The 136,584-nt window shown below is 47.1% G+C and overlaps 10 protein-coding genes and 1 long non-coding RNA gene across 31 annotated transcripts in view; 4 read left to right on the top strand and 7 right to left on the bottom strand.

Moving 5' to 3' along the window:
- GBA2 (glucosylceramidase beta 2) overlaps positions 1–5,487 on the bottom strand; it is an 11,074-nt gene extending 5,587 nt beyond the window's left edge. The window contains exons 1-3 of the mRNA XM_077756220.1: positions 4,865–5,487; positions 1,637–1,728; positions 1,246–1,361 (exon numbers count right to left, since the gene is read on the bottom strand). Coding sequence (XP_077612346.1) covers positions 1,246–1,361; positions 1,637–1,728; positions 4,865–5,199 — 543 coding nt within the window. The 5' untranslated portion in view covers positions 5,200–5,487. The remainder of the gene's footprint in view (positions 1–1,245; positions 1,362–1,636; positions 1,729–4,864) is intronic.
- A 211-nt stretch (positions 5,488–5,698) lies between these two features.
- RGP1 (RGP1 partner of RAB6A GEF complex) lies at positions 5,699–9,590 on the top strand. Of its 3 annotated transcripts, none has more exons than XM_077756224.1 (9): positions 5,699–5,879; positions 6,271–6,405; positions 6,774–6,910; positions 7,178–7,261; positions 7,366–7,515; positions 7,790–7,936; positions 8,145–8,272; positions 8,476–8,665; positions 9,185–9,590. In XM_077756224.1, exons 2-9 carry the CDS (start codon positions 6,290–6,292, stop codon positions 9,406–9,408), a joined length of 1,176 nt encoding a protein of 391 aa, XP_077612350.1. In that variant the 5' UTR covers positions 5,699–5,879; positions 6,271–6,289; the 3' UTR covers positions 9,409–9,590. The 3 variants fall into 3 exon arrangements, with proteins under 3 accessions (XP_077612350.1, XP_077612351.1, XP_077612349.1); XM_077756225.1 differs by having other exon boundaries at positions 5,699–5,925; XM_077756223.1 differs by having other exon boundaries at positions 5,699–5,947.
- On the bottom strand, positions 9,541–12,765 carry MSMP (microseminoprotein, prostate associated). Of its 2 annotated transcripts, XM_077756232.1 has the most exons (5): positions 12,577–12,765; positions 11,139–11,248; positions 10,510–10,870; positions 10,180–10,288; positions 9,541–9,816 (listed from the first exon to the last, which is right to left on the bottom strand). In XM_077756232.1, exons 3-5 carry the CDS (start codon positions 10,637–10,639, stop codon positions 9,636–9,638), a joined length of 420 nt encoding a protein of 139 aa, XP_077612358.1. In that variant the 5' UTR covers positions 10,640–10,870; positions 11,139–11,248; positions 12,577–12,765; the 3' UTR covers positions 9,541–9,635. The 2 variants fall into 2 exon arrangements, with proteins under 2 accessions (XP_077612358.1, XP_077612357.1); XM_077756231.1 differs by lacking the exons at positions 11,139–11,248; positions 12,577–12,765 and having other exon boundaries at positions 10,510–11,087.
- A 38,891-nt stretch (positions 12,766–51,656) lies between these two features.
- NPR2 (natriuretic peptide receptor 2) lies at positions 51,657–68,829 on the top strand. 7 transcript variants are annotated; one of them, XM_077756214.1, is made up of 22 exons: positions 51,657–53,027; positions 53,864–54,069; positions 59,553–59,666; positions 59,968–60,103; positions 60,346–60,440; positions 60,666–60,798; positions 61,029–61,113; positions 61,580–61,700; positions 61,863–61,937; positions 62,133–62,210; positions 62,440–62,544; positions 62,642–62,713; positions 64,472–64,631; positions 64,796–64,951; positions 65,030–65,198; positions 65,362–65,508; positions 66,013–66,136; positions 66,327–66,395; positions 67,647–67,821; positions 67,893–67,991; positions 68,265–68,356; positions 68,487–68,829. In XM_077756214.1, the coding sequence occupies exons 1-22, from the start codon at positions 52,361–52,363 to the stop codon at positions 68,550–68,552; spliced, it is 3,144 nt and encodes a 1,047-aa protein (XP_077612340.1). In that variant the 5' UTR covers positions 51,657–52,360; the 3' UTR covers positions 68,553–68,829. The 7 variants fall into 7 exon arrangements, with proteins under 7 accessions (XP_077612340.1, XP_077612339.1, XP_077612343.1 ...); XM_077756213.1 differs by having other exon boundaries at positions 61,571–61,700; XM_077756217.1 differs by lacking the exon at positions 61,863–61,937.
- Positions 68,830–68,902: 73 nt separating this feature from the next.
- Positions 68,903–71,364, bottom strand: SPAG8 (sperm associated antigen 8). Its single transcript, XM_077756221.1, has 7 exons — positions 71,307–71,364; positions 70,495–71,200; positions 70,195–70,369; positions 69,705–69,750; positions 69,505–69,619; positions 69,325–69,387; positions 68,903–69,223 (listed from the first exon to the last, which is right to left on the bottom strand). The coding sequence occupies exons 1-7, from the start codon at positions 71,336–71,338 to the stop codon at positions 69,032–69,034; spliced, it is 1,329 nt and encodes a 442-aa protein (XP_077612347.1). The 5' UTR covers positions 71,339–71,364; the 3' UTR covers positions 68,903–69,031.
- A 1,150-nt stretch (positions 71,365–72,514) lies between these two features.
- Positions 72,515–74,331, bottom strand: HINT2 (histidine triad nucleotide binding protein 2). The gene is made up of 4 exons (XM_077756085.1): positions 73,198–74,331; positions 72,997–73,101; positions 72,821–72,893; positions 72,515–72,698 (listed from the first exon to the last, which is right to left on the bottom strand). Exons 1-4 carry the CDS (start codon positions 73,390–73,392, stop codon positions 72,607–72,609), a joined length of 465 nt encoding a protein of 154 aa, XP_077612211.1. The 5' UTR covers positions 73,393–74,331; the 3' UTR covers positions 72,515–72,606.
- A 376-nt stretch (positions 74,332–74,707) lies between these two features.
- On the top strand, positions 74,708–82,660 carry LOC144225063 (uncharacterized). The gene is made up of 3 exons (XR_013333200.1): positions 74,708–74,934; positions 82,295–82,429; positions 82,517–82,660. It is a non-coding gene; the product is annotated as an uncharacterized LOC144225063 (long non-coding RNA).
- Positions 77,696–89,767, bottom strand: FAM221B (family with sequence similarity 221 member B). 5 transcript variants are annotated; one of them, XM_077756205.1, is made up of 7 exons: positions 89,627–89,767; positions 86,937–87,777; positions 84,636–84,779; positions 78,823–78,933; positions 78,450–78,647; positions 78,143–78,262; positions 77,696–77,776 (listed from the first exon to the last, which is right to left on the bottom strand). In XM_077756205.1, the coding sequence occupies exons 2-7, from the start codon at positions 87,775–87,777 to the stop codon at positions 77,739–77,741; spliced, it is 1,452 nt and encodes a 483-aa protein (XP_077612331.1). In that variant the 5' UTR covers positions 89,627–89,767; the 3' UTR covers positions 77,696–77,738. The 5 variants fall into 5 exon arrangements, with proteins under 5 accessions (XP_077612331.1, XP_077612332.1, XP_077612334.1 ...); XM_077756206.1 differs by having other exon boundaries at positions 78,450–78,578; XM_077756208.1 differs by lacking the exon at positions 78,450–78,647.
- A 608-nt stretch (positions 89,768–90,375) lies between these two features.
- TMEM8B (transmembrane protein 8B) lies at positions 90,376–126,001 on the top strand. 7 transcript variants are annotated; one of them, XM_077756201.1, is made up of 13 exons: positions 90,376–91,060; positions 95,345–95,534; positions 95,910–96,117; positions 102,539–102,672; positions 102,978–103,246; positions 103,863–104,188; positions 107,101–107,194; positions 107,381–107,504; positions 107,587–107,729; positions 107,967–108,145; positions 116,247–116,393; positions 116,527–116,643; positions 125,913–126,001. In XM_077756201.1, the coding sequence occupies exons 1-13, from the start codon at positions 90,517–90,519 to the stop codon at positions 125,940–125,942; spliced, it is 2,505 nt and encodes an 834-aa protein (XP_077612327.1). In that variant the 5' UTR covers positions 90,376–90,516; the 3' UTR covers positions 125,943–126,001. The 7 variants fall into 7 exon arrangements, with proteins under 7 accessions (XP_077612327.1, XP_077612326.1, XP_077612323.1 ...); XM_077756200.1 differs by having other exon boundaries at positions 116,504–116,643; XM_077756197.1 differs by lacking the exon at positions 125,913–126,001 and adding an exon at positions 116,907–117,829.
- LOC144225003 (olfactory receptor 13C7-like) lies at positions 118,925–121,350 on the bottom strand. 2 transcript variants are annotated; one of them, XM_077756084.1, is made up of 2 exons: positions 120,273–121,350; positions 118,925–119,025 (listed from the first exon to the last, which is right to left on the bottom strand). In XM_077756084.1, exons 1-2 carry the CDS (start codon positions 121,159–121,161, stop codon positions 118,934–118,936), a joined length of 981 nt encoding a protein of 326 aa, XP_077612210.1. In that variant the 5' UTR covers positions 121,162–121,350; the 3' UTR covers positions 118,925–118,933. The 2 variants fall into 2 exon arrangements, with proteins under 2 accessions (XP_077612210.1, XP_077612209.1); XM_077756083.1 differs by lacking the exon at positions 118,925–119,025 and having other exon boundaries at positions 119,983–121,350.
- A 4,027-nt stretch (positions 126,002–130,028) lies between the features above and the next one.
- OR13J1 (olfactory receptor family 13 subfamily J member 1) lies at positions 130,029–131,055 on the bottom strand. The gene has a single exon (XM_077756082.1). It carries the CDS (start codon positions 130,965–130,967, stop codon positions 130,029–130,031), a length of 939 nt encoding a protein of 312 aa, XP_077612208.1. The 5' UTR covers positions 130,968–131,055.
- Positions 131,056–136,584: the final 5,529 nt, after the last annotated feature.

Here is a 136,584-nt window from a genome sequence, read left to right as displayed (position 1 = left end):
GTGGTCTCACAGTTTCCATTTTCTCAAAGTCCGATTCCCCTAACAAAATTTAAGCTTCTTGAGTACAGGGGCTATAAGGGGTTAACATTTCTTCCCTTTCTTCAAAGTATGCCTGACAATTTTAATGTATGTATACAATAATTTATGTTGTTGGAAATGGTTAAGACTATGGGCTTTTAACCACAGAGCTGGTTCTGAATCCCAGGGCTTCCATTTACCAACCATGTGACCTCTAGCATGTTACTAAATCTCTTTGGATCTCAGTTTCCTTATCTATAAAATGGGTTTAATAATGGTACTTACCTTGTAGGACTGTCTTTAAATATTAAATATCATACAAAATGCGTAGCACAATCTCTAGCACATGTTAAGCATGCAATAATTACTTTAACTCGAGTCACGATTCCGGAAGGCACTTCCCCTCAGGATACCTAATGGATGAGCCAGAGAGGAAGCTTGGGGCACTGGGTAGGGTTGGCAAACCTGAACTAGGAAGGGCACTGTCATTAATTGGACTCAAGGTCTGCTAGTCATTTTTTTTTTTTGAAGATGAGCTGAAAGCTGGAAGCACCCCTCAGACAGTAAATGGGAATGTGGTGGACAACTCTGCACGTGAGGTTGCTGGAGAGACATGAGGAAAGGTAGACCACATGCCTCTGGCAACGGAGGGCCCAGATGTGACGAAGGAACAGAGAGAAAAGAAGTGAAGCTTCAGAAAAGGGAAGAAGGGAGATCTATGCCTGGGAGAGGAGGGCTTCCCAGGCCCTCAGCCAGGGAGGCCACCAGAGGAGGAGTTGACCTCTAGCTGAAGGCTAGCAAAGCAGGGTGAACAGTGGGCACTCTACATGTCTTTTCCCCCATGCATTTATAGTCTTTTGGGTTTGTTTCCCCTTCTGGTCCTACTGAACGTTCTTTTAACCAGGTTAAGGGATTTGGAAATTCTCTGCTGGGGACTAGCTGAGCTAGTGGGGGGCAGCAAAGTAGGTAGGAGGCATTTACTAGAGAAATAGAGGGCATGAGGGTGCTGGGGCTGTTTACTCTTTTAAGAAACATGTGCTCTGGGAGTATCTCATTCCTAGTATATCCGAGCACAAGGGTGGGCACATGGGAAGCATCGTGAAAATACTTTATTGGACTGAATCATGGGCACAGGTACACAACTGACTTCCGCATCCTATGCTGGCCAAGAGGCCTTTCCTGGTCTGGGGTACTATCCTGGACTCTCCTTCACCTCCTGGTTCTTACTTGGTCAGCGATGACTGTCTGGTGCTGGTACATTCCAGGATTAAGCTGCCAACGACAAAACTGGCCTCTCCAACCTCGGGTGATAGTGCCTCCCCCGATGCCACCCAAAGGACAACCTAGAGATAGAATCAGGATTGTTAGTGGGACATGGGAAGAGGAAAAGAAGCCCATTCCTCACTTTCTAGACTATAAAGATGAGTTCTTCTAAAAACCATGGGGATAGCAGAACAATACATTATATACTTTAAACTTACACTGTGTTTTGTGTCAAGTATAGCTCAATAAAGCTGGAGGAAAAAAAACGGAAAAGGGTAGTGCAACTTGCATAAGCTGGAAGCCTCTTGCAGAGGCTGGGCCCTCTCTGTGCAGAGCAGAGCTGGGGTAGACTCACCATAGATCTGTCTCAAGGGTACACAGTTGATGAGGTCAATGAAAGGTGTCTTCTTCTCCACCTGGGTCTTCCGGTACCACCACTGCAGGTACCTGAGGAGCAAGAGGCAATGTGAGTGGAAGGGGCAGTGGGCGGTACCTCCTGGGCTGCCTCTCTCTGGACACCTAGTTGTAACTTCCGGTTACATGTCCACTAAGGACCCATTCCCTTCACTTCCAAATCTCTCCTCCTTTCCACTTCTCTACAGTTCAAGGTCCCCTCCTCTTCCTTGTCACCCCAGCTCACAAGCATGGGACTATCTTTGTTTCTCCTCTTTAGTCTCCTCAGGGGCTTTCTGACCATGCATCACCTCTAACTCCACTACGCCAGCTTGGGTTTAGCCCAGGAGCTTTGCTTGAGGTGCTGAGAGGACTAGTTTTATTTCCCCAACCACACCCCTCACCCCCAATGGGAACAGTCTGCTGGGATAACTTTCTTCTTCTTCTTCTTCCTTTTTTTTCTTTTAGAGGGTAGAGAGGGAGGGGCAGAGAGAATCCGAAGCAGGCTCTATACTCAGCACAGAGCCCAACGTGGGGCTGGATCCCACAACCCTGCCCCACACTTTCTTCTTTTTAAAGTGATTATTTTTCTTCCTGATTGTGAAAGATGAAAATTTGTAGAATATACTAAATGGAAGAGGAAAAAATCCCCCCCATAGACCACCAGTGTTTACACTTTGGGGCATATCCTTTTAAGTCTTTTTCAAAAGTTTAGCATTTAAATGGTAAGCTTTCTGAGTTTGCTCTCTCATAGTATCCTAGTAAAGCCTAAAAATCCCTACCTTTTCCTGGTCTTGTCATAGCTCTGTATCCAATAAGCAAATAGTTCTGTTTGGGATTAAAGGCTCTGATATCGGGTTTCAGCCTCTCTTCTAATCTTAAATCCTACAGATTCCCACTCAGAGTGGGTCATCACTAAGCAACCCTTGTCCCACCAGACTCTCCCAATTCTATTCTCCTCCCTAGACAGCCGTTTTATACTTATTGTTCAAGCATACCACTGGTAACCATGTAATTGGGTAAAGAACTCCACTGAGCCTCAGTTTCCTCATCTACAAATGGGGGTGCCTCCTGCCTTACTTATTTCATGGAATAGTTGAAAGAGCAAGTATCATAATAGATAGGAAAGCCATAGGGTATACCGTCAGGTATTATCGTTACTTGCACATACACTATCTGAACTCCCAATCAGATGCTGTCTTGTTCTTTCAGTGTTCCTCACATGAGTCTGATATACTTTTAAATTCCTTGGGGAAAGGGATAGTGACAAAGACTAGTTGATTATTACCCACAGCTTCAAGCACAGGGCAGGGCACATGGTCTGCTGTCAGTAAATTATTTGCCGAATTTACCAGTGAATGTACAAACAGTGGGGCACTACACAGATGAACATGAAGAGGAGCAAAAATATGATTAGAGAATAGGGAGGGTACGTGGGGGGGGGCAGGTAAGGAGGGAAGACAAAGGATGAGATGATGGAAAAGCAGGTCTTCTCTCCCGCTTAGGGGAAACTGGACTTTGAAACTAGCGGAGGGAGGGTGCAGCAGGGATTAGGGCAGTGAGGGAGAAATGCAAGATCTGAAGGTAGGTATAACAAAAGAGAATCTGGCATAGAACAAGCACTCAGTAAATACTTATTGAATGAATGGACTCAGGCTGGAAGGGAGAGCAATCAAAACTGAGTTCTTAGCACAATGAGGCCAAGAGAACTCCTGATCAGTGTACCTCCAGTCTGGTCGCTTCTTAGGGCTCACCTCTCATTCCCTTAATTTAGCAGCTGGCCATTCCTGACCCATTTGGCCTTCTCCCTAATTTCAGCCCCAATTTAAAACTTATCATTCACAATTGTTCCTTGTTTCACCCCTGCTTTCTCCTCAATGCAGGACCTCATCCCATTTCGAAAACCCCATGTCAATGATCTCCACCCTATCCTGGCATGTGGAGCCAAGGTCCAGGGGGCTGAGCACAGCTTCAGGCCTCTGACTCAGCTCATACTTAGGGGCTGAGGGGCTACAAGGCCTACCTGTTCTTGACCTCGGTGTCCTACCACATGCATCCCATTTGCTTCTCTCAGTACTCTAGCCCTCACATCTTATTTTGACCCAGAGGCTTTGGGGGTCAAATTTGGGCTGAGACAGTTTCTGAAGTAGCCTGGAGGGATGACTGTTCTCTACTACAGACCACCCACAGGAACCAGCAGAGGAGCCAGATACCCAGGCAGCTTAGGGCCGGGGCGAGGTATATGTGCTCCCAACCCAGCCCTGCAGCACTGACTGAAAGGGAAGCCTCTACTTTAGAGGCTGTTAGGGCTGAGTTCTCCAACCTTTATTCCTCCATCTCCAGCTGTGTTTACTTTGTGGATTGACTCAGAATGACCTAAGGGTGATGCTTTCTGTCCTCATATCCACCCGTTTCTGTTAATAGGTCTTGGCTCCTCATCACTAGCTTTTGAACTCAGTGGGGATCTGTAAAGATCTAAAGGAGTTCTACAGCTCAGGATAAGCTCGTGGGGTGTCTGTAATCCTTGGGGGAAGGGGCACCAGAGCAGACTCTGGAAGACTATATTACTTAGAGCTCTGGGGACACTATGGCAGTGCCTCTCTAGCCAGAGGTCTTTGCTTTTTATATCAGGGACTGTCTATCTCAGTAAAGTAAACAGCACACCCTCTCTTTAGGGTGAGAGCAGGCAGGCTGTCACCCACTCCCTGGAGCTTGAAAGAAACTGATGGGCGTTGGGGACTGTAATGTGGTGTGCCTTTTCAATAAGGGAGAGAGAATTCCCCAGTTACTCAGGGGAATCAGTGTTGAGAACTCCCGCCTCCGGAATAAAACAACATTGTGTCAGTACCATAGCAGAGAGACTGCCCTTTCCCACCTTGCTACAAAGTATAGCAAATGCCAAAGTGAAGTCTTTGGAAAAGGAGTGAGATGGAGCCTAAATGGGAAAGGATGACTGCAGGCCCAGATGTTCCTGCTCTTTCCTACTAGAAAGACAAGTTTCTGGGAGGAAGGGGGTTACAGACATGTGACCCGGTCTCACCTTCCCCCAAAACCACAGGCTTAGAATATGTTGGGGTTGGGAGCCACCCGACTGGGACAAGGCACCCACGTGTTTTCTCACCCTTTCTCACCTCTGCTGGAAATCTTGTGCTGGGATAAAGTGAAATCTAAGGTACTGGGATCTACTCACCGCAAGCCCATGCCCAGATGCTTTATCAAGTTGCTTAGGGAGATGTTGTTGGCATTAAAGGGTTTCCTCTTCTCTGCAAACTCATGAGCCAGGCAGATGCGCCAGCCAAAGGGAGGCACTTGGTAGCCCTTAGCTTTGCCTTCATAAGAAGCCATCAGTTGCCCAGAGTCCTCCGGATTGCTGCAGCCCGGCTCACTTTGGGGTCGATTGTCTTCAGGGCTCTCGCAGTCTGTAACCTGCCCAGCCTCAGTGCCTCCAGCATTATTAGGGTAATAAACCTGTGGATCCCCTTTGGCACAGCTAGTCTGCTCGGAGGCTGGGACTCCGGTTCCCATGTTCTCAGGATCCTGGGTCCCTGCGACCTCGATGGTCCCGGGTTCCAAGTCTTCGGGTACAAAGTATCTCGCTAGGCAAGTCCAGATGCGGGCGGCGATGGTGGTTAGGTGTCGTCTCGGAGGGCCGGGCGCTGGGGAAAGCCGAGGTGAGCTTGTGTCTCCGTGGAGCCTAGGAGCTGTTGCTGCAGCGACGCTTGCGGCGACAGCAATAAAGCCGCCTCGGGCTCCTCCTCGATCGTCTTTCTGGGTCCTGGAAGGGAATGATCGGGTCTCGTCGTCATTGGGCCGCGGTGATTAGTTTGCCCAGCCAAAGGGCTACTGAGCCCGCGGAAAGGGGAGGAGCCCCGGGGGCCAGCCCGCAAGGAACCGCCCCCGGGACCGGCCTGGGAGCTCGCAGCAGCCTGAGCCCCGTCTCTGGGCCGTGGCGCCAGGCCCCCACCCCCCCCACCCTGGGTAGGGCGCCGGATCCCGCCGGTTGGTGTCTGGGACAGCGTCTGCGCCCAGGTGCCAGCCCGTGGGAAGGTGACCCAAGGCGGCGGGACAACCCGAGCCCCTTCCGGTCTGGTCAGCTGGGTGTTTCCGGCCGGAAGGCGCTCGGTGGAGAAGGGGGGCTGAAGGGAAGTCCCGCCTCTGTCGCGGACGCCGCCACGCACTTGGCCCGGTCCTGGAGGGGCGGGCAGGTGAGGGCCTCGGTGTGCCGAGACCCCCAGTATTCGACCGTGCGAGGTGCCCGGACTAAGGGCACGAGGTGACGGGCGGCCGTGGCCTTGGGCTGGGACCTGGAACCTGGAGGGAGGTTGGGGAGGCCGGTTTGGGGGTTCCGGCAGGTAGGGGGACTAACTCGGTGCTAAGAGGGGCGGGGGTCTGGAACCCAGAGCGACGTCCTCCCCCTACTGGGTCACCTGCCACCTGTACTTGCCATCCACCTCCCCGCACCCCAAATCCAGCCGCTTCCCTCAGACACCGTGCTGGTGACCGCCGGTCTTCTCTGGTCTGGCCCCAAGGTTCGCCGCAGACGCGCCTCCCTGCCATGGTACTGACCTCTGACCCCCCCCCCTTGTTTCCTTTTAGATCTGATTCCGGAGCTGCCATGATTGAAGTGGTAGCAGAGCTGAGCCGAGGTCCTGTGTTTCTGGCAGGGGAGGCCCTCGAGTGTGTGGTGACAGTCACCAACCCCCTGCCCCCCACGGCCACTTCTGCATCCAGGTGGGGATGCAGATACTGAAGGAGGTGGTTCTTCTGAGAGGAAGCCTGGTTTCTGTAGTGCTCAGCTAGAGCTCAGGTTGTCTTGAAGCTACACTACCACCAGCTCATTGCACTCTTGTTGTAGGAAAGGGCCGTTTAACCCAACGTGTGGTTGACAGAGCCCTCCACGCTCCCTTCCTCCCTCCTCCCCCATTTCCACTTTTACCCACAGGATACTTATTTTTAATGGATTCTCCTTGAGGTTCTGGATTCCTTGATTCCTAGGACAGCCACTGTGTTGGTCTCCTCAGACAGGGGTTAGGGAGTTTGGGAGAGCATTTGTGAGGGTAGGAACTCCCCTCTCATGCCTTCTTTTCCTCCTCCCATAGTGAGGCTCTGGCCTGGGCCAGTGCCCAAATCCACTGCCAGTTCCATGCCAGCGAGAGTCGGGTAGCACTACCTCCCCCTGACTCCAGTCAGCCAGAGGTCCAGCCTGAGAGCCAGACTGTCTTTCTACCACACCGAGGTTAGAGATGGGCATTTGCCTTTGGAAGGGGGTGGAGTCATTGTCACCTGAGAATGAATTTGTTAAATTGTTCTAGTGGGTCCTTATAGTCTCTGTCATACTGGCGATGTAGGGGAATGTAATTGTTGCTTTGGGGGTATAAGACCGTTTCTATCTTACAACAAGAAAACAAGACTAGCTTACTTGGGCTGTCCCCACTTGCTGTGCTAGTTTCACCTAGTACTAGACAATGGGTCATTAAATTGCAGTCTTTCTTACCTCTTTTAGGTGAGAGGGGTCAGTGTATCCTTTCCACCCCACCAAAAATCCTTTTCTGTGATCTGAGACTAGATCCTGGAGAGTCCAAATCATGTGAGTGCCTATCTCTTCCCCACCCCTGGATTGCCTTCTAAGGCTCCTGGAGGGAGGACTTCTCTGGCTGCCTCTGGCTGCCCTGACTACTACTTCCCAACTAGACTCCTACAGCGAAGTGCTGCCCATAGAGGGACCACCCTCCTTTCGGGGTCAGTCAGTCAAGTATGTCTACAAACTGACCATTGGCTGCCAGCGTGTCAACTCACCCATCACTTTACTCAGGGTCCCTCTGAGGGTTCTTGTGCTGACAGGTAAGTAAGGATTCCTGGAGGGAAGGGCTGGGGAAGACCCTCACCAAAGCAGAAATGATCTGTAGAGGGCCTGTGAGGGGGGCTGGAGGGGAACTTCCTGGTCTTAGTAAAGGTGCAAGGCAGGGGGAGGGGGGGGCGTTTCTGGAGAATAGGTTGAAATGTGTACCTGGGGCGTGTCTCGCTTACCTTTAGCCTTCACGGGTTGGAGTCTAAAACCCCAACCTCTACTGTCTATTCCCTCCTGGCACTATCTTTCCATCTGTTCTCTCTGTAGGCCTTCAAGATGTGCGGTTTCCCCAGGATGAGGCTGTAGCCCCATCTAGTCCATTCTTGGAGGAGGATGAAGGTGGAAAGAAGGATTCATGGCTAGCCGAGCTGGCTGGGGAGCGTCTCATGGCTGCCACGTCCTGCCGCAGCCTCCGTGAGAATTCTTTCACAATTGTCCCCCCGCCCCCATCCCTCCATAGTATTACTGTGTCAGACAGATATTCTTAATTGCCATATACTTCTGAGGATTCACTGATATCTCATCCCACATTAGAAAGAAAAGCCCCACCTTGGCCTCTGGCTCCCAGCCCTAGGTACTCCCCAGTGTGGACTCCAAGCTTATAGTGTCCCATTCTCCCCAGATCTATACAATATCAGTGATGGCCGAGGAAAAGTTGGGACATTTGGCATCTTCAAATCTGTATACAGACTCGGCGAGGATGTGGTGGGGACCTTAAACTTAGGGGAAGGAACTGTAGCTTGTTTGCAGGTGAGAAGGAAAGGGAATTTTGGGGTGCTGGGCCTGGAGGGCTAGGGAGGAAGAAGGGCCTCATAAAGAGGGGTGGTATGTAGAAGTGAATAGTGTGGTCACCCAGGGTCCTTTGGTAAAATAGCTTGAGGTTGGACTCAAGCCTCTCACCTAGAGTCTGCATTTCCCAGTGCCTGCTAGCAACTTTCTCTTCTTGCTCCCAGTTTTCAGTAAGTTTACAGACCGAGGAGCGTGTACAGCCTGAATACCAGAGGCGCCGCAGGACGGGGGGTGTCCCCTCTGTCTCTCATGTGACCCATGCCCGGCACCAGGAGTCCTGCTTGCATACAACCAGAACCAGCTTCTCCCTCCCCATCCCTCTCAGCTCCACCCCAGGCTTCTGCACAGCCATTGGTGAGACCCTGACCGTCATCGGAGGGGGGAAGCGAGTAAAATGCTGTATTTAGGTAGAGTGTAGTGGGTCTTGGTTCCTAGCACACCCCTGGACACACCCACACCCAGCTTCTGACCCTTAACACTTTCTTGGACGTTCAGCCTGTTTCCTAGATGCACTAACTCCTAAATTCTTAAGAGCTTTCAGATGTTCTTCACTACCCCTATCAGCTGAGACCCTGTGATGCACTGGTCTCTGATTCCCAGCGTGTTTACTTTAATCTACTAAGTCTTGACTGTTCCACACTTAGATTGTTAGATGCTTGACCCTGGTATCCTTGATTGACACGTTTCTAGTAAACACTAGATTTCTTTAGAGAAATCCCTGTCCTAGCCCTGTGATTTCTTCCCTCTTCCCTTCTTCCTGAATACTGTTGTTTTTTGTTTTTGTTTTTGTTTTTCATTCGCTAACCACATCCTGCATTGGTTTTTACTCCTGGCTTCTAATGCCTCCCCACCTTTATCTTTTTTTTCCCACAGTGTCCCTGAAGTGGCGATTGCATTTTGAATTTGTAACATCACGAGAACCAGGTTTGGTGCTCCTCCCTCCCTTGGAACAGCCGGAGCCTGTCACCTGGACAGGGCCTGAGCAAGTGCCCGTAGACACCTTCAGCTGGGACCTCCCAATCAAGGTGCTGCCCACAAGCCCTACCCTGGCCTCATATGCAGCCCCAGGGCCCAGCACCAGCACCATAACCATCTGAAACTGACTCACCGCGACGCTATCTTTCTTCAGGATATGGAGAACTCGGCACCTGGACTCTATAGTAGGGCCCGTTTTCCCCACCTGGGTCCAGGGGCATGGACAATGAGAGGCAGTCTTTCAGCTGTAGCATTAATTTATTTATTCAGAATAAATTGGCAGCTGCTAGTGGTTTCCCTGGAAGTGGCAGCAGCAGTGGGCAGTTAGCAGAAGGGTGATTGGTTGAGTTTAGCTGGAGTGGGGAGCGGGAGCCCCAGGAGCAGGGGTGTTGGCTGAGCCCCATTCAGGGTCGGGCCCTCCGCCTTTGCAGGGCAGCTGAGGGTCAGATTTTTGCACCAGGGAGAATTGACAGGTTCCTGCCTCCTGACGTACCTCACACTCCGCGGGGAAGTCGATGGGATGCTGAGACCTGGGGAAGCAAAGCGTGGGAAAGGAGTCGGCACGGTGAAGGCCCCTTTATCCCTGCCCCACTTTCCCTCTCTGCCAGCATTCCTCCCGTGTCTTCAGTGCCCTCTTGGTCCCCGTGACTAAGCTCTCGCCTGCCATATATGGATTTTTTTCATTTCATAGCAGAAATATTTTCCCTCCAGACCGCCCCCTACATCCCTCACTTTGTAGCTTGCAGCCTTCTCTCTCTCTTGTTGGTACCTTCAGGTTTGGCCAGCCTCATACCTGTATTCTATTCATTCTCGCATCACAACAGTCGGGTTATAACCTGGCCATCCCTCACTCACGTTCGAGTCATTCTCCCTGGCCATCTGTGGGCACTCACGTGTCACAGCAGCCCACACCGACGGGATGCAGACAGGTACAATGGAAACAGTCCTTGCGAAGCCAAGACTCACCCAGGGTAAAATATTTCCCTTCATAGTGGCAGGGTGCTAGGGAAGAACAGGAGATGTTAGGGTGGGGGGAGTTGGTGGTGGCAGACAGAATCGCTTGTGGTCTGCCGTGGGAGAAAGTAAGTGCGTATCACCCCCGTATTTAGTCTGTTTCCGAGTTGGAGGGAGTCTGGGTTTTCCGATAGAAGATCATCTCTAAGCCCCTTCTCATCCCAGCTCCCTCTGCCCTCGTCCTTTCCTAATGCCTCCCCCAGCTTTACCTTGAGCTTGGAAGTAGCACTTGCTGTGGACTCCTGGCTGCTGGAGGAGCAGAGATATCACCAAGCAGATGATCCCCCAGCTCCCCAGGACTCCCTTCGCCTGTCCAGTCCAGAGCATCATTAGGGTCATTCCTGCAGCACAGCCCTCTCGATCCCTTCTTGGCCTCTGTTCAGACTACTCTGGTCTTGTCTCTGTGGCTTTTCTTTGTTTTTCTCCTTGGGTCTTAGTTTCTGTCTGTCTCCCCTGGGCTCCTGTCTCACACCATCTCCTTGCCCTCTGCTCTCACAGGCTTGGGATGTTTATAAAGTGAGGACCCTGGCCCCCTGCTGAGCAGAGCTGGAAAAGCTGTAACTCTGTTTCCTGAGGTGAGGGCATGAAAACAAGAGGTCTAGCTTTAACAAGCTGTGAGAGCTGATTCATGCGCCGGCACAGCGAGGGGGAGGGAGGTGGCCATGGAAGGGGCACTGGACTGGGCACTTCCCCAGCAAGGAGGTGGGAGGGGTGAGGGCCCCCAGGTGGTCCCCACATCTCTTCCCTGACCTGGAGAGAAGGAAGCATTCCACCCCGCCCCCAACACACACATACACACGGGGGAGGGGGGGGGGGGGGGGTGTGCTGGGATCCCTGCCTGGACCGGAGGGAGGCATTTCCTGGGGATGGCTAATCCTGCGCTCCAGCCAAACCCAGGAGCTGCAGTAGGGTGCGACGGCCAGAGGCTCCGGGAGAGCGAACAGGCACCTGGAGTGGAGAATGTTTCTCTCAGACCCTAGGGCAGAGTCTCCCTGAAGTGGGCTAGAGACATGGGCGCCCCTCTGAGATGGGGAGGTGGGTGTCTCTTGTGCACCGGCATACTAGGGATGCGTCATCCATTGCTCAGTACCCCCAAACATACAGCAGATGCAAGATCTTCCCATATCTGGGGATGGTTCTTTTAAGGAGGAACATCTCTAAATGCTCTAATGGTATGAGTCACTCCAGTTTCCCAGAGGCACCTGTCTTTCCTCTAAGAACCAGAATTGAGGAATCCTGGGACATCCTCCTTTGGGTTTCCTGTAGGTTCTAAAACACCCCAAGATGGGTGAGTAAGACTGTAGGTTATAGAGTCAGACTACTTGAATTCAGATCCTGATTCCACTTAACAGCTGTGTGACCTTGGGCAAGCTACTTCAACTCTCGAAGCCTTTTTCCTTATCTTTAAATTGGGATAGTAATACTAACTCATAGGGTTGTTGTGAGGCTTTAAACGAGATGGTACATGTAATGCTTTTAGCACTGTCTCTGGCACATGAACCTCAGAAAATATTAGCTGCTGCGGTTGGTGCTAAAGCTCAGATAAAACGAGTAGACATTCCTTTGTTTGAATGACATCGAGCAGCTCTGCACAGCTGAGGACTTCTGTCCGGGGCTGCTGTCTCTGGTCACAGACTTCTGCCCTTTGTGCATTCATGCTCCATGTCATCCTTACCACCTCTGGTTTAGAAAAAGTGTTGCGGACAAACCCACTTTGCCTAGGTCAGTCAATACCTCACTTCTGCCCTGGGGAGGAGGTGTCATTTTCTCCTCCTTCCAGGTAACATCGGAACCCCTGCTTTTCTCATTAGGATTTTGATCCGTTTCTTCCCATCCCCACTCGTGTGAACTTTCAAGTTCTCCTATGTGACCACTCGAATGCTGGCCATCTCTTTAGGACTCATGACCCTCTCTTTCACTGTACCGCGCTCCAGAGACCCTTTTCTAGCTCTTCCTGTCCTGTCCAGAGGGAATGTCACTTTGACATTCTGTTTTTCCTTCTAAGTCTCCAGTCCATTTTACCCCAAGAGTCCCATTCCCTGCCACCCGGTGGATCAGTTATAACTACCTTTGGCTGACGTTTTTAGAGGGCCACCCTGCCTCTCACCTCTTTATTCAGAAACAACGTCATCTGTCCACCTCAGACCCCCTATCTGTCCTCTTCCAAGTAGATGGCTTAAGCGGATGGAGATGCCAACTCTATGTACCACATGTTCACCCTAGTCAGGTCTGTTACCCTATTTCAGAGGAGTAGCAAGAGAAAAAAGAAAACTTACGGTTGAAGCAGGGTGCCTTGAGGTAGGCTGGCGTGTGGGGGGCATGACCCTGGACTGCTCTCTTGGCTGGAGCAGGTGGATTAGAAGGCCTTCCTGGGGCGCCTGGGTGGCTTAGTCGGTTAAGCGTCCGACTTTCGCTTGGGTCATGATCTCGCGGTTCGTGGGTTCGGGCCCCGCGTCGGGCTCTGTGCTGGCTGCCAGCTCGGAGCCTGGAGCCTGTTTCTGAGTCTGTGTCTCCCTCTCTCTCTGACCCTCCCCTGCTCACGCTGTCTCTCTCTCCTAGAAATAAATAAAAATATTTAAAAAAAAAAAAAAAAGGCCTTCCTAGCAAGCACAAGGGCCCAGAAATCTTGTCAGTGGTCAGTGGCTCTGCTGCTACCTTTCTGGGGAAAGGGGCCATGCTGATCCCCTGGAAATCTGGGCCACAGAAAGCCTTTTGCTCCTGCAACCTGGAGCCGACCCAGTAGGGGGCAGACACGACTGGGGAGCTAGGAATCTTGAAGATGGTGATGATGCTGGGAGGTAAAAGGGCCCCAGTAGGGATTGGTGTGTGTGAGGTATTGGGGACAGAAGTGGGAGCCGCCTGTAATGGGGATGAGGTAGGCATATGGGCAGGAGTAGGGGGCTTCTAGAAAGAAAGCCTGGGGCTGAGCCAGGATCCTTCTCCCAGAANATTGGTTGAATCCACTTGCATTCCTGTTGGTGCGCGCACTCTTGTGCGCGACTCTGTAGCTGCATGGGCCTGGAGGCCACGCTTGTGGTTGCTGTGTGTATGCTTATGTATAGGAGAGGTCAGTGGTTAGGGCCCAACTCTGGTTTCTGGGGCCGCGGCCGTCGGGAATGCCAGTTGCGGGGGGCGCGGCCAGGAGGGGGCGATTGGCGCGCACTCTCAGTGCGCGCGCGGGGACAGAAAAAACATCCGCCGGAGGCCCGGCCGGGCGGCGCTCCAGCAGTGCCAGGCAGGTGCGCTAGGCGAGGAAGTGAGCGCATTCCGGCTCCCCGGCCTGCCGCCGGTGAGTCACCGCCGACCCCCGCTGCCCGCCGCCGGATAGGAGGGACCGTGGGGAGGTTCGGGTGGCTGGGCGGGGGGACCCCGGCAGGGTTACCGAAGCGCTGGGGAGAGAGTTAAGGGGGAAGGGGTCCTGTGGGGTCCAGGTCCTGGTTTCACCCCAGGCGCAAAACCCCTAATAGACACCGAATACGGAACCCGTGACTGAATGGAGGCAGGCAGGGAACCTCCCTTGGGAGAATCTAGGAGCAGAAGGAAGGCCCCAGAGAGCTCGTGTGGGGAGGGAAAGGGACCCTGGGCAAAACAGCAAGTGGGTGAGGCTGTCGGGGAGGGGAGGAGTGCGGGGCCGTGGAGCGAGAACGCGGTGCACTGGGGCGCTGGAGGACCGCAGCGCCAGTGTAGGCCTTGGCGAGCCAGAGCCTGTAGATGGAAGGAGACTTCCACATCAGGTAGGAAGGTGGAAATGGCCAGACCTCAGGCATAAGGTCTGACCAGAGACCTGTGTGCTCGGACAGTGGAAGGTAGGTTTAAGGGGTGGCGGGACTTAAGGTTATGTAGATACCCTGTGGCCAAGTCATTAAAGGCTTTGAATGCTGGGATGAGGACTCTGGATCTGGCCTTGAATGTGGCATCGATAGCCTCTGAGTAAGAAGAGTAGTGACTGACTTAAAGGAAAGGTTATCTGTGTCTGAACATTACTGCCTGCCATTCCGTCTTTACCAAAGAATTAGGCATGGATATGCTGATTTTTATAGTCATTTAACATTGTGTAACTGGCTTTATCAAATGATTAAATGTTGGATTTTTTAAAATAGTGAAGTTGAGAAATCTGATTCAGTATTTCATTTAAAACCCAAAGAGCGGCTATTAATATCAATAGCAATATCGCAACATTGACATTGTTGTGTTTTTGTGCCCTTTTTCTCACAGTGACTTGAGTGAATTCTGTTCCTAGTGCCTCAGTCTTGTATCAGCACAACACTTCTAGTTTCCCCCTCCCTCATCTTATGGTCTCTATTTTTAAATTATTATTATTTTTTTATTTATTTCTCAGAGCGTGAGAGCAGGGGAGGGTCAGAGAGAGAGGGAGATACAGAATCTGAAGCAGGCTCCAGGCTCTGAGCTGTCAGCACAGAGCTCGATGCAGGGCTCAAACTCACAAGCTGTGAGATCATGGCCTGAGCCGAAGTCAGGCACCCAACTGACTGAGTCACCCAGGCGCCCCAAGGTCTTTATTTTTAACCTAAACTTTTTTCTGTGCAGCCCTTTAAACTGTCCTATAAATCCTAAACCAGATAAAAACATTCCTTAGAGTGGGGCATTGGGCTATATAGTATACAAAGACAAATGACCCAGTTTTATGTATATATTAAGTTACTTATTTATTATCTTCAGTGCACGTGTATGTAACTATGGAGTTTCTGTGTTTAGCCTGTGGTCGTTAAAAAGAGAAAGCTAAAGCTGTTTTATTCACAACAGCACTTATTCATCTCATATCTAAAATCAACCCTACGATGGTATCTGGTGCTTGGCTCAGAAACTGACACTAATTTTATCACGATCTTTATAATTTTTTTAAATCTTGGGCCAAAGGCAATTCCAGGAATTAGGATCTTAATAGTTTATTTTAAAGATCTTTAAATCCTGCAGTTGCCTTTGGCCCCAAACAAGAAAATCTGGGTCAGTTAATTTTATAAAAAGAAAATAATTTATTATCTTGGGCCCTGCTGCTTTGTCCTATGCTGTTTCAGTCCCAGCCCTACCTTATCCCAGTGGCTTTGCCTTCATTCCTTCTTTGTTCTGCTGGGCATCTTTAGAGGAAAACTTCACACCAACTTCCTCTACCATAAATTCTCTCCCTTCCTTCAGCTCTACACTTCTCTTTGCCAATGTACACCACTACCTTTTCATTGATTTTTTTTTTTTTTTTTTTTAAGCTTACAGCCCTTTCTGGCTCTTTTCCATCTTTAACACTCTCTTGTTGAAATCTCTTTTCCTCCTTTCTGTTTGGTAAGATCTTAGCTTTTTAAAAGATTGGATTTTATTATTTATTTTGCATGATCTGTCTTCCTTCCTCTTCTCTCACCTTTTTTTTTTTTTAATGTTTTATTTATTTCTGAGAGAGAGAGACCGTGTGAGCAGGGGAGGGTCAGAGAGAGGGAGACACATAATCTGAAACAGGCTCCAGGCTCTGAGCTGGCTGTCAGCACAGAGCCTGATGCGGGGCTCAAACCCATGAACGTTGAGATCATGACCTGAGCTGAAGTCAGACGCTCAACCGACTGAGCCATCCAGGCGCCCCACACCCTTTTTCTGACTTGAGGTTGTTTGTAAACCCTGTTATGCTTACTTTAACCAATGCTTCAACCTCCCCCTTGTGATTAAGCATTCTCCCTCTAGGTACAGCAGAAAACGCTTAGGTTTCCGCTATTTTTCCTACAAGAAAAGTTTTCAAATTTACATCTACTTCAGCCTCTTCTTCCAACATTTTGCATCCAGAAGCATGACGTGGTCAATTGTAAAGTCCATTGAGTGACTCCATGTAAGCCTGATGTTACACTAGGCACTGAATAGTGAATTTCACAGTCGTGATGCCAGTTTCCTCAGTGATTGCCAACAATAGATGTTATCACATGCATTCGTGTGGGTTCTCTTGTGTAGATGTATATGCTAAAATGCACAGGTAATATAACAAGTCAGTATATGTGTATATGTATGTATGTGTATGTGTTCAGTATGTGTCAGTATATGTGTATATGTATGTGTATATGTTCAGTATATTACATTATGATCAAGCTAAGTACATTTTGGGGTGGAAGATGAGGATGGGTAAGTCGATAGCTAGGATAGAAGGTTAAGAGACATCATCCTTTGTCATTCTGTAGTCAGATGAGAAAGATGAGTGGAGCCATTCCTATGCAGATGAGATCACATGAAGGGGGCTGATTTTCAGGAGTTGTGAGAGATAAGAAGTAATCGGTTAGTGAATGGCAGGAGGATAGGATAGAGGGGCCAGAGTCCCAAGAACATTCCTATACTCGGCCTGGTACTCTCTCTGGCAGAGAATAGAAAAGATTGTCTGGTTGTAGTAGTGATTTCAACTATGATCAAGTTTCCATTAATAACCCTACTTGAAGTTTTCTACCATGTCTCTGTGCCATTGGAAGCATTCTTAACAAGTTCTTATAATTTTTTCTCCTTACAAATCATTACATTCATGGTGGCCCCTACCACCAGTAACTAACTCCTAGCTAACCACCATTAATTTTGACTAAATTACCTGTCTACTTACATTTTTCATTGCTCCTGGCTGCTCTACAATCTGTAGCAGTAGTGACTTTTAAAATTCTGTTTATGACTCTCACTTTTATCTTATTTATAAATTGCTCTTAAAACTATAGACTCAAAACAAGATACTTAGAAGGCATCTAGTTCTTTGTTCCCTCTGAAAGATGATCAAGTTGGTCTTTGCTTGCCTCTCTGTATTGAATAAAATGGATTACTTCCTCCTGCGTCAGAGGCTGCCCCTTCTACTGTTAATCTGGGTCAAGTTGCTAGAGGGTTGTTAAACTGAAATCTGACTTGTTATAGCATCTCCTTTTTCCCCTTAGTTCTGTTCTTTGAAAGGATATGGAAGAAATCGACTTGTTTTTCAGTGTGGCAGCTCTTTAAAGATTTGAAAAGCGTTTGTTTTTTGTTAGCTATTTGTCTAAGCTTTTTTCTTTACTCTAGTATTGTCCAATAGAACTTTCTGTGATGATGGAAATGTTCTTTACCTGTCCTGGATAATCTGTAGCCACTAGTCACGTGTGGCTTTTGAGCACTTGAAATATGGCTCAAATGACTGAGGAATGGAATTTTAAATTTTGGTTAATTTAAATGTAAATAGGCAAATGAGGTGAGTGGCTGTTGTGTTAGTACAGCTCTAAACTTAGAGTTAGTATGTTGTCATATTGCTCTTTTGGCTGCTCCAGAAATCTTATGGTCACTCCAAAAAATGGTAAAAATGTGTGTAATTGGCCTCTTGGTCTGCCTAAAGGCCAGGCTTCTGAGACTGGGAAAAAATACAAACCCAAAACCCTGATGACTAATGTCAGTTTTTATTAAAGGAGTAGAAGATGAAGGTTAGAATCCCATCTCTCATATCCCAAAAACAATGCTTAAAAAAAAAAAAAAATTCCTCAGGGTACCTAGGTGGCTCAGTCAGTTAAGCATCCAATTCTTGATCTCACCTCATAATCTCACGGTTTATGAGATCAAGCCCTGCCCTGCATCGGGCTCTGTGCTGACAGCACAACTGGAGCCTACTTGGGATTTTCTCTCTCTTCCCGTCCCTCTGCTCCTCCCCTGCTCATGCTCGCTCTCATTCTCTATCAAAATAAATAAATGTTAAAAGACCCGGGGCGGGGGGTAAGGGGGGGAGCGGCGCCTGGGTGGCTCAGTCAGTTAAGCATCCGACTTCGGCTCAGGTCATGATCTCACCATTCATGGGTTCGAGCCCTGCATCAGGCTCTGTGCTGACAGCCAGCTTAGAGCCTGGAGTCTGTTTCAGATTCTGTCTCCCTCTCTCTCTGACCCTCCCCTGCTCACGCTGTCTCTCTCTTTCTCAGAAATAAATAAAACATTAAAAAAATTTTTTTGAAGGGAGGGATATCCTCATTTAATCTCTTTCCCAAAGAGAAAGAGCCCTTAAAGTCCCTCTCTGTCAAGTGGCTAATTAATCTCTCCCTTCTCTTTTCCTTTCTTTCCCCAAAGAAAAATATTTTCTCCTCCTCTTTGAACCTTACTTCTCTATTCTGAGTACCACCCTCTTCTCATTTGAGAAGAGTTCTTACCTGTGCTCCTCTTCAACTTCCCTTCCCTTCCCTTTTAGTATGTTTGCTTGGGAAAATCAAGGAACTTTCCCCCTACCTATCTTTCTAGGGGTGGGGCTCAGGAGTGGGAGATTAGGACTAGATCATAAATAATATTTTTTCCTTCCTCACATAATTCCTGACCTCCTAGGAGTTCTCTTGTTTTCTTATCATTGCTGAAGAGTTTTTATTTAGCATTCTTTTACAGAAGAATCTCTGTTGTCTTCTTTCATTCCATATCTCTGCTTGACACATCCTAATAAAGCTCCTTCTTCACAGTTCCTTTATTCATCCTTTTTCTTTTTTTTTTTTTGACTTATGTGATTTTTTAATAGATTTATCTTCTCTTTACCAATCTTCTACATATGGAGGGGCTGTATCCATTGAGGGAGTGGCATTCTTTTCCCACTGTTGTCAGCCAATGCCTCGTCCTCTCTTGATTTCCCCTTTGGCCTATCAGCATTGTCCCTGCCTACCTCCCTTTATCGTCTCTTCTTCTGACCTCCTCCTTATCCGTATCTTTAAGAAAATTTACTATTTTTTAATGAATTTTGGGGTCTCATTTTTTCCAGAGGACCTCACATAATTCTCCGTGTTGTGACCTAAAACTGTGTATGTAGCATTGATTTCTGTGGATTAGAGGTGATGGGGTTGAGAGGAAAGTATCCTCAACCATGGGACTGGTGTTTTGGGCTGGATAATCCTTTGTTGTTGGGGGGCAGTCCTGTGAACTGTGGGATGTTTACTAGCAGAAATAATCTCCATACGTTGCCAGATGTCCCCCTGGAGGGCAAAATCCACCACTACCCTCCCTGCCTTTGTTGAGAACTACTATGCTGGAATATGGGCTTTCTGAAATGGATAGGTGGTTGTACTTTTTCTTTCCAGCTGCTGATTTGTTTGCTTAGCCTGGGTTTTCAAAAGTACAGTCTTTGTCTTACTTGGTAGGAGGTAGCTTCTTAAAATTGCAGGTTTCTGAGTTCATCCTAGATGTATGGAATCAGAAACATTGGAAGTGGAATATGTAAATCCTATTTTTATAAGACACTACCCCCTCCTCTCCCCTAACCAGGTAATTCTTTTGCCCTAGGCTTGACCCTCCTGTGGCATAACTGCTGCATTACCCACATTTTTTTCCTGCAAATCTTGCTGGCGCTCCAGCTTTGCTTCCGCTCTTGGCCCCATGATGCCAACACAAATAAGGAGGCCTCAGGTTACCAGGACAACTGGAGCACAGGAAACTGTAAAGGCTCTGAGCTACAGGCACCATGGACTGTGGCAATGCTGGCTTGATTTCTCCGTAGGGCTCACTCATACTTTCTACTCCCCATTCCCAAACTACCCAGACTGGAGGATAACCAGGCCCAATCCACAGACCCTAATTTAAAAAAAATTTTTTTTTAATGTTTTATTTATTTCTCGGGGCACCTGGGTGGCTTAGTCGGTTAAGCGTCCGACTTTCGCTTAGGTCATGATCTCGTGGTTCATGGGTTCGAGCCCCGCGTCGGGCTCTGTGCTGACAGCTACCTCAGAGCCTGGAGCCTGTTTCAGAGTCTCTGACTCCCTCTCTCTCTGACCCTGCCCTGCTTACACTGCCTCTCTCTCTCCTAGAAATAAATTAAAAAAAACACATTAAAAAAATTTAATGTTTTATTTATTTCTGAGAGACAGCATGAGCAGGGGAGGGTTGGAGAGAGAAGGAGATACAGAATCTGAAACAGGCTCCAGGCTCTGAGGTAGCTGTCAGCACAGAGCCTGATGCGGGGCTCAAACCTACAAACCGCAAGATTGTGGCCTGAGCCGAAGTCGGACACTTAACCGACTGAGTCACCCAGACATCCCTCCACAGACCCTAATTTTACAGACCTGGTGGTGGAATATACAATGGGTGGGGAATGAAGAAGGGTGAACGAAGCTTTCTTACTCATACCGTTGATATTCCGTGTCATGTTGGTGGTAATTGAATTTTATACTGGTGAGAATTATATTCATCTGAGAGTTGATGTGATTACAGGCTTTGGAATCAGGATGCATAATATTATACCTATTACTTATAGATGCTTCAGTGGACCTTGAGTCTTGGATCTTTTTGGATCCCTGGATAGATGTTTTCACAATTAGCTTTGGGTCAAAAGTATTAGCTATCTTCTTCTGATAAACTGAGAACAGCTAATATTTAGCAGGAAAAGAATAGTTACCAGATAATGAGTTTGAATTCTATTTACATTTCATTATAAAGCTAGTCATTCGTTTTAAGAAGGATCATCTGGTTTGATTAAATCTCTAAAGCCATGAATAAGTAAAAATTTACTTGCACATCTGAGCACTGAGATGCTTGGGAAATGTTGAATTGCTCCAGAACTGGAGTCGGCCACCTCTGTGGAGCATCATGACAGGTCAGAGCAAGAGGGAGTAACGGGTGATAAGGCTGACTTGATAGCTCTTTTCAAGTAGTTGAAGGATTCTCCTGTGGAGGAGGGGTTAGATTTACTTGGCTTTTGTTCCAGAAGGTAGAGTAAGCACCTTTATTTCAGATGACAGTGATAGAGGGTTAGACTTTGGTTCTGTAAGCAAGAGTGTTTGATTAATTGGCTGACCTCAAATTGGAATGAGCCGAATTGTTTATGAATTATTTGTGACGGTATTGTTTATCTGGAGGTTAGAGCACTGCTTGCACAAGGTTTGGATGAGATTTGGGACATTAAATTGAGTTTGGCCTGGAAGGAAAAGCAGGCAAATTTATTGGAGGTCAATCTACCCTCTCTATTATATGATTTTGTGGCAACTCTTAAAGTCATTACTGTTTTCCTAGGCACCCCTGCCAAGTTCACCCCCCTGAGTCATTGAATATTAGAGTTGGTAGTAGAGTCTTTAGAAATTTCTCAAGTGTTGTTCTCTAGTCCTCTGGAGATACCTCAAGAATGTCACAGAGGTGGCAGAGAGAAGTGAGGTGAAGGATAGCTGAGGCTCTGAGCCCTTTTCCGTAGGCTTTGGCCAGAACAGTCTTGCCTTTATTTCCCCCTAGGAAAAAAAAAGGATTCCACTGGAAAAAAAAAATTGTAAAAGCCCTGATATTCTAAGTTCTTCATTTCACTGACAGAGAAACTAAGATATGGAGCAGTGTCTTGCCAGAAGTCACACAGCCAATACATTTCAGAGCTGGAATTCTGAATTTAGCTCTTCTAATTCCAGTCTTCAGATCCACTAGTCTAACTTCTTATAAGTCAGTAAAAATTTCTCTCCATTTCTCTGGTTCCACTATAATCCAGAATTTTATTTCTTCAGATCTACCCCCTGTTAGCCCCTGAACTCCTCTCCCCATTATCCAATCTCTCCTTTTTCTGGTCTGTATTATATTCACAGTTGCCTTGTTACTCTTCTTGAAGCATTGTCTTTATCATGAGATTTCCCTGCTGAAGAACCTTCTTTGCACTGCCAAGAAGGACTTTTCAGCCTGACACATTGTTAGTATTCTTTAGGATACTCATTCATTATTCAAGTAGCTGAACTTTTGCCCAAATCTATCCTGTAATTAAGGGGCTATATAAAATAGTGAGATTAACTGAGTCCCACCCCACTTCCAGATACCACTTTTGGCAGGATTTTTGTGTGGAGAGTTTTATTATTTAAATTTATTTGGTTTTTAATTTACATCCAAGTTAGTTAGCATATAGTGCAACAATGATTTCAAGAGTAGATTCCTTAATGTCCCTTCCCATTTAGCCTATCCCCCCTCCCACAATCCCTCCTGCAACCTTCTGTTGGTTCTCTATACTTAAGAGTCTCTTATGTTTTGTCCCCCTCCCTGTTTTGATATTATTTTGTGTGGAGAGTTTTAATCAGGCATGATGAGAAGATGCAAAAGAAATAGAAGATTACAGCTCATACATAGTGAGTTGCACAGCAGTATGTATAATATCCAATTTATATGACACATACATGTATTTGCTTACAAACAAGAATGAGATGTATAGAAAGCTTCTGGAAGAAAATACACCAAGCTGATAATAGACTTTTTTTTTTAAGTTTATTTTTTGAGATACAAGGTAAACAGGGGAGGGGCAGAGAGAGAGGGAGACAGAGAATCCCAAGCAGGCTCCACACTGCCAGCACAGAGCCTGACGTGGGGCTGTGAGATTATGACCTGAGCTGAAACCAAGAGTCAGACGCCAACCAACTAAGCCACCAAGGCACCCCTATAACAGACATTGACTCTAAGGGAGATTGAAAAACAATGGTGGATAGCAGAGGCAGGGGGACTTAAAAGATTTATTTCTCCACTGAAGAGAGCCTCACAGGATGGAAGGGAGACGTAAGGAACCAGGCTTGGAACTGCCAACTGCCTTGCTTGGTTTTGGTAGAGGGAGGGAAAACTTGATTTTACTCTCCCAACAAAAGTGCACACAGAACGGGAGAGTTAATTGCCTGAAATGACATCAGAGTACTCTTAGGAAGTGGGCATGGATGCTGGGAACTAGAAATGACAAATGTCCACTGAATTCATCACCCTTGCCCTCATTTCTTTTCTTTTTTTTTTTTTTTAAGTTTATTTTGAGAGAGAGAGCACAAGCGGGGAGGAACAGAGAGAGGAAGAGAAAGAGAATCCAAAGCAGGTTCCACACTGTCAGTGCAGAGCACGACATGGGGCTTGAACTCAAACTGCAAGATCATGACCTGAGCCGAAATCAAGAGTCAGATGCAACCAACTGAGCTACCCAGGCACCCCTCTCCCCACCCCGCCCATTTGTTATCTACCCCTCCATCCTAGACCTTTCTTTACTTTTGGCTTAATTCAAGTCCTGTGGTGTGGTTTTAACATTTACTAGGGATTTTGGTGTAACAAGTTAAGAGGATGAGAGTGTAAGACAGGGCAGGTAGAGAGGGCAGTTGGCAGGTTTTATTTTTGCTTTGTGTCCTTCCTGTGCTTACATGAAAGCTGTTTCAGTGCCCAGCCATTCAAAAAGTGATCATAGGGACGCCTGTGTAGCTCAGTTGATTGAGCAGCTGACTCTTAATTTTGGCTCAGGTCATTTCATGATTTCATGGTCATGGGATCAAGCCCCATGTCAGGGTTTGCACTGAATGTAGAGCCTGCGTGGAATTCTTTCTCTCCCTCTCCCTTCCCCATTCACACATGCTCTCTCACTCTCTATCAAAATAAATTAAAAAAAAATAAAAGTATGGGCGCCTGGGTGGCCCAGTCTGTTGAGTGGTTGAGTGTCTGACTTCAACTCAGGTCATGATCTCGCAATTCCTGAGTTCAAGCCCCACATTGGGCTTGCTGCTGTCAGTGCAGAGCCCACTTTGGGTCCTCTGTCCCCCTCTCTCTGTCCCTCCCCTGCTTGCACTCTCTCAGAAATAAACATATGAAAATAAAAAGTGATCATAATAAACATTCATATGTCAAGTTACAAATAAACACTATCCATCTGACTATTCTAACAACCTGCTTATGGTTGCCAGTTCTTTCCCTACGCCATACGGAGTGTGGCGAGGGAAGCATTTCTGCCCATCTCCCGTGTGTGTGTGTGTGTGTGTGTGTGTGTGTGTGGTGTGTTCCTGACAACACACATGCCATGATTCTCCACCCCCTTTGGAAGGTCCAGCCCCCAATCAGAGTATGTATTAAAAGTGTTTTGTTTTCCTACTGTGGGGATTCTTCACTTTTGAAGCATTAACCTTCTGATAAAAAATAGCTTTGGGGGCACCTGGGTGACTTAGTTGGTAAAGTGTCTGACTTTGGCTCAGGTCATGATCTCATGGTTCGTGGGTTCGAGCCCCATGTTGGGCTCTGTGCTGACAGTTTGGAGTCTGGAACCTACTTCGGATTCTCTGTCTCCCTTTCTCTCTGCCCCTCCCTGTATGTGCTCTATCTCTCAAAAGTAAATAAATATTTAAAAAAAATAGCTTTCTTCAGCTGTTACCCTTGCTTAGGGCTGATTTTTTTATTTTTATTTTTTAATTAAATATATTTCATTTCATTTCATTTCATTCATTCATTCAAGTGAGCAAGGGGCAGAGAGTGAGAGAGAGAGAGAACCTCAGGAGGGACAAAGAGAGAAGCAGAGCTCATTCAAAGAGAGACTCGTGCTCACCCAAAGTGGGGCTCAAGTTTATGTGATGTGAGACCTGAACACATGAACTGTGAGATCATGACCTGAGCCAAAGTCAGATGCTTAATGACTGAGCTACCCAGGCACTCTAAGCCTGGCTTTTTAATTATTATTAAAAAAATTTTTTTAATGTTTATTTTCTAGAGAGTGACAGAGCACAAGTGGGGAAGGGGCAGAGAGAGGGGGAGACACAGAATCTGAAGCAGGTTCCAGGCTCTGAGCTGTCAGCACACAGCCCGACGTAGGGCTCCGACCCTTGAGCCATGGGATCATGACCTGAGCCAAAGTTGGACGCTTAACTGACTGAGCCACCCAGGAGCCCCACCATAAGCCTGATATTTAAAAAATTAAATTAGGTTAATAGGAGATGGTGTGCAAATTCACTAACTTCTGTGAATTAGAAAACAAATTCTAGGGTACTTCATTTCCACTGGACAGAAAATCCATTTCTCTTGTATGTTTAGAAGGCTGATGGGTAAAGGATAATTCTTTACTGCATATGGGCTGCTTAACCTCTGAAATGATTTGCTGGCCAGGCACTATTGGTAATAAAAAAGACTAATTCCTTAACTGTTGGAAAATAATTATTTTTTCAACTTTATGGAAATATAATTTACAAGCAAGATGACATAATGTTTTAAGTGTACAATGTAGATGTTTGCACCTATATAATCATCTTCCCACACTACAATTTTGTTACCCCACACCCCACACAAATTCCATTACCTTTTGCAGTCTCTCCTCACGCTACCCCAGACATCCACTGATTATATTTCTATCACTGTAGATTAGTTTTACATATTGTAAAGCTTCATATAAATGGAATAATCAGTATGTGTCCTGTTCTTAGCTTCTTTAATTCGGCATTATGTTTTTCATACCCATTCTTGTTTTTGTGTCTATCTGTAGTCTATCCCTTTTTATTGCTGAGTAGTATTTCATTGTTGGATATACCACAATATGATATTGAGTTTTTCCATTCATCTGATGGACATTTAGTTTGCTTTCTATTTTTTAAAAAATGTTTATTCATTTGGAGGGAGAAAGCGTGCATATGCCTGCATGCATACACGTGCAAATTAAGGGGGGACAGAGAAGGAGAGAGAATCCCAAGCAGGCTCTGTGCTGCAGCACAGAGCTGACGGAGGGCTCAGTCTCACCAAGTATAAGATCATGATCTGAGTCAAAAATCAAGAGGTCAGAGGTGTAACTGACTGAGCCACCCAGGTGCCCCTGTTTTCCACTCTTTGGAAGCTGCTGTGAACATTCACATACAAGTCTTTCTATGGATATGTATTTGCATTTTTCTTAGATAAGTACTTAGTGAAATTTTAGGTCTTGTAAGTTAATATTTAACCTGATTTTAAAAAGTGCCAAACTTTTCCAAAATGCCTATACAATTTACACTTACCAGCACTGTAGAGAGTTCTAGGTGCTCTGCATCCATCAGACTTGGTACTGTCAGGTTTGTGGTTTTGTTTTTTTTTTTTTTAATGTTGATTTACTTATTTTGGGAGAGAGGGAGAGAGAGAATCCCAAGCAGGCTCTGTGCTGACAGTGAGATCATGGCTTGAGCAGAAATCAAGAGTCGGATGCTTAACAAACTGAGCCACCCAGGTGCCCCTAGTGTTGTCAGTGTTTAAAATCATTCTATTAAAATTTAATTGTTTATTTTTTAAATGTTTTTATTTATTTCTGAGAGAGAGAGAGAGGGAGGCAGTGTGAGCAGGGGAGGGTCAGAGAGAGAGGGAGATACAGAAACTGAAGCAGGCTCCAGGCTCTGAGCTAGCTATCAGCACAGAGCCCAATGGGGGACTCGGACCCGTGAACCGTGAGATCATGACCTGAGCCAAAGTCGGACGCTTAACCAATGGAGCCACCCAGGCGCCCCTTTATTGTTTATTTTTGAGAGAGAGAGAAAGAGAGAGAGAATGTGTGTGCAAGCGGGGGAGGGGCAGAGAGAGAGGGAGACAAGAATCTAAAGCAAGCTCCNGCCCAATGGGGGACTCGGACCCGTGAACCGTGAGATCATGACCTGAGCCAACGTCGGACGCTTAACCAATGGAGCCACCCAGGCACCCCTTTATTGTTTATTTTTGAGAGAGAGAGAAAGAGAGAGAGAGAGAGAGAATGTGTGTGCAAGCGGGGGAGGGGCAGAGAGAGAGGGAGACAAGAATCTAAAGCAAGCTCCGTGCTGTCAGTGCAGAGCCCAGTGTGGGGCTCGAACTCACAAACTGCGACATCATGACCTGAACGGAAGTTGAATGCTCAACCAACTGAGCCACCCAGGCACCCCAAGGTTTGTAGTGATATCTCATTGTGGTTTTAATTTGCATTTCCCCAGCCATTAATGATATTGGGCATCTTTTCATGTGCTTATTTGCCACCAATATCTCATATTTGGTGAAGTCTATTTAAATCTTTTGCCTATGTAAAACATTGTAATGTTGGTCTTGTTGCTGTAAGAGTTCTTTATATATTCAGAATACAAGTGAGTATGTGACTTGTGAGTATATGTGAGTATATGAATTGAAAATATTCCCCCTAGTCAATGGCTTGCCTTCTTTTCCTTATGGTGTCTTTTGAACAGCAGAAGTTTTAAATTTTGGTGAAGTCTAATTTCTTACTTTTTTTCCTTTTACAGTTAGTGCTTTTTGTGCCCTGCATAAGAGATCTTTGCTTACACCAAAGTCACAGATTTTCTCCTGTGTTTTCTTCTATATCTAGAAATTTTATAGTTTTAACTTCTATACCTAGGGCTTTTTGTGTTATTATCCATTTTGATCACTACCTGAGCCTTTCCTCACTGCAGTACAGATACAGTAGGAAAGGAAGACTCTGAAATAAAAGGTGATTACCTCTCAGAAAAGGATATATTTGTAGAAAAGATATTAAACATTTGTTCTATGTGTATTGTTGTCTTCATGTAATGTTTATTAATTTTTTATGTTTATTTTTGACAGAGAGCGTATGCTTGCATGTGTGCGCATGAGCAGGGAAGGGACAGAGAGAGAGATAGAGAGACAGAGGATCTGAAGTGAGCTCCATCTAGCTGCACACTGACAGCACAGAGCCCGATGTGGGGCTCAAACTCACGAACCATGAGATCAATACCTGAGCTGAACTCTGATGCTTAACCAACTGAGCCACCCAAGTGCCCCTGATATTTATTAAGTATTAGCTATTCATTAGTAAAATATATATCAGTCATTTACTGTGAGTCAGGCACTGAAGATACAGTAATGAGCACACTAGATAGTGTCCTTGCTCCATGGAATTTACATTTTAATGGGAGAAGTTGTGTGTTAGTGAGCATTCATTGTCTGCGTAGCAAAGTCAAGAAAATGTTATTGCCCTATCTGTGATTCCTCATTTGGAAGAAGAATGTGGGATCCTTGGCAATCTATTTCATTTTACTATATGATAGACCAGTAACCACATTCCACAAAGGGCCACTAATCTATAGAAAAAAGAGAATTGGCTGCATATGGCCAGCTCTTTTGGAATATAGGAAGCGGTATAATTGTACAGGACAGAAAACCATAGTAAGTGATCTCATGCCCCTGTCACTGTTGAGATATAGTGACCGGACCTTGGTTTATACAAAACAGTTTGGTTTTGTCTCCAGTCCTGTTTTTGGCAATATCTTTTTGCCAAAAGAGTTCACTGTTAGTATCTTCACAGAACTCCTAGCCAGAGAACTAGATATCTCCTATACCTAACCAATCATATGTTCCCTAAAGCCAGTCATACTTTGTGTTAACGATACCACCATTCTACAAACCACTTCAAGTATCAGTCATAAGTGTTATTTACTATTAACATTAATAAACTAGTACCAATATTAATAACCAAATAATAAGTGGTATTAATTCAGAGCAGGATGAGATCACTATGGGTGAGGTTGACCTTCGTATAAGAAATAAAAATTGAACTAGTTCCGAAAGAGGAGTAAGATTTCGATAGATACAAAGAGGGCAGATTGATTTGGATGAATGGATTTGAGGAAGAAGAGAGTAAGGATCAGTACATAAGGCATTCATGGTGTGACTCCCCTATCTATCTATAGTGGACATCATTTAAAAAAAANCAAAGAGGGCAGATTGATTTGGATGAATGGATTTGAGGAAGAAGAGAGTAAGGATCAGTACATAAGGCATTCATGGTGTGACTCCCCTATCTATAGTGGACATCATTTAAAAAAATTTTTTTTTAACGTTTTATTTATTTTTGAGAGACAGACAGAGCATGAATGGGGGAGGAGCAGAGAGAGGGAGACACAGAGTCTGAAGCAGGTTCCAGGCTCTGAGCCCATGAGATCATGACCTGAGCCAAAGTCAGACACTTAACCAACTGAGCCACTCAGGTGTCCCTATAGTGGACATCAGTAATCCATCATAGTACTCATTCTTGCTGTTAAGACTGGAACTAGATAGGAGGAAAAGAAATGTAGGCATTAAATGGAGAGATATTTTGAAAGAGGCATCAGTGAGGCTTTGTGAAAATGTCTGACGTGGGAGGTCAAGATATGGGGCATTTCCCGGGTGCAGTAGAGAAGTCCTCGGTGTAGAGACTGTGAAGGGTTTCTGTTGCATCTGTGCTGAATGTACAAGCACCGAGGGGTGTGACAGACATCATAACCAGACTCAGAAAAATAGTGCCAGCGGAAGGCAGTGCATTGTAATCTATACATTGTTCTGGGAAGCCAGAGGCTCACTTGCTATAGGAGCCCCAACTTTTTCTTGCTGCCACTTCCCCTCATACATCCAAATTCATCTCAGAGAAGTGGGACAGAGGTGGCTCTGTAAGACACCAAGCAATTTTTGTTCAAGAGAGTCTGAGTAGTACCTGAAGATTATTGAAATGATCAGACCTGACTATTTCAGACTGGTTGGGCACCTCTGAAGGATGTGGTGTCAGCAACTGTGAAGATGTATAAAACCTTCATGTGAGCAGAGAGTGCCAGTCAGCTCATCCACTACGCGTGATGAGGTAAGGCAGGACTGGATGTGGAACGATGCAGGCCTGTGTGCCTGTTGCCAAGACGGGCTGATTGGGCCCATCTAGGTAGGTTAGGATAGATGCCAGAGGCATGTGGCCTACCTGATCAGGTGGCTCAGGGCCCTCAGCTGCAGAGGGACTGTTTGCCCGTGTCTCCCTGCCTCATCACCACCAGTGTCCCAGTACTGGCTACACTCATTGCCAAGAAAAGCATATGGTTGAACCACATCTATTACCTGTGGCCATGTCAAACCCTTGAGGACAGATTCTTATGGTCTGCTATTTCCCTCAGCATCCACCTTGTATCTCTCCTCATCCTAAGGAACCCTTTCCTTTTAGGAACCCATTTTTTGAGGGGCAATTCAAATTACCTAGATTTTGTCATTTATTTTTAAAAATGTATTCTGATATTGAGAATCTGTTATACCATGCACTGTCCTTGGCACTGAGGATACAGCATTTTGTAGAGAAAAAGGAATAAACATCAATAAATATGTATAATATAGTTTGAAGAGTATTAAGTTTAAAAAACATTATGGAGGGCAGTGCCTGAGTGGCTCAGTCAGTCAAGCATCTGACTCCTGATTTTGGCTCAGGTCATGATGTCATAGTTCATGAGATTGAGCCCTGCATTGGGTTCCAATGTGGAGCCTGCTTGGGATTTTCTCTCTCTCTCGAAATAAATAAATAAACTTAAAAAAATATTATGGAGAAAACACAGAGTATTATTGGACTATACATATTTTGGGGGACCTTCTATAAAGGAAGTAGTGATTTTTACACAGCGACCTTACTGATTTTTGAGGTGATCACATGAAAGGTGGGAAGAGTGTTTCAGATAGTGGAACAGTATGTGTAAAGGTGAGAGAATGGAAAGGAATGAAAGAAGTTCAAGGTATCTGGAGCATGAAGAAGGGGGTGGGATGTGAGGTGGGATGAGGCTGAAGAGGTAGGCAGGGACTAGATCAAGGACCACCTTGAAATCCATGATAGGTGTTTGTAGTTCGTCCTTTAAAGCTGAGAGCAGTTGTGCCTGGGTGGCTCAATCAGTTGAGCCTCTGACTCTTGGTTTCAGCTTAGGTCATGATCTCACGGTTTGTGAGATCCAGCCCTGCATTGGGCTCCTCACTGACAGTGTGGAGCCTGCTTGGGATTCCCTCTTTCCCTCTCTCTGTGCCTCCCCCCGCCCCCCACCCTGCTTACTCTCTCTATCAAAAATAAATAAATAAGCTTAAAAAAATTAAAGGGGAGGCCAGTCAAGGGCTTTATGGAGAGGAGTGACTTGGCCAATACTGCATTTTGGCTGCTTTATAGACGGATTGGAGAGGATCAACACTAGAGTCTGGGAAACAAGTTAAAGGGCAGTTACATTGGTTCAGGTGAAAGATGATAGTGATTTGCACTATGGAGAGTTGCACAGTAGAGAATTGCATGGATTTGAGGGCATATGTTGGAGGTATATCCAGCAAGAGTTAGATGTGGACAGTGAGGGAGATGAGAATTCAGGGATGGCTTTGAAGTTTTGGGCTTCAGCATGTAGATGGATGATGATGCCAGTTACTGAGCAAGAGAACTTTGGGGTGGGGAGATATTTTGGGGGCAATCATGTATCTGATTTTGGACATTGAGTTTGAAGTGCTTACAAGTCCATCAAGTGAAGAGGTCCAGTAGGCAATTGAAGATATTGTTATTTTTTTTTAATGTTTTATTTCTGAGAGAGAGAGAGAGTGAGCAGGGGAGGGTCAGAGAGAGAGGGAGATACAGAATCTGAAGCAGGCTCCAGGCTCTGAGCTGTCAGCACAGAGCCCGACGCAGGGCTCAAACCCATAGACCGTGAGATCATGACCTGAGCCGAAGTCGGACGTTTAACCAACTGAGCCACCCAGGTGCCCTGGCAATTGAATATGTTAATTTGGACGTGATAGAAATGGATTGACAATCCATGTTTGGCACATAGAAATAGTTATTGGAGTTATGTATGCATGCGTATAGATATAATTATTGGGAGAGTTGAGTGGAGAAAAAAAGAATATTTAGAATAAAGCCTCAAGTAATATCAATCAACCCAAGGAACAGGTAGAGAAGGAAGAGTCAGTAAGAGACAGAGAGCTGCCAAGTGGTTGGTAGAAACCTATAGTATGGTGTCACGGAAGGTGTACCACTACAGTCTAGTGTAGAGAAATGTCAGAGTGTTTGGTTGGATTCCTAGTGCTGCTGAAGTTACCCATAATATTTGATAGGGTGGGTGGGCTACCGGGGATCAGAGAAGCAGACCTGGAGCTCCCAGACACCTTAAATATCTCCCTAATAACGTGGCAGCCTTCTTCCTGTCAAGTCTGGAGAAACCTGGACACCAGAAAGTAGCAGGAGTTGAGAGGATGGAGAAAGCTTCCATGCAGATGTAATACCTTCAGAGCTCTGCCTTTAACCTGGCAAGGTTCAGCAAGATCCAAGTAAATCCCAATCTATGGACCTGAACCATCCTACAAATTTTGNCCTCACCCCCCCCCTTTTTTTTTTTTCTGTCTCTGCCACTCTGATTCTGATGCCTAATTCATTCTCCTTGGTTCTTGATCTTTGGTTTAGTTTAGAAAGCTAAACTCTAAAGAGTTTAGAAAGCTCTTCCTTTCTGAGGAGTAACTCCCATATATATAGATATATATAGATATCTATCTATATATATATAGATATCTATATCTATATATACACACACATACATATATATATNCAGTCAGCACAGAGCCCGACGCGGGGCCCGAACCCACGAACCGCGAGATCATGACCTAAGCGAAAGTCGGACGCTTAACCGACTAAGCCACCCAGGCGCCCCAATATATACATATACTTCTAATAACCCCTCTGCATGGCTGGTAAGCTGCAAAAGCTGCCTCTTTATGTACCTAATAAGCAGTCACCACAGAGTAAGGCCCAGGATTATAGGCCTAGGTATCTAGAGGTGTTAGTGGCTTGAAGCCTTGGAATTTTTGTTTTCCTCAGTCATCTCCTTTTCTCCTGTTTTACTTGTCTGAGCTTATTTATTAGCTAGATGTTAAGGCTAGTTCTACCCTTCTGTGAATCTTGGCTTTTATTGCTATTATTCTGAGCTGGTATCTGGTCCTAGTCTTGCTCATGGTCTTAAAGGTTTTGATGACCTTTCCTATGGAGTAATACTCTGTGGAGCTTTCTACCATGTGCTTTCTTTCTTTCCTGCTGGGATTAGTCAAAAATGAATAAAAAAAATTCTGTCTTCCTATTCTAAAAGTATGTAACCTCTTTACTCTGGGTATTGGGTCTGAGGAATGCCTGTAGCCCTTAGCTTATTTCAGGACCTATGATTAACATACCTGAGTCTAAGTAATGAATTTGGAAGCCTCCTGTGGGTTACAGTTTCATATGGGGGAAGCTTAAGAGCAGAAATCTAATTGGAAGGGGAGGGAGGCAGTTAGAAGATTTGTCTTGAAGCCAAGTCTACAATAGTAATGTAATCAGCTGACTAGGACTGACTACCAGAAAAATAATAAAAGAAAGATGTGATTAATAAAAATATGTGCTTTCTTCATTTAAGTGAGTTTTATAAATGTGGGATCTAGGGCCTGAAAAAAAATTTTCTGTTGGCCAATTAATTCATTTACTTAGTTTATTCCTTCTCTAAACAAGGTATACCATTAACCTGAGAATTTTAAACACTTGATTTGCTGACCTTTTTTCTATTTATGTATTTTTATTTGGTTTACTTTATGAGGTGGGAGAAAGAATTCACCACCATTGATGGCAACAACTTCTTCCTCAAATCTGCCAAGCAATCTTTTCCTCAGTGAGTTGTGTAAAATTCTAATCATTGCTGTTGCACATGCCAAAATACCTTCTATATGTAACAGTGCCCACACACATGCCCACACCCAGTGAAACAAGGTCATGTTCCACCAGAAATTATCTACATTGAGGTGACAGGTGATGATGCCATGACTACGGGTGAACTCACCAAGGAAATGAGCATAGAAAGAAGAATGCAGAAAGCTGAGGACCAGGGCGTGGGGAGACGGGAGGAAGCTCACAGTTTCAGAGGAGGAAGAGGATCTTCCGCCACAGTGAGAGATTAGTGGACACTGAGATGGGAGCATGACTAGGCAAATGAGCTGTGGCAGAAATCATGAGAGTTCAAGAGCAAGGTGGTGGTTAGCAGTGTCAAATAGGACTGAAATATAAACAGAGGAACTTAACTGTCATCTGTAAACCAGGAACTTCTCTGTGTTTCTCTTCATCTTACTTACTTTTTTTAAATGTTTATTTATTTTTGAGAGAGACAGACAGACAGACAGAACGAGTGGGGGAGAGGCAGAGAGAGAAGATTACACAGAATCCAAAGCAGGCCCCAAGCTATAAACACAGAACCCAACACGGGGCTTGAACTCATGAACCACAAGATCATGACCTGAGCTGAGGTCGGACACTTAACCAACTGAGCCAACCAGGTGCCCACCCTCATCCTAATTTTTCATAAAAATCTTACACTAGATTATTAAATTCAACAAGTATTTATTGAGTGTACACTAACTGTGGTGGTGGTGTATAAAAGAGGCATTAAGTGTTTTGAATAAATATATTGGTAATTTATACATAAAAACTCCATCAATTTTGACTGGTATATTTGTTAATGGAAACTGCAGACCTATTTCAGTTTTAAAAAATCTGTTTGGGAGGGGTGCGCCTCGATGGTTCAGTCAGTTAAGCAGTGGACTCTTTATCTCAGTTCAGGTCTTGATCTCAGAGTTGTGAGTTCATGCCCGGAGTTGGGCTCCATGCTGGACATGAATGCTACTTAAAAAAAAAAAAAAAATTCTTTTGGTACCCTTTCATCTCCTATATCTTTAAAACAAAATCTCATAATTTTTTTCTTATTACAAAAGTAATACATGTAATTGAAAATACGGTGATATATAAAATTCTAAACCATACTATCCCCAAGACATAGCCATTCTCAACATTTGATTTATACTGCTCCAGGTTTCTACTCTCTGTATATGTATGTGTGTGTGTGTATTTTTAATGAAATTGGGCTCATTACATATATTTTTTTTTAATTTTTTTTTTTTTTTGAGCCAGAGACAGAGCACGAGCAGGGGCGGGGCAGAGGGAGAGGGAGACACAGAATCCGAATCAGGCTCCAGGCTCTGTGCTGACAGAGCCCGACCTGGGGCTTGAACCCATGAACTGTGAGATCATGACCTGAGCCGAAGCTGGACACTTACCCGACTGAGCCACCCAGGCACCCCTGGGCTCATTACATAGATGTTTCAACTTTCTGTTTTTGGGGCGCCTGGGTGGCTCAGTCCGTTAAGCATCTGACTTCAGCTCAGGTCATGATTTCACGGTTCATGGGTTCGAGCCCCGCGTTGGGCTCTGTGCTGACAGCCAGCTCAGAGCCTGGAGCCTGTCTTCAGATTCTGTGTCTCCCTCTCTCTCTGACCCTCCCCTGTTCATGCTGTCTCTCTCTCTTTCTCTCTCAGAAAAAAAAAAAATTTAAAAAAAACCTGTCTTTTCACTTAACTGATGTGTGGTGAGCAGTCTTTGATGTCATACATCTCTGAAACAGTGTTTAATGGACTGCTCAGATTTTAATGTATATGTAACATAATTTAATTATACAACGCGCTATTAGAAATTTAGATCTTTCCTAAACAGTGTGGAGGTTCCTCAGGAAACTAACAATAGAACTCCCCTAGGACCCAGCAATAGCACTGCTAGGAATTTACCCAAGGGATACAGAAATGCTGATGCATAGGAGCACATGTACCCCAATGTTCATAGCAGCACTCTCCACAATAGCTAAAACATGGAAAGAGCCGAAGTGTCCATCAACAGATGAATGGATCAAGAAGATGTGGTTTATCTATACCATGGAATACTACATGGCAATGAGAAACAATGAAATCTGGCCATGTGTAGCAACATGGATGGACCTTGAGGGTGTTATGCTGAGCAAAATAAGTCAGGCAGAGAAGGACAAATATCATATGTTTGCACGTATAGGAGGATTAGGAGGAACTTGACGGAGGAACAAGGGGGAGAAGAAGGGCAGAAATGGTGGGGGAAAGGGAGAGAAGCAAACCATGAGAGACTCTTGAATGCTGACAAAAACTGAGGACTGATGGATGTGGGGGGAGGGGGGATGGGCATGGAGGAGGACACTTGTGGGGATGAGCACTGAGTGTTATGTGGAAACTAATTTGACAATAAACTATTAAAAAAAAAAGAAATTTAGATCTTTCCTGATTTTCTGTTATTATAAACAGTGCTATGTTGGGTATCTTTGAAACTAAATCTATGATTTTTTTTTTTTAAAGTCTATTTATTTATTTTGAGAGAGAGAGGGCGTGAGCCAAGGAGAGGCAGAGAGAGAGGGAGAGAGAATCTTAAGCAGGCTCCACACTGTCAGCACAGAGCCCTACATGGGGCTTGACCCTATGAACTCTGAGATCATGACCTGAGCCAAAATCAGGAGTCAGATGCTCAACCGACAGAGCCACCCAGGCGCCCCTGGGCAACACTGATTTTGATTGAATGTAGTTGTGACTCTGAAGTGGTCATATCCCAATTGTGTCACTTACTGGGTAGTCTTAGGCAATTGGTTAATATCTCAGTGTCTTTGCCAAATGGGAACTATAATAGTACCAGCCATAGAGGATTGTTAGGTGGATTAAATAAGATACTAGATGCAAAGTTCTGGCCCAGTAGTTGGCATATGGCACAAAATAAATATTAGCAATAATTATTGGTGAGATTGATTTTTGTTTTGAGACTGATTTTCTTGAGTGACTCTCAAACTGGTTGAAAGCAGCATCAAAAGTGGAGTTTCAAGGGGCACCTAGGGTGCCTGAGTGGCTCAGTTGGTTAAGTGTCCGACTTTGGGTCAGGTCATGATCTCATGGCTCATGAGTTTGAGCCCCATGCCAGGCTCTATGCTGACAGCTCAGAGCCTGGAGCCTGCTTCAGGTTCTGTGTCTCCTTCTCTCTCTGCTCCTCCTCCAACCTGAAAAACATTTTAAAACATTTTTTTAAATGGAGTTTCAGGAACAGTTTTAAAAGGCTTCATCTTAGGAGTAATCATCTAGACTCTGAAAGATAGTTTTCTTCCTATCAACAAGTACTGTAGGTGCTAAGGAGATTCAAAAATGGATAAAGCATATCTTCTGTTTTCAAGTAGTTTACTGCCTAGCAGGAGGAATGAGATGTACCCATATTGCTATTGCTTGTATATGAAGCAGAAAGTGAAAGCCTCCATGGTAGAGATGGATGAAACACCATGAAGTTTCAAATGAAAGGCAGTTCTCTACAGAAGGCAGTGCTTGAACGAGACAAAGTGTTAGGATTTGAATATGTGAAATATGCAATAGGAGTGGAGAGTGTATTGTTGGCAGAAGGAATCAGTCACCTGAGCCTGAAGACAAGTAAAGCTGGAGATGGAAATCTAGACATTATTAACCTCGGGCACTAGCTGAAATCATGGAAGTGGATAAATACATAGTCATGTAATCACAGATTTGGAAATGCAGAAATTTTAACTTTTGTTTTTACAACTGATGTTTTCCCCTCACTGATATAGGCAAGCTTAATGTAGTACCTTTCAAGTATATTTGGTTCAATTCAGTGTGTGTGTGTGTGTGTGTGTGTGTGTGTGTGTAAACTGTGATTCATGATTTATAACTCCCAGTCCAATTCAAAGCTCCATCTCTGGGCTTTCTGCCTGTTCCCTGCCTATTTGGTTCTATCTGTTGAACTTGTACACAGCTCAGTCCTTATAGGGGAGGCTTGTACTCCTGTTATTGGTCTCATCTTGGTTGTTTCCTCTCTCTGCAACAGCTCGTCGTGCTCTCCCCTCCACCACAGTTGGTTCTAAGAAGATGGCCAGGGTGGTTTTGCTGGATGAGGATTTTGATGTATGCGCATTAGCTTTTTCCATACATGGATAACCCCGTGGAAACACACCCACTGTAAACCTCACCACCGGGAGGTGATCCCTGCACATTCTCTTGCTCTTTCAGAGACTCTTAGGGTTGGAACATCAGTTCACCTTCACCTCTAAATCTCAAAGCTCCTCTGGGCCCATGTGAACTTAAGAGTCCCTTTTCTCCACTCCTGGGTTCTCAGGAGACTCAGCCTTAAACACCCTGCACCCACTTGGAAACACCTGCATTGTCACCAAGAGGCTGGCCGCTGGACCTTTGGGCCAGGCAGGCTGCAGAGGATGACCCAAAGGACAGACTAAATGTGGATGACCCAAAGGGCAGACTAAATGTGTGCTTCCAGTCCCAGCAAAGCAGGGCCACCAAGTAGATTTAGAGGATAGGATTTTGACATATTTTTTAAAATGTGAAAGTAATTACTTTGGAAACAAATAAGAATTTATTATACTTCTTTACACTTAAGGGATGCCTGGGTCGCTCAGTCGGTTAAGCGTCTCTTGATTTCAGCTCAGGTCACGATCTCATGATTCATGAGTTCCAGCCCCACATCCGGCTCTGCGCTGGCAGTGTGGAACCTGCTTGTGATTCTCTCTCCCTCTGTCTCTGCCCCTCCCCTGCTCATGTTCTCTCTTTCAAAATAAATAAATAAACTTAAAAAAATACACACATTGTAATTATAAAGGATTGATCTTATTTATTTTGGCACAGGGAAGGAATACCATAATCTTTCAGAATTTTGGGTTTCTAAAGGCCTTAATCTGGCCCTGTGCAGGTCCATTCTTTAACTCATCCCAGATTTTAGGAGGGATTCAATTTGGGCCTTGTCAACATCACCATCTCCATATTATCCGAAGGACAGGCAAGTAGGAAATCCTTGCCTTCTCTCTCTTTTTCCCCAAACTCTTTTTCTCTCCTGTGTTCTTTTGGGAAAAGAGGAAAATCGATCTGTCTCTGAACTTCTCTGCCTACCTCATCTGGATTCACACTGATAGTAGTCAACTTTGAATTTAGCAGATTTTGGAATCAGGATCTTTGCTATCAATACTAGTAAATTCTTTTTTTTTATTTTGTTTTTAATGTTTATTTATTTTGAGAGAGAGAGAGAGACATAACATGAGTGGGGGAGGGGCACAGAGAGAGGGAGAGAGAATCCAAAGCAGGCTCTGGGGTCTGAGCTGTCAGCACAGAGCTCAACATGAGGCTTGAACTTATGAACAGTGAGGTCATGAGCTGAGCCTAAGTCAGATGCTCAACCAATGGAGCCACCCAGGTGTCCACTAGTAAATTCATTTTTTATTTAGTTGCCACATTTAGGGTCCAGCCGGAAAAATAGAAATCACTCTACATGTTTAAACCAGAGAGAATTTCATCCAGAAAATTAGCTATACAAGTGAAGGGAGAGCTGAGAAGCCAGTCAAGGGAAGGTGAGGCAATCCAGAAATTAACAACAGCAAGGACTTTGCTATCATCCCTAGGCTGAAGGAACAAGGAGAGGAAGCCCAGAGGCCAGGTTAAGTTAGAAGCTGGAACTTTGGAGGGCCATCCTAGGGCGGCCGGAGCCATCAGCATGACACGGCTTCTGTCAGAGACGCTGGACGAAACAGGGAGAAGGGGAAAAAATTTTTGGCTTCCTGCTTCCTTCTGACTCCAGTCTTTTCTGCCATTGCCTCTCATTGACTGAATTCAGCAGGGACTAGATGCTGAGGACTCAATCTGTGAGTGCCAGCCTCACTGGAGAGGGAGAGAAGTGGATCTGTAAGGAACAGTACAAGGGGCGTCTGGGTGGCTCAGTCAGTTAAGCGTCCAACTTCAGCTCAGGTCATGATTTCACAGTTCGTGGGTTTGATCCCCGCATCGGGCTCTGTGCTGACAGCTAGCTCGGAGCCTGGAACCTGTTTCGGACTCTGTATCTCCCTCTCTCTGACCCTCCCTTGTTCGTGCTGTCTCTCTCTCTCTCTTTCTCTCTCTCTCTCTCTCAGAAATAAATAGAACATTAAAAAGAATTTTTAAAAGAAAAATAAAGAAACAGTACAGACTGACTGGGGTAGCTCGGACAGCCAGTGGGAGTGGGAAGGAACACATCCATTCCTACCTCACATAATCACATAATCACTTTTGCCACATAAATGGGTGTTTGTCTCTTCCTAGTTAGTATACTTCTTAAGGGTGGGTGGTACTGAAAACTACATTCTGACATAACTATCTTTTGAGGGTCTCTCAATAAATATTTGTTATATTGAACTGAATTTAACAGTTTCTAAACTCTTTTTAGTTATGTGTCACTGACTGGCTCCTCTTATTCTTTTCAATAAAGAGAGAAAAAATTAGAAAACCTTTGCACGATGTTATAAAAACAAACTCATTCTTTTAAAACTTTTCACCTTCCAGAATATGACCTCAAACTGCTGATGGTGGGGGCTAGTTCATTATTTGGGTAGGAAATATGCCTAATAATTACCATAATAATTAACACATGTACAGTGCTTTACCATTTACAAAGTACAATTTACATCTATTTTCCTTGTAAGTAGGTTTTGATCTGGGGATCCTGGAATCTGTTTATTTGACCCCTGTCAGTTTAGTGTTAAAGCTTAGATTTGAAAGAAAAACACATCAGGGTTCTTTTCTTCTGAACCTTAGATGTTGGGCAACCTTCTATGCCCCTTTTTTTTCAATGTTTTTTTTTTTTTTTTTTAATTTATTTCAGAGAGAGAGAGAGAGAGCATGAGCAGGGGAGGGTCAGAGAGAGAGGGAGTACACAGAATCTGAAGCAGTCTATGCCCTTTCTGTTAGACAGTTTTGTTCTCAGTAGTTGATGAAAGATGTTCTCAGCTGTCATTTGGTGGGAGAGGCTGGCATCACATTACCACTCCATTTTTCTCTTTCAGGGACCTAGCAGGTGTTTAAGGACAATGACTGACTCATCCACTTGCATGGAGGTCTTGCAGGCATACATAGAGCCCTAGTCTCGTTCGACTGTGTACGTATGTACGTATGTGTATTAATAATCAGCTTCAGTCCTTAAGGAAGCGTCTAAATCAGCCTTATAGTTCATCTTGTCTGGTGTTTGGTCAATATTTACTTTGTGGAAAATCAAACTGTTTTCATGACTTTTTTCTTGGGCCAGAGATACCTCAACCAATCTTTGTTTTTATCATATTATACATGAAATTATCTAAATCGTGTTTGGAGAAGTTTTTTTTTAGATACCCATTCCTTATAAAACATTTCTAGTCCTAACTCTAAGATCTGCTCATCTTGGATTGTACTTTCTATAATACTTCATTATTATTTTTTTGTCCCAAATTGCTGGTTTTTAGGAAAAGCCTCTTGGCTCATGTCTTAGTTCATTCAGGCTGCTGTAACAAACTACCTTAGCCTAACAAACAGCAAAAATTTTTGTCAGAGTTGTGGAGGCTGGGAAGTCCAAGATCAAGGTGCCAGCAGATTCCATGTCTGGTGAGGGCCTGCGTCCTCATAGACAATGGTTTTTTTGTTGTGTCCTCACATGGGTGAAGGGTCTACTTTAGGTCTATTTTATAAAGACACTAATCCCACTCAGGAGGGCTTACTCTCGTGACCCGTCACCTACCAAAGGCCCAACCTCCTAATATCATCACCTTGGAAGTTAGGATTTCAACATGTGAATTTGGGAGGACACAAATATTTAGTCCATAGCACCATTTTACCCTCTAATATTAAAAAAATTCCTAGTGCAGGGCTGAGGGAGGGTGGGGGAGAGGGGAAGGGAGGTNTTTACCTTTTTAAGGAAATGCCATCTTTCTCTTTGCTGTCCTTTGCCTTCCTTTAAAATATCTTTAAAATAAAATATTAATATTATATTTTTATACTTGTTTATGATTAATATTAATTTTGAACTAAAATTTTTCAATAATACTTGCACATGTTACAAAGTTAAAGAAGTACAGAATGATGTATAATGAAAAATATCTCCTTCCCATCTTGTCCCTTAGATACGTCATTCCCATAGGGAGGCCAGTTGGTGTTACTAATTTCTACTGCAACATCTATATTTTAAGGCATAATCAAATACTTGGCCCTTTTTCTGAAGTCCCTCAATTATTTGTTATATTTACTGTATAGAAAGCTATATGATGTCATGATACTGAAAAATAAATTGAATCGTGTTAAATAATCAGAATAGTTTGGATTAAACTGCATTTAGAGGGGCGCCTGGGTGGCTCAGTGGGTTAAGTATCCATCTTTGGCTCAGGTCATGATCTCACAGTTCATGAGTTCAAGCCCTGCATCAGGCTCGCGGCTGTCAGCAGAGATCCCGCTTTGGATCCTCTGTCCCCATCTCTCTCTGCCCCTCCTCCACTGGCGTGTGTGCTCTCGCTCTCTCTCTCTCTCTGTCTCTCAAAAATAAATAAACATTTAAAAGATGCATTTAGAAAACTGGCATCTGGCATGGACTCTTTCTGGGTTTATGCATGTCCCTAAATGTCTGACTTTAGTATTTGCATAAATACCACTCCTTCTTCCTACATATACAATGAGCTGTTACCTCCTTGCTTGGCCTTCTCAGCCTAAAACTTGTTAATCTGGGGTCCTTTAGCCCCTTCGGATATTTTAGGAGAGCTGGGATCCATATGCCCCTGAAATGATATGCAAAATTTTGTGTTTAATATGTATATGTGCCTTTTTGTGGGGGGGGGCAAGGGAGGAATTATCCTTGGCTTTTATCTGATGTTCTATCCACAGTCTGCCTCTGTCTTCTTTATTCTGCCTGGACTTTTAATTCCTGGTTCTTTCGCTCAGAAGATGACCTTGCCACCTCTTTTTGGAATACAGCTGAGCTGCTGACTTCATATAAGCTTTCGTTCATTTCAGTATATTGTAGAAGATACTGAGTTGAATCTTTATTTTTGCCCTGGAATTGGTGACTAGGGTCCAAAGATGAGGACAAAGAAACACTAAGTAACACATACTCTAGAGAGAGTTGCTAATAATTGGGGTCAGTCACCGTCTCCAGGACTTACCAAAAGGTAGCAGATTTGGCCCTGGTACTTTTAACCACTAACCCCACCCATTCCTCATCACCCCACCTCATTCTCAGTCTATGTTAAGGTATAAGATGATTCAAGCAACGGAGTCATAAGCCCTGCAGCGAGTACTTAACCCTCCTTTTGCCCTCAAACCAAGCAAGAAGGTATCAAAGGGAGTCTACATAAAGGAGAGACTGATTTCTCATTTCTTGGTTAGACTATCTGTTTGGACAGTGGATTTGTTCAGCTCTGCTTATATTTGAGAAGCCTGTATTCCTTCTCCTTGGCTTATCAAAGATATATGCATGTCTTGTGGTCAAAAGGACCCTGAGAAGGACAGCTGGGCTTCAGCCGTCTTTCTGGTAGCCCATACAAGAAGTCAGAAGGGCTAAAGAAAGTGACTTGGAACAGGGCTGTCTACCTTAGGGCACGACTCAGTGGAAAGGCCTCACAGGACTTCAGCCGTCTTTCTGGTAGCCCATACAAGAAGTCAGAAGGGCTAAAGAAAGTGACTTGGAACAGGGCTGTCTACCTTAGGGCACGACTCAGTGGAAAGGCCTCACAGGACTTTAGAAAGAACTCAGACAAGCACCCCACAAGAGATCTGGAATTTTGATATCTGCCAAACAACAGGCTGGAATGGCCTGTCATCCGTAGCCAGAAGTGGTTTGCGATAACTACCTCATTTAGTGAAAAGAGTTACTTCTTTCCTTTCTGCTCTCCTCCTGGTTCCCAGTCCCTGAAGAGCCAGAATCTTTCCAGAGAACCTTCTAGAGAACTAACAGAGGAGGAGGAGATGCCATAGAAGGGACCATACTGTCCTCCCAGCTTCAGGTTCCTTAAGTCACAGCTCAAGCTTGGGCTGGAGGAAGGGAGGCGATGAGCTCGCATTGGACCTGAGATGGGCTTTTAAACCAGTCAGCTTGGATTGAGTTTTTACAAAACCAAAAGGAGACAGAGAGTTATCGAATCTGTCCATGCTGTTGAGGGGAAAGGAGACATTTGTCATGGCACAGATAGGGTGAGAGGGTATGTTTTTGACAAATGAGTTCAGTGCTCAACAAAGAAGTTAAATTTACCCATCACTGGTTCTAACCTTGAATCCATTGTCCCATCTTTCCCTGCAGTCTCAGAGGAAATCATTCCTTTTCTTGTAAAGTGAATCCCTTCATCTGTACTCTAGTTTATTCATTGAGAAAACATTTATTTGATATCTAAAATGTATTGTTGGTGTTGAGGTACAAATATTAAACATGATAGAATTCTTTACCTCATGGAATTCACAGTCTAACGGGATAGGTAGAAAGTAACTACCCACTTCAGAAACAATGTGGTCTGCAAAGCCTCAAAGGTGAGTGGTTAGTCAGAAGGCAAGGGAAGAGAAGACATTTTAGGCTGTTGGAAAAACCATGGGCACGGACTAATGTTGCCCACTTAGGGAACTACAAATAGTTCTAGATGCTTCTAGATGTTTCTAGTTAAGCACTGTGACTGTAGAGGAGGCTGGGAAGAAAAGCTGGAGCTAGGTCCTGATGGGCTAATGAACTTGTTCTCTAGCCTGTAGGCTGGCAGTTCTGAACAGCAGTGGTACTGCTTATGGAGGGGCATTTTGGACATTTGTGGGACATTTTTCATTGCCATGGTAATGGGAGGTTTAGTAGTTGGGCCACAGATGCTAGACTGCAATGTGAGAACAGAGCCACATAATTAAGAATATTATTTTAAAGTAGGTATTTACTTTTCTACCTGTCCTGTTAGGTCATGCATTCCACAAGAGTAAGAATTTTATCTCGTCAATCTTTGTACTCTAACACTGGCAATACATTTTGGTTGTCAAAAGCCCTGAATTCTGCATGATTTAGATCCCCTGAGTTCAGTATGATTCTCAAATGTTCCACCAAACATTTGTGTAGGGCATCCTATATAACTAAATTCAGTATGTTATTACTTGTCCTAACACTAGTGTTTAATCTAGTAATGGAATGGCTTCTGATCTTCTCTTAAATCCTAATTTACTCATTCCTTATAATTACGTGCAGACATCTGAGTGCTTCCTTGAGTCTTCTATCTGCATTAAGTCCAACCATTTATGTGTTAAGATACCTATTATTTTACCACCAGCTATTGTCTTTTATTTCTGTTTTATATTATAGTTAGGACATTTTATTGGTGTTTTGAAATTGTGTGTATAGATAGCTTATATTATCTATGAATTTCATTTTAGGTTAGTAAAGGTGCTATTATTTAAAATATTTATTAACAGAAGTGATGGGAGGTGCCTGGGTAGCTCAGTCAGTTAATCTGGCTTCAGCAGGTCATGATCTTGCGGTTCATGAGTTGGAGCCTCCCATCAGGCTCTGTGCTGAGAGCTCAGAGCCTGGAGCCTAGAGCCTGCTTTGGATTCTGGGTCTCCCTCACTGCCCCTCCCCCACTCACATTCTCTCTCTCTTAAAATAAATAAACATTAAACATTTTTTAAAAAATTTATTAGCAGAAGGGAGACTAACATCTGGTAGGCTTAAGAGTCACTCTGTAGCCATTGATTTTCAAATGTTATTTAATTTTAATTAAAAATTTTTTTTTAAGTTTATTTATTTTGAGAGAGACAGAATGCATGCAGGGGAGGAGCAGAGAGAGAGGGAGAATCTCAAGCAGGCTCCACACTGTCAGTGCAGAGCCTGACAGGAGGCTCAACTGAGCTCATGAAACTTGGAGATCATTACCTTAGCTGAAATCAATAGTTGGATGTTCAACTGGGTTACCTTCGGCCCAGGTCATGATCTCATGGCTCATGAGTTTGAGCCCCACATCAGGCTCTGTGCTAACAGCTCAGAGCTTGGAGCCTGCTTCGGACTCTCTGTCTCCCTCTCTTTCTGCCCTTCCCCACTCACGTTCTGTCTCTCTCTCCTTCAAAAAAAATACAGTAAAAAAAAAAAAAAAAGAGTCAGACATTCAACTGACCAAACCACCCAGGCACCCCTTATTTAATTTCTTTAAGTAGCTTTGTGCCCAACATGGGGCTTGAACTCACAACCCCAAAATCAACAGTCGCACACTCTGCAGACTGAGCCAGCCAGGGGCCCTTCAAAGTGTTGTTTTGAGCCACAGACCTCCAACTTTTCTTTGCTCGTGAGCTCCCTAAAATAATAGTAGCCTCTTCACACAATTTTTTTTTTTTACAAATAGTTTATTGTCAAATTAGTTTCCACATAACACTCAGTGCTCATCCCCACAAGTGTCCTCNTTATCCATACTGACCTTTATATATATATATATATATATATTTCTTTTTTTAAGTTTATTTGGTGGGGAGGGGCAGAGAGAGAGGGAGAGATACAATCCTAAGCACTGCCAGTGCAGAGCCTGATGTGGGGCTTGAACCTACAAACTGTGAGATCATCACCTGAACTGAAGTTGGATGCTTAACTGACTGAGCCACCCAGGCACCTTTATCTATTGTTAATAGGAGATAGAATATATTGATCATTTTATGAGTTGGAATAAACTGACGATTGGCTGTAATTAGAACAAATATTTCATGATGATTCGACAAAGTTAAGATTTGTAGCTATCTTATAAATAAAGCACACTAAATACTAAATAAGTTTCCTAGCTTTTTATCCATGGTTTTTATTTAGTGTATCTGAATTTTTTAATGCTTATTTATTTACGTTTGAAAGAGAGAGAGGGATTCAGAGAATTCAAAGCAGACTCCATGCTGTCAGCACAGAGCCCAATGTGGGGCTCAAACTCACGAACTGTGAAATCATGACCTGAGCCAAAATCAAGAGTTGGACGCTTAACAAACCAGAGCCACCCAGGTGCCCCTAGTGTATCTGAATTTTTTGGTGACCAGCAGAACTTTCCAGCTACATTTCTTTGGTTTAAGTCAAGTTATTGGGGTATAATTTACATACAGTAAAATCTAGTTATTAGTGTATTCCAGTTACTTTTAAGACAAAATATGTTACTAATGTATCCTCCTTTGGCTGTGCTGATTGTAGAGAATCCCAGCATGGGCCAAACGTGCCATTTCCAATGCTGTTTTTTTTTAATGTTTTTTTATTATTTATTTCTAGGAGAGAGAGAGAGAGACAGCATGAGCAGGGGAAGGTCAGAGAGANTGACTGAGCCACCCAGGCGCCCCTCCAATGCTGTTTTAGCCTTAACAAAAATATGTATATGGTGAGAAAAGTCAGGAAGCCCTATTAGTTTAAGGCACCTTGATTAATCTTTAAAAATTTGCCTAGATCAGTATCTTTATTTATATATCCTTTTGCTTGGTGTCCCAGCAGTTTTCACACCCTAGAACAATTCATCATAATTAGATTTGGCATGAGCGAGGGGCAAGCCTTTCTTTTATGAAGCAGGAGGATTGTGTGAGCACAAGGTCATTCTTTGGCAGGTCAGTTTTAGGAAGGAAGACAATAATCTGGAAATGGATTCCTTGAAACCACCTTACATATGTATACTGTGGAAAATCTGTGCTCCCCCTGTTCGAAGCACAGAGGTCCAGAGGCCTGGGGGCCCGTCTGAGAGGGCATGAGAGCAGGGGGCACTGGTTTCTGGGCCTCTACCGCTGCTACTGCATCTGGGCAGCTAGAAGACTTCACTTGCGTCTTACATTTGCATTTTTATTTGAAGGAAGGGTTTTGCTGCTAAAAATAACAGTTTGAAAAACACATTTTCCATGGGGAACCATTTAAGGATTTTAAGGAGAGAAGTGACATAATTAGGTTTTTGTTTCAAAAGGTCACTTTGGCATCTGAACACATTGTGGAGGATGGCTTGGAGGCCCAGAGACTTGTCACAGAGGCTGTTCAAACAGTCCAGAGGAAAACTTGTAACAGCTGGCAGCTCTGGGCTCCATCCCAGGGTGGGGGCATCCACTTTAGTTGGAGCTGGGGCTTCATGGAGCTTCCCCACCCATCCAGCTGCTTCTCACATTGACATTTAAGGCCTGGCCTTTGCCTGTGTGACCCCTGCCTCAGAGTAGGTAACCTTTGACTCCTTCGTCTTCATCCTGTAGCTCTAGTCTGCCACCAAGTCCTGCTGTTTTTTCCTTCATATTATCTCATATTTGTTTCTCTCTCTCCATTACTATTCCATCATCCTAGATCAGGCACTTAGCATTTCATGCTCCCATTTCTCCAGGAGCCTCAGAATGGTCTTCCTGCTTTTAGTCTGTCTGCCAGCCAATCCTTCATTCCCCCAGCTAGCTACTTCTTTGGTTTTTCATGACCTATTACAGCCATGCACAGAAAAGAGTACAGTTTCGTCAGATCTTGCTTCAGATTTCTCCTCCTCTTCCCAGTCTGTGGCTTCTCTGGGAAATTCTAAGTAGAGCAAAAGATTTAAGAAGTGATTAATACATTTCCATTTTCTAGAAGCTGTTGTGATCATGTTTCCTTTGCTTCTTTTTATGTGACATATTTATGGGGGAGGGAACATTGGCCTCTTTCTCAGTGAAAGATTTTGTGAAAAAAAGTAGACTTTCAAGTGGAGTGGAGAAGGAAATATAACCGAGAATATTCTATCTGAGACTTTATGCTATCAGAGGCTCCCAAAGGGTGGTAAGTAATTACTAGGGTTGGTAATAATGGTGAAGGGTGGTATTAGGAACATAGGGAAGCAGTAAATGTACCTAGGAAAAGAGGCCAAGTGAGGAAGAACAATGGAAACTCTGGGCATGCAGACAGGTGCTGCTCCAGGCTTTGATGGAGCAGACAGGTTAAAAAAAAAAGTTCACCTGGAGCTTGAATCATGAAGATAAACATACACAGTTGCTCCTCCTGACAATTATTCAACTTCTTTTTAGGAATCCGTAGAAAAACTACCCATGTGGACTGTCTTTTCACAAAACCGTATTTCTGGCCCTCAGGGGATGGTCCAGTTCAACTTTCCAAATACATCCAGGTAAGGTAGAAGCAGCGATCTGATTTGAAAATATTTTCAATTTAAAACCTTTTTAAATTATAAAAGAAAATGATATGTGAACTCAAAGTAAAAACCCTTGACCCTTTAAACATTAATAGCACTTCTTTGAGGGTATTGAATATTATGAGAAGGTGAACTGGAGTTTGACCTGTGTTAAGGATTCTGTCTTTTCCACTAGAGCTAAAAGAAATAATGCAGAATTTTTTATAAACTCTTTCTTTGCCTTAATATATTTCGTTGTGTTTCTCTTTTTATACTGCCTCCTCCTCTCCCTTTATTGAAGTGCATATGAAATGTATCTTTTCTGCCTTATTTTATCTTGCTTTCTGTGGCTTTTCCCTACCCTCTGTTGACAGGTTCCTTTGGGCTTGTCTGTCGTGGGTGCAGGAGAGAATCACATATAAAGTCCTTTTCTGCAGGTCAGGTCAGTCAAGCAGAGAGAAGACTGGAAGGTATATGTTTTTGGTTTTTTGTTTGTTGCTTTTTGTTTTGCTGGAATCCTGTAGGTCTGGAGACATGGCCTGGTGTGGAGCAAACCTGAGGATTCAGAGTTAGCTATGAAACCGAGTAAAGTGTAAAACTGGTCAGTGCTGAACTGGGAGTCAATGTGGGGCATCAGGCCCTGCCAGGGAGAGGATTAACATGAGCCCAGATCCATCTCATGGTGAGCCCAGAACCCAGCAAGGGTCTTGAGCTTCCTTTGGCCTGAGTGTGACTGGAGGTAGGACCTCTTTCCACTAAGGAACGGGGCAGCTTGAGAACCACAGCAGCTTCCAGTAGCTAGCTGATTGGATGCTCGGCAGTTGAGTTCTGAATCAGAGATGTGTTTGGGCTGGCCCTATCCTAGAAGAAATGATAGGTGGTGTCTGCAAAGTAGTAGGAGGCTCTACCAACCCTACGGAGAGAAGGACGGTCTCTTCTGGTGCTGCTCAGGCCAGGAGGGTCTTTAGATTTCTCAGGTTTATATGAATTACAGTGGGGTCACCAAATACAGTCAGAGTCTTATTGTCCACATCAAGAAGACCAGCGATTGCTTGGATGATGGGAGTATATAGATAACCAAAGTTCTCATTTACATAATACCAGCCTGCCCTCAAAAAGAAAAAAACAAAGACCTTTTACTGGATGTTAATAAGAAACTACATTAAGTAATTAACTTTTAGTTTCCTGCCCTTTCCCACTTTCTAGGATTAGTGGCCAGTTGGAAAGAGGAGGAAAAATGCAAGATAATTGGGAGTTTAACCCCTAACATAACTTACAGTTGTCCTTAATATTCAGAGTTATGACATATCATGTACTTGAACTTGTCTGGGAGTCTGGGCAACAATGATGTTGGTCCTCACTGGAGTCTGTAGGGGTTCCAGAGAGACCTGTCTGGGTCTTTGGTGGCCATAACCCTGTAAAGCATGGCTTCATGTGGTAAGTTCATGAGTCAGCAGGGTATCTATACAGAGCCTTACCTTTGAGAATATTTATACAGAGCTTACCTGGGTTCCAGTCCTCTATTAAAAAGCCATATAGGGTTAGGGGAGGAGTGGCTTCCCTCTCTGGGACTTAGTTTTCTCTTATTATTATTATTTTTTTAAGTAGGCTCTATGGCCAACATGGGGCTTGAACTCACAACACCTAGATCAAGAGTCCTATGCTCTACTGACTAAGCTGGCCTTGGACCCTAGTTTCCCATTATCTTTAAATGAGGCGATTGAACAGTATATTTATAAGATTCCTCATGGCCCTGACATTCAGTGATTCTGGCAGAGATTATGTTATTTTGGATTTGTTTCTCTTATTAAGCTATGTTGCTTACAACATATCATTTGGTTGATGTGGTCTGAAGTTAGAACCATGTCTTTTCAGGTTAACCCTTTTTAACTTTCTTATCCTTCACTTCCTTGCTCAAATAGGACAAAATCCCTTTTTACTAGTTGTGTCGGGAGCTGGAATTGGAGTTACCATCCCTCTGTGTTGAAGAAGTCCTAAGGCTGCCATTTCTAAAGGACTTGGGGCAAGAGATGTTGCTGGGGGGCTTGTCTTTAACATGGATTCCAGCTACATGCTCCTCAAAGGTAAGGGGTGTATTATTTACCTTTTCTTGTGTTCACGCCTACAGCTTGTGCAAGTCAGCCAGTGTTCAATAAATAATCATACCTAAGAATAAAATGGCATTGTCCTTAATTTCCCCCGAAACCACTAGGTGTCGCCTTTATCTCAGAGAAACTAGGCCCCTCCTCTCTCCCTGCACACCTCCGCCCCTCCCTCTACTCTGGGAGCTCTCAGCTTCTTGGCATGGTGATTTCTGGAGAAGAGGCTTAAAGGGGGGGACAAACTGTGAGTCTCCGAAGGGAGGTGGAGAATGGGTTTATATGTATCTCCTATATGACAGTTTGAGATCAACTCCCCGGGGTCCCATAGCAGTCCCTCCCAGCAACCACGATATCATCCCTCTTAAGCTACTCTCAGGATCAGATTGGCACACCAGATATGGGGTATCTGGGGATAGCCTTCTAGGTTGGAAGCTTGGGAGCAGGGTGGAACCCGAGGGGGATACAATGGGCCTGCATTGCTGGGGGAATGTTCTGCTCAGTCAGCCCATGAGGGGTTATCAGGTGAGATCCTGGGCTGTGCAGGGACACAAATGAGAGGAGGCTGTTCTTGGGCTGGGTCCCTGGAGCAGATGGTGTGGTAGAGGCCCAGTGGGCTATGGTGGGCCTCTGAAGACGTGGTGTGGCCTTTGTAAGGACTCAGGAAAAATCGGTCATCGGAGCCCCTTGGTCTTGAAGGGGCCAGCCTTCCATGTGGCAGGCGCCATTTCCTGGTGAAGGAGTGAGAGGTTCCTGGCAATGGGAAGGGTGCTATGGTTTATTAGGTGGAGCACTAGTGATGGTTTATTAGGTGGAGCACTAGTGAGGATACCAAATATTTGGGGATTCCTGACTGCTTCCTGGAGACTGAAGTGTTGGAGGGACTCAGGGGACTTCAGAGACGGACCTAAGAACACCGGGATACGTAAGTGAGGAGAAAAGAAGTTCTGGGCTCCTGGCAATGTGCAAGGTGGAGAGACAGCGGCAGGGTGGGTCAGGGGTTTGGGGGAGACAAGGCTGGGCTCTTAAAGTGAGAGGACGACCAGGAACCTCGCCGCCCTGAAAGCTCCTGGCACGGAGCGCCCGAGTTGTCACTGGGTGGGTNCTCGGCAGCGCCGGCCGCCCGGGCCCAGGAGGAGCGGAGCGGAGCGGAGCTGGGACACGGGCGGGGCCGCCGCAGCTCCGGATGGGACCAGCGCCCTGGGCCCGTTAGTCCAAGCTGGAGCTTCTGGAGAAGCCTTCACAGGGAGATTTGCCCCTGCCTTTCCCTCTCCTCCAGCCCAGGCCTCGCTTCGCTCCCCGCCCGCCCATGGTCCCTGTCCTTCCGCGGCGCGGGCCCCCTCCCCCCTTACCCCCTTGGTCTTCCTTTTCGCAGCTCTCAGCCCTCCCAGCCCCTTCAGCTGTGAGGTCTCCTCAGGCCTTTCCTTTGTACCAGCCTGCCCCCCACCCCCACCCCATCCCAGTCTCGGATCCCCTTTTCCTTCTCAGCTAAAGCTCAAGAGTCATCAGGCTCCTTCACGCCTCACTGGCCCCATCCCAGTCGCAGGCCCCCTTGGTCCCTACCTTTTCCTGCCACCCTACTCAGCCCTCAGTCCTTGCCCCAGGCTGGTGGACCCACTCCTTACCCACCCCCCGGGGCTCCCTCCCATCTCCTCCTCACCCGCCCCCACCACTTTCTGCGTCGCAGCCTACCTAGCTTATCCTCACTTCTCTCCCTGGCCATCTTCCCCAGGTTCCAGGCTGGGTGGTGCCTGTGCCTCCCCCGTAGGCCAGAGCGGCACCAGGGTCTGGGGGTGGCAGGGCCACTGCTTTCTCCCATGGCACTGCCATCACTCCTGCTGTTGGTGGCAGCCCTGGCAGGTGGGGTGCGCCCTCCGGGGGCGCGGAATCTGACGCTGGCGGTGGTGCTGCCGGAACACAACCTGAGCTATGCCTGGGCCTGGCCACGGGTGGGTCCTGCTGTGGCACTAGCTGTGGAGGCGCTGGGCCGGGCTCTGCCCGTGGACCTGAGGTTTGTCAGCTCTGAACTAGATGGCGCCTGCTCTGAGTACCTGGCACCGCTGCGCGCTGTGGACCTCAAGCTGTACCATGACCCCGATCTTCTGTTGGGTCCCGGTTGCGTGTACCCCGCTGCCTCTGTGGCCCGCTTTGCCTCACATTGGCGCCTTCCCCTGCTGACTGCGGGTGCTGTGGCCTCTGGTTTTGCAGCTAAGAATGAGCATTATCGTACCCTGGTGCGCACTGGCCCCTCTGCTCCCAAGCTGGGTGAGTTTGTAGTGACATTACATGGGCACTTCAATTGGACTGCGCGTGCTGCCTTGCTGTATCTGGATGCTCGCACAGACGACCGGCCTCACTACTTCACCATCGAAGGCGTCTTTGAGGCCCTGCAGGGCAGCAACCTCAGTGTGCAACACCAGGTGTATGCCCGTGAGCCAGGGGGCCCTGAGCAGGCCACCCACTTCATCCGGGCCAACGGGCGCAGTGAGTGTGGCCCAGGCTATCTTAGGGTCAGGGGAGGAGGGTCGCTGTATCCCTGGAGCTCAGCACTGGGACATTGTGGATGGAGGTGGGCACGGAGATGTATGTGGTGGCTGGGGTCAAGAAGCACATGTGGACAGAGCACCTGTGAGAAGGCTAAGACATTGTATTAGGGGAGCTTGTGGATGGCTCAGGCAGATGTAAACAAGGACTAGGATAGCATGAGAGGCGACGCCTGTGTCAGGGAAGAAGGTGGGATTGGGGGCGGGGGGAGGGACTGATTTTCGGGAGCAACATGAGTGTCCTAGAGTAGTGAATGTGGTTGATGGCCACGCCAGAATGAGTGTCATCTCTGAGCAGAGAATTCTCAGATGGGGCACCAAGACCCCTTGGTGGCAGAAAAATAGTAAGGACTCCATAAATGGGCTTTTGGGTTCAGCTCATTTGTTTGGGAAAGACAGGGTAAGGCTGCCACTGACAGTAATTCTGAACAGTCAGTGCCTTTGAGCCTAGGGAGAGGCAGGACAGAATGGGGCAGTGAGGAGGGCTGGGTGGGCTGCAGCAGTGCAGCTCTGGGAAGAGGAGGGGCTTAAGGCTGACAGCTCCCTTCCTCTGGGGTCTGGGGTCAGACTCTGACCTCTGCCAGATGGTCTATAAGGCCCCAGGGTACTTATGACATAGACTCCAAAGGGGAGGGATGAGGAACATATGTTGGGTGGTTGATAGGTTAGGGCACTTTCTTCCTGGCTAAAGATGGAAATGCAGATGGTTCAGAGAGGGGGCTGACAGGGGACTGGGGACTTTCTCAGAATGCCCTTCTGTTTTACACTTGCTCCCAGTTGTGTATATCTGTGGCCCTCTGGAGATGCTGCATGAGATCCTGCTTCAGGCCCAGAGGGAGAACCTGACCAATGGGGATTATGTGTTCTTTTACCTGGATGTCTTTGGGGAGAGTCTTCGTTCAGGCCCCACACGCTCTACAGGCCGGCCCTGGCAGGACAATCGCACCCGGGAACAGGCCCAGGCCCTCAGAGAGGCCTTTCAGGTATCATTTGTGCCAAACTTGGAGGAGGGGGAAGAGGAGCTTCTTTGGAGATTCTCTGTCTCTCATAAGACCCACAGAAACCCCAGGAACAGGGCAGGAATTATGAGCTACAGGAGTGAAATGAACGGAGGCTTTTTGAGTCTCATATCATTCTTACTTCCCCACTTTTGTGACTCTTTTCTCATTACTAAGGCTACCTCCCAAGATCCTGGAACATTCTCCTAAGTCTCACTAGTAGACTATACTGTGAAGGAGAAAAGTTCGGGAAAAGACCTGGTCCCAGACCCTGGGAAGACTTCCATCCTTTCTGGATAGGCGAGGCATGATTGAGGTACAGTTAGATGCAAATACAAGAAAGAATATGATTATGTGTCCTGGAACAGACACTAAGAGCTTTAGGGGTTCAGAAGAGGGAGAGCCAACGTTAGCTGGGTTTAGGGAAGCCTTTTTATAAAGGAATGAGAATCTTTTGTGACTTGAGAGATAGATGCCATAGTCCTAGTCTCAGTAGGAGGGAGGATCCTGGTAGCCTGAGCAAAGAGATAAAAGATAGAAATGGATATCATGGAGAACCAAGAAGATACTGACCTGAGGAGAAGAAGGATTGGCTTGAAGCAGATGTAGGAAATAATGTTGCAAAGGTATAATCAGATTAAGGAGAGCTCTGAACCCCAAATTAAGGCATTTGGACTTGGATGTGGGGTCCTTGAGGTTTTTTTGTGAAGAGAAATATAAAAACAAGAAGAGGAGGAGGCTAGAGGCAGTGAGACCTCCTGCACTCGGGTCAAATGGAGTGAGGTGATACAGGCTTGAAGGACAGTGGCAGTTGTAGGAATGGAAAGAAATGAATTTAAGAAACAATTTGCAGGGGAGATTGACATGACTGTTCATTTCACTCCTCTGCTCAAAACTTTCAGTGACTTAATTCCTACAGAATAAAATCCTGACTTCTTATCATGACATTTCAGACCTTCTACAGTCTGTATTCAGCCCAGTTTTTCAGTCTTGCCTCCTAGTGCCCCTTACACCCAGTACTTCAGCCAACCAGACCTCTCTCAGTTCCCTGACCCCTGGGCCTCCCTGCCCCCTTGCCGTTGTGCTCTTTGCTCCTTTTTTCTAGAATGTTTCTAGAATGTTCTTCCCTCATCCCAAATCTCTGCCCCTTCAAATCACACCCATGAATTGTTCCCTGACTCTTCCACCAGCTTTTCACTCATTTATGCATATGTGTTTCTTATTTATCCATATCCCTCCTTTTTCTGAAAAAGGATTTGAAGTAGCATATAGGATAACTTTAAGGCCCTTTCAACCCTGAGATTCTCTGAGCCTAAAATTCAGTAGATCTTTATAAGGGCTAGATTTGGGTGGTCATCTTCTCTAATAAGTAAAATTTTGTGTGGCTGTGATTATATATTTGGTTATTTCCGACTGTGAATGACACTTGAGGTCACACTTGAACCTGGACAGTGGCAGGATAGGTTTTGTTTATGCTGTGACTTTTGCTTAAGACAATCTTCTCACCTTTGTCTGCCTAGATAATGTGTGTGTATTCTTTAAGACTCATATCAGTTATTTTCCCTTTGAGGAAACAATCCTTGAATCCCCAGGTTAGACTGAATTTCCTATTCTTGTGCTTAACTCTGTCTCCTATAGAACTTACCACATTACCAGTCAGTGTTTGAGTCATTTGAATACTGGCTCATTTTATTAGTGTCTATTGAGCACATAATATATCCCAGTCACTGTGCTAGGTACTGCTATACAGTGGAGAACATAACAGATGTAGCCCCTGCCTGGAGCTTACATTTAGTAGGTTAGACAGACATTAAATAAGCAGATAAATACAAACATAGGACAACTTGCAATGAGTGTTACAACCCCACAAAAAACAAAACCGCGGGAAAAAGCGCTTCTCCTGAGAAGGGAATAGCAAAGGAATTGTACTTTAGCTAGTGTGGTCAAAGAAGATCTCTGTGGCTCTCCTGGATGGGAGGGCTCCATAGCTTTTTGGGCTGTCTTCTTTTTTGTAGAAAGAGTACCTCTCTTCCTTGTCTGAGAATTACTACCAGTCAAGGGGCCTGGCACTTAGGTTTGGGGGAAATGAGATGTAGTCAGCTAACAATTAGAGAAATTAATTCTCAATTCTCCCACTCACTGCAGACATTATTCAGAAAAACAAAGAGGGATTTTCCTATGACAAAAAAGAAGGGGAAATAGGTAGTCAAGAATATGCTGAGGGGGAAATCAAGGCCTTTGGGGTGGGGTGAGGGTAAGGGAGTAATGCGATGTTTTCTAGAAAATCTACTGATCCTGTTCCAGTGCTGAAGCAGGGCAAGGGGTGAGGGAAGTCAGCTCCATTCAAGGATGAAAGAGCAGAGAGCCCTTAACCCAGAGATACCTGGTCTACTGGGAGAGAGGGCTCTGAAATGAACTATATTGATATGATTTTTCTCTCTCATTAAGCCATAGCTACTTGAGGGCAAGGATTGTGTTCATCTTTGTATTCCATATGCCTAGCACATACTTGTTGAACTGAATAAAGGAATGTGTTGGGGAGAAGCGGGGACAGGACTAAGAATTCGTGTACAAAGGAGTAGAGCTGGCAGGTACTATAAACCAAGATGATCAGCCAAGATAGAGAAGAATACATAGACACAATGGAACTAAATAAGCAAATGACCAGGCTCTAAGGTCCTGGAGGCCCAGGTGGTGCATTTGAGGACTACGGGATCAGAAAGCTAGGCAGAAGTCACAATCTAGGTGACCAGCGTGAGATTGCACTACAGAGGGGACACCAGCAGCTAGAATGGAAGTCAGGGCTGGACCAAGGGCTGTATAAGGCAGAATCTCTTCTGGAGACGATTTTTTGTCTGTTTAAGCCACTGCTGACAGCGCCTCCTGATGTGGCTGGAGGGGGGTTCAAGTGTAGGCCTCAAGGCACAGGCCGGCACAGGCGCCTCAGTGTACTTCTGGTTTTACCCACAGCTAAACCTGTTTTTGGCAGCCTTTGCTTGTTGTTGTTGTTGTTGTTTTTCCTCACCTGGGGTCCACTGTGAAAAGGGACACCGTTATCTACCTCCCTTTACCTTCTCTCTAGCCCCTCAGCAAGCACAGAAATTCTTTGGACTTTCTTTCTTTTTCTTTTCTTTTCGTTTTTCTTTTCCTTTCCTTTTCTTTTTCTTCTTTTCCTCCCTCCCTCCCTCCCTCTCCCTCCNTTTCTTTTTCCTCTGTTCCCCCCTCCCTCCCTCCCTCTCCCTCCCTCCTTCCCTTCCTTCCTTCCTTCCTTCCTTCCTTCCTTCCTTCCTTCCCTCCCTCCTTCCCTTCCTTCCTTCCTTCCTTCCTTCCTCCCTTCTTCCATCCTTCCTTCNTCCTTCCTTCCTTCCTTCCTTTCCTTCCTTCCTTCCTTCCCTTCCTTCCTTCCTCCCTCCCTTCTTCCATCCATCCTTCCTTCCTTCCTTTCTTCCTCCCTTCCTCCCTCCCTCCCTCTCCCTCCCTCCTTTCTTCCATCCTTTCTTTCTTTCTTCCATCCTTTCTTTCTTTCTTTCTTTCTATCTTTCTTTCTTTCTTTCTTTCTTTCTTTCTTTCTTTCTTTCTTTCTTTCTTTCTTTTTCTTTCTTTCTTTTCTTTCTTTTCTTTCTTTTCTTTCTTTCTTACCACAGCAAAAACAGTCTAGCATAGCAGTTTTCAAAATGTGGTCTTAGAACCCGGGGGGCTGCTGAAATCCTTTTAGAAGGACCATGAGGTCAAAACTATTTAAAAAAATAATACTAAGATGTTTGCGTCCTCACTCTGACTCCTCCATGATTGCACAGTGGAGTTTTCCAGAGGCTACATGACACGTGCTGCTCTTATCACTCTGGCAGCTGTAGAAGGGGTAGTGGACTATTCCTGTGTCTTAAAAATTTGTCAGTTTTAATTTCTAAACTGTAAACATTGATAGATGTAATCCAAACAATGAAAAGCTCTTTGTGGCCTTCAGTAATTTTTAGTAGTATAAAGGGGTCATGAAATCAAAAAGTTTGAGAACTGCTAGTCTAGCAGACATAAACTTAGAAAATTATGATGTTTAAAAAGCATTAAAAACCTGTTATCAGCCTTTATATTGAAATATCAATTGTGTTAAGCACAATCTTTTTGAGCTCTTTTACTGATTTCTTTACCTTATTTGTCAACAATATCCTACTCTTCTATTTTTTTATTCTTGAAACAGGTGTTACTGAACAAACCCTTCCCACCCCATCCTCAGCCTCCTTCTTTTAAATTTTGCCTGAGGGTGGGCAGAGTATTTCAAGTGTGTGATTAAGGATCCAAATGCTCCAGTAAGAATAATTACGTTATGAAGCAAACTCTAGTCTAATGTAATGAATACATATTAGAAACTGAATTTATTATTTCCTACCTAGAACAAATTGATATGTAATAAATCATATGTGATTTATCTAGTATCTCTATGTCCTCATGTACTTTCAATGAGAGGAATTAACAAAACTGGTAGAAGTCCGTAGATGTTAATCTGTCATTTCACAAAGTCACATTTCACAAAATACGTTGAAGTCTTTCCCTGAGGTTGCGATGCCAATTTCCCATCCAAGGTGAAGGCTAGTCTCCGTGATTGTGTAGGCCTGGGGTGTAGGCAGAGGCCAATGTGTCTACCAGCTAAGGAAAGGGGAATGTGTGAGGTCGGTAGGAGTCAGATGGGCACCCCAGTGAGAAACAGAGATGTGCTAACTTAAGGCAAGTGAGATGCGGGTGTGGCTGAGATCACATGTGTCATTTGCTCATCTGTGAAATGTGTATGGACATATGACTATGTGTTTTCTCTGTGACACATGTCTATTACTTAGTGACATATAGGACCATGCCACTGTGCTGCTGATGGTAGGTGTCCCACACATTAAATGAATGGGTCCACAGCTTTTCACAGATGAATCATTGTCTCCAAGTATTTCCCCCAGTTGTCACAGAGCCTGAAATCTCTTTCATTTACTAGATGGAGGCACCGTGTCCAAGTGGCACAAATGAAAATATAAATACTTCACTGATAACATTAACAGTGATTAACACCTCAGAGAGGAGCTGTTTTATCAGTGTTGCTCTTGATAGTGAATAGGTACCCAGAAAGGAAGGGACAGAGCAAGCAGCTGAGAACGCTGTGGCAGCCTGACAGGGAGGCCTGGCTTGTGGAGGGGCTTGGGAACGGAGTTGAATTAATCTGTTTCCCAGTCTCCACCTTCCCAGAACCATGCACCTTTCATGGAAGAGTGCCACTCGCCTCTTCCCAGATGTATTGAACATATTCCACACATACATCACACACACAGGTGCACAAACAACACAGAGTTTAGTATCCCTTCAGCCTTCAGACTCACCTGTGTATATATTTCATATCATGTATATTTCACCAAGTTTCCCTATTCTGCTTCCTCTCTTCCCCAATGCCTGTCTTGAACCCTTTTCACTTTCCCCATGTGCTATTGGTACAGACAGTATTGGTGATCACATACCGAGAACCGCCAAATCCTGAGTACCAGGAATTCCAGAATCGTCTGCTGATAAGAGCCCGAGAAGATTTTGGTGTGGAGCTGGCCCCCTCCCTGGTGAGTACATCTCTCTTTCCTGAGAGTCAGGCCAGGCTTTGAGGAAAGCCTCTCCTCCCTAACTCAGCATCAAGCCTGGGCCGTGGAGCCAACCATACTTGGGAACTGTCTGCTTTTATCCAGGATTTTTCTTTCTGCCCTTCTGTCCAGTGAGGTAGGGCTGGCACTTTAGGAATGAGAGGAGGGAAGGAAGCAAACCAGAAGAGAGAAGTGGGAGAGGGAGACCCCAGAAATGGGAAAGAAGACTAGGGAGGGGCCTGACAGTTCATTTGGAGAGCACTGCTGAAGTTACTATCCCCAGATGAACCTCATTGCTGGCTGCTTCTATGATGGCATCCTGCTATATGCTGAAGTCCTGAACGAGACAATACAGGAAGGAGGCACCCGGGAAGATGGACTTCGAATCGTGGAGAAGATGCAGGGCCGAAGATACCACGGTAATGAAGAGGGCCAGATGGAGGCCAGAGGGCTGCTCTCAGTCCTGGGAGTGGAGTAGGCAGAAGTAAATACAGATACAACTGGCAGGAGGAAGTTAGTGGGGGTGTCGGAGAACGTGGTAGAGATGGACATATATTAAGAACAGGGGTGGGGAGGGACTCTGAGATAATTGGAGGAATTGGGGCACAGGAGAGGGGCATAGGGTAGATCTCAAAGTAAGCGCTACTCTTTCCTATCTTAGGTGTAACTGGACTGGTTGTTATGGACAAGAACAATGACCGAGAGACTGATTTTGTCCTGTGGGCCATGGGAGATCTGGATTCTGGGGACTTCCAGGTGATGGGGGAAGAGGCAGGGAGATTGTGGGTCCTGAATATCCAGGTTTCAAGGGTTCAGAGAGGGCAGAATCAAAGGTACTAGAGGCAGGGACTTATTTTCTCTGCTGGAGCTGCATTCTGGGTAGGTGGGAGGTTGGGAGAGAAAAGCAGCCAAATAGCCGAGGTCTGAGGGGACAGGCTGTTGGGAGCAGGCCTGGGGGCCCAGTTTTCTCCTTCCTCACAGCCTGCAGCTCACTACTCAGGAGCCGAGAAGCAGATTTGGTGGACAGGACGGCCTATCCCCTGGGTGAAGGGGGTCCCCCCCTTGGACAATCCCCCCTGTGCCTTTGACTTGGACGACCCATCCTGTGATAAAAGTGGGTGTGTTCAGGGGCTGGGAGAAATCCCTCCTCCCCTTCCTCCCATTCTCTCCCCTCCCCTCCCTGATCCCCCACCCTTAGCTCTGTTTTTCCCTTGACTTGAATACTGTATACCCCCACTCACTTCTTTCCCTCCAGAAGTCTGTCTGTTCCCCTCACCCTGAGCCCCACCCCTGCCCTGTCCACGGCTCCACATAGTCTTTCTCAGGGTCCCCTCTCTCCTTCAGCTCCGCTTTCAACTCTGGCGATTGTGGCACTGGGCACAGGAATCACTTTCATCATGTTTGGGGTCTCCAGCTTCCTCATTTTCCGGTGAGTTCTGGGCTTCGCACTGACTTGTTCCCTCCCTCCTGCCGCCCAGGCCTTCTGGGGGTTAGTGGGTCTCTTGGTTTGATGTCTGCCTCTTAGGCCTAACATCTTCCTCTCTAGCCTTTCTCGTAAGCTGTCTTTTAGCTTAAGTGTTGTTTTCCCACTTTTTGGTTCTAGACTGGGTGTCCTAACTAGGGATTTTGAGTGGGGGCAAAGGTGAATTTTCCGTGAATGTTACCATTTTAAGAAAGAACTTTTACCTTTAGCCTCTATGTTTTCAAATGAGCACAGGGCATGTATCCCGTATATAGAGATTGCATTCCTTCTGACTCAGTCCTGCAGCGAGTCCCGCCTCGGGTATAGAAGTTGTAGCATTGGGAGCTGCGGGGAAGCCGCTGAAACCCCACTGTTGGCTTATGGGGTGGTAGGATTGGGCTTGCCAGTCAACTGAGGTGTGCAGTCCTTACAGAAAGCTGATGCTGGAGAAGGAGCTGGCTAGCATGTTGTGGCGCATTCGCTGGGAAGAACTGCAATTTGGCAATTCAGAACGATATCATAAAGGTGCAGGCAGTCGCCTCACACTGTCGCTGGTGAGCCCTTGTCTCAGCTGTCCCTCTGCTTCCCTCTGAGTTCCTGTCCTTTCGTACCCTGGACCTTTCCCAGCACATTGGCCTGTAATGACAGCCCCTGCACTGCCACCATCATCTAATGTTCCTTTCATCCTTCCGCCTCCATGTTGCCCTTGGCCCCAGCGGGGATCCAGTTACGGCTCGCTCATGACAGCCCATGGGAAATACCAGATCTTTGCCAACACCGGTCACTTCAAGGTGAACACTCATCCGCTTGTTCTGGTCCCCACCATTTCATTGTCTCATCCCCATCTGTCACCTCTTCCCACGAATCTCTGCCCCTCATAACCTTCCTTTCTGTGTCCAGCTGAGCTCCTGGTTATCCACAGTTCTCCAGTTTCTCCTAGCACCCAGGAACTAATTTCCCTTTTCCCCCTTCACTCCTGCCATCAGGGAAATGTTGTCGCCATCAAACATGTGAATAAGAAGCGCATTGAGCTGACCCGGCAGGTTCTGTTCGAACTCAAACACGTATGTAATGGTGTATGGGTTCAGGGTGAGGGGTGAAAAGGGATGGAGAAGAGGAAAGGGGGAAGTAGAGAGGGGAACAGTAAGATGGGCTAGGAGGGCAAAGGGTTTATTTATAAAGGATTTTAAGTTGTAGCTACAATGAAGAGACAGGCTCTCGTGCAGTCATAGGTTTCTGTGTCTCTCTGAATTCTCTTTTCCTCCTCCCACCTTTTGTTGTTGTTGTTGTTAGATGAGAGATGTTCAGTTCAACCATCTCACTCGCTTCATTGGTGCCTGCATTGACCCTCCCAATATTTGCATTGTCACTGAGTATTGTCCTCGAGGGAGTTTACAGGTAAGGGAAAGGTGAAGATTCTAGGGGCAGGGGAGAAAGGCACGTGAGAGCTAGTGCCTCTAGGATAGTCACATAATCTCTTCCATGTCACTACCAGGATATTCTGGAAAATGACAGCATCAACTTGGACTGGATGTTTCGTTATTCGCTCATTAATGACCTTGTTAAGGTGAGTCTTCCCCACTCTTCCTTCAGAGTTCATCTGCTTTAAAATGCCTTCGTTTCTTGATCTTTGCTTTCAGCTCCTCCTTCCTAGTCCCCTAAAAGTCCCATTTTCTCCAGTTCCCTTTATTCCTCTGGTTGGGTAATAATGGGCAAATAAAGGGTCTAGAGTTTTTAATTGGGGGAGATTTCTCAGCCACAAAGAGTCCTGTACTTGTAAAGAAGTTTTATGTTCCTGCCCTAGATATCTCTAATCTCTTGCTGCCATCTTTTTTTTTTTTTTTTTTTTTAAAACCTCCACGAGCTTATATTAAGATTTCTTAGCAGGAAAAAGGTGAATGGGGCACCAAACATAGAATCATTTATTCTCTGACCAATACTTGGCATATCTGCTCTTTTGTGCAGAAAAACTGAAATTTAAAAAAAACATTTACCAGTAAAACTAAGAGAAACCAAGGAAAATTATACTACACCTGTGGTATCGTCTCATATTTTAGTTTTTAGCTATTTTCAAGTGGCCCAGAGGACCCTGGTATGAATTTGAATCTTGCATGAGTTGGACAGGTGTTTACAGCAAGTCCTGCAGCCAGTGAGTTAGCCTAGTGGAGCACTTGTACTGCACCTGAAGCTGGCTTTGGTTTTTCTGTTTAATTCTCATGAAGTTATTTAGAAGTGTGCATGTGTGTGTGTGTGTGTGTGTGTGTGTGTGTGTGTGTGTAAGTTTGCCATTAAATGAGAGAGAAAATATTAGGTAAAGTTGATGTGTTGCATAACTGTGATGTTAAATACAAGAAAAATATGACTTTTGGGAGAACAATAATTTGATGGAAAAGTGATTTAGAACAAAGCCAAAAGCCTAATCCTTTCTATATTTACAAATTTGGTGACTCCCAAAGGTTTTGTTGATATCAAAAGGAACAAATAGGAGGAGTTCACAGAGACTCGAATTATGAATTGTTTGGGTCCAGAGCTAAGTACTCAGACACAGGTGTTTTGGTTAGCATACAGAGCACTGCGTCCTTTTTCTGTTCCAGCTGAACTGATGTGGGTGGGCTCCCAGGGTTTCATTTTGGGAAGCATCACTCTGCCTTCTTAGGACCTGCTTTATGGTCCCTCATACGCAAAGTTGTTCTCCTCTCTGGCCCCATGGAGCCACACGTGTCTGGCTTCTGCGTTGGCTTTGCAGCTGACTCGTACTTTTGTCCATTTTCTAGGGTTTTCCTAATTTACTATTTTCTCCACTTTCTCTCTGGCTCTCACTTTCCTCCTCCATCCTGACTTGCCTGCCTACACATGGTTCTATGTTAAAGTTTACAACTGGTTAGTCTTCCTTGGTGCATCTAGGTACTCTTGATAGCTAGGTCTCTAGCCTTCCTGTGTCTTCCTAAGTGGTGGCCTTACATTTGAGGCCATCATGGGTGTCAGTCACATCATTCCTGGAGTTCACCCTCCTAGTTCTGTTCACTATTCAGAAGACTGACTGCCCTTTCCAGGGTAATAACTGATAGCTCCCTTTGTCCCTCTCCTTAAACATTTCTCCTGCCCTGGTACCTAGGTGCCAATACACTGTTTATGGTACCAGGAAGGGATGACTCCTATTCTGCCTGCTTCTTTGGGTAGAAACTGCACAGGATGTCTTCCAAAAGTAGCTTATGGCTTTTATGGTCTCAAGATGTTTAGACAGCTAACTAATGCTCATCTCATAGAGAGGAGGTATCCTAAGCCATATGTGATCCAAACCCATGACTTGATCTGTATCCTGCAGGGCATGGCCTTTCTCCATAACAGCATTATTGCATCCCATGGGAGTCTCAAGTCCTCCAACTGTGTGGTGGATAGTCGTTTTGTGCTCAAAATCACAGACTATGGCCTGGCCAGCTTCCGATCAACTGCTGAACCTGATGACAGCCACGCCCTCTATGCCAGTGAGGCCTTCCCCAACAACTCACTTTTATATAGCTCCTCTGGCCTTGATCATTTCCACCTAGGGAGGATGGGAGAGGGAGATGGAATGACAGGAATATGGGGAACATTATGGGTTTGGGGATACTCTTTTTGAAGACCTGGCTATCCCGTTCCTTCTCTTCAGAGAAGCTGTGGACTGCCCCAGAACTGCTCAGTGGGAACCCATTGCCAACCACAGGCATGCAGAAGGCTGATGTCTATAGCTTTGGGATCATCTTACAGGAGATAGCACTTCGCAGTGGTCCTTTCTATTTGGAGGGCCTGGACCTCAGCCCCAAAGGTGAGAGTCAATCTACTACCCACAGACTCCTCTACCTGGGGGACCCTGTTCTTCATCCAAAGCCTTTATCACCCTCAGAGATTGTCCAGAAGGTCCGAAATGGTCAACGGCCATATTTCCGGCCGAGCATTGACCGGACCCAACTGAATGAAGAGCTGGTGTTGCTGATGGAACGATGTTGGGCCCAGGAACCAGCTGAGCGGCCAGACTTTGGACAAATTAAGGGGTTCATTCGCCGCTTTAACAAGTAAGAGGACAAAGGGCTCCCCAGGGATAGAAGCCTCATCAGTCTTGGTGGATGAGGTGGGTGGGGCTGGTGGGGCCAAGAAGGTGGGTTGGGTAGGAAGTCCTGGGACTCTTGAGAATCTGGGAGCAGGTACCATATTCTGCCCTCCCCCTCCCACCCCCAGGGAGGGTGGCACGAGCATACTGGACAACCTGCTGTTACGCATGGAGCAGTATGCCAACAACTTGGAGAAGCTGGTGGAGGAGCGCACACAGGCCTATCTGGAGGAGAAACGCAAGGCGGAGGCTCTACTCTACCAAATTCTACCCCAGTGAGACTTTTGACACCCTTCCCCAATTTTCCTTTGGTGTTCTGCTCTGTTGGGTTCTGCCGGATCAAGCTCCTGAGAACTCACTTCCCAACTCTTAGAATCCTGCTTTATTACATCTTGACACAGTGAGCCTTTCTGGCTTTGTGCAGCGTGTTTTCATTTTGCCTCCAAATGAGCTTTGCTGCCTTCTTCCTGGCTTCCTATCCCTTCTTCTTTAGGACACTGCTCTACCATGCCTTTGCTCCAGCAAGTGTATGTAGAACAGTCCCAACCTGAGACATTTAGTGCCCATCCCCAGGGGTCCTCTCCCACCCCTCCCCCCCACCACCACTTAGATACTTTACCTGAGCTAGTCTGTAATGTCTTCCCAGCCACCTTCCTTCTCTTCTATCAGGCTTAGCTTTCATAACTCCTCTTCTGCTCCAGCCATACACCCCTTTCCTCTCTCTCCCCATCTCATCCTCTTTCTCTGAGTTTGGCTTATACTGCACCCTTGCTTCCTAGTTCAGTGGCAGAGCAGTTAAAACGGGGAGAGACTGTACAGGCGGAGGCCTTTGACAGTGTTACCATCTACTTCAGTGACATTGTTGGCTTCACAGCTTTGTCAGCAGAGAGCACCCCCATGCAGGTGAGAGCCATGGGTGAGAAGTAGGGGGTGGGATAGGGTTCTGGGGAGCTTCACTGGGGCATAGGGATCCTTGATAATAGGGGAGATTCCTTTGTTCTGGAGTTCTCATATTTTGTTATAGCTTATTGGTTAAGAATTCTTAGAAAGTTAGGCACAGGTCTCAGGGGCTCTACTTTCCCATCCCTGTTAGGTGGTGACACTTCTTAATGACCTGTATACCTGCTTTGATGCCATAATTGACAACTTTGACGTCTACAAGGTGAGAGCTAGGGCTACCCTCCTACTGAGACCCCTTTAAAACCCAATCTCCCTGAACCCTACATACCTACCCACTTTATTGGCAGTCTAATACTGGGTGCCCTTTGTAGACAAATGAGGCTCTGGCACTCTAATTGTACATCCCAGTCTAATTTCTTAATTAGGTCTAATGGTGCCCTAATCGGAACCATCACAGGATTTAGTGCCTATCTGCCACTTTTTGCCTAGGGGTATAAATATTGCCTATCTGTCTTTTCTCTTCCCTCCATCCTCTCCAGACATGGAAGAATTATACAGGATGTGGGTACAGAAGGATTTATTGGGCTGAGGGACAAGCTACCTTGTAAAAAATTTTGTTGAAGTCATTGAGTTGGCACGGCGTGGGCTTTCCTGTGCTTGGCAATAAAAAATCATCAGGATTTAGGTGTTGACTTTGTGACTAATTGTGTGACCCTGGGCAAGTAATGGTAAAGCTCCTTGAGCCTCAGATATTTACCTAGAAGACAGGAATAACAGATGTATTGTGGACATGTCTAACATTACACCAATGTCTAATACATACCTGTTCCTGTCCCTTTCCTTTGGACTTACTCTACTGTGTCTGTTGTTACTGTCACAAAAAACTCCCATAAACCCTTTACTCAGATTCACTGATTATTCATACTTTACTCCTGTTTGCTTTATTTCTTAAAAACCTATCTATCCACCTAATTCTTTCTGAACCATTTGAGAGTAAGTTGCAGGCACAGTGCCCCTTTATCCCTAAACAGTTCAGTGTCTAGTTCCAAAAACAGGACATTCTTTTGTATAGCTTCAGTACAATTAACAAAGCCAAGCGTCTGCTTTCTTGCCTTGGACAGTTCAGGCTGTCTGAGGCCTAGTTCACGGGGCCTGCCTGACCTCCTCACCAGCCTCTGTGCTCTTCAGGTTAGTCCCGTTTTCTTGCTTCCCATTTCCTGACAGCAGAGCCTATTTGTTCATGTCTTGTTGCAGACAGGGTATCCATTCCCTCAGCAAATGGTTACTGAGTGTTCGCCAGGTACAGGGGTGGTGTGGGAGGATTTAGACTCTCTGAATCTGTGCCCGCATCCCAGCCCCCGATTCTCAGGACCACGGCACTTATTTTCCAGTCAATGCTCTGGCCTCTTAGGCTGCTGAGATGACTCATAGTGGCGTCCACTGCTCTCCTTCTGCTCTTCCCCATTCCCACTGATACACATAGAGGTGACCTTTTAAATCCCATCTCAATCAGGTAGAAACGATTGGAGATGCCTACATGGTGGTGTCTGGTCTCCCAGGCCGAAATGGTCAACGCCATGCCCCGGAAATTGCTCGTATGGCTCTAGCATTACTGGATGCAGTTTCTTCCTTCCGCATCCGCCACCGACCCCATGACCAGCTGAGGCTACGCATAGGGGTCCACACCGGTAAGGCTGACTCTCACTCCAGCCCTCGTATCTGCTTTTTCCAGGCTCTCCCAACCTGTTTCTTCTCACAGGGCCCGTCTGTGCTGGGGTTGTTGGCCTGAAGATGCCCCGCTATTGTCTTTTTGGAGACACGGTGAACACTGCTTCCCGAATGGAGTCTAATGGTCAAGGTAAAACATTAACCCTCAACCTCGGCCTCAGCCTCAATTTGTGGTGCCCTTTTCTTCTTTTCAGAGTTCTTCCAAATATCTCAATCTGAGAGACCACAGTTCCTGACCGCCCCATCCTTGGACATATTTTGGTTCTAGTGCATGTGCCCTGGGAAGACTGAGAGCCTCCTGAGGGGTGGTGGTTTGGTAAAGCTCTCTCCGATACCGCCAACTCTTCTGTTGTCTTTTCTTTGATTCATCTTTCCACCATCCCTGCACCCCATCCCACCCCAGCCCTGAAGATCCATGTCTCCTCTACCACCAAGGATGCCCTGGATGAGCTAGGATGCTTCCAGCTAGAGCTTCGGGGGGATGTGGAGATGAAGGTGATGGCAGGCCATGGGGAGGGGTCACGGAAAGGGAGGATGAAAGCAATTATGGGGATCATGGGGAAAAGAGAGAGATAAAAGGAATAACATAGAAGAATCTGAATTGTCTTCACTCCCCCACTTCCAGGGAAAAGGAAAGATGCGAACTTACTGGCTGCTAGGAGAGCGGAAAGGACCTGCTGGACTCCTGTAAACCCCCTTCTTTCTAAGTCAGACAATCTCTTGCTGCTGGTACCTGGGTGGGCAGCAGCCACCATCTCTCTACACATCAGAAATGGACACTGTTGTGTAAGATGGAAACCAACGTGCACAAAAACCCTACTTTATAAGGAAGTTGTTGCCCTTTGCAGCTCAGCCTTGTGTACATATACGTGCCTCGCTCTGACCTGGTTCCCTTCTTCCCCTACCTTCTGTAAATATCTGTATCTAAACCAGAATATTTTGGCCAAATATAAAACAACAAAAACTGTCATGGTGTCAGAGTCTGGGTTAGGGGCAAAGCCAAGGAACATGGTTACTCACAGAGTCACTGAATGAGCAGTCTCAGGATGAGAGAGAACCCTTTATGTAAAGTCTCTTCACCAAGTACAGGCAGAATTTACTTCCTTTCCACCTTTCCAGGACAGACAGAAGTAGATTCCATATTCCACATCCCTCTTCCCTCCTCAACCCTTAGATTGTAGTTCCACCCATTCCAGCACCCTGTCCTCCTCCCTGGCAGGCAAGGGAAGATTTTTCCCCCAGTTGGTGGGAATAGTTCTCAGGTTCATAGGGCAAAGGCTGCCCCAGAGACAAAGGCACTGGTGTTGAGAAGCTGCAGTTCTTCCGGAATGGTGTGTCCAGAGTCTTGATGTTACTGACACCCTGGAGGAAGGCCAGAATGAGGACAGATCCCGCTCTGCGCCACGCCAGAACAGAGCAGCCTCTTCCCCTCCTTCTCCCCCACTCCCAACACCCTCACACACCGGCAGCTGGGGCGCCCTCTGTATCCAGAAGGTTTCAGGTTGCTCCCGACGGTAGTCATGAGGCTGGAAAGGAGAGATACTGAAAAACTCTTGGTGTGAAGCTCCTTCTCTTAACCTCTGCTGCTTTCCCACAGCCCGTTAGAGCCCAGCAGTACAAGTGGCGGGAGAAAAAAATCTCACCTTGGTTGGGGCAGGGGGCCCAGCTTGCACCAGCTCCTTTCGGTAGTCGTGGTGTGTCACAGACTCGACTTCAAACTGCTCCCTTGTGGTTTCCTGCTCTGCCTGCACCTCTTTACTGTATAGCCCTGGGGGCATCAAAGCCATTCTTCCCTGAGTTTTGTCTCCCCCCGCCCCTCCTTACCCTTCTCCAGGCCTCTCACCAGATCTGGTGGTGCAGGAGCATCTCCAGCATGGCTTCACGCTTTCCTGTAGGAGGGCAGGGAGCAGAGAGAGCAGGGAAGTCTGGTTAAGAAGCAGGCCCAGGAGGGACGCCTGGGTGGCTTAGTCGGTTAAGCGTACGACTTTCGCTTAGGACATGATCTCGCAGTTCATGGGTTCGAGCCCCGCGTCGGGCTCTGTGCTGCCAGCTCAGAGCCTGGAGCCTGTTTCAGTCTGTGACTCCCTCTCTCTGACCCTCCCCTGCTCGCGCTGTCTCTCTCTCTCTCTCTCTCTCCTAGAAATAAAACATTTAAAACACACACACACACACACACACACAAAGAAGCAGGCCCAGGAGAAGCAAACATGAGAAAAGAAGGAAAATCATGGGGTTTTACCCTGGTACCCATCAGACAATCCATAGTCCCGCTAGAAATTCCTTCCTATCTATCTCTAATTGCTCATTCTGGCCCATTCTCTCATGCTTCACACCTCGAGTTGGCTGATAGTAGTTTCGTGGGGGCTGGTATGAGTCTTTCTGGGTGGTGCTGAAGGACATGGGTGACTGTAGCTGCAGGGTCAGCAGTCCCTGGTGTCCATGTCGGAAGACGAAACTCTCAGAGCCATCCTGCATGCTTGGGACTTGGTCCAGGTGGTTGGTGGCTCTCTGTGGGCCCCAAGTTGAGTGACCAGGATATCCTTTATGGCACCCACCCTCATCATAAACTACTGCCTCCCGCAGGAAATTGGGGACAGTCTTTAGGAAAAGGGAGCTGGTCAAAACCTTAATACCTCCTCCTCCCAGTTGTAGAGAAGGCAGTGGCCCCGTGGCAATGTTTCATTGAGAACCTTACACTTCCCTTCAACCTCAGGGGTCTTCCAATGCCCTCGGGCATCAGGTTCTGAGACTTGCAAAAATTTCCAGGGTTGTTTCCGAGGTTCCCGGTGGCAGTAATGATTCCAGGAGGCATAATTAGGGACCGGATCAGCTTGGGGGGTTCTGAAACTTGGAAGATTGTAGGGGCTGAGCTCAGGGTCAAGGCCACAGCCTGGACTAGGCCCAGAGTCAGTGGCAGGAGCAGGGCCAGAATCAGGGCCAGAATCAGGACCGGTGTCTTGACCAGAGCCATGGCCGGGACTAGAACTGGTGCCAAGAATAGGGCCAGGATTAGAGCTAAGCTCTTTTGTAGTACAGGGAACCTGGGCAATATGGGAAACATAGAGAGGCTCAAAGCCAAGTTTCCCGTGGCCTCTCTTGTGGGTAAAGCTGGCTCCAGTGCAGGGATCCCCCAGAAGACTGTCAGAGGAGCGGTCTAGGAGAAGGTTCGGTTCAGAATAGCACACTGGGGTCTCTGCAGATAATGCAGTCGCTTTGGCGGTGGAGGAGGCTGCAGCTGCTGTAGTTGCGGCTGCCAGGGCCGAACTAGGACCGCCATCCGAAGGAAGTGGTTCTGAAGTGGACCCTAGTCCTTCAGTGCCCGGCTGTACATCTAAAGATCTGAAATAAAGCGAACGTGACAAAGTTGTCAAAAGAGCAGCGGAGTAAATCCGCTGACCTTTCTTGTCTCCTTACACCTGCAGCCAAAGCTGCTGCTCTCACCCACCGCGATCCCTTGAGAGACTGTGCGGTCTCCATCTTCAGTCACCAGCTACCGGGTTGCCATAGAGACGGCAAATAATTCCAGGAGACTGCGCACAACTAGAGTTGGGCGGAAGTGTTGGATGGGGGTGGAGGCAAATTCTCTGCGGGGCGGAAGTCTTAAACCTGGTGAAGTCTAGAGAGTTTGCTGTCCGTTCAGACTCCTTAGCCCAGCTTTTAAGGTTCCGCTGGCCTAGGACCCTGCCTTCTAAACTTAAACATGATTCTTTTTGAGGATTTCTAAGGTGATTCTTTGTGCTGGAGACAAGAGCAGAGTCGTGGTATCAGACAGAAGCATATTTGGTGTACTTGTGTAGGGGCAACAGTAACTTACCCTCAGTTCATTTTTAAAAATGGGGTGAGGCGGCGCCTGGATGGCTTAGTCGGTTAAGCGTCCGACTTTCGCTTAGGTCATGATCTCGCGGTTCGTGGGTTCGAGCCCCGCGTCGGGCTCTGTGCGGACTGCCAGCTCAGAGCCTGGAGCCTGTTTCAGTCTGTGACTCCCTCTCTCTCTGACCCTCCCCTGCTCACGCTGTCTCTCTCTCTCTCCTAGAAATAAATAAAATAAAAATGGGGTGGGGCCTGCAGTCTTTTAAAAATGGTTAAGGTTGAAAATACATCAAACAACTAAAAAGCAAAATGGTGAGACATGGGGATCAAAGGGTGGCATCCTTTTTGTTTGTTTTGTTGGTGTGATGACTTCTCCTTCAGTAAAAGATCCTCAACTTGACTATCCTCCTCCCAGGCCCCTTTAGAACCTGGCTTAGCATCTGAATACGGGCCAGGATTGAGCGTTTCAACCCTGGGTTTCAGTCTCTCCCTACTCATATATAGGCTTATTCCTACTGCTACTTTTCTAGAAGCTTGACCCAGGTGGACCATTTGTCATGAGGACTCACAAATCTATAGACAAATGCTTCTTTAACCACAGGATGGGCCTCCTTAATGTCTCTAACTCAGACCACAGTCAAGAGGGATCATTATCTTTTTTTTTTTTAAGATTGTATTTTTAAGTAATCTCTACACCCAATGTGGGGCTCAAACTCAAGCCTAGGATCAGGAATTGCATGCTCCAACAACTGGGCCAGCCAGGCACCACAGGATCAATATCTTTAATGTTTTCTTTTCTATTTGTGGTATAAATCTTTATATATTTAAGACAGTGATCCAAAATCGAGGGAGAACAAGTTTATTAGCATCATAGGGTCCCTTTCCCCCCCACCCTCCAAGAATCCAGGTCTGGGGTTCTTGGTCAGTTGGAAGGTTCAACCTGGAGGCCACTGGAGCTGTCGGCCGCCAAGTACATGAATGTGCAGATGATACACAGACTGTGAGCCCAGCTTCCCATCGTTGATCACTGAAATGGAGCTTGGGGTTAGGGGGTCAGGATCATGGGACAGGTTACCAGAATAAAGATCATATGGAGGGGTAGGTATGAAAAATCATAGGCAAGGAGCTCAATGGCCAAAAGTCACTCACCAAGTCGGTATCCATCTCCCAGCCCCTCAGCCTTTGCTGTCTTCTTAGCCACAAGGAGAAGGTGTCCTAGAAGCTACAGGGAAAGGGGAGGGAAATGGGTGGCTTCATTCACAGGGAGCAAAACCTCTGAGTCCAGGGCTTCCCCCACAGCCAAACCCTGGCTCTATTCTTCCCACCTGCTGATCTTCTTCTTCAGCCTGGCTAATCCGAGGAATGGGCTTCTTAGGAATGACCAGGAAGTGCACAGGAGCTTGAGGGGCCACATCACGGAATACGAGACACTGGGAGCAGTGAAAGGCCAGAGGCCACCATGTTACTTCAACAGGTTGATGGGATCTGTGAAATTCCCAAGAGGACAGGTCCTAAGGGTACCCCACCTGCTGGTCCTCATACAAAATGTCAGCTGGGAGGCTTCGATCCAGGATCCGGGAGAAGATAGTTGGGGCTGCTCCCTGAGGAGCTGCCTGCTGGGCTTTGGCCACTTCATTTCCATCCGTCACACCTGCAGCTCCTCGGACCTGAAGGTGGGTCAGACATACCCAGGGGAGGGGGTTGACAATACCTCTCCCCATATATAATCAGTTGGAGCTGGCAGAGGTGGGGCTCTGATAATCATTAACTTCACCCTTCTAAGAACTTACTAGTGGCTCCCATCCAAAGGAAAAGTTCCTCAATCTCAAAGTGTCAGCAGTAGAGAGTGGGGTCAGATAGTGCTGACCTCGTTAGATAAAGGCTGTATTACAATGCATGATTCAGTACTGCAATTGATTCCTGTTTCTAAAGTGTCCAGTAAATTTTGCACTGTGCAGGAGAAAGGACAAAGGATGAGAACTGGAAACTTAGACCTAGTTCCTCTTTTACCACTGAGTTACCTTAGCTAAATCCCTCATCTTGACTTCAAATATAAAGTTTTTTGCATCATCTTTTAAGACCATTGGAGCTCTTTCCACTCACACCTTGTTGCTAAGACTCCACTTATTTCCATTGTTATCTAATCTCTAAGGTATTTTACCTGTTTTATTCAGGTTTTCACACATTTGTCCTGTTTGACACAAGTACGTCTGAGTGTCACATCTGAACTCTTTTTGTGAAATTTTAATTCCAATTCCGTGAATCAGTGAAAGGAAGAGTTAAGTGAATTCAGCAACGACAGCCCCAGGGGACTGAGGGTACGGAAGCCCCAGTTTCCCGGACCTCGGAGAAGGCTCAAGTCCGTGCTGTCACAGTGCGGGAGAGAGTTGGGATGAACTTGACCCCTCTGGTAAATGCGGAAGGTGAGAGATTAACACTTGTGCTCAGAAGGCCAGGGGCCTGGGGCGGGCAGGAGACTGGCTACGAGAAGGCAAACCTCGCTTCCTGCAGGGGGCACTGAGGAGGCTGCCCGCAACAGGCGTTCGGTTTTAGAAGGCAGCAGCCGCAATGGACCGACCCTGTCGCAACCTCGGCGCCGGGGCCACCGCCGAGAGGCTGCCGCCAACTATCAGCCCAGCCGGACCTCACCAAACAGCCCTGGAGCTTGCGCCTCAGGAGAGTCAGCATTCCCTGCCAGATGCTCGGGCTCCGTCCCCGCGAGGCCTATGGGCTGCACGCGCCTGGGGGAGGAGGCCGGCCCCGGAGGGCGGCACAGCCNTGGCCGCGAGCCGGGCCCTCCCACCCCATTGGCCGTGCTCCTGGGCTCCGCTTGCCGCTCTCAGCCCAGAGGGTGGTGTCATTCACTCCACTGGCTCCACCGCCACTGTGGAGGCGGGATCTTTTCATCCCATTGGCTGTTTCTGCCAGCTCGTGGGCTAGTTTTTCAGTCCATTGGCTTCGACCTCTGGTCAGAGTAAAAGTTCCTTCGCCATTGGGCCCTCTAAGTAGTTTCCCCAAGAGAAGTTCTCACTCCATTGGAAGGCTTAAGAGACGTGGGATTTAACTCCATTTGGCTCTGCTGCACAGCATTGGTGCGGCGCCGAGCCTCGACATCGTAGACCCTCTCCCCGCATTGGCCGGGAGGAGGGCGGGTGCTGAGGGCGCTGGCGCTGGCTGGCTCCGGGAGCCACCGCAACCCCTGGAGGCGAAGTCTTAGGAGTCCCGGAAGAAGGGGCGGGACTGCCTGGCGTGTGAGGCTGAAGGTGAACTGGAACTGGTTCTTTTTTTTCTGTTTTCTTTTTTCTTTGTTTCTTTTTTCTTTTTTTGTAATTTAGTATCAGGTTTGCTAACATACAGTGCATATATGCAGTGTGCTCTTGGCTTCGGGAGTAGACTCCCATGATTCATTGCTTACATACAATACCCAGTGCTCCTCCCAAGTGTCCTCCTCGATGCCCATCACCCATTCCCCGCCCCGCCCCCATCAACCCTCAGTTTGTTCTCTGAATTTAACTGGAGGGATAGATAGCCAGCGTTTTTTCCCACGAGGGTATTCCTGCCCCTTGAGCATTTCAAAGGTTTTTAATTTACTCATCTAATGGTAGTCCCTCCTTAGTTTGTGTTCGTGTGTACATATTTCCAACATTGAAGATTCTGGAGTTCGTTTTTAGGATTTTTCCCCCCCCTTTTTCTTTTTTTTAACGGGAGGCGGCGGTAGTCTCCTGTCTTTGCCACACAACAACTAAGGAATAGGTATCCAATGTTCTTTCCTAATCAGAAATGGTGTGTGAAACAGCCTTGTGCCTGGCATTTTCAGTTAGTCGGGTTTGAGGGACAAGGGGAATGCGTCCTGCCTAGGTGAGAAGTATATTTCATTCTGCTAGAATATATATTTTTGGCCTAAAGAACAGGAGTCACAAAATGCTAATATACTCACATTAAGTAAGTTTTAGTCTGACGTTTAACACTTAGGACAAAAGCCACCACTCTAGGTTTTTGGTGGTTTTGTTTTTTTTGTTTTGTTTTTTAGCACATCAGTGATTGTGGAATGACTAACATTTGGTGTTTCATTTCCTTTTATTATATAAAATACGTATGTATCGCATACATATGCATATATATACATATATATATATTCTTCTGCCCTTTACAGTTTTCTGTATTATTACATAGTCTATGTAAATATACTTTGTAATGTCTGCATATTTCCTTGAATGAGTTTATTATAGTAACCATTCCTTTACTATTGACTATTGAATTAGTTTTAGTGAATGGTTATTATGTCGCTAATTGTATACCATCAGTCAGGAAGAACTCTTTACTTCTGGAGATAGGAATAATCTTTTGTATAGCCGTGTTATTGTTAGAAAGTCCTTTTTCCTCCGATGGGCAGACATTTGACCCTGTGATTTCCCCTAGGAGTTCTAGGTCTAGATTGATTTCCTTCCTTTGGAAGGATAGACAGCTTCCCCAAATGTGGGGAAATGTAGCCTGGCCTTTTCTCTGTGCCCTAGAGGTTGTATGCAGTTCTCATGGTGCCTCCAGGACAGGAGCACCCTAGAGAAGTTCAAGAGATAAGAAGAGCTGGGATCTATGAAGAAGAAGGAAACCAGCCAGGAGGGGTAAGCGACTGTAAAGCACTTTGAAACTGGTTATTTCTTTAGGTTCTCAGGGAGAGCAGGTAGCACAGAGATTATTCCTCTTTTACAGATCCAGAAACTGAGGCCCAGAGAGGGAAAGTGATATGCCTAGGATCACAGAGCCAATTAGTGCCAGAATCTCCTACTCCTCATAAAAATAATCTATGATTCACTGATTTTGGCCCCTGGCCTACAGTCTTCACTCCAAGCTTCACGATCCCTGGCAGCTGTTCTCATCTGAGAGCTGCAACTCTCTGTAGGTTCTGACCACTGTCTCTCATACTTCGATCCCTACCACTACATCTGCTACTGGACCTCATTAGAGAGTTCTAGTCCTTTGACTGTTCCTTTTTTCAATCTGTCAGTTGCTTCCTAGCTTCACTTCCTTTCCGTTTGTACCATCAGCTCTCTCCACATCCTCAAGCCTTCTTTTCGCTTAATTTTCCTGATCATCCTCCCTGACACCTTCCATCACCAACCATCAATCTAACAATTTTGTTTCTCTCTTCCTCTTTAACTAGATTCCTGCTTTCAGCTGTCCCTGAATCCTCAACTACCCACTGATCAGGTTTTTCTCCGAATCCCCATATTAGCCTTCCTGAACCTTCGCCTGTCTTCCTATCTCCTGCCCCTCATTCTTTTCTTTCTCCTGCCCCACCAGCAACTGACCTTGTCTCCTACTTCACAGGGGAACTTCCACAAGATCGTGCTCCCTGCAGCTCAGTGAGGGCCCCATCCTTTTCTTTCTTCCTTCCTCTTGGGCTACTTAGGAAGTGGTGTTTCTCCTGTCCAGAACAAATCCCTTCCCATCTGCCCTGACTTCATTCCCTCCTCCCTCCATCTTTGGGATCTTGTCTCACCAGGTATCTCTCTTATTCTTCTGCATCCTTCAAATTTTTTTCTTTTCTGGTCCCTTCCCTTTTTCCCTCCTAAAAAAATGCTTCCTTGACTGCACGTTTTCCCTCTGGATATCGTCTGACTTCTTTCCTGCTCTTTTCACCCAAGCTTCTTAAAGAAGCTCTTTCAAACTTGCTGCTTGCTTTCTACCCTCCACTGGGCCACTGAAACTACATTATCGGAGGACCTTCTGATTGTAAGACCCAATGGACATTTTCAGTCTTTATCCTGAGTCCCCAACTACATCTAACACCAGTGTTCGTTCTATCCTTCTTGAAACCCGTCCCTCCTTGGCTTCCTTGAAGCCACTCTCCTTCTGATGCCAGAGCTCGCAGCTTGAATGTGGGTGTGGTGGAGGCAGACGGTTTGATCCAACCTCTCTCCTGTGTGGTGCGCTCTCTAGCTCCCAACAGGTACCAACTCTAAGGTCCTAGGGTGTCTGTCACTGGGCTGGGGTTCTGTCCACCCCATACAGAAGCAGGCCAGATTCCAGTGGCTTCCCCTTGCTTTATTGATGATTCGAGCCAGGCTCAGAGAGGCTTGCGCCAGGTGTTGACAGTGTCTGTCCCTGGAGGAGGGAAAAGCAGAGGTGAAAGGGTCAGGTATGGGGGTCAAATTTAGGGCCAGGGGAGAGGCTGTGTGGGCCAGGGAGCCCAGGAGGTTTGGGGTGGGTGCTGGGATGGCCAGAGGGCCCTGCTTCTGTAAAGCCTCAAGTCAAAGTTGCTGATGATGGCTTCTCAGAGGATAGGCATCTCTGCAAAAGGCACATAGTCTGCCCCTAGGGGTGGAGACTGGTGCAGGTTTGGGATGCAGGTGCTGAGAGGGTGAGGTAGTCTTGGACGGGATGGTTGAGGGTGGGAGCACCTTCCTCCCTAGCCTTCTGACTATGGTCCTGGAATGGTCCCCCCTTCCAGGTTGCCCCCTGCCCCCTCACCATGAGGCCTCCCTCCTCGTCGCCGGGTCTCCTCAGTCTCAAAGAAAGTCTCATGTTCTTCCCAGCGCCGGTCGCAGGCCGCACAGAGGAAATTAGACTCAAAGCAGTTGCAGCAACAGCCTAGGGCAAGGGGGAAGCCAAGACAAGTATAAGGAATTTGGGCTTTCCCATGGACTGACTACATTTCTCCTCTCTTCCTCACCAACCACAAACCCAAGTTTCTCCTACCAAATCTCCCACCCTCATCCCTAAACTATTTGCATCCTACCCATGCCCACCCCTGAACTCCCCTCACCCTAGAAATTACCTTTCACCCTGCAGGGATGGGACCCAGTAGCTGCATGGTTTTCATGGCTGTGTTTGCAGCGACACTGGGCCCTCCAGGCCTTGGGGTCAAAGGTAGCTCGTCTCTTAAGCCAGAACTCACCCACCTCCTCTGGGCGTGATGGGATAAAGCAGAACATGAGGCAGCGGCACTGGGCCACGTTGCAGGGCACAGATATGTCTACGGGGATGGGGCCGGATGGTAGGATTAGACTTGCGCCTACTAGGGCCTAGCCTTTCTGTGCCGGTCCCCCTCCCCCAAACCAGTACACACACACTTTCTCTCATACATCCCAACACATGGCCCGGGTATAGTTTTCCCTCCCCATGGACAGGGGCTGGTCAGTTCTCCCTACCTGAGATTATCTGGTGCTCTCTCAACAAGTGCCCACAAAAGCATTTGGACTCCTCTCCAATTCGGAAACAGTCCCATAGATAATGGGGGCAGCGCCAGCCAATGTAGAGACCTGAGTGTGGAGGGATTAACAAGGAAGAGTGAGAAGGAAAAATAGCCTAAGCCCCCCAGGCCCCCTGGTCTCACCCCTACCCCAGGTATATTCACTGCACCCATGATCTCCACCCTTTAGACTTCTTCCCATCAGATTTTCTCAGTGTTCCACCAGTGTTTCAGCTCCTTTCCCACCCCAGGATCCACTCCATCTCTGTCAGCCTGTCAGAAATCACTGAAGACAGTCTTCAGCTTCTGAAGCTTAGTGTCCGAGCAGGAAGATTCAAAATGAAATTTTATTTGAAGGTGAACGTGAATCTTGCTGAGTTCTCTGTGACTGTTAAGATTCACATTTCCTCCCCTTCCCACATTAGAGCCCAACTTAGTTTTGTTTCCTTGAAGTGTCTGAGGTGAGGGAAAGGGAAGTTGATTGGCCAGGTGTAGAATAGACGGCGAGGCTGGGCACCTGAGAAAATAGTGTTGTTGAAGGGACCCGAAGGGGAGGAGGAGGTTGGGCAGCTCTGGGACCAGGAGGAGGGCTTTCCTCACTTTTCCGATTTGGCACCTTCCTATTTCCCCTCTGTGTTCCTGGTGTTCCTAAACGGATGCTATCTAGGAACTTGAGAAGGGCTGCTTATAGTTCTCTAAAAATCAGGAGAAAGGGGTAGGCCAGAAGTCATGAGTGGCGAAGACCAAGAAACAGAAGCTTGTGAGGCTATGAGGTATCCCTGAGACGAGGCGCCAGCAAAATGCCACAGCCCTTGAGAGCCTGGTTTCAGTAGTGGGATCTGAAATTGGCTTCATGGTCACTCTCGCTCCAAGGCAGGGGTGGAGCCATTTAAATGTGGGAGGAGAACCAGAGATCACATTCCACTCAGATTTTCTTACCCTTCCTGAGACTTGAGACTACTCCAACTTCTAAGCAAGACTCCTGTATGAGTCAATAGAGTGGGACCTTCAGCTATGGGACTCATTCCCATTTAAAGGCTACAATGGGGACGCCTGGGTGGCTCAGTTGGTTAAGCGTCCGACTTCGGCTCAGGTTCTTGGGTTCGAGCCCCACGTCAGGCTCCGTGCTGACAGCTAGCTCAGAGCCTGGAGCCTGTTTCAGATTCTATATCTCCCCTGCACGTTGACCCTCCCCTGCTCACGCTGTCTCTCTCTCTCTCTCTCTCTCTCTCTCAGAAATAAATAAAACATTTTAAAAAATAAAAATAAGGGCTACAATGAACTGTCACCTCCACCAAAAAGTTGTCCCTGACTTCCTCTGCCTGTCTAGGGGCTCCTCCTCTTTCTCTGACTCCTCTGCTACTCCTCTCACAGTACAATGCATTATAATAATGGACTTTTCACTGTATTCCTCTTAGACTGTGGGTTTTCACCTATATCTCTAGTCCTTGCACAGGGCCTGGCCCAAAATAGGTGCTCAGAGAGCACAGTCTACTTGACCGGATAAATGAATGAGCAGATTCCTTCAGGAGGGAAGAGAGACCCAGTATTCTAGGCCCGACACTGAAGTTCCATAAGAAGGATGGGAAAGACTTAGGGTCCTCTGGTCTATGACTCGGGCCAGGGCCACAATCCACAATCCTGTGCCTAATTGTCAGTCTAGTTTTTCTTGCCTTACCCATGGTCTTTCAGGGTCTAAAGCCTGTCCAGGCGTGGCTTTTTGGCTTTGCTACTTCTGTCTTGATCCTGCCAGCCTGTAGTGCCAATGCCTTGGTTGAAAGGACAGTGTATAGGTAGAGTCACAATGGAGGTGGGTGGGGGCCAGGATTCCACTGGAGGAATTCTGAACTCTGTCCAGAGCAGCAGGATACACTGGGTGAGCAGATGAGGGGTGGAGGTGAACAAGTGTCAGTGCCCATATATCAAGGTCCTGCTTGATATTTTTATCAAGCCTGGGCCTGGGAGAGTCAAGTCCATGCACTGATACGGGAGTCAGTGCCCGGTTTTTAGACAAAGAAGACTAGAGTTTAAACAGAGACTGGTGCCTTATACTAAGACTCCATTATAGGTGTCCATGCCCTTAAAGCAGGACAATTGACATCAGTCTATGTTGTCCAGAGTGGGACTCTCTACTCTCCTCTGATTCGAAACTGTCCTTCTAAGTGGACAAGGACGGGTAGGGGGAGGAGACCTTATCTGGAATGCCATTTTGACGGTGTACCAGGTGGTTCTAGGTAGTTTCACCTTAAGAATCTTTGTTCCAACAAAATAAGTCAGGCAGAGAAGGACAGATACCATATGTTTGTACGTATAGGAGAATTGGGAGGAACTTAACAGAGGACCATGGGGGAGAAGAAGGGGGGAAAATAGTGGGGGAGGGGGAGGGAGGTAAACCATGAGAGATTCTTGAATACTGAGAACAAACTGAGGACTCATGGGGTGGGGGGGAGGGGAAGGGGGGTGATGGGCATGGAGGAGGGCATTTGTGGGGATGAGCACTGGGTGTTATATGGAAACCAACTTGACAATAAACTATTAAAAATAAATAAATATCTCTATTGCAAAAAAAAAAAAAAAGAATCTTTGCTCCAAGCATTTTCACTACAAACATTTCCACTGCGTGATCAATTTGGCCATAGAAAATTTTGCCATGAAAGATAAAATCACAAAAAAATAAAAGGACATTCTTTAAAAAGGGCATAATGAAATATGGAAAATGAATATTAAAATTAAAAATGACTTTATTGCAAAATCCAAACATTCGAATTTAAAATGTATAGATTCGTGGCCATACTGTGTAAATAGCTGATTTTATTTTGTGGATTGTACCTAAGCAATTGTCTTCAAAGTCTTTCATTCATAGCATTATACAGTATTTTTTTTTTTTGCTTGTTGATTCATCTCCTTGTTCATCATCTCATTTTTTCTTTTTTTTCTTTTTTTGCTAAAATTTCTTCTTTCATTAAGAGAGGTATCAGTTTCCAAATATTAGGATGCATATCTGCAAATGAGCTGTGTGTTGTGTTGTGAAAGCCTTCTACGTTGCTGTTTGTTCTTGGCATATCGTCACATGTCCATTGATAGACGTTCCAAAGTTGTATGGGAAATGTGAGCTCAAAACTCTGTGCCACTGTGTAGACCATTATGAAGACTAAGACTCACATAATATAAAAATGGAAGTACTGTGTCAATGGAGAAATAAAACCAAACTGCCAACCCGTGGATAAAACCAACAAACTGTCAAACTGAACTGTCAACTAGTTATCTTTTATGGCAAATTGCCTTATGGTCAGTTAACTTTGCGGCATAATATTTGTGGCAAAGAGGTCTACGGCACAGATGCTTACTGTGAAAATACTAGACAAGGTACAACACAATGAATTCCATGGCCACATAATTACATTTGCATGGTAATATCTCTTTTTGCTTAGAACATCTCCATACAACATCCGGCTGTCTTTTCATGAAGGATGTCCCTAGTCCAGACTTCTCTCCTGAGCTTCAGACCCATACAGCCAGTCTACTGGACTCTTTGACCAACATGTTCCACAAGCACTTCAAATGTGGTAAATTCAATTATCCCTTCCAAACTTGGCCCTCATCCTTTGTCCTCTGTTCATCCAACATGTACTTATGCATCTACTGTGTTTTAGGCCTTCATGAATGGCATCATCATCTAACGAGTCTCTTAGCCGACTGAGCCACCCAGGCGCCCCTACATCTAATGAGTCTCTTAAGCCAAAGACCTAGATGTCATTCCAGGCATGTCCTTCTCTCTTATCCTACACATCCAAAGAACCAAAGGTCAGTTTTACCTTCTTAGCATTTCATGAATCTACTTCTCTCCACCTCCACCCATGCACTTTCTTACCCAGATTGTTAGTTACCAGGGCCTAATTTAGTCTTCCTATGTTCAGTCTTGCCTTTCTCCAGTCTATGCTACTGCCACAGTGGCCTTTCAAAAACACGAATTTGCTCATATTTTTGTCCCATTTAAAATCTCTTAGTGACTCTCAGATGCCCTTCGGGTATAATCCCAACTCTTGGGCTTTGCCACAGAAATATCTATTCATTTCTCCCCTTCCACAGCTGGGCTCTGTCCAACATTGCTTGCGGTTTCCTACTGATGCCTTGCCCTGTCATGTCTCACCTCACCCCACTTTTTACCTGGCCACCTTTTTTTACTCATCTTACAGATTTCAGCTGCGAAGTCATCCCTTCCAGGCTTATTCCCTGAGCCCCCAAGATTGGGTGCCCCTTATCTCTGCTCATGCAGCACGTGAGGCTAACCTCAGTTATAGCAATTATTAGAATGATATATTAGATATATATCAGATATATATTAGAATTATATTATTATAATTATCCTTTTACTTTTTGGTGTTTCTCATTAGAGTATAAATTATTTGAGGGATTTTGTTTTTGGAATCCCACCAGCCACCACCTCCACATCTAGCTCAATGCCTGGCACATAGTTGGTGCTCAATAAATGCTGAATAAATAAAAGAAACGCTTACACTTGATCTTCTCTACACAGCACATATATGGATTTTCTAGAGACTCAAGATCCCCAATATTAGAAGGGAACCCCAAATATCTTTTTTCGGGATTGAATGACACTGAAAATTACTACATAAAACTGTCTGTTTAAACAGGAAAATGAAGTACAGTGTGAAGAAGTGCAGTGGCTTGAAGAGAAGGGAGTAGACAGGGGGGCTCTGAGAAGAACGAGGGACTGAACAACCTTACATTTGCAAGAAGGATAACAGTAACAGATGTTAAAATAAGCAAACAAACCCAGTTCAATGCCTGAATGGAGACTGAGAAACAAATGAGATCATTGTAACTTTCTTGGCCCAGGGTGGAGGGGGAAGGGGCCCTGCATGAGAATAAGGAAAGTAAATTGCCTGGGGAAGGAAGAAGACCATAGAATTACCTGATTGTGTTTCTATCTTAGGCCCATCTAGTCTCAACCTAACTCTCTTCCTATCCTAAGGGGAAAGAAAGTATGAAAGACAAAAATAAATGCAGTGATGTCTATCACAGTCAGTCTAGAAACCCCAGAATCTGCAGAGCAGGTCAGTGTCTTTCTGAAGGTATTCTCTTTAGACATGAAGTTCAATGACACAGGTACACATGTTCACATACTAGATGGCATGTGTATACATAGTACACCTGTACAACCTTTATATGCCAACATAGATAAGCATAGGAAGCCACTAATGGGGCTATAAAGAGTCCTAATTCTGGGCTGAGATGGAATCAATGGGCTGGAAGGTACAACTCTCCTTTTTGGTGGAGAGACTCATGGCTTTTGGGTCCCCAGGTGATTATGGGTCTGGCATGAAGGGTGACAGTCTTTTAATGGAGTTCAGCCAAGGGGACCAAGGCCTTTTACCATGTCAGAGCAGCAAGTTTTCTGGAATGTCCAGGGTCTGGGCCATCTGTGCCTTAAGGTCTGTTTGGTGTAGGCTATTAGGGCCCTAGATGTGGGGTTCACCTAGGGCCCTGCCTTTTTTTTTTTTTTTTAAACAACTTCATTTTAGCTGCTCGTCCCTACCTGGGTTTTATATGAATATCCTCACTTTTTTTCTGCACCCATGCCATCCACTTTGGCCCACCTGCCTGCTCCACTCCTAGATTTCAGGCAGGCAGCATTGCCATTTCTACAAGGGGTAGCTCTCCATTGATCAGGGCAGGTTCCCTGATATAGTTGGATTGGAGGATGGCCATGGGCCTGCCACAGGCCTCTCAAGGACTTCCCGGGCTCACCTGTCTGGATGGCATTCAGGGTTGTATTCTTCTCCCATTGGAAAAGATAATTCCCCCGAACACTGAACTTCTCTCTCTGCTTTGCCTGAGCCACTTCCACCATCTCTGTCTGCTGAGCAGAGACTTCTGGTTGGACTGTGTAACCTGGGAAGGGAGAGGCTGAGTAACCAAGGGCAAATGAGGAGGCCCTAAAACTAAGACAATGGGTCAGGTCAAAGAGTAACCCAATCCCCTCTTCCTGGGGCAGGTGTAAAGCAGCAATGAGAATGGGGAAAAGTCCACAAAAGACCCCGAATAGCCAAATTAATATTGAAAAAGAAAACCAAAGCTGGAGGCATCACAATCCCGGACTTTAGCCTATACTACAATGCTGTAATCATCAAGATAGTATGGTATTGGCACAAAAACAGACATATAGACCAATGGAATAGAATAGAAAACCCAGAATTGGACCCAAATGTATGGGCCAACTAATCTTCAATAAAGCAGGAAAGAGTATGCAACAGAAAAAAGACAGTCTCCTTAGCAAATGGTGCTGAGAGAACTGGACAGCAATATTGCAGAAGAATAAAACTGGACCACTTTCTTACACAATACACAAAAATAAATTCAAAATAGATGACAGACCTAAATATGAGACAGGAAACCATCAAAATCCTAGAAGAGAAAACAGGCAACAACCTCTTTGACCTCAGCCATGGCAACTTCTTACTTGGCACGTCTCCAAAGGCAAGGTAAATAAAAAGCAAAAATGAACTATTGGGACTTCATCATGATAAAAACTTCTTCATAAAAAATTCTTTTTTAGGGGCGCCTGGGTGGCTTAATCGGTTAAGCATCCGACTTTCGCTTAGGTCATGATCTCGCGGTTTGTGGGTTCGAGTCCTGCGTTGGGCTCTGTGGTGACAGCTCAGAGCCTGGAGCCTGCTTCAGATTCTGTGTCTTGCTCTCTCTCTTCCCCTCCCCCACTTGTGCTCTATCTCTCAAAAATGAATAAATGTTAAAAAAAATTTTAATAGATTATTTTTTTTTAAGTTTACTTATTTTTACGAAAGAGAGAGAGAGAGACAGACAATGTGAGCAGAGGAAGGGCAGAAAGAGAGAAGGGACACAGAATTTGAAGCAGGCTCCAAGCTCTGTGCCATCAGCACAGAGCCTGACACAGGACTCAAACTCGTGAACCATAAGATCATGACCTGAGCCAAAGTCCGATGCTTAACTGACTGAGCTACCCAGGAGCCCCAAGATAAGAAGCTTCTGCACAGCAAAGGAAATAATCAACAAAACTAAAAAGCAACCAGTGGAGTGGGAGAAGATATTTGAAAATGACTTATCAGATAAAGGATTAGCATCCAAAATCTATAAAGAACTTATCAAACTCAACACCTGAAAAACAAATAATCCAGTGAAGAAATGGGCAGAAGACATGAATAGACACTTTTCCAAAGAAGACATCCACATGGCTAACAGACACATGAAAAGATGTTCAACATTGCTCATCATCAGGGAAACACAAATCAAAACCACAATGAGATACCATCTCACACCAGAGTGACTAAAATGAACAACTCAGGAAACAACAGATGTCGAGAAATGGGAACTCTTTTGCATTGTTGGGAATGCAAACTGGTGCAGTCACTCTGGAAAACAGTGTGGAGGTTCCTCAAAAAATTAAAAATAGGATTACCCTACGACCCAGCATTAGAACTACTAGGAATTTATCCAAAGGATAAAAGAGTATAGATTCATAGGAGCACATGTATCCCAATGTTTATAGCAGCGCTTTGAACAACAGCCAAATTGTGGAAAGAGCCTAAATGTCCATCACTGATGAATGGATAAAGAAGATGTAGTTTATATATAAATGGAATACTACTTGGCAACGAGAAAGAATGAAATCCTGCCATTTGCAACAACATGGATGGAACTGGAGGGTATTATGCTAAGTGAAATAAGTCAGGCAGAGAAAGACAGATATGTTTTCACTCATATGTGGAACTTGAAAAACTTAACAGAAGACCATGGAGGAAGGAAAGCAAAAAATGTAGTTACAAACAGAGAGGGAAGCAAACCATAAGAGACTCTTAAATACAGAGAACGAACTGAGAGTTGGTTGGGGTGGGGGTTGGGGGGCAGTGAAAATGGGTGATGGGCATTGAGGAAGGCACTTGGGATGAGCACTGGGTGTTGTAGGTAAATAATGAACCATGGGCATCTACTCCCTAAGCCAAGAGCACAGTGTATACACTGTATGTTAGCTAATTTGACTATATATATATATAAAGTACAGGGGACAATTACGGCTAACTCCTTTCTTCCCCTTCTTCTTGCCCAGCTGGTGTCCAGGCTGAGCTGTGCGTGCGATGCTGTCAGTGGCATCCACCTGCTCCTTGTCCTCTCCTTCCTCTTCCTTCTCCTTTACAGCTGTGTCCAGGTGGACCTGGGCTGAAGGGCTTGAAAGGGAGTGTTTTTGAAGGATCTCAGACTCAGAGATCTGGATGGACCCCCTTGTCCATGAGACCTCACTGGAGGAATACTCAGAGAGGTTTTCCTTCAGAGTCGGAGAGGAAGATACAGTGATATGGCCTTGTGATGAGATATGAAAAGAAAGGTGTTTCTCTGGGACCTTAAACATGTGAGTCTCCAACAGGGTCTCAGGGATAGGGGTTTCCAAAGGGATCTCAGATACAGAGAATCCTAAAGAGGTCTCAGAGATGGAAGGCTCCAAAGGGGTTTCAGAGGTATGGGGCTCTAAAGGGGCCTGGGAAGCAGGTGGCGCCATATGAGATTCAGAGGTGTGAGGCCCTAAGGGGGTCTCAGAGATGAAAGGCTCCGAAGGGGTTTCAGAAGTGTGGGGCTCTAAAGGGGCCTGGGAAACAGGTGGCGCCGTATAAGATTCAGAAGTGTGGGGCCCTAAGGGGGTCTCAGAGATGGAAGGCTCCAAAGGGATTTCAGAGGTAAGGGGCCCTAAAGGGATCTCAGAGGTAAGGGGCTCTAAAGAGGTCTCAGAGATGGAAGGCTCAAAGGATGTTTCAGGAATAGGGGGCTCCTGTGAGTCCTCGGCAGAGGGGTCCTTTGAAGAGGGGTGTTCTTCTGCATCCATTGTGGGATGAGGCTCTTCTGTGACCTGGTCTGCTTCCATCTAGTGGTAGAATAGGGTACAGGCTTCATTAAGTTGTGATTGGAGATTGGTGGGTCTGCAAATCAGAGTTCTCTGGGGGATCATGGAATTAGGATAAAGTTTTCTGTGCACCTGAGATGTAAAGGGAAGCAAGATGAACTCTGGATCAGGGCATTGTGCCAGGAGGTTCACCCGTGTGCCTAGATGCCATGTGGCAAGTAGCTGTGGGTTGTGAGGGAGCTTAAAGATAGGCTGAAGCAGTCAGAATCCCATCAGTAGATGGTAGCAGAGGACCATGCCCAAGGGGGAAGCCTGAGCATAGCAACTTGGGTAGTCCAAGAGCAGCTAGTCCAAGAGTAGCCTTAGGACCAGGATGTTCAGGCAGTGGAGTACTGGAGACTGGGATACCCAGCCGACATGGGGGTTTGCTCTTAAAGGTGCAGGACAATGCCACGATGCATTAGACAGGGTCCTGGCTGCGGTCTGTTTTGTCTAGGGATCATTTATAGCCTCCCTTGATGTCATTCATGTTCAGGGCTTCCATTACTTCCATCTGGTATGCTGATGATTTCTAAATCCATAATTCCAGCTCAGACCTCTTTAAATCCCTGTACTTCACACTAATACCCAATTGCTTGCTGGACATTGCTAAATGGATGTCCCACAGGGCATCAAAACTGAACTCTGGAGAGTTATTTTAGTATTATCCTTTCCCCTCAGTCCTCATCTTCAAATGGGCACCAAGAACTGTATTTCCTGTCTTCTAAATACTGTATTCCCAAAATCCATTCTTTCCTTTCAATTTTGTTCTCATAATTATCTACCTGGATTATGTAATATGTAGTAAGTTTGCCCCTCTGTCACTTTCCCCAGCACATCAATCCACTCAGTCATTCTTTCATTGATTTATGTAATTTATACTTAAAATTTTTTAACTTTTTTTTTTTTTTTTTTTTTAGAAACAGAGCATGAGCAGGGGAGGAACAGAGAGAGAGGGAGATACAGAATCTGAAGCAGACTCCAGGCTCTGAGCTGTCAGCACAGAGCCTGACATGGGGCTCAAACCCATGAACTGTGAGATCATGACCTGAGCTGAAGTTGGATGCTTAGCTGACTGAGCCACCCAGGTGCCCCTGTAACTTATACTTTTAGAAAGAGCCTAATCTTACACATTTCATGCAGACACTGTGCTAAGCACTGACCTCTGAAAGAATCTGGGAAGGAGACCAGGTTAACCCAAATGACAATATAGATGAATTGATGTTGTGCTGGGGTAAGCTCAGGATGCTGTGGGGAGTGAGGTGTGACTAATTTATCCTGGAGGGATGTTCAAAAGAAGTCAGTCCTCCTTAATGACCCACTGGAGATCTTTCTAAAATGCAAGCCTACCAATGCCGTCCCTTTGCTTAAAAACACTCAATTGTCTCAGCCTAAAGATTAAGTGCAAATTTCTTGGCCCTGACGTTCAAGGCCTGTCATTATTTGCAACACTGCCTAAGTTTTCCAGCCTAAACTTTCTGTGCTCCCTACTTTCCCCCTCATGCTCCAGATGGATTCATTACTTGTATTCGTTAGAGTCTTTCCAAAGGAGAAGTTTGGGACAAGAAATAGAGAGACAGGTAGGGTAGGAAGATGACCAGACATTCAGCACAGGAAAAGGTACTTGAGGGTAGAGAACCAGATGTGGGAGGAGAGGAAGGAGAAAAAGAAGGGGAAGACAGAAATGGGTGGAGAAAAGTGGTGGAGGGGGAGGGTAAGGATAAAAAGGAGAGAATGGGAGAGGGCTGGACTGAGGTGGGAAGGGGCAGAAGGTGTTAGGAGAGGAGCGAGATGAGAGTTTGGAGGAAGAGCCACTGGAGAAACTACATACCTCTGGGCTTTGTCTTGGCTGTTACAAGTCCTTAGGTCAGGATTTCGTCTTAAGCAGGGAAGGGGAAATGTTAGCGAGGGATGGAAGGCTCTTAGATGAGACCTGGCTGCAGTTGCTATGTAGTGAGAGGCCTTGCCTTCAAGTTTANGGACGAGGGGTTCCGGGCCGATGAGAGAGGGGCTTGACTGAAACCTCTGGAACCCGGGCAGGGAGAGGGATCCGTCACCAGGGCAACCAGAACGCCCGGTAGTCTCCGTGGCAACAACAGTCCGGTCTCCAGAGGAGGCTGCGCTGGACCTAAAGGGGACGAGCCAGAGGGCTCACTTCTCTTAAAGGGGTTTGCTGGATCTCTGTGAAGAGTGTTTGGGTAGTCTGCGGACATCTGTGGGGACGTCCGTAGGTGTCTGGGTTTGTGAGCGTCTCTGTAGGGCTCCTATGAGATGTGTGTGGCTCCATTAGCGGGGGCTGTGAGGATCTGAGGTGGGCATCGGGGCTCACAGGATGGGGTGAAAAAGGCAGGGTTCAGGGAGCTGGGGCTGGGGCGGAGTCTGTCCTCGAAGGACCGCAGAATCAAGTTGGAGACCAATAGAATAGGGCATGGGGTGGGCTTTACTGACAAGGACCAATCGAATTGAGGAGGGGCGGAGCGTCATACTACGTCAGACCACGGCCGCCGCCGCGGGGCCTGGTTATCGTCGGTCCAGCGCAGCCCGGAGTCGCCCAGGCCTGAACTCCTACCCAGGTCCCCGGCCTGGCCTCAGCCACCCCTACCCCAGCCTCGGGCCCACGAGGACACCGAAAACCACCCCCCGGGGGTGGGGAGCGGAGCCGCGGGTCAGCTCTGCTCGCGCCCCTAGCTGGCCGGTCCGGCCCCGCCCCCGCCCCGGGCCATGGCCCAGCCCTTGTCCCGGCCCCTCATCCTATCCCCGTCTAGCCCTTGGCCCCCAGCCCCGCCCTCGCCCCGCTTCCCAAATCGGTCCCAGCCCGGGCGTGGGTCCCAGCGAATGCCCAGGGCTAGGTCCCAACCCAGGCCGCCCTTCCAGTCCCAGTCCCAGTCCCTGTGCCTGTCCTGGCCGCTAACCCCGCCTATGCCCGTGTTCCACCTCCTGTCACAAATCCCAGCCCATCCCCTGTCCCAGCCCCATTCCCTGGGTTTGCTTAAGCCCCGGGCCCAAACCCTGCCCTTGCTCCAGTCCCCATCACAGCCCCTCCTTCCATCCCATTCCCAGCCCTTGTTCAAGCCCCAGTGCCTAGCACAGCCCAATCCATTATCTCAGCCTTTGCCCTCGTCTCTGTGTTTACCCAAGTCTCTCCCACTACCCACCCCTCTCTCTCATACCGTGCCCCTCTCCCAGCCTCGACTCAGATCTGGGCTCCAGCTGCCGCCAGCCTTATTGCTGCTGTTGCTGTTCTCTGTCCTTGGCCCAGGGGCTGGTGAGTGCAGAAGCAGGAAGCACCGAGGCAGGGATGGGGTTCTGGCAGGGAGGGATGGACTGGAGGGATTCAGGAGAAGTGGGACCTGGGCAGCTAGATCACTGGGGAAGAAGTGGGGAGAAATAGGGAGGAGAGAGGTCTTACACAACTGAGAGGAATTGGGAGGGTCAGAAGAGAGGACATCGTGGGCTTGAGGCCCAGCAGGTGCCTAATAGTCCCCAGGACAGAGACTCCAAGGTTTTCTTTCCTGGTGTCCATGCTGACCTCACGTTGACTCTTGCTTTTCCAAGGAAGAAAACTTGGAAACTTCTCCTGCAAGGAAGGTTTGATGGGGGGGGAGACATGATCCTACACTAGAGAGCCTCTAGTCCGTTCTGGGAAGATCTGGCCTAAACTTTGAGATACTGGGCATGCATTAAAACAGGGTTAAGAAAACAGTTTTGAGAACAACACGTAGCAAACAGATGGACACGGGTTAGTCATCATTATAATGGATTTTTTTTTCTTTTGGTAATGAGCCTTGTTCCAGATAAGCTTGACTTGCTTAGGAATAGTTCCTGACCTTTTTAGAGTAGTCTTGTCTAAAAAGTAGACTTTTTAGAAGTACAGTTGGAGCCATTTTATGGATGGGGAAACTGAGGCTCCGTTGGGGGGGGCCAGTTTTCCTAAGGTCATACAAGCTTGTAAATGGTGGCACTGGGGCTTAGAAAAGTTTCCTAATTCCTGTCCCATACGAGTGGTTTTTTTCACCACAACATAAGCCTAATAGGAAAATTGACCCAGTTGGGAGAAGACACAAAGGACAACCTGTCCTCTCCCATGTCTGCCCACAAGGCTTAATCCACAAACTCTTCCCCATTTGCCAGTTGTCAGCCTATAGCCACCATCCGGGGAGGAAGTGATTTGGAGAGAGAGGTCCAACTTCCTAATGGGTAGAATATGGTAGGAGGAGGGTGTCCTGGCTGTAAGGAGATGTGCCATAAAGTTGGCCCTATCTTCAGGAGGTGACTGGTCTTCATGGCCTCAACCCCCAGCCACCTCCAGTGGGTGGCACTGTAGATACGATAGAGATGTGCCTAAGGGAGTCTTTGGCAATAACACCAGAGCAGCTGAGGGCTGGAGCTGGGTTTCAGTGAGCTCTGAGGGCCTAGTTCAGTGTACAAGCTTGAGGAGATCAATATATGCCCGAGGTCATTCCCCTGCAGAGATGTCCAAGCTCTATGTGTATGTTCACCGGCATCTGGGCACTTACGTGCCTGTGTATGTGCCTGAGGGTCTCTGAGAATGCTTGTCATATGCAGTGTATGTAAATGCTTGTGTGTTGATATGTTCTGTTGGGGTGCATGTGAGCCTGTGTGTCCTCTGGGTGCCTGTGTTATGTGAGAGGGAGAATACGTGTTCCTCTTCAGCTCTTCCTGCTCCTCCTACAGATGGATCACTGAAGTGTCACCTTCCAAATGGATTTCTTTGTCAGAGACAGTGTTTGACAGTGTTTGGTCAGCCCTAGCCTGACTCTTTGGAGGAAGGAGCTATAGAGGGGGGCTCAGTGTTGATTACTGCTGCTGGCAGGTTAGACGCTCCGTAGAGGTAGGAGCCACACCAGTTTTCCAGTTTGGGTGAGGGAGAATTCTTTCTGTTGAGCCCAATTCATAGCTTCCATCCCTGCCACAATGACTTCTTTGTTCATGAGCCCATTGAGCAAGCATGGGCTGGCTAGGGAATGAGAGTAACTGACAGCCACAGAATTGTATGAAGCTGAAAGGTGTGGGTTAAAACACGATTGTCCAGGAGTGGGTTCAGGTGCTTTGGGGAGAACTGTAATGAAGTTGGAAAAGAGCACTGAATAGGCCCTACTTTGGGCAGTGTTGCCCTTAGTGCTGTTAATAATCACTGCCTTGGTGACTGCAGGGGTACTATGTGATAGATTTCACCAGGCTGCCTGTGTCACAGGACCATCATAGCACATCATAGCACTTAGCATAGTCTTAATAAATGCTTATTATTGGCTTCAGTCTCATTTCAGGAATGGAAGGTGCCTCCTGGGTCTCCCGGTCCTACCCCAATCCTTGGATCTTTTCCTTGGGTCTTTTCCTTGGGTCTTCTCCTCAGCTGACTGTAGTTGCATAGCCCAGTGTGCCTTGCCATTCCAGGAAGTGACCTTTTGTTCTACCTAGTGTTATCACTAGCAGGGCCAGCCTCTGCCTGTATGTGTGCACGTGTGTCTGTCTGTCTGTCTGTGTATGTGCATGTATGTTTCAGCTGGTAGTGGAGAGTCACCCTAGCTTCATGTGGAGGTACTAGAGCATCCAGGGCAGCTTCATCTGAGCTTGACCAGGCCTTAACTCATGTTTCCTCTGGGCCAAAGCTCTGTTGCGAAATGCCAAACCAGAGCTTGGGGTGAATGGGGCTCAGGATGCTATCTCAAACATCTGCCCTCAGAACTTCTAGGTTCCTCCCACCATGTCCAGTTGCTGCTCACTCCATTTTCTCACCGGCCAGTTCTGTGATCTCTATAGCCCCTGGCCACTTTTGGGGTGGCTTAACTAGTTCCCAGTTCTCCAGGCCATGCCATGTTCCTTTGAATCACAAGGGTTTTTTTGTTTGTCTATCCGTTGTTTCCCAAAAGCCGTTAGCTACTTTTCACCACCAGTTCTCTGAGCGTCCACACTGGGAGCCTGGCCAACATTTCTTCCTAACAGTAGCAATGGCCCATCCCATGACCCATCCCTGGTACCAGCTGCGGTGAGGAGAGGCCCTCCCCTGACCCCAGCAGAGGGCGCTCCAGAGCTCTGCTTGCTCTTAACAACAGTATCCAAGCTATTCAGCTCTCGGCTTTCTGCCTCCGGGTTATCAGTGCTCAGCTTGTGAGGTGGCAGGTCTTCCTTGCTGACAGTTGAGACCAATCATGTGGTCTGAACTGGACTGACTAGTCCTTTGGTGTAACCATGGCCTTTGAAGATGAGGATAGGCCGGTCTAGGGCCAGTGGCCTCTATATATTTAGGGCACCTCTGGGGAGGGTGACCTTGAAGTTCAGTGGCGTCCTCCTTACCTGTGCTCCCTCCTTCACCAGCCTGTCTTTCCCAGAGGCCTCTTTCTCTGTGGTATCAAATACCTCATTTTTATATCTCCCATTTCTGGAAAGGAGACAAGGTAAGCCTTGTGGGTATTTCCTATTTGGCTGAAAACTCCCCTCCACCCCTTGTTCTGTCCTGAAACTGCTTGAGTTCCCAGCCTTCACATCTGTCCTGGGGGTGTCCTTCTGTTCTTCTCTGGGGGTTAAGTCTCTAGAGCAGTCAGATTCTCCAGAACTTTGCCTGCCATTTGGGACACCCTTCTATGCAGCTGAGCTACAGGTGATTCTCACTATTCTAGCAGTCCTCGTGCCCATGTGTTTGCCTGGCTAGCTGCTGACACTAGACATTTTTGCTCACCTTGGCTGTGCTCTGAACAACCATGAGTAGGTATCTCTTGGCACTTCAGTTAGAGATGACCAGTCCCCCCAACCCCAAGTGGTTTGAGATTCCATGAGTCATTAACTGACTGCCTCACTGAGCCTCCCTCTGGGGAAATGCCCTCTGGTTGCTCATTCTGAATCCTAGAGGGCCTGATGACTCCCTCCTCTCCTGGGAGTTCTCTTGGTGGCCTGCCAGCCCCTGTTCTTGCCTCTGCCACCCAGGCTGGTCCTTCTCATCCTCACCACATTCCCACCCTCCCCGCCTCCTGCCCTGAGCCAGGATACAGACAGCTTTTGTGAGGCTTCTGAGAGTTTTCACTGCTCTTGGGACCACAGGGGAACAGAAAGGGGAAGAAAATAAACAAGGAAGTTAGACAGTTTCATGCTGACTTCCAAGTTCCACAGGTGGAGTTCTAGCCTGCTTAGTGGCTCACGAGCTCATGCCAACACTCACACACAGACACACACACACATGCACGCATGCATGTGTGCCATTCACACCTCTGTTTTCTTAGGCTTGCTAAGAGGAGAACAATGGCTCCTAAGTGAGGGGTCATATAAAGGGTCCTGGTTTCGGATGTAGATGGATGTAGGTTTGAATTCTCCGTTTGGTCTAGGTTTGAGCCTCAGTTTCCTTATCTGTAAAAACAGGTCATTTTCCCCAAGGTCATTGTGAGGATTAAAGTGGATGATGGCTAGGCCCAGCTCCTGGCTCAGAGGAGAATATTTGTTGAGTTGGTGCTATCGGTGAGGAAGACTGGTGTGCCTGTTGCTTAGCAGAAATGCCCTGAGTCCTATGCTGCTCCTTTCTCTCTCATCTGTTCCCCAGGAGGCCTCTTCCTGACTGACTACTCCACCTGCTCACCCCGCAAGCTGAGTCCCTTCCGCTCCTTTGCCAGCACCGAGCTCTTCCACTTCCATGTTCCCGAGGACACGTTCCTGGCTGTTTGGAACCTCATCATCTTCAAGGAGCAGGGGGGAACCTTTGGGGACCACTGCCCAGACCAAAGTGTGACTGTGTGAGTGTCCAAGTTAACATCCTGACCCCCACCTTCTACCCCAGACCACTCTCCAAACTAAAGTGTGACCTTATGAGTATCTAAACTGACCTCTTGACCCTGACCTCTGACCCTTGTCCAGATTGAAGTGTGACTGAGTGAGGGACAACCCTTTGTCTCCTGACTACTTCCTGAGTACTGTTTGACTGTGTGAGAGTCTGAGCCGACCTTTTACTCTCTATGTCCTGACTCCTGACCCAGAACCACTTTGTTGTATGTATCAGTATAGGGAATTCACTTATGTTATTGGTGATGAGTTTACAGTTCTTCTTTTCCCCGTTTCCTGTCTCCCACCCCATTGTATATTGTCTTCCTCTTCTCATTCTGGTCCCCCAGGTATTTCCGGTCTGGGGCACCCCCTGTCATCAATCCTCTGCACACACACTTCCCAGGGGACACCGCTGTGCCTGGGGTTTTCTCACTGACCCTCAGCTGGACACTGCCCAACCGCACCTCAGGCATCTTTAACGTCAGCAGCCCCTTACCTGGGGACTGGTTCTTGGCTGCCCACCTTCCCCAGGCCCACGGCCACATCTCTGTCAAGGTGGGTTAATGCTGCCCAGGGAAGGAGGGGCTAAAGCTGCTTCTCCATGTCTGCTGAATTCCCTCCACAGGCTACTTGACACGCTAATCTTATGCCAGGGTGCGTAACAGCATAAGGGTGGCTAGGGTGAGGCATAGCTAGAGGGCAGCAGTTCACCTGGTGGGCCAGAGGTCATGATCTGTAGGAGGCAATTTGGGAGCCTTAGGAGGATATAGTGGGTCCCAGGTTAGCTGAAGGGAGAGTCCAGAGTCTGGAATTGGTCAGACTCCTGGCACTGTGGAGTAATGTGCCTATTAGAAGGTGCAAGGGTTATTCAAGGTGATCAGAAGCCAGCCAGGGACTGGTCATATGCTGCTGCACAAACCCAGGACTGGTCTGATTCTGCATCTTGATTGGTGATAGCCCTGCAGACTCTCATAGGCTCCAGCTCAGTCATTGGTCCATCTAGGAGAATACATTCCTCTTCTCTCATAATTTCAGCCCCCTACATCCTCTGAAAGGTCATAGCCCCCATACACCCTCTGAAAGAACACTTGGGGGCACGGAAGCCCTTTCCTATTAAAAGGATGCTTAGGGCAACTGGTGCCCATCTTGACTGTTTGCTTCCCTTTTCTCTAAATATCAGCACTGATTTCATAGAACAGTGGTTTTTAAAGTCTGAAGTGTAGGTTCAAAGGTCAGGTCGCTTCTCCATTCTGGTTAGGAGGGGAAAGAAATGCCACAAAGTTTTCCTGCCGCTCCCAAGTGCTGGGCAGGCCAGATTTCCTCCTTGTAGTGATAGGATCTATAGGCTTCTTACTCTTATCCACTGGCAGGAAGGGAGGGTATGATGAGCTGGCCATTGGCAGAGTGAGATGGCCTTGTGTGTGGGGCCAGTGGTAAGGGTGAAGGACAGCATGAACGGAGCAAGAATTTAAAGAACAGGATGCTGAGGAACATGAAATCTAGTGGGACTTGGCCACTGAGAATTGAAAGGGGCGGAAATTTCCAATCAGGTGAAGCTTGACTCAGATATATTTCTCCAGGCTAAGTTCCTTGAGGGCAGGGGCTCAGTGATTGCATCAGGCTCGCCTCTCCTCCCCCTGCTATATATAGCTCGGTGTTCAGAGAAGGTGTTGTGAGGTTTTTGAATGAGCTGAGAACTGTACAGGGCCAAGTGCACTGGCACTGCTATTGTCAGAGATGGGAACTAGGCTGAGGTAGCATCCTGAGGCCTCAGTGATAGGCCTGTTTTTCCCGAGAGTGATGTGCCAGAGAATTTCCTGTCAAAGCCTGGGAGTCCTGTGCATGACAGTGTGTTAGTAACTCACCCGGAAATGGCTCTGGGTTCTGGATGGATCTTGACTCATCAGAACTCAGGGTTATTCTATTCTGAGGCATGTCTTAGGTCTTTAGCCAAATCCCAAAGAGCCCATTCCTGATTGTAACTTTGATCTTTGACTCTATTTGTGAGAACTGACAGGGAAAATTCTTCTGACGCCCTGTTCTAGTTATCCAAAAACCTTTCTGGATGGGCAAGAGGAACCTGGGGCCTCGGCCTGGACTGGGATTATAGCAGCCAATGCCTGGTTAGGAGAGGTCAGAACTAGCCTTGACATAGCCATTTGCATCTAGATAGAGGAAGTGGAGTCTGGGGATTTGGAACTGCAGGCTGGAGGGTTAGCCAGCAGAACTTCTGGGATGTGGCAATATTAGAGACAAGGGGGCACAATTGTACCTTGCCCAGTGAATGGCAGCAGACGTGGATACCATGAGAGATGTAGACAAGGCCTTTTCTAGAGGCTTCAGAGCGGGGACAGGCAAGGATCATCCTTGTGGTTCCCCTAAGAATTTGATTATCTCTTGGAATCTCACATGGGGCTCTAAGGATTCTTAAGTTCTCTGGGTAATTCCATAGATTCAGTCCTGTGGGTGAATTGTCCAGAGCATTCCTCCAGGGCTCCGTCTTCTCCTCTTGCTTTCTCCTTATACCATTGTCCTGATTTCCTGTGAGGCTTCGCCTCAGGTAAGGACTGAAGAGTCCCAACCATAAGAAGGCAGCACTGTTTCTAGGGCCCTCCTCAGCTTTGGACCTTTAGTCCTTGAGTACCTGCTTTGCTTCCGACCTCAGATTGAGTGTGAGGGACACAGATAAATAAGATGTATAATAGTGAGATACAGGGGATGTTTTAAGAGGACAAAGGAGAGATAGCTTACTCAACTTGGAAGTATGGTGAGGCGGTTTTAGGAAATAGAAAGTGAGGCCTGATGTCAAGAAAGCAAGGAAAGGCATTCCCGGTGGTGGAAGTAGCATGGGCTAAAGCACAGAAGGGAGAAATGAAGTGGGTGAGGGTGGGGTGATTGTTGGAGTGGGTGAAGGAGCTGGAGGGGTGAGCAGAGAAAATCATGAAAGACCTAGGAGTTTGCACTTTATCCTGAGAGTGATTGAGACCCTTAAGAGCTTGTAAAAGGGAAGTGACTTATCTGGCCCAGGCCCTTCTCCTGAGCTCTGTGGAGAGCTCCTGTGAGCTCCTGTGTCTACGCCATTCACTACTGTATTCCTAGCACCTAGCACAGAGCACAGAGCCTGGCATGTAGTGAGGGCATGGCAAATTTTTATTGTTCTTCTGCCATCATCTCAAATTCATAGTGTCCAAAACTGATCTCACTTCTCCTTTCCTTTCCCCCTTTTCCTATCAACTTCTTCTGTCTTGACCCATGCCCTCCATCGCCTTACTTTCCCTGCCTTGGAGCATGTGCTCGTTCTGTGGTACTCGGTCTGCACTGAAGGACTGGCCTTTAGATTGTAGGTAACATCTGGCACCCACAGGGCTCATTAGGGGAAACTTTTCCAAATGTCTGGAGCAGAGTTCTCCCCAAATGTTTCCTCTTTCCAGCCCCAAGATTTGAAAGTAAATGAAAGCAGGTAAACTAATGAAAACAAGGATAAGGAAAACAAAGCAGACCAGAGAAATAAGGATTCAGCTGAATCCACCAACTAAGACCAAGTGTAGCTCTGTGTCTCAACTTGAAGAGATTAAAATCTGCTAACAGTGCTCATTCTGCTCTTCCTCCTCCTTCTAAATTATTATATTTGTGTTTCAAATAGGTAATATATGCACCTGGTACAACATTCGAAAGGTACAAAAGGCATACAGTGAAAAGTAAGTCTTCCTTTCATCTCCTCCCAGTACCCACTTCCCCTCTCCAGGGTTAAGTAGTAACTAGCTGTTAACTAGTTCCTTATATTACTCTTTCCTAATTGAAACACTTTCTCCTTTTGGCCTTTGTGACTTTACAGAACTGTCCTGATTTTCCTCCTGTCCACTACTTACTCCTTCTCTGTCTCCTTTCTTGGTGTCTCCTCTGCCTGGTGCATATTGTGGGGCCCCAGTGCTTGGTCCTGGACAGCTCCTTTTTTAATTTCTCCATTCTCTTGCCAGGCATCTCCAGCAGAATAGTTTTAAATACCACCTCTAGGTTATGCCTCCCAAGTGTATTCCATGAGTTCTAATTTCTTTGAACCTCAGACTTTATATTTAACTGCCTACTTGGGTGCTCACTTCGGGAGTACATATACTAACTGCCTACCTGGTATCTCTGATTGGATGTCTAAGAAATGTCTCAAACTCAGCCTGTACAACTCAAAACAAAGCCAAAAGTAAAAATCTCTTTGATTCCCATTTTACTTCCTCTAGCCTAAGCCTCCTCTCTCTCTCGTCTGCTTCTCCATAAGTTGGCACTGCTATTCACCATTTGCTCAAGCCCCAAATTTCGGTGTCATACTTGATTTTTTTTTCTTTTCCCTTTATTTCTCTATAGCTAGTCCATAAAGAAAAAGTCTTGTTGACTCTACTCCTAAAGCGCGTTCTAGAGGCATCTGTTTCTCTTTCCACTCTGAGCACACCTTCCCTGAGCTTTCTCCTGGGCCACTGCTGTAACGTCCCAGTCTTCTCCCTGCTGCCACTCTTGCCCCCTGCAGTCTGCCCAGCACTCTTCCATGCTGATCGGTGCTGACCGACTGTTGGCCTGGGGCTGTGCTGGGTACCAGGATGTCCCTACAGAGAAGGGCAAGTGTCTTTGGGCATCTTAGTCTGTAAGCCCTATCCAGAGTCTGGTACTGGCCACCTTTCTCGGGCCTGCCTTAGGAAACTCAGCCTGACCGTACTAGGACAGTCTAGAGTTCAGTTGAAGGCCTTCCTCCCCAGCTTCTTTCAGACTGGTTCGCACTCTACTTCTCATTTTGGCCCCGCTGGTTTCTCAAGTGTCCTTGCTTTGGCCCGTTGCTTACATGACTGCTGATGTTGGCTCAGTTTGGACCCTCTCACTTGGCTTGTGCCTCAGCAGCTCCTGCACACCTGGCTTCTGGTGTCCTTTCTCTTGTCCTATCATAGGATGAAGGCTGCTGTATCTCCGCACCTTCCCGGCTCTCCATTGATTGAATGCTTCCCTCCATGATAAGGGAGGAGTGTTAGATGTGCACATCATATGGTTTAAGGAAGGAGCACATTTTAACCATAGAGTTCATGTCCACTGATCCTTCAGTTAAGCCAACAGCAAGACGGATGTGAAGCAAAGTGTCTCTTCCCCTGAATTGTCCATCCAGCAAGGAAATGGGCTATCTTCCGAGTGTGAGCCCCCACCCTTGGGGCTTGCTCACTGCAAGGCTATTGTGGTGGTGATTCCTGCTGTAGGAAGTGGGGTTAATGAGGTGACTTGTGTTAGTATTTCTGGCCCTTAGGGTTTGACACCAAAGATGAAGGATCTGCTTTGGATATCAGAGATGGAGGTCTCTGAGCAGCTGGGTAGGTTAAAGAATTCTCTGAAAGGACCCTCTTTTTGATACCCATTCTTTAACTTAGCAGATACTTTTTTAGCATCTAGTATTTGCCAGGTGGTGTGCTAGCATTGAAGATGCAATGGTGCAAAAGGCACAGAAGAATTCCAGGTGAAGGGTAGTAAGATCCTCTGGCCTGGCATCCATCAAGTCCTTCTTCCAGTCTTTTTTTTTTTTTTTTTTTAAGTTTTTTTTTTTTTTTTTTTTTTTTTTTTTTTTTTTTAGAAGAGACAGTGTGAGCAGGGGAGGGTCAGAGAGAGAGTGGGAGACAGAATCTGAAACAGGCTCCAGGCTCTGAGCTGGATGTCAGCGCAGAGCCCGATGTGGGGCTCAAACCCATGAACTGTGAGATCATGACCTGAGCCGAAGCTGGACGCTTAACCGACTGAGCCACCCAGGCACCCCAGCCTTCTTCCAGTCTTGTGGAGCTTTGCTGGAAGTCAGTGCCTTGGCTGGCTTGTTCCATGGTATGGAACTCAGTGGGATATCACAGCCTGCAACTTTTGTCAGAATGAGGTTTAGAGGTTTGTCTTGGTAAGAAAAAACAAATAAACAAACAGTGGCCTCCAGTTTAGTGGGCCCGCAGAAGGCCATTTGTCCAGAATAACAGAAGCCTAATCAGGAACCCATCCTCTGAATTGCTAGGATCGGAGGGCTTAGGCAGCTGCAGATGCTGCCGAGGAGGAACCAGAACAAAGGGCCTGTGCCCACTGAAGAGGCTCTCTGTGCTGGGGTGGGGTGAACTGAGTCGACAAGGGTCAGAGATTTCACCCAGAAGAGCAGCTTAGATGTGACTGTTGTCCAGTAACGGAAGAAACCCAGCCAGATTTAGAAGAAGCAGATGTATTTGTGGGTCCTTTGAGGCAGAGCAGTGGGAGGGGAGACAGAAAACAGGCTTTGGCTTCATAAACATCAGAGCTGCCCCCAGCTGTGTTGACTGATTCATTCATTCATTCATATATTCAGCAGACATTCATCTGTGAAGTATGCACTTTATATTAGGTTCCATGCCTGGGGGAGCAAAAATAAAATAAGACACGGTTCCTGTTTTCAAGTTGTTTACAGTCTGGAGGTTGCCTGGGAGGTAGAGTGGCCCTTCCCTGGAGGTGTTAAAGCAGAGACTGGACAAACACTTGGGAGGGCAGGTGGGGGATAAAGGAAATTAAAGATTCAGATTAGTAGGCTGGGGTGGGTTGGGACTAGAGGCCTCAAGGAGCCTTCTAACCCCCAAAAAGCCAGTGTTCCAAGGTTTTGAGGGCTTGGAGGGGAAATGGGGTAGTTTGAATTCGCCTCCAGGGATGGTCCAGGGGTGCTCAGGAGGAGGGGTTAGAGTGGAGGAGGGGCAGGCCTAATTGTCGGGAGGGCCTGGGTCTGAGTCCCCAAACCTCAGCCAATGCTGAGGATCACAGCAAATCCTACAGATCTAAGAAAGGCAGAGATGCAGACAAGGCAGGAGGGACCTAAAGCCTAGAGAGACCTCAATCCTAACCCTGGGGGCAAGAGCCAGAGGAGCTCTGTCCCCTACCCCTCAGGAGACTCTGTTTGTCTTGCTTTAGTAGCACCCTTGCTGTCTCTCCCGTCCCACCACCCCTGCTTTTGTCTCAGGGTCTCCAGGATGAGTGTCAGTACCTCCTTCAGCCTCAGCTGATTGTCCGGCGTTTGCTGGATGTTGCTGTGCTGGTGCCTGGCCGTCCCTCAGAGCAAACCCTCTCCCCCCACAATCGCTCAGCCCTGTACAAGTAAGTCAGATACTCCCCCAAACCTGACCCTTTCCCTCTTCCTTCCCCAGCCTCAAACAGGCAGCAGCATTCTTTTGGCTTCTTCTCTCCCTCTGGCCGACCTGGGCTGCTGGGCCACCCAGAGCCCCCAGGGTGGGTTGGCCCTCTGCCTCCCTCTCTCTCAGCATGGACAGGAGGACCTGAAAAGGCCTCCTGTTCTGTATCCCTGTCCCTCCGTGCTGACTTCTTCCTAGTGTTTTCCTCATTCCAGTGTCCTTTCACCCTCTCACCTGTCCTTTCTTACCTCCAACCTCCTCTTTGCCCAGGGTCTTTGTGCCCAGCTTTACTTACAGGGTTTCAGCACAGCTGGTATGTGTGGGGAGCCGCGGGGCATCGGCCTGCCCCCTGACACTGCGCCTACGTCCCAAGGCCCCACCCCTGCACAACTCAAGCTCTGTATCCTGTGGAGGTGCCTCGATGTGCCAGCTGGAGCTGGCACTGCCCCCCTGGGGACACTGGGTCTACGTGCGTGTGGAGATACCATCCCGGGGACCTGGCAGGACCATCCGCTTCCAGCTGTGTGTGCGGTTGCAAGGTCAGAAGCCCCACATCTGCCTCTGCCACTCAGCCTGTGCTGATAGCTGTGGCTGGGAAGGGGCAGCATGGCGGTCATGGTCGTTGACCCTCTGGCAAGTCCCTGTAGTCTGCCCACCCCCATCCAGGCTCCTTCACACTCCTCAGAGCCCTACCAACTTGGAGCTTTGATTCATTGGAAGGCCTTCAGGTCATTATTTTGCACCGGATTTGGGGCTAACTAAGGGACCTCAATATTCTCCTTGACTTAGTCTCTCTTTCAGTTTCCTGGGATAGGCAGGGGCATCGGAAACCTCTGGGTCACTGCCCCTGCCAAAGCCCGTGCCATTCACTGACAGGGGGCCCATCATCTGTTTCAACAGTGTCTTCACTGCCCTTAGGGAGGGACAGATGACCTTGACTCCCTCCACATGACATTCCATTAGCTGTGACCACTAGGAACCCCTTGGGCCCAATCCTGTGACCCTGAATGCTCCATATTCCCGAGGAACATTTGATTCTAGTTCTTGTCTCTCCCTATGCTTTGCTAATTTCTGTCTGGCTCAGTTTTAGTTTGTGGTGGGGCTGTAGGGCTTGTGAGGGTGGCAGGCCCCAGCACTGATTTCCTCTGCCCACAGAGTGTCCGCAGCCGAGCCTGTCCCGGGTCCTGGTCCCTGGAGCTGCCATGAACATGCCCCAGTCCCTGGGCAACCAGCCACTGCCCCCAGAGCCGCCATCCCTGGGGGCCACTCCTGAGGGGCCTGGAGTGACATCTCCACCAGAGCACTGCTGGCCAGTGCGCCCAACGCTGCGTAATGAGCTGGATACCTTCTCTGTCCACTTCTACATCTTCTTTGGCCCCAGCGTGGCCCTTCCCCCTGAGCGCCCGGCAGTGTTTGCCCTAAGGCTGCTGCCGGTACTGGACAGCGGGGGCGTCCTCAGCCTGGAGCTCCAGCTCAATGTGGTACTCTTGGTGGAAAGTGGGGGGAGGCGGGTGCCCTGGAGGGGAACTTGAAGGAGAAGGTGTCAGGAGTGTGGGGGCTCTTACCTCCTTCTGGAAGCGTATCTGGGTTGCTTTTGACCAACTTTATGATTAGTGACCGTGTCTCAGCCCAATTCTGGTCACCAGACATTCCTCTGAGTATTGACTCTACCACAGATGGCCTAGGTCAGCCAGGGCAACTCAGAGTGGGCTAAATTATCCCAGTTTTAGAGGCTAACTTTCCACTTCCAGAGAGTCTCTCTGGCAAGTGTTCACTTTTCTTGCCTATCTCCTGTGATGGGGAGATCATCACCTCTTGAGGCCATGCACTCCATATTTAGACAGCTCTGATTGCTAAAGGCAGTTTTCACATTCCATGAAAATCTCCCTCCATGGATTTCTACCCACCAATCTTTGTTTTGCCCCTGAAGCTACAGCCAGTAAATCTATCCTTGTCCTTTTTATTTTATTAATGAATAGACTTGATTTTTCAAAACAGTTTTAAGCTTATAGAAAACTGGAGCAGAAAGCAGAGTTCCCCTAATCCCCCTCTTTCCCTGCACAGTTTCCTCTATTATTTACATCCTGTATTAGTGTGGTACAGTTATATTCTATCCCATTTTAAAGGTCCTCCAGATGCCCCTCAATCTCCCTAAAGCTGAACAACCTCAGCATCGTAGACCTCTGCCCATCCTCCACTGTCTCCTCCAGTCATGGTGTCTGAGATCAGCGATTCAAGGGGGCAGGCTGTGTTTGTGCAGCCTGAGATCAAGTTCTCTCTTCTGGCTTCCACATCACACTGGGAATCACCTGGGGCTGCAGGAACTAAGATCTTGAGGCCTTTTCCTTTTTATTTTCTTCAAAACAGTAGTAGACGTTTATTTTGTTTTTTATAAAAATAATAGGATCACATGTAAAGTTTTGGAAAATCAAAGACATAAAATTGTGTGTCCTCTCAGTCCTTTTTTATACTAACTTCTGTGTTTATCTGCTTGCACCCAAGGGACGTACACATTTTCATGCCCAGATCCTGGCTCATGTGAACTGCTGCCAATTCCTGTCTCATATTTTTTGCAGTGAACTTTGTAACTGAATGGAAGAATTTATGTCCATCTTTGAGCCATTGCCTAATACTAGTTTGGGCCTTGGGCCTTCCCTGCTTTATGTAATTCACACACTTGAAAAGCCAGCCTTCTGTACCTCTTACTCATTATTTTCAGCATTATATAAGACGGGGCTTAGGGCAGAGCCCTGTGTCAGGACCTTAGGGACTGTCTTNAAGGTTTTTTTTTTTTTTTTTTTTTTTAAAGACTCTATTATTCCCCTGCTCTGGGGACAGGCACCATTTTCCTATCAGCCAACCTGAGACCTGGTCTGTGGCTAAATGTGGTCTTTTTTGGGCATGGCTCAGAACTTTTTACTCCTTCTGCTAGTCGGGACAGCGCAGATTCTTCAACCTGAAGACATTCCTTATCTTCATTCTTAAATTCTGACTCTTACTTCCTTTGGGCAGTGACAGTGAGGTCTTGACCTTGAAACTATAGCACCCATTTCAGAGACCAGCACCATGCATACTTGTTCTTCCCCAGTTCTGCAGTTCTTCCCTGCGGCTTCTCCCTGCCCCTTTCTGCATTCATCTGCTTATATTATACCCATCTACATGCCGTGACCTTTGTTACCCACTGCAAACAGTCCGTTATATTTATTCTGGAAGATGATGGCTAATCTACTCTGATTTTTCCACCCACGTATTTTGACTTTTTCCCTTGGAATCCAGTACTGAACATTTGGATCAGAGAACTGCATACCTTTTTCCTTTGGCTTCCCACTAGAATGACTTTTATGGAATACTCTGGTGTATTACCCTGGCTTGCATTGAAGGAAGTTATAAGCAAGTTGTATGAAATTCACCCTTGTGGTTGAGGACAAATGCATGACAGAACACAGTGCTTCTTTGATGAGAATTTTCCTGAGAACCACTCCTTTGGATGCTGTACTTCTGAGACTCTGATTAAATTTTATCTTATGGACTCATAAGATAAAATCTGGTAACTCATTATGTTTCCTTTTATGCTTTGGTTGCTTGGAAGTCAGCATCAAATATACGGCTCACAGCTAGAGACAGACCTTATTTTCCTATCTTGATCTTTAAATTTCCCTCATGGCACTTATTTTATCCTATTATATGCATTTAAAAAGCTACCTCAAATCCTTCTTGAATGAGGTGAGCTTACAGCATCCTGTTACTTTTATTCTTGTATACACTCCTTACGTTTACTCCTGTGGATATCTGGTTTCTTTAAATCCCAGACAGGTTGCTGCATTAACCCCTCAGGCATTCTGTTACTGGTATTCAGTATCTAGGATCATTTCACTGGAGGAAGAATACATTTCTTTACATGCCTCCTGCCTTCAGACCCAGGTGAAGATGTGAAGACGATTGAAAACCTGACAGTTCCCTTTGTTCATGACCAGTTTCTACATCCAGCAACAGTCCCCCTCTAGTCCCTCCAGCAAGCTAGACAGGACTGAAACAGAGTATTCTCTCTTGTCTAGACAGAGTTTAAACAATTCCTGCTCAAAGACAGCATTCAGAATTGGGCCTTGCCTTCTCATTAGTCTTTGAAAGATCTCTGCTGTGGAAGATCTGGTGTTCTCCAGTTTTTCTGTTCTAAGAATGGAGAAGAGAGAGGGAGAAGAGAAAAAGGTGGGGGTGGGGGTGGGGAGAGGAGAAAGGCCAGCTTTGATGTGGAGAGCACCTGCAGGAATGGATGTCCAGTGAGCTCCTGCAGGGGTTTCTGGAGAGGGGTTAACAGGTGAAGGGTCTGGGGGCGGTGGGGTGGTGCTAGGGCTTGAAGAGTGTGACATGTCTTCTTCATACCCACCCTCCTCAGAGCTCCCTGCACCAGGAAAATGTGACAGTGTTCGGATGCCTGACTCACGAGGTGCCCTTGAGCCTGGGGGATGCAGCAGTGACCTGTTCTAAAGGTGGGGGTGAGGAATGGGGAAAGCAGAGGAGGCTTTAAGTCTGCGGCTGGGGGCAGTAGGGGAGGGTATGGAGGAAGGATGGGCTAGGGAAGTGGGGTCTGGTGGGTGAAGTTTCTTTATGTCTTGACCCCATACTGATTCCTCCTCCCTCTTTTTGATATCCCCTCTTCTCCCTTCTCCTCTAAGACTCCTTGGCTGGCTTCCTCCTCTCCGTCAGTGCCATTTCCAGACTGGCCAGGCTGCGAATCCCCTTCCCACAGACTGGGACCTGGTTCCTGACCCTCCGCTCTCTGTGTGGCGTGGGGCCTCGGTGAGCCAGGTGGGGCAGGGCGGGGTCGGGACAGGGAAGTAGTAGCCGGGGCCCCAGGTGACCATGGCCCTCATGTGCGCAGGTATGTGCGGTGCCGGAACGCGACGGCCGAGGTGCGGCTGCGCACTTTCCTGTCCCCTTGCGTGGATGACTGCGGGCCCTATGGCCAGTGCAAGCTGCTGCGCACGCACAACTACCTGTATGCGGCCTGCGAGTGCAAGGCCGGTGAGCGGGCTGGGCTGGCGAGTGAACCGCGGGGTGGGCTCCTGGGTGGGAGAGGGGGGCTGGTTTGGACTGCGGTGACAGCTAGAATTGAGGATGGGTTTGGAGAGGATGCGAGGGCGGAGCCAGAGTGAGACCACCCTCCACTGGCAGTAGTATTGGGCCTGGCAAGAGGCTGCTGACCCCATGGCTACCTTGAGCCCTCTCCCATCTTCCGCCTTGCGCTCTCCCCACTCACAGGGTGGAGGGGCTGGGGCTGCACTGACAGTGCAGATGCGCTCACCTACGGATTCCAGCTGCTGTCCACACTACTGCTCTGCCTGAGCAACCTCATGTTTTTGCCACCCGTGGTCCTGGCCATTCGGAGCCGATATGTGCTGGAAGCTGCTGTCTACACCTTCACCATGTTCTTCTCCACGGTATGCTGTGCATCTGTGTCTTCACCAGGTCCTTATTTTATGGTGATGGGTGAGGGTCTGCACTTCCACCGCGTTTTCCATGGGTTTGGGGATGTCTACACCTTCATTATATGAGAATGTCTCCTCGTCAATGGTGTCTTCTACAGCAGTATCATGGCGTGCGAAGACTATGGTAATTTTTGTAAGGCACATTAGGATAAATTAACAAGGCTGTTTGTCACCTAAGATAACCAACAGCCACTAGAAACAGTGTGTGTTCTCCAGCTGTGTCACACCCCAAGGGCCAAGGAGACCTTTACTTAAACACACCGGCTGTCTTGTAGTATGGAATGGTGTCTACAGCCTCACCTTTTCTGCTCTGAATGGGGGCAAGAGATCTGCACTTTCTCCCATGTCTCTGTATGGGGTCTCCACTTCTCATGATGTGAGGGCTAGCTACACTGTATCCGTGTTTGTCATTGTCCCGGGGATTGCTGCATCTTCAGCATGATCTTATGGTATGAGAAGGAATATCCCCATTAAGTCACCACAGCCTCCTTGATTTCTCATGAGACTTTTTGGAAGACAGAGAGGATCTCTATACCGGTAGTTTATAGAGCATTCTGGCTCTTGGGATCCTAAGAAATTTTACAGACTCAACTACTTCTAGAGACATCATGGTAAGTGGTAATGTAATATAAAATTCCAGCTCAGAGGAGCATATTTTGATGAAGATTAGTATAGTTTTAAATCCTTGTTTTAAATTTAAATCCAGAATGTCCACAGTCCCCACTCTGTGTCTTCCCATTCCTCCACAAACAGAAAAGTTCATATTACCAGCAAGCATCACAGATAGCATAAGGAAAAAGTAAAGAGTGAGCCTGCGAATATGACATAACCCTCATGTAGACTCCCCCCGAGATGCTGCATCTACGGATCTTTTCAGCTCATCTCTGGACTCTTGGCATCTCGTGACATAAAGTGCCTGCTTATGAGCACTGCAGAAATCTTAGATGGATTCAGACTTTCCTCTTGTCTTGGCAACAAGAATCACAGAAACCAATATGTGTTTCCCTTTTGTTCAGCATTAATAGATCACACATATGTCCAAATTACAAAAGTCCTACTTATCATTCAGGAGAAAGTGGGGGGTGAATTGAGGGGCATGCTGTAGGGTCCTCCAGGATGTTCGTGCACAGATGAAGAGGAGGCTGTAACCATGCCCTGTAGAGAGACCTTGGCCTCTTCAGCTGGGTGAGAAGGACACATTCTAGTTTTGCTTGGCTCCGCCCCCCCAACCCGCTCCTTTTAGACCTGTTCTGACAGTGCCTCATTCTATTTTTACAGTAGACGCTGTTTTCTCTTCTTTACTGCCAGATGCCCTTTATACTGTTGCTACCGAATCCTCTAGCAACAGCTGCTCCACCAGCCCACTCTTAGCTGCATGCAGATCTAGTGAGATTCACAGTTAGTAAGGGTACCTAAGTGTGTCAGGAGCCTGGAGCATGTGGGGAGAGTGTGTCCATTCTCTGCACTTTACACAAGCATCCTGGGCATTGACTCCAGAGTGTTTAATATACCAGATGACTTCTCATATTCTGGATGCAGGGGCAAATCGTCCTTGAAAGAAAAGACCTTTTCTCCAGTTGGAACACCACGGGAGCCTACAGTGACTGACATCACATACAGAGCTTCCACTTTCTTTCTTTTTTTTTTTTTAATTTTTTTATTTATTTCTAGGAGAGGGAGAGATAGACAGCGTGAGCAGGGGAGGGTCAGAGAGAGAGGGAGTCACAGACTGAAACAGGCTCCAGGCTCTGAGCTGGCAGTCAGCACAGAGCCCGACGCGGGGCTCAAACCCACGAACCGCGAGATCATGACCTAAGCGAAAGTCGGACGCTTAACCGACTAAGCCACCCAGGCGCCCCAGAGCTTCCACTTTCTTAAATGGGCTAAGCAGAGTGCCTGGCTGGCTCAGTCAGTAGACCATGTGACTCTTGATCTCAGGGTCATGAGTTCAAGCCCCATGTTAGGTATGGAGCCTACTTACAAAAGAAAAACAAACAATAATAAGCAAAAGATCAAGGAAAAGATACTGGCTCTGAGGTATTACCTGAAGTCTTGCTCTAACCCCTATTCTTTTACCACATGGGCCAAAATGTAGAGCTACTAGTCATCCAGTTTTCCTGGGCACGTTCTCCATCGCTCTTCCTTTCCCATTCTTTACTTAGTTTAGACTTACTTCATTCCTCAACAGTCTCCATTTAAGGACCCATTGGTCATATTGCAGGTAACAGTACCAGGACGGTAGATGACAGTCTTCCTGTCTTCAAATTGAGGACAGTCTACACCTGGGAGTAGTGCATCGAGTCCTATCCAGGGCATGGGAGCAGACAGTAGGTTTCAGGAGTTCAAAGTATAAATATGTAAAATATTTAAAATGCAAAATATGTTACATAAAATATAAAATACATTAAAAGAAAAACAGGTCACAAATCCAGCACTGGATTTTGTATGTAGCCAGACCAGTTCAGATAATGGTAACAACAAAATAACATCTAGTGTGTCAGGCACTGCTAACAGAGTTCTCACGATAGCACCAGAGTAATAGATTAGTACTTTTTTTTTAAGTTTATTTATTTATTTTGAGAGAGAGATAGAACGCACACATGCACAAGCAGGGGAGGGGCAGAAAGAGGGAGAGAGAATCCCAAGCAGGCTCCAGGCTGTCAGCGTAGAGCCTGACTTGGGCTCAATCCCATGAACTGTGAGATCATGACCTGAGCTGAAATCAAGGATCCGATGCTTAACTGACTGAGCCACCCAGGCGCCCCAATAGGTACTTTTATTATCATCATCCATTTTTGCAGATGAGGGCAGTTTACATACTTTGTCTGATGTGTAACATGAGTGGCAGAACCACAGATCCCTCACATGTAATCACTAAGCTATATTGTTCTAATACCAAGGCAGTGAGGCAGTTGATAAATCTCTAACCTGACTTTGGTTTTTCAGAAATCCTGAAAAACCTTATGTAGAGAACCTTATGACTTCAGTTTAATTGTTCTCAAATTCTTTTTTTAAAAATAGTTCTCAAGGGGCACCTGGGAGGTTCAGTCGGTTAAGTGTCTGACTCTCATGGTCGTGAGATTGAGCTCCGCATTGGGCTCCATGCTGACAGAGCAGAGTCTGCTTGAGATTCTCCCTCTCCCTCTCTCTCTGCCCCTCTCCCATTTACACACACACACACACACTCTCTCTCTCTCTCTCTCAAAATAAATAAATGAACATCAGAAATTAAATTGTTCACATATTCTTAAAACATAAGAAGGCGTCAATGAAAAGATCAGAAAATATAACCAAATATAAGAAATCATCAAGGGAAATCTATGAATCATTGCAGTTGTGCAGCTCTAACACCTGTAGTCTGAGCCGTGAGCCCTTTGCAGTGCCAGTCGGACCCTTATACTCCCCAGAGACCCAGACAGAGCTGACATCTGGGGCTTTCCTTGTGGACTGCTGACATCCTGGCTACAAGCCTGCCTTCTCATACCTCTTCTGTTCCTCATACCTCACAAGAAATTCTTAGTGACCCTTGGCAAAATCCCATGACTTCTTCTAAGTGGAAATGGAAGGAGAAAATAAGACAATAACAGTAAGTTCCATTATATCCTGAGTGCAAATATTCCAATCTTCGCATGGATTGAATATATTTGCATTTCCAGTTTTACATTCTGTAGTGCCTGGAAACTCCATTTTGAAGCATTAGATGAACTTTATAGTTAGGTTGTAAAAATATAAAATTCCATAGAAAAAAAACCTTATGTTAATTTAAAAAAATTAACTCATAAGTAAAGAATGGTCCAAAGCTGAGAAAGTGTCAAATTAAATTAGAATTATATTAACAGAAGCCAATTAAAAATTTTTTTTAATGTTAATTATGTTTGAGGGGGAGAGAGTGCAAGCGGGAGAGGGGCAGAGAGAGGGAGACACAGAATCCAAAACAGGCTCCAGGCTCTGAACTGTCAGCACAGAGCGTGACGGGGGCTCGAACACACAGACTGCAAGATCATGACCTGAGCCAAAGTCGCACGCTCAACCGACTGAGCCAGCCAGGCGACCCTAACAGAAGCCAATTTGTAGTCTAACTTTTTTTCCCTAAATTTACTTATTTTTCTGTGTTATTTCTATCACTTCTTTTTATTGTTGCTAACACAAGGAATACCAATGTAAAAAATAGCCCATAATTTTCAGTATATCAACGATATTACAAGTTTGTTTATTTCTGCATGGAGGAAAGTTTATTAGAGTAGGGATGTGCTTTCATGAACATACATGGCATAAAGTATAAGATTACTAGAGCTTACTGAGCACATACTGGGCACCAAACATCCAGGAGAGTATTCCAGACTTTCAAGTAGTCTCCCAGTGACACCATAACTAAGCCTTCAGTAGGCCATTCCAGTGTTTTGTTCAGCTGGTTGCTTCTAGGAGAGTTGGGCAGTATGTTTACACCAGTGAATTCTATGGTGGTGAGTGATTTGCTTTACTTTGTTTACTACCAATTGTGTCTCCTTTTAAAGATGGTAATGAGTGGGGCACCACGACAAGGGATAATGGATTCTGCTCCGTGAATAATAGAGCAGGTGGAAGCATTGCAGGTAGAAGGGACAAATATGTATATACCCAGAATGTGTGATGACAAGATGCTGTCTTCTCCAGGTTGAGGAGTTTCCATGAATTAAGCTGACACAGGCTGTTGGCTGGCTTCCCCAGCAAACTGTGCCCCATGAAGGAGTCGGTGATGGGCTTTGCCAATGGCGTTTTTAGACATTCAGCAGTGACTACCCAGATCAGGATTGGTGTTCTCCTCACGCTGCAGTTTTAATTTAACTCTACCCCTGTGGGTTTCCTAAAACCTTAAACAATCTCTCTGACCTTTTAGTAGCTTGGAGAATAATCAACCATAGAATACTAGTGAGATGATTGCTCTCCAAACCTCTCTACTCCAGAGACAAGCTCTCTATTATCCCCTACTCTTCTTTCAGTGCAGAGAAATTCCTAGGAGAAACTCAGCCTTCAGTTAATTATTCCTTTAGATGTGCCTTCAATGTAAGGTGATTCAGCTTTACTTTTCTTCTGCTGATATATATCTTCTCCTATCTGAGATTGAAGTATTTATTACAAGTCCCTCTTCCGGAAATGTTTGGGCATTTCCTCCTAAATACTTGAAAGTCAGGCAGATGGAGCAAGTGGTCAGTGAAGGCTGAAATGTAGAATTAATGTTTTAAAACAAAATCCAAATCAGAAAACAGTATTGGGTAATTTAGTAGCTGTGGTACTTATATCTGGTCTTAGTGGTAGAGAATAATCAATATCCAATAGCTAAAAGAGCAAAAGACCAAAATACTGATTTGGTTAGGAACCAAATTAACTCTCAATTAATTAGCACATACAAGAGAAAGATAGAATTGAAAAAATAAATCTTTTAGGCATGTTTAAACACAAATTATAGTGCAGATGTGGATTCCCATGAAAAGTCTCTCAGAGTTTACCAGTAAGAGCTCACTTTCTCAATTTAATAATATGTAAGAGGGAGCCATGTCCCCAAACTTAAAAGCGCTGGGAAACGCAAAACATAATCATTCTAAAACAGTCTCTTCCTGAAGGGACAGCATTTTTTACCTCCAAAGTGGAGGAAAAGACAGAGAATAGATACACAAGCTTAGGACTTTAAAATTTGAAGGAATCAAACCCAAGGTTTCCCAATGCCATTTAATATACATAAGTTTTCTTTTTCTTTCTTTCTTTTTTTTTTTTCTAAACCCCTAGCTCCTCCCTATTCTTACATAATTCACCTTTTCCCCTTTGTCACAGTTACAGATTTTACAATTTGAATAACTGGATGAAATCTTCAACAAGTTCAAAAGAAACTTAGCAATTTCTTTCTCATTCTTTGTTTCTAGAGACTGAACTTTCAAGTCTGTTTTTCCCACTCTCTCGTTGGCAGCGCTCTGCACCTGGATGGGATTCGGCCAGTTTTCACAACAGACTTGCTTCCACTTCCCACCTGTTTTTTTNCTGGCTGTCAGCTCGAACCCGTGAACCGTGAGAGCATGACCTGAGCTGAAGTCGGACGCTTAACCCACTGAGCCACCCAGGTGCCCCACCACCTGCTTTTTTCTAAGGGGGATGCTGTTTGAGTAAGGCTGGGGTGTCGTGGTTTGTCATTTGAGGTCAGGATAGAATGCTTTTTCCTGAACTCTTTTCTGACCTCACCTCCACCTTCTCATTCTCAACTCTAATGCATCCAGGCAAAAGGCCAGGTTCTCCCACTTCCATTCTTCCCAGAACCTCCCATTGCTGCCAGGACTGAATGACTTGTGATATTACTCAGCTACCTCTTTCCTCACCTGTGGACTGGATATCCCTGCCCTCCATCCTCAGCCAAGGCTATGCCTCTGGAGGGCCTGGCTACCTCTCTCTCACTGAGGTCTGTCAGGCCACCTCTCTTGGGACTCAAAGAGCCCTTGTGATGTAGAGTTGCCTTTTAATAGAATGTTGAAGAAATTGACCTGGGCTACACGTAATTCCTAAAGGGCCCCTTCAGTTGGTAATAAAGCTGCTTCAAAGGCCACCTTTGGGTGGTACAACACAGCTTTCCTGCCTCAGCTTTTGTTCAGCCTGATGTATTTCATTCCAACCCTGGCAATGACACCAGCTTGTTTCTCCGATCGAGAAATGCCCTTGGTAGCCAGTTCTCTGAGGACCCGGAGTGACATGCAGGGGACAGAGATCAAGCATATTGATTCACAGAATCTTAAACTTTTTTGATCCCCTAAAATCTGCTAGTATGTCTCAAGGCCAGCTCCAATGAGTAGATTTTTATTGTTTACCTAGGTCAAAAACCTTTTCTCTCCCATGATAGCATTTACATTTTCTCCTTCCATCACTGTAATGATCTCTTCCTGACACGGAGCAGGGACAATATCAGGTGATGGGGGACTGAGCACACCACCAGGATGTTCATTTTGGGTCTGGAGCTGTTTGTCCTCATAGGTCCAGTTTGTCTGTGGGTGCGCTCAGAGGTACATGACACAGAGGGATACATGTTCCTGTCATCTTCGCACCAAAGATTATCTGAACACTATACATGTCCTTAGTATTTGACACCAATAAATAATCAAATCACATAAATTCTACATGGAAGTTCAGAGAAAGGTGACATCAAATGTTCTAAGGCAAAGAGAACTCAGTTTATTCTTGGGTAGCCCTGTTTACAAATAAGGGAACACAGGATTCCAGAGGCATTGTCCAGAGAGGCACAGGGGTAGGGGCCACAGACCAAAGAGGGCTGACTGCAGACCTTGGTTCCTTAATGGGGGTGCCCAGTATAGTCTGATCCAGTTCCACCTGTGTCTTCTGCCCCCCCTTTGAAGCTCCCGAATACTCTCTTTACCACCTTTCCCATGGTAGAGGAGATGTGGATTCTGTCCTTTCCCTACATTCTTCTTCACAGTGTGAAGTGACATGCTCTTATCCATGGCCTAGGGACTGCCTTTTTCCTTACTGTTCCTCCCCTCCCCCCACCTCTCCACCCATAACATTAGGTGGGAGAGGATGAAGAGTGCCAGGTAATGTAAGCCTGAGGATGAATCCTAACTCCGAGTCGGAGCTATCAGGGGAGACTGGGCTATGCAGGGGAGGATTAGGATCTGGATTGGCCTAAAGACCAGAGTCTAGCCCCACAGCTTGGGCCAGGGGTGAGGATTATAGGAGGGACCCGTGGCAAGCATGAGGAGTGGGGGAGGATTGGCCTCAATTTGACAGACCTGGAACCCCAGCCTACCTGGTGCTCACCACAGTACATTCCAGAAGGAGAAAGATGAGGAGGGTGATGACGGAGATCAGGGCTACCAGTTACAGGTTGTGAGGCAGAACAGGCCTCCCTACCACATTATTCTCAGAAGCGGAGAGTCAGGCATTTCCCAGTCCTGCTCAGTCTATGACCTCTGACCTCTGCTTCCCTGACAGCAGCATACCACCCTCGTGGCCTCTCTTTCCAGTTTCATGGACCTGGACTACTGCCTCAAGTTCTCTCATTGCCTGTCGTTTCTTCCAGTTTTACCATGCCTGTGACCAGCCAGGCATTGTGGTTTTCTGCATCATGGACTACGATGTGCTGCAGTTCTGTGATTTCCTGGGCTCCTTAATGTCCGTGTGGGTCACTGTCATTGCCATGGCTCGTTTACAGCCTGTGGTCAAGCAGGTCAGTCCAGAGTGGGCCCTGGGGGACAACGGTAGGCAAAGTGTACTTGAAATTTATTCCCAACCTCTCCCTGGGGTCATTGCCAAGTGCCCCTCTCCAACCCGGCCCAGCCCCTGGAGTCCTCTTTCTCCAGGTGCTGTATTTGCTGGGGGCTATGCTGCTGTCTATGGCTCTACAGCTTGACCGGCATGGACTCTGGAACCTGCTCGGACCCAGTCTCTTCGCCCTGGGGATCTTGGCCACAGCCTGGGTAAGGTTGGGAGGGCTGGGGGCGAGGGGGGGGGACGCAGAGTCCCAGCAGGACTTGGGTGCAGGGCCCTGAGTGTCTGGTCCCCAGTGTAAGATGGGCTTGGACCCTGTCATCATCACGGCGCTGCTCATGGTGCCCACTCCAGTCGGCAGGTGCCTTCAGGTCGCAACCAGGGCTCTGGGGAAGCCTGAGAATGATCAGTTCTGGCTCAGGTTCCAAGGCCTCGTATTCCTGAGTCCCACTTCTCTGCTTCCCCCAGACAGTACGCAGCGTCCGCCGCCGGCACTGCTACCCACCCACGTGGCGCCGCTGGCTTTTCTACCTGTGCCCGGGCAGCCTTATTGCAGGCAGTGCTGTCCTACTCTATGCTTTTGTGGAGACCCGAGACAACTACTTCTACATTCACAGCATTTGGCATATGCTCATCGCTGGCAGTGTGGGCTTTTTGCTGCCTCCACGTGCTAAGACTGACCACCGGGTCCCATCTGGAGCCCGGGCCCGGGGCTGCGGTTACCAGCTGTGCATCAATGAGCAGGAGGAGCTGGGCCTTGTGGGTCCGGGAGGGGCCACTGTCAGCAGCATCTGTGCCAGCTGAGGGGGGCTTTGGGCCTGGCCCTTGGGGAACATGAACCTTTCCTAGGGGTGGAGAGCCCTTCCTGGGAATGTGGAACCCTTCCAGGGATAAGAGACAGGTTGTATTTCTTGAGGACATGGAGGTTTTCTTAAGGACATGGAGCTCTTCTAGGGGCCTGGCACGCTTCCTGAAGGCTCGGAGTCTTCCTGCATCATCGAGTCCTTCTTAAGGACTGGAGCCTGTGCAGGGCCACAGAGCCCTTCAGGACCAAGGAGTCCCTCCTAGGGGTGTGGAGTCCTTCCCAGGGATATGGAGCCCTCCTAAGGACATGGATTCCTTACCAGGGAGACAAAGCCCTCTCAGGACATGGCATCATTCCCGAGGAAACGGAGTCCATCTTGGGGAAACTGAGTCTCCACATCTTCCCAGCAGCTCAGCAACTCTGGCCTCAGGCTTCCTTCCCAAGGCAGCATCTGGGCTGTGCCATGCTGTCCTGTTCTGGGAGGGGGATCACAGGACAGATGGGGCTGGGGCTGGGGTGGCTGATATTCTGAGTTGATGCAGTTGATGCAGGTGGAGTCTGTTGTGTCTCCAATGAAGTATTTGCTGGTTCTGTGCTGCCTTCTTTCCTGGGGCCAAGGGCGTGGGGAGGAGAGGGTAAGAGAGGGCCTGAGGAAATCAGCAGGGGTGGTGGGAACCCAGCCAGAATGAGCTGCTGGAGCTTCTGCCTGAGGCTTTTGCCCCCTCATGGCAGGCTGCAGCCGCTGGGAGTAGGGAGTTGTGAGTGTGTGTGTGTGTGTTTGTGTGTGTGCGTGCTGAGATGATTTAAACTAGCAAGACAGACTTCCCTTGTGGTGCCCACACCCAAGGAAGTTGAGGTCTCAGGAAATTGGATCCGCAGGTATAAGTCACAAATGTGCAAGAAACCTCACAGTACGTAACTTCTATTTTGAGTCCCCATTTTGCCTGAGACATGTCCTTTGTCAATTTGGGACTTCTCCTCTTTCCACAAGGGTCACAGCCGAGTCTTAAGGGTCTTATATAATGCAGAGATGTTGGGAGAGTGTTTTCTGGTCACCGGGGTCCACACTACACCCATCCCCTGAGCATTCCAATATCCCACCTGGTCCCCAGGCAGCAGTGCAGGCAGGCCATCCCCAAGCGCCTTCCTGTGCCATCTGCATGGCCCTTTGCAGTGCTGAGGCTCTCCCGACCTCTCTGCCACACACAAGGGCCTGTGAGGCTTCGGCTGCCCTTGAAGCCATGTCTTCTCTGGGAGACTCCTTGGGGCTTCGCTTGACCAGCAAAGCGTGAGTTGCCTGTCTTTCAGGTCCTGCAAACTTTTCCAGAGGTTTGGCCTAGGGATTGGGCCTAGGACCTCTTCCTTTTGGGACCCTCTGTGCCAAAGCCCTCGCTGTATCCCCTCCTCTTCTCTCTTCCTTCTCCTTAGCTTAGGGAATCTTTTAGTAATCTGGAGGTGGAGAAGGCTCCCTTTTACTTCGTTTTTTCTCCCTAATCTTTTATCTCTGCCTGAAGACTCTCCTGTTAAGACTTTAGAGCTTAGGAAGCTCAAAAGCCAGGAAAAAACCCCTTTGTTCTCTGCTTTCTGCAATTTTCTTTTCCTTGGGGGCATTGAGCAGAGTGATGCGGCTGACCGAATGGTGAGCCAAGAGATGTGGGCTAGATGTCTGTTGCTGTATCAGAAATATCGTTTCTTCATATTAGGTTGTACAGAGTCAGGTAACTAGGTTGCATGAACCCAAATAGCTGGGATTCAGAACAGAGTCTGCAGAGTACAGAAGGCACTGAAGAGGGACAGAGAGCTGGGACAGACCACACCTAGCTAGGAGGGGTGAGAAGGGGTTTTCAGGAAGAGGGAAGAAGATTTCAGTGAGGGCTGAATGATTCCATAATGCCAAGATGTTGGGAGAGGGTTCTCTCTGGTCACCAGTGTCCATATTGCATTTCTCCACTGAGATTACTGTCATTCCAAGTGGCCCCCAGTCAGTAAAGCACTTAAGACACAGTATCATGCCTAGCTTGGTCTGTGTTGAGTGTCCAGTAGATGTTAGCTAATCGTCAAGAAGTATCTGGACACACGAGGGAGGAGCAAGGGGGAGACACAGAGTCAGGAAAGACTGATAGTTGTTGGGGAACTGGGAATAGTTTGGCCGGGCCGGGGCCCAGAGAGTGTGTGTGTGGGTGGAGTGGGGCTGAGGCAAACAGCCAGTATGAGGTCGGATGGAGAGGTGGGGTCTGGTTTTTATCCCATGGAAAATGAGTCATTGGAGGGATTTAAGCAGGAGAGTACCATGACCAGTTTGGTGGAATTTTTGTTGTTGTTGTTGTTGTTGTTTTGTTTTTGAATGGGCATTATCTAGTGCAGAGGAAGGATTTTGTAGAGAGTTTGGAGGACAAAAGTGTGGTGACACAGCTGTTGCAATATTTAAGACAGAGATAGTGAAGGCTTCTTGAGACAATGTCATTGAAAGCCGGGACACATTTAGGAGCTCTTAGGAGGTGGATTTTCTCCGACTTAGTGACAAATTCGATGTGTGGGATTGTGATGGTCAGAGAAAAGGAAGGTACATCTCTAGTAGCTCTTGGGTTGACTGTAGGATGGTGAGGCAGCCATGAGGCTATTCACAGATCTCTCAGTCTTCCCACTCCTTCTGGACACCTGGTAAGTGTGCTTCGCCTCCCTCTTGATGTTAGCCATGGCATGTGCTTGCATTGGTGGATGAAGTGGAAGTGAGGCTTGAAGAGCCAGCCAGGCTTTGTCATGGTGACTAGCGATGTTCCAGGCGGTAGCTGCCTTCTCATCCTGAGACCCTGAGGGATGAAGACAGTGATTCAGAGCAGACTTCACCCACCCAGTCTACTGCTGATGACCTGCAGCAAGAGGGAGAAATAAACCCTGTGGGTTGCAGCCATTGCAATTTGAAGCCATTACCACAGTGCACCTAGCCTGTCATGCATGACACAGTTGAAGAGCAACAGGGAAGGTGGGACAATTCCCTGGAGAGCAGGTCTCCCCTTAGCAGGGCTAGGGCAGCAGCTTTCACCTCTGCGTTCCTCAGGCTGTAGATGACGGGGTTTAGTGAGGGGGTCACGACCCCATAGAACAATGCAATAATCTTATCCAGGTTGGGGTCCTTGGCCTTGGGCTTGAAGTACATGAAGGAGATGGTCCCATAGAAAACCACCACCACTGTGAGGTGGGCAGAGCAGGTGGAGAAGGCTTTGCGCCGGCCTGCAGCAGAGGGCACCCTAAGGATGGCAGCAAGGATGAAAATGTAGGACAGGCAGATGAGGAGGAGTGGGGCCAGCGTCAGGACACACGTGGCCACGATTAATAGCAGTGCATTGAGAGAGATGTCCCCACAGGACAGTTTCAGCACTGCCAAGATCTCACAGAAGAAGTGGTTGATGATATTGTGGCCACAGAAGGGGAGGCTCCAGGTGAGAAGGGATTGCAGCAGTGAAATGGCAAAACCTGTCCCCCAGCTCAGCACTGCCATCCACAAGCATGTCTGCCTACTCATGATCTCTGGGTACCTAAGTGGCTGGCAGATAGCCACATAACGGTCATATGCCATCACAGCCAGGAGCAGGCACTCCGTGGAGCCCAGCGCCAGGGTCAGGTACATCTGAAGGACACAACCAAGGAAGGAGATGGTCCTTTGGGCTCCCAGGAAGTTGACTAGCATGAGAGGCACAAAGGAGGATGTGCCGCAGATGTCCATGAGGGAGAGGTTGCTGAGAAAGAAGTACATGGGGCTGTGCAGGTGGGGGTCCAGCACGTTCAGCCCGATGAGGAGGGAGTTCCCCAGCACATTCATGGAGTAGATGCCCAGGCAGAGCACAAACAGGGCCATCTCTAGGTTATGGTGCTCGTGTAGCCCCAGCAAGACGTATTCTGTCACAGCCGTCTGGTTTGCCATCTCATTCTCCCTCCTTCCCTGTCTGGACCACACAGCTCTCAGAAAAAGCTCTTGCTGGCCTGGAAGCCAAGCAGCCTGGATGTGTGCCCTGGGAGCAGGTCAGCCCTGCCCCTGCAACTCAGTTTCATCATCTGTGTAACGAGAGGTTGAACCAAAGGCCTGTAAGTTGGTCCTCAGCTCTGCCCTGAGTTGTGATGTAAGTTAGGGAGATGAGGCACATCAAAGAGATGGGCTCTTTGTTGTTCTCTCCAGGGTGGGTGCAGCGGAGGNAGCCCTGCCCCTGCAACTCAGTTTCATCATCTGTGTAACGAGAGGTTGAACCAAAGGCCTGTAAGTTGGTCCTCAGCTCTGCCCTGAGTTGTGATGTAAGTTAGGGAGATGAGGCACATTCTAGACCCCTGGGCTCTTTGTTGTTCTCTCCAGGGTGGGTGCAGCGGATCAAGAGTAGGATTCATGTTAGGCACCCTCCTTTGTAATATAAAGAGTTCTTGGCTGTTAAAGGAAGCATCTTTTCTAGGTTATGACTCCGTATGGCTGAATTTTGCTCATGGTATTTCAGATTCATTCATTTGCTGAATGTGTTTTGAATACTTATTCAGTGCTAGGGCTTGTTTAGGTGCTAAGAATACACCAGTAAGAAAAATAAATGGACGGAAACATACCACACCTATCATAAGGTTGCCCTGCTTCTTCCCTGAATTCGGTGAGATGAACTTAGGAAGGCCCATGGGTGATGGGTGATGCTCACCTAGTGTTTCTTTGGGCATTAAGAGTCAAACATTTCCACTCCACAGGATGTGTAAGCCTGATATGTGGTCATCTTTCTTTAAGGAGTGGTAGGCCATTTGTTGATTTTCCCCCCTTCCTTCATCCATTGATTTTTAGAAGATCATACAAGAACATAAAATTCCACTAGAGCCACTGGTCACAGGTTTTAACCTGTTCATGTAAGCCAAGTGACTCACTTCTTGGCCTCCATATTGCCTTATAGAATAATTTTATTGGCAGTGATGTCTCAGAGGAGAGAAAACCAGGTTCTGATTTGGCAGGGGCGTTGTCATTCAGTGACTAGTTTTAAAAGGGAGTGGTGGGCAAAGGCAGCTGTTCTCTCTCAGGTGGCTTTTGTCACTCTTCTGAGCTGGTGTCATAGCTTCCTTGGAAGCGCCAGTGTCAGGAGAGAGCCCTAAAGTCCCTAAGGCACAGCAGTCCTGTTACGCAGGAAGACTGTCTTATGGCCCAGGTGACCCCTGGTTTAAAGCAGAAACAGGAGCTGAGTGTGACATTTAACATACAGAAGATATAATCACCTCACTCCTGGGATGACTATGAGGCCATTGTCCTGTGACAGCACTGGAGTTCTGTCTGTCAGGACTGGATTTTCTCCCTCATTCTTCTTTCTCTCTAGATGCTAGTGCATCTAGCATTTGTAGGAGCCGATGGGCTCATCCTCTACTGAATAAATCTTGTCTTTTCCCAGTGCTACATCTTGCNCAAAAGTCGGACGCTTAACCGACTAAGCTACCCAGGTGCCCCTATTTATTTATTTTTATTTATTTATTTTTAAGTAGGCTTCATGCCCAGCGTGGGGCTCAACACGGGGCATGAACTCACAGCCCTGAGATCAATATCTGAGATTGAGAGCCAGATGCTTAATTGATGGAACCACCCAGAAATTCCCTTTTAGAGGCATGTCCTCCCTCCCTTCCCTACTGGGGGCTTTTTGCCCACCCCTTAGGGCCCTGTTCATTCTCTCTGTCTCTCTCCTCCCTCCTGCTCCTTGAGGGGGTTACATGCTCCCTTCTTGTGCTCCCTCAGCCTTTGCCTGTCTCTTTGTGTTCTTCTACAGTGTGTTGTACACCTCTACTAGAGAGCAGGACCCCGTTTCCTTCCCACACCTCCTACAGTGAGTGCTGCCAAGAGTAGTCACTCAACAGATATTCAATGCATGATTCAAAAAGCCTAGCTTTGCACCCCAGCGTCACTCAGCACTAATTAGCTGTGTCAGATTGACCAAGCCACATGGCTTATCTGAGACTCAGAGTCCCTTTGAAAAATGGAGGTGCTGTGTAGTTCAGATGAGGCAGACCCGCAAAAGTTCTAGTGAGCTGCCTAGAGCCACATGTTGTCTGAGGATCTAGATCGAAGGCTGCATCTTCAGCCACAGAGCACCTGCTGGATCTGTGCTCGCCACCTCCAGGTTCCAATGTCTGTCATGACCTCCTCCATTCCCAGCGCTGCTGCCACTGTTCCCTCCTCTGACCTGAATTAGAGTGATTTTCAGGGAGTTTCTGGAGCATACAGGGGCAGGTGATATATCTGGGTCAGCGCTGGACCTTACATCATGTGGATAACGTGAACACTTAGGGTAGAGTTTCTCTTGCTGAGTCTGGCAAAAAGATAAAGAATTGCCTAAGTGTGATGGTGGCTCATTCATTCACTCATTAAACAGATAACTGTGGAGCAGTTAGTTACTATGTGCCACGTCCTGTGCTCGNTACAGGGGCAGGTGATATATCTGGGTCAGCGCTGGACCTTACATCATGTGGATAACGTGAACACTTAGGGTAGAGTTTCTCTTGCTGAGTCTGGCAAAAAGATAAAGAATTGCCTAAGTGTGATGGTGGCTCATTCATTCACTCATTACAGGTAACTGTGGAGCAGTTAGTTACTATGTGCCACATCCTGTGCTCGGAGCTGAGAAAACAGCAGAGGCAGGTGTGGCTTCTGCCCTAACAGTTTACACTCATTCCCTCACGTTAGGTGACCTTGGACACGTCCCTTCTCTCTGGGCTTTAGAAACCTCTGAGGTTCTCTTTCAGTGTGGGTTGTAAAGACAAAATAAAACTTGAAATCTGTAAAGAAGTTAAAAGGAAGTCCTTTTTCTATGTTATGACTTCATGTGTGTGGATTATGCCCACAGCATTTCAGATGCAACAATAACGGTTTGGTCTTTACTGGGTGTGTTTTTACAAAATGAGCTATGTTAACCTCAGATTCTGACACCTGACACAGGTGTGTATGTGTCTGTGTGTGTGTCTGTGTGTGTGTCTGTGTGCATGCATGCACAAAAGGGGGGTCCCAAGTAGGTGAAAGATGAGAAACCACCTGTCTCCACATTTTTCTTCCTCTCTCTTGTCTCTAACAAAAAGACCAAGTGGGACTGGCAGAGGCATTTGAGGGCTTTTGAGAACAGGCTATGGCCTGCCCACTTGCCCTATCTCCCCTCCCACACCTGTTCCAGCCTCACCAGCCCCCTCCCCATTAATGGACAAAGCCCACCTGCTCCTATCTCATTCATCTTCCCATACTCTTTCTTCAGTCTAGAGTGGCCTGTCTCTTTCACCCTTCAAGGCTCTGCTCTTACACCTCTCCTCTGCACAGCCTGCTCTGATGCCTTCCTAGAACTGACCATCCCAACATCATGATGCTTACTGCTATCAGCACAGGCTAACTGCGTTCTGCCCTGCATTGTAGTCTGTTGTCTCTCTCTCAAAAGACTGTGAGCTATTTTAATTAAACGGTTGTTTCCGATTCATCACGGTTACCCTCTGTGCCTGTACCCAGGCAGTGTCGATGATTGCCATTTAAGATCTGCTGCAAATCCTGGTCCCAGATGTCTCACTTTGAGATCCCCTCCCCCACCAACACACACACAGCAACAGAGGATGCAGCTGTTGTGATTGCTGGGAGAAGAACTCTGGGGGTGTCAGTCTACTCCCTGTCATGGCACCTGTCTTTCTGAAGAGCTAAGTCAGAGAGTAGTGGGTCTCCTCACAATTTAGGAGTGTGATCATAACACATTCATGGAAATTAGAACCAGCTCATAGGGCAACAGGCTTATGGCCCCAAAGAAATAAGTCAGTGTCTAGACAATGCCATGTGTCCAGGTAACTGAGAGCTTTGACTCTGCTCCATGGCCACAAGATGGGACCCCAGGGAGCAGCTGCTGTTCCCTGGATGCCTCAGTTAAGATGAGCTAGGTTTTGCTGCAGTAACACATAATCTTAGTGGCTTACCATGACAAAGGTTTCTTTCTTTCTTATGCTAAATGTCCTTTTTAGGTCTTTAGGGGGCTCTGTTTCATGTTGTCCTCCCCAGAGACCCTGGCTGATGGAGGCTCCACCATCTGGACATCACAGGGCATGATGGCTGGGGAAGAACACACTAGGGCATTCATACCAGCAGTTAACATGCTCCGCCCCAGAAGTGACATGTGTCATATCTGCCCACACTTCACTGGCCCTTTGTAATCCTACCACATGGCTGGGAGGAGGAGAACCCGAAATACTGCTGACTATTTGGGTACGATATTGTCTCAAAGTACACTCAGTAAACATCTCCGGCATCTATCTGCCAATGTCTCACGCTCTGTCATGTCCTGGAAAATCAGCTTCACACAGAGATAGCAAACCGACTGTCTCTGAGAATAATTGTCTAATTTCACACCCAGGTTTAGACCTCCTGAGAGTCAAGGTGATGCCATAAACCAGGACTGGGAACCTGGGACAGGAGCCATTATTGCCTTTGTTCTGATTCTGCTGTATGACCTTGGCCGAATTTCTCCCTCTGTGAACGGAACCACTCAATTAGATGACCTCTAGTACCCTCTAACCTCTGAAACATCTCCTCACTCTGTCTAGCAACTCCCAACCCTGAGGTCTGACAGACCCAGGGTTACTTTGCAAGGTAAATATTATATCAATTTCATTGGCTGGCGAATCTAGTTTGAACCATCTGATATTTTATTTTAGGCCTCCCAATCTATTTTAAAAGAAAGGTGATGGGCATAAGAGGACTGAAGCTTCTGTTACAAGTTCCCTGACACGACTGGATCTAGGATTCCTGTTTGACTACTTCCTCGCTGGATGGCAGAGCAGGTGAGTGTGGGCTTTGGAGTCAGACCAGCCAGGGCCCAAGTCCCAGACCTGCCACTTGCTGACAGCTTTCTGAGCCTCACTTCCCTTACCTGTAAAGTGGCGATAAGAATAGTGTTTCCTTGTGGGGTTGTTTTAAGAATCCAGTGAGGTGAGGCATGCAGAGCTGCCTGGCACATGATAAATAATCAGTAAGTGGTAGCCGATAGTACTAATATCATTATGTCCTCTTTTGCAAGCAAGTATTCTGGTTTTCATATGTTGAAAAAAGATTTCATGAGAATAGTCCACATGCTAGATCAATTGTCCTTACCTCACACCGATTGCCCAGTGACATTAGCACCTGCAGGTGGCTGGAGCAGGCTGCCAGGTGTGCTGACCCGAGGCTTGGGAGACAGAGTCACCAAGTGCTGAGCTCATTACCAGCAGACACACTGTTCTGGGATGGGCCAGGACCAAGGCCTTCAGGACCAGCCTCTTGGTCCCCTGCCACATAGCTCTCCTGTTCTGGGCCCTGGGGGACCTCTCAGTCCCTGCCCAATTTAAAGTTCAAACTCTGGAACTGCACAAGTTTGTGGGTTTGGCAGCCGTGGGGCTTGGAGACCCCAGGATTCTTGTGCTTCCCCAGGAGGGCTTGGCTGCAGTGAGGTGGGCACAGGACAGACACTGGGCAGAATCTGCTTGGGTCTCATTGCTGTCCTGCCCCTTGGATCTGAGGACTGGAATTTGTGGCCCCCTGCCCTAGGCCTGGGTGTCTTGGTGCGTGAAAGAGGGTGTCTTCATTCAGGAATGTTGTGAGGATCGGGACTCATGAAAGTGTAGCAAAGTGAATCACTGTCTAGAGTATGAGGCCCCGAGCACTTGTGAGGGAGATTAAGTCAGGGATTTAATCATGGGTCTATAGGTTTCCCTTCCCTTCCCTTCCCTTCCCTTCCCTTCCCTTCCCATCTCCTCTGTTTCCTTTCCTTTCCTTTTCCTTCATTTACAATTTTTTTTTAAAGTATATTTCTTTCGAGAGAGAGAGAGAGCAAGTGAGAGAGCGAGTGTGAGCATAGGGGAGGGGCAGAGAGAGAGGCAAAGAGAGAGAATCCCAAGCAGGCTCTGCACTGTCAGCCCAGAGCCCGATGTGGGGCTCAAATTCATGAACTGTGAGATCATGACCTGAGACAAAACCAAGAGTTGGACGCTTAACCGACTGAGCCACCCAGGCACCCCTCCCTTTCCTTCATAATAAAGAATAACGACTTGATGCAGTTTAGGGACTACAACCCAGCCTTCACTAAAACAGTGGCAGCTACAGATTTTCCTGTTATGCTATGATTTGTCCTTCGGAATTTTTATCAAGATCACAGGTCAAAGTGAAACATTGGAAGATGGGTACCATTTGTTTTCTACGTGCTCATGGACCAGCGCCCTCTTGCCGCCCATGGACACCTGGAGCCCAACACCATCCCCCACTGCTCTCATCTTCTCCATCTCTGTCTCAGGGGGCAGCAGTGCTATCCACTCAAATAAGCCAGAAACCCAAGCTTCAACCCACAGGCCATCCTCTCCCTCATCCATCTCTGTAGTCATCTGTAGATCCCAAATATTTCCCAGCCGCCCTCTCTCTGCTGGGTTGCCTTCCTGGTCAGGCCTCATGAGAGCCTGGATTGTGGCAACAGCTTCCTCCCTGCCAGCCCCTCAGGCTGGAGGCCTTCTCGTCTGTGCTCTACTCTGGAGCCAGGGGATCCTCCATTTCTTAAAAATGAGTCACCTTATTTTAAGTTCAAAGTCACATTCCTGTTATAAATATTGGAAATACTGGCATTAGTTATATAAGGAAACAATCTTTATCTAACCTATCAGTCCTTTCTAACTCCACCACCCAACTCTTAATATTTTGTCATAGTTTCCCAGAATTTTTTTGTATATATACTTATTCATAAATCGATAACAAAAATACTTAAACAAATAATATTAGAATTGCAGTGAATACAGAGTTGTGAATTCTGCTTTTATCTATTTAATTACATTGGGAGCATTTTCCATTATCAAATGCTCTTCAGAAAATAAGAGTTTTTTGAAGGCTGCATCATACTCTATCATTGGACACCACCAGGATTTATTTGGAGATTCTTCTATGATTAATATTAAGATTCTTACAACTTTCTGTTACTATAAATAATGCTGTGATTAGTGTCCTTATATATATATAAGGACACATCCTTATTCATAGATCTTTGCATCTCTAATGATCCTATTAGACTAAGTTCTAGAAGTTGATGTGTTAGGTCACAGAGTCCAGCAATTTTGTAAGACTTTTGATTCATACTTCCCACTGATTTTGCTGGAAATTTATATCAAGTTATTCCCACCCTCACCAGCAGTGGATGTCATTACTTCTTTACTGCATGTTCATTACTGACAGACATTAAAACAGTTCTTCACCAATTTCATGGGTGAAAATGGTATCTAATCACTAATCTAAAGGTAAATGCGATTTTAACCCCGCAATGTGCACCTGATAACATCCAGATTACTGTCCTGAAGTCAAAGGTGTACCTTGTGGTGGACAGCCTTCACTCTAGCCTGAAAGGGTGCCTCCCATAGGTATAGAGCTTTCACGCTAGTCAAAAAGGACTGAGCTTCAGCGAGCAGACTGTGCTGCTTTCCTCTGCACCTCTGTTCTGACCAACATGGAAAGCAGAAAGAGGGACTGGAGGGGAACAGAGGACTCAAGCAAGACTCTGCTTTTCTGCAGTGGGGGGGCAGGAGAGCTAGACTGCTTCTTGGAGGCCAAGGCCAGCTTCCCCATCCTACAGACAGTACCACTGAGGCCAGAGCAGGGCAGGGAAGGGAGATGGTCTGTGGCTCTGCATCCATTTCTGCTGTGTGCTCACTGAGTTCTCAGAAAGGAAAGCTGAGAAGAGGCTGAGCACCAGGAAGGGGCAGCTCTGGCAGAACCCCCATAATGAGGTAAGGTAGGGTAGAGCAAGTCTCCCTAAAGCCGGGTGAGGCCTGGATGCTGGGTTGGGAGGTGTGGAAGCGGCTGCTGTTGCTGCTCAAGAGAGACATTGGGAACACAGGTCCAGGGCTGCTCAGGGCGATGGGTGCCCTGGTGGCCAGACAGGTCTGGAAATCATGGATTCTGGGCCTCATCACTCCCTCTACTATCACCTCCCTGGGTACCATGCCTGTCATCTCCGAAGGACCCCAGGCTCTGCCACTATCACCCCTATACTGATGTGTTCGTGTGTTTAGTTAAGAAACCTATGGGAGGCCTAGGGCTGGGCGGGGCTGGGATGTGGGCCAGAGTGGATTCTTAGCCTCCCTGCTCTTATAGTAACGCTGAAAATAAAGCAGGAGGAGCTCAGTGAGGGGCAAAGCGAGGAGGCTTTGTGAGGGAGGTGGCATTCGAGCTGGCCCTTGAGGGTCAGGCCATCCTTTTACACGTGGAGCTGTGCTGCCTTGTGGGAAGAACCAACAAGGGCACAGAACTGGGCAGTGCTGGCCCATCCCAGGGCTCCCAGCTGGCTGGCATGTGTGGCTGTCAGGAGGGAGAATGCGGGGCAGAAGGCTGGGGGTTAGTCAGGATCAGCAGGACCAGCTTATGCGGGCCTTGAATGTCCTACTAAGGAGTTTGTACTCTGTCCTGAGAGCAGTGGGCGGCCATTTGGGGGTTTCAGTCAGGAGAGGATGTGATCACATGTGCTTTTCAAAAAGGTCCTTCTGGGCGCCCCAGGGAGGGTAGAGTGCAAGGGTACTGAGAGTGAAGTTTCGAGGCCAGCCAGGAGCCGGTGTAAAGTATAGGCGGTGATACCGAGAGCTGGGCAGGGCGATGCCAGCGAAGGAACCAAGGGGTGCTTTGTGAGCCCTTCTGTGGCAGCACCAGTGGGACTTGGTGCTTGCTTTCTGAGATGAAGATTCCAGCCCCACAGCCCTGTGCCCCACCCGTCCTCCCCATAGGCATATGAAGGCCTCACTCACTACTCTGAAGAGCCCAGGCGTCCCTCACTTGCAGGCACAACCCCTACCCCACACTTTCCTGGCAGCTTCCTTCACTTCCTTGTTCCTTAGGCTGTAGATGACAGGGTTCAGCATGGGTGTGACCACGGCATAGAGGACTGTGAAGACCTCATCAGAGATGCGGGCCTCCTTGCTCTTGGGTTTCATGTACATGAATATCACAGTGCCATAGAAAAGCATCACCACAGCCAGGTGCGCTGAGCAGGTGGAGAAGGCTTTGCGGCGCCCAGAGGCCGAGGGCACCCTCAGGATGGTGGCCAGAATAAGTGTGTAGGACAGGCAGATGAAAGTCAGGGGGACAGGCAGCAGCAGAATGGCGCCAACCAGCAGGAAGACTTCACTGATTGACGTGTCACCGCATGCCAGCTTCAACACTGCCAGGATCTCACAGGTGAAGTGACTAATCACATGGTGGCCACAGAAGGGCAGCCTCATGGCGATGACTGTCTCAGTCACTGACTTGAAGAGACAGAGGACCCAGGCGGTTCCTGCCAGGAACAAGCAGAGCCGGTGGCTCATGAGCACGGGGTACCTGAGTGGGCGGCAAATGGCCAGGTAGCGATCGTAGGCCATGATAGCAAGCAGTAGACACTCTGTGGAGCCTGTGGACAGGCTCAGACACATCTGGACTGCACAGCCAATAAAGGAGATGGTCTTCTGGGCTGACAGGAGGTGGACCAGCATCAGAGGCACAAAGGTGGACGTGTAGCAGATGTCCAGGAGGGAGAGGTTGCCTAGGAAGAAGTACATGGGTGTGTGCAGGCGGGCATCCAAGACACTCACTGCCACAATGGCGGTGTTCCCCAGCAAGGTCACTAGGTACATGGCTGAGCACAGAGGGAAGAGCAGGTGCTCCAGGGCTGGGTAGCCAGAAAATCCTTTCAGAAAGAACTCAGAGATCTCTGTCCTATTGACCAGCTCCATACTGCAGTGCTCAGGGGAGCACACAGCTGGGATGGAGGGAAAGAGGGTGTAGGGTGGTGGAGAGCCCACAGAACCTCTTTTGGGTTGGGGTGCCCGGGTAGTTCAGTCTGTTGAGTGTTTGACTTTGGCTCAGGTCATGACTTCATGAGTCCAAGCTCTGCATCAGGCTCTGTTTTAGATCCTCTGTCTCCCTCCCTCTCTCTGCCCTTCCCCTGCTCGTGCTCTCTCTCAAAAATAAACATTAAAAAAAAAAAAAAAAAGAAACTCTTGGGTTGAAGTATATTGCTAGGGCCTTTTCCAGCTCTTATACACATTCTGTCCTTGAGTTTGGGCAATCGGCACACCTCTAGGCTGCGATTCATCCATGTGAAAAGAGAGCATTGATCTGGATCAGCATTTCCCTAAGAAAGTGTTAATGGAAATGTTAGTAGGCAATCTAAAAAATTAATATGAGATACCACTAGATTAATTGAACGTAAATAAAGTTCTTTACTACAGGACTTCTCAGATCCTTATATGCCAATGTGATTTGTGACTTTCCAAAAGTGGTACAGGGCATGTAATTCCCAAACTTACTTGGCCATGGATATCATTCTTTTTACATTAATCTTCAGCAGACAGGTATTCTACTAACATAGTTTGGGGAAAAAAGTATACTGGATCAGAGGTCCTCAAATCAATGTGCACCAGAATCACCTGGAAAGTTTGTTAGAATATAGATCGCGGGGCTCCATCTGCTGAGTTTCTGACTCAGCTTGTCTGGCCGAAGCTACTTCTGCTGGCCACAGTGCCACACCTGAGAATCCCGGAGCTAGATGGTTCCTGAGGTTCCTCTTGGCTTTAAGGAAACTCTGAGCTGCTTCACACTGTTCCCACTGTTGGGAATGCCCTTTTCCTTTATTTCTCAGCCTGCAGAGATCTGATTTGTGTCTTCAGGTTAGCTCTGGTCTCCATGCATGAAGCATACATTGTGCCGTGCATTGGAGGGGCTGCTGACCTCTGAGTTTGCCAGTGGGCTCATCCACAGGGTCCTGTTTGCAGCTACTGTGTGTGGACTGACCTTCAGAATCTGCCTTTATTGTGGGCTTTTGAGCTGAAATTTGAAGGACTCGTTGGCCTGGCCCCAAAACTCCTATTTCCTCTGGGCCTGAGCCAGAAATGCTTTGACTTCATGAACTCCTAGGGCATCAGCATGGAAAACTCCCTGTGAGGTGAACACATTGGATCTCATTGCACAGGTAGGAAGCTGAGGTCTCATCGTGAGTCCCTGGCAAGGTAAGCCTGGAATCTAGTCCTCCCAAATGCGGGGCACTGGCATCACGCTCACAGCAGAGGTTTGCTTCTGTCAAGCACCAGATGTTGGTTGGTCTTTTATCACAATGGGTGAACACTGTGGTAAGATTCTCCTACATCCTCCCCTCAGTCTTCTTACCAGGCAATGAACAAGAGTCAACATGTCTCATGGACATACTTAGTGTTTCAGACACTTGCAAGGTGTCAATAAACCCATGGGGGACACTGTCTGAGTCCAGACCTAGAGTGAGCACCAATTCCAGTTGGTGCCTCACTTGCATGAGAGTTTCCTTCTTTTACTCCTCCTGAGTTTATCCATTGCAGAATCAAGGAGAGGTTGAGCACCTACCACAGAGCAAGCATCATGCTAGGCATTAGGGGAACAGATGTGCTCCCAGGCCACTAAATTCAAACCATTCCTATGCAGAAATAGTCTCCAATTTCCATGCCAAGACTCATCCTGCTTCTGTTTGTGTGCCTCTAGTGATAGGAAGCCTGCTTCTCCCATGGACATACTTTTCTTCTTCCTTTTTTCCCTCTCTTTCCGTCAAGCATGCCAAGGGTCACAAAAATCCTTTCTGGTATGGAGTCTCTGGATGTTACTGGGCCCGCACCACCCAGGAAGGTGCAGGCTGAGCGGCCCCTATGGACACTTTCCTCTCAGAATAAACACAGGGTCCAGGGTGCTGGGTCCTACTGCAGGAACACGGGCCCCTTCTGCAGCAGGGAGAGCTCTGCCCTAGTCTTGGGGACCTCACATAGACGGCCTTGCCTCTGCTGGACTGTGTCTAGAGACGTTGTGGGGGTAGGGGAGTGTGATCCGCAAGCTCCCTCTAAGATTCAGCCGGGAAACCTGAGACTGGGCTCCTGGAGGGGCACCTCTGTTTAACGGCATGTCAATAGCAGCAGGCGCTGTGCCAGGGCTGTGGGCGGCATAGAGGGGGCACCATGCTTTCCTGCAGGCCCAGTAGTCGGGTCATGGCCATAGCTTCCTCCACATGGTTCCACAGAGTATAATCTATCCCCTAAAGTCACTAACGAACATAGGCAGCCATTGGCTCTCTATTGCAGTATACATACACATATGCCCCCAGCTCCATGTGTGTGCACAAACAACTGTTTGACCCCCGTGTATGCACATATGTGCCTGTGCGTGTATACGCTACACGTTGGCTCATGTGTGTACCTGTATGGTCATCCATGTGAGTGTATGCACATGTGTAGGAGCACTCTCTGGTGGGTTCTCTCTCTCTCTCTCTCTCTCTCTCCCACACACACACACACACACACACACACACACACACACACACACTGGTAGTATAGACCCTTGGACTTGTGGCCAGGGCTTCAGAGGACCAAGCAGGACTATTAGGATATAGGACCAGGGGGGCCTGGAGGTGTCAGTAAAGAAGGAATAGCCCTTGGGGCAGGGAGAAAACTTTATCTGGGCAGAACCAGGAAGACAGAGAAACATCAGAGGAGGCACATGATCACTATACCAGCTCCAGTGTCTTGTCTGCTTTCCAGCCTGAGTGCTGAGTTGCCGTCTCTCTCTGCTCTTCTGTCTCTCCTTCAGCTGGGGATGGGGACCTCTGGGAAGAGGGGCCAGAAAGAGATATGGGCAGATGCTGTGGAACTCTCGTTCCCAAAGTGGGGCTAGAAAGCTTTGTCTGCAGAGCCCACAGTGTCCTTTCTGCCTCTGCCTCACTCCTGGCCATATGCTACCTACAAACCAGTTCAGATGCTACCCCCAACCAGGGAGCCTTTCTTTATTTCTCCGGGGCCACCTTGAGCCTTCTCTCCTTTGTGCACAGCCCTGCTGCCATTTTCAAGGTGGTGCTCACCTCTTACTCACTTCTTGCTTGTTGCCTACCCTGCCAGCCCACAGGGGTGGCATCTCTTCCCCCAGGTTCTAAAGGCCAAGTTGAAGCCCCCAACTTCTTCCTGTCTTGCTCTGACTTCATGGAGCTAAAACAAATTGGGAGTGAGCGGCTGGGTGGCAAGCATGAGCTGTTTCTAATCTGGAGGACAGCGTGGCAGAGCCAGAAGGATCTCACAGCTCACAGAGACCACCCCTTTTTTACATATGTGGAAACTGAGGCCCAGAGAGGAGAAGGGCTTGGCCGGTATCATCACATGCTGAGTGGGAGGGGGAAGCCAAGGTTCCAGTAATTCCTTGGGGCTCCTGACTCCTAGCCAAGGCCCCTTCACCTGCCCCCATAACTCCACTTTTTTACTTACCTTGAGGCTCTTTCAGATCCATGTCCCTTGTTCCCTGGAAGATACTTCAGAGACCAGGAGCCTTTTTGGCTGTAGCTAGGAGAACACAGTTCAGAGAAGTGAGCCCAAGCCTCCTTTACACAGGGAACCCTGGTGGGCAGGACATGGGGTTTCCACTGACCCAGCTTTCCCCGACTAAGGACACGTGCCTAGACTTTCACAGAATTCAGCGAAGTGTTTGCAACTCAATAGAATTAAGTGGAGCTTTTAGAATTGGGTGGAATTGGGGCGCCTGGGTGGCTTAGTCGGTTAAGCGTCCGACTTTCGCTTGGATCATGACCTCGCGGTTCATGAGTTAGAGCCCCGCGTCGGGCTCTGTGCTGACTGCCAGCTCAGAGCCTGGAGCCTGTTTCAATCTGTGACTCCCTCTCTCTCTGACCCTCCCCTGCTCACGCTGTCTCTCTCTCTCTCTCCTAGAAATAAATAAAAAACATTAAAAAAAATTTAGAATTGGGTGGAATTAGGTAAAGTACTCAAAATTCAGTGGGAGGGTCTCTGAAGAGTGTCAGACTTGTTGGAATTAGGAAATTCTGATGGACTCAAGGCTGAACAGGGCGCTCAGTAGCTTACTGTGGCCTCTCAGGGGCTCCCTGACCTGGGCAGCTCCCAGCTCCATCGTGGCCGACAGCCTCCCGGGGTGGAGGCCAACAGGAGCAGGCACCTTTCAAAGCTCCCTATGTGCCAAGGGACCGTGCAATCCCCAAGGCAATTTAGAGGAAGAAGGAGAAATGTGCCCAGCTTAGAAACTTTGGGGTGCTTCAGGGATGATGTCCCAAAGACCCAATTACACAGAGTCTAGTTGGAAATCTTAATTGGTGTGGAAAAGTTGGAGAAAGTGACTCAGGGTTGGGATCCACACTCACAGGTCAGTCCCCAGCCAGTGTGACCCGTGCCTGTTTATAGAATGAGTAAATGAGTGAGTGGATGAACAGTTAAATAAATGCATAAACAGTTCTCAGTGAATAAATTTAAACATTAATGAATGTGTGAGTACATAAATGATAGGCAGGGGTGCTTTCCAGGAGAGTTGGATCTCAAGAAAATGCAAAATCTGGAAAGAGTGTAATGAGGAGAGAACTGGATGGAAAGAAACAAAGAGAATTACAGAATATCAGAGCAAGGGAGTCCGTATCTACCATCCTGGCTCACCCTCATTGTATGGACAGGAAAACTGCTCTAGAGAGGAAGGAGCTGGCTCAGTGTCCGGGGTTTGCTCTGTGACGCTGATTTGTCTGCCCTTGAACGCATCTCCCTCGGTGCAAAGCAGCTCAGGTCTGCCTAGGTCAGGCAATGACTGGGTGCCTCTCACTGCACCTGGCTCCCCTTCTCCAACCTCAAAACAGGCATCTTGATGGTTGCTCCCTGAGATTCCTTCTAGTTCTCAGAGTCCATGCCTCTGCGGGTTGAGGGCCAGTTTATCAAATGGGGTTGTTTTATTTCAGAGCTGGGTATTGTTACTGTTGTTGGATTTTTTATCAAACTATTTTATTTTATTAAAATATTTTTAATGTTTTATTTATTTCTGAGAGAGAGGGAGAGGGAGAGAAAGAGAGAGAGAGAGAGAGAGAGCATGAACTGGGGAGGGTAAGAGAGAGAGGGAGATACAGAATCCAAAGCAGGCTCCAGGCTCTGAGCTAGCTGTCAGCACAGAGCCCGATGCGGGGCTCGAACCCACAAACCACGAGATCATGACCTGAGCCGAAGTCGGATGCTCAACGGCTGAGCCACCTAGGTGCCCCTTTATTTAACTATTTTAAAATACAAATGATTTTATTAGCTTTTAATGTGTTTATACAAGCTATACATACAGAATATTTTTTATTTTCTTTTTTACTTTTTTTTTAACATTTATTCATTTTTTAAGACACTGAGAGAGACAGTATGACTGAGGGAAGGACAGAGAGAGAGGGAGACACAGAATCCAAAGTAGGCTCTAGGCTCTGAGCTGTCAGCACAGAGCCCAACATGAGGCTCGAACTCAGGAACAATAAGATCATGACCTGAGCTGAAGTCGGACGCTTAACTGACTGAGACAGACGGAGCC

Source organism: Crocuta crocuta, unplaced genomic scaffold (assembly GCF_008692635.1).
Source record: "Crocuta crocuta isolate KB4526 unplaced genomic scaffold, BGI_CrCroc_1.0 scaffold431, whole genome shotgun sequence".
Taxonomy (NCBI): domain Eukaryota; kingdom Metazoa; phylum Chordata; class Mammalia; order Carnivora; family Hyaenidae; genus Crocuta; species Crocuta crocuta.
This window is presented reverse-complemented; position numbering and strand designations above follow the sequence as displayed.

Bases quoted from the DNA above. Each gene is read 5' to 3' on its own strand.
- RGP1 (XM_077756224.1), top strand. From the start codon at position 6,290: ATGATTGAAGTGGTAGCAGAGCTGAGCCGAGGTCCTGTGTTTCTGGCA. The intron at 7,937-8,144 runs GTGAGAATTCTT...CATTCTCCCCAG, and splicing joins CACGTCCTGCCGCAGCCTCC to ATCTATACAATATCAGTGAT. The intron at 8,666-9,184 runs GTGAGACCCTGA...TTTTTCCCACAG, and splicing joins AGGCTTCTGCACAGCCATTG to TGTCCCTGAAGTGGCGATTG.
- MSMP (XM_077756232.1), bottom strand. From the start codon at position 10,639: ATGACCCTAATGATGCTCTGGACTGGACAGGCGAAGGGAGTCCTGGGG. The intron at 10,289-10,509 runs GTAAAGCTGGGG...GTTCTTCCCTAG, and splicing joins GTGCTACTTCCAAGCTCAAG to CACCCTGCCACTATGAAGGG. The intron at 9,817-10,179 runs GTGAGTGCCCAC...TTGCTTCCCCAG, and splicing joins GGTGTGGGCTGCTGTGACAC to GTCTCAGCATCCCATCGACT.
- NPR2 (XM_077756213.1), top strand. From the start codon at position 52,361: ATGGCACTGCCATCACTCCTGCTGTTGGTGGCAGCCCTGGCAGGTGGG. The intron at 61,114-61,570 runs GTGAGTTCTGGG...TGAGGTGTGCAG, and splicing joins TCCAGCTTCCTCATTTTCCG to TCCTTACAGAAAGCTGATGC. The intron at 64,632-64,795 runs GTGAGGCCTTCC...CCTTCTCTTCAG, and splicing joins CAGCCACGCCCTCTATGCCA to AGAAGCTGTGGACTGCCCCA.
- SPAG8 (XM_077756221.1), bottom strand. From the start codon at position 71,338: ATGGAGACCGCACAGTCTCTCAAGGGATCGCG. The intron at 70,370-70,494 runs GTATTAAGGTTT...TGGGGCCCACAG, and splicing joins TCTACAACTGGGAGGAGGAG to AGAGCCACCAACCACCTGGA. The intron at 69,224-69,324 runs GTGTGTGAGGGT...GCCTTCCTCCAG, and splicing joins AGAGGGCGCCCCAGCTGCCG to GGTGTCAGTAACATCAAGAC.
- HINT2 (XM_077756085.1), bottom strand. From the start codon at position 73,392: ATGGGGAGAGGTATTGTCAACCCCCTCCCCTGGGTATGTCTGACCCAC. The intron at 73,102-73,197 runs GTGGGGTACCCT...CACTGCTCCCAG, and splicing joins TTTTGTATGAGGACCAGCAG to TGTCTCGTATTCCGTGATGT. The intron at 72,699-72,820 runs GTGAGTGACTTT...GCTCCATTTCAG, and splicing joins GGGAGATGGATACCGACTTG to TGATCAACGATGGGAAGCTG.
- FAM221B (XM_077756205.1), bottom strand. From the start codon at position 87,777: ATGGAAGCAGACCAGGTCACAGAAGAGCCTCATCCCACAATGGATGCA. The intron at 84,780-86,936 runs GTAATTGTCCCC...CTCCCTTCCCAG, and splicing joins GGGGAAGAAAGGAGTTAGCC to GTTACACAGTCCAACCAGAA. The intron at 78,934-84,635 runs GTGAGCCCGGGA...CTCCACACTCAG, and splicing joins CCTGAATGCCATCCAGACAG to GTCTCTACATTGGCTGGCGC.
- TMEM8B (XM_077756196.1), top strand. From the start codon at position 90,517: ATGGCCCAGCCCTTGTCCCGGCCCCTCATCCTATCCCCGTCTAGCCCT. The intron at 91,061-95,344 runs GTGAGTGCAGAA...TCTGTTCCCCAG, and splicing joins TGTCCTTGGCCCAGGGGCTG to GAGGCCTCTTCCTGACTGAC. The intron at 103,247-103,862 runs GTCAGAAGCCCC...CTCTGCCCACAG, and splicing joins GCTGTGTGTGCGGTTGCAAG to AGTGTCCGCAGCCGAGCCTG.
- LOC144225003 (XM_077756084.1), bottom strand. From the start codon at position 121,161: ATGGCAAACCAGACGGCTGTGACAGAATACGTCTTGCTGGGGCTACAC. The intron at 119,026-120,272 runs CTGCCCTAGCCC...TCTGTCCCTCTT, and splicing joins GAACGCAGAGGTGAAAGCTG to CAGTGCCTTCTGTACTCTGC.
- OR13J1 (XM_077756082.1), bottom strand. From the start codon at position 130,967: ATGGAGCTGGTCAATAGGACAGAGATCTCTGAGTTCTTTCTGAAAGGA.